At 39.9% G+C, this 127,176-nt stretch overlaps 6 protein-coding genes across 11 annotated transcripts; 4 read left to right on the top strand and 2 right to left on the bottom strand.

Moving 5' to 3' along the window:
* Positions 1–11,920: 11,920 nt before the first annotated feature.
* On the top strand, positions 11,921–13,985 carry LOC117464589 (integrin beta-3-like). Its single transcript, XM_034107119.1, has 4 exons — positions 11,921–11,974; positions 12,675–12,760; positions 13,400–13,604; positions 13,729–13,985. The coding sequence occupies exons 1-4, from the start codon at positions 11,935–11,937 to the stop codon at positions 13,983–13,985; spliced, it is 588 nt and encodes a 195-aa protein (XP_033963010.1). The 5' UTR covers positions 11,921–11,934.
* A 12,026-nt stretch (positions 13,986–26,011) lies between these two features.
* Positions 26,012–42,162, top strand: LOC117464826 (integrin beta-3-like). Its single transcript, XM_034107533.1, has 15 exons — positions 26,012–26,244; positions 26,947–27,032; positions 27,672–27,876; positions 28,001–28,253; positions 29,126–29,288; positions 30,004–30,165; positions 30,321–30,416; positions 30,927–31,016; positions 31,497–31,631; positions 32,755–33,199; positions 35,946–36,168; positions 36,251–36,351; positions 36,943–37,062; positions 40,518–40,684; positions 41,297–42,162. Exons 1-15 carry the CDS (start codon positions 26,172–26,174, stop codon positions 41,363–41,365), a joined length of 2,388 nt encoding a protein of 795 aa, XP_033963424.1. The 5' UTR covers positions 26,012–26,171; the 3' UTR covers positions 41,366–42,162.
* A 1,116-nt stretch (positions 42,163–43,278) lies between these two features.
* LOC117464558 (serine/threonine-protein kinase tousled-like 2) lies at positions 43,279–55,898 on the top strand. 4 transcript variants are annotated; one of them, XM_034107075.2, is made up of 21 exons: positions 43,279–43,443; positions 45,375–45,469; positions 46,823–46,894; positions 47,366–47,438; positions 48,351–48,388; positions 48,568–48,660; positions 50,142–50,249; positions 51,171–51,263; positions 51,695–51,805; positions 52,027–52,163; positions 52,254–52,406; positions 52,583–52,649; positions 52,798–52,895; positions 53,001–53,082; positions 53,246–53,337; positions 53,438–53,527; positions 53,811–53,980; positions 54,118–54,256; positions 54,440–54,551; positions 54,641–54,748; positions 54,920–55,898. In XM_034107075.2, the coding sequence occupies exons 2-21, from the start codon at positions 45,377–45,379 to the stop codon at positions 55,091–55,093; spliced, it is 2,103 nt and encodes a 700-aa protein (XP_033962966.1). In that variant the 5' UTR covers positions 43,279–43,443; positions 45,375–45,376; the 3' UTR covers positions 55,094–55,898. The 4 variants fall into 4 exon arrangements, with proteins under 4 accessions (XP_033962966.1, XP_033962964.1, XP_033962965.1 ...); XM_034107073.2 differs by having other exon boundaries at positions 43,279–43,879; XM_034107076.2 differs by lacking the exon at positions 43,279–43,443 and adding an exon at positions 44,826–44,909.
* A 127-nt stretch (positions 55,899–56,025) lies between these two features.
* On the bottom strand, positions 56,026–61,728 carry becn1 (beclin 1, autophagy related). Of its 2 annotated transcripts, none has more exons than XM_034107078.1 (12): positions 61,648–61,728; positions 61,272–61,404; positions 61,119–61,183; positions 60,807–60,865; positions 60,594–60,684; positions 60,301–60,437; positions 59,924–60,118; positions 59,704–59,850; positions 59,380–59,529; positions 57,434–57,494; positions 57,201–57,343; positions 56,026–56,961 (listed from the first exon to the last, which is right to left on the bottom strand). In XM_034107078.1, the coding sequence occupies exons 2-12, from the start codon at positions 61,396–61,398 to the stop codon at positions 56,793–56,795; spliced, it is 1,344 nt and encodes a 447-aa protein (XP_033962969.1). In that variant the 5' UTR covers positions 61,399–61,404; positions 61,648–61,728; the 3' UTR covers positions 56,026–56,792. The 2 variants fall into 2 exon arrangements, with proteins under 2 accessions (XP_033962969.1, XP_033962968.1); XM_034107077.1 differs by having other exon boundaries at positions 61,578–61,720.
* A 381-nt stretch (positions 61,729–62,109) lies between these two features.
* LOC117465166 (breast cancer type 1 susceptibility protein homolog) lies at positions 62,110–85,228 on the top strand. Of its 2 annotated transcripts, none has more exons than XM_034108084.2 (21): positions 62,110–62,193; positions 63,536–63,624; positions 63,835–63,888; positions 63,984–64,064; positions 64,150–64,238; positions 64,326–64,362; positions 64,464–64,582; positions 64,726–67,332; positions 67,893–67,969; positions 68,771–68,906; positions 68,993–69,050; positions 73,401–73,486; positions 73,902–74,107; positions 74,192–74,279; positions 75,571–75,648; positions 76,445–76,485; positions 77,005–77,088; positions 80,040–80,097; positions 81,960–82,033; positions 82,761–82,821; positions 85,091–85,228. In XM_034108084.2, the coding sequence occupies exons 2-21, from the start codon at positions 63,551–63,553 to the stop codon at positions 85,183–85,185; spliced, it is 4,203 nt and encodes a 1,400-aa protein (XP_033963975.1). In that variant the 5' UTR covers positions 62,110–62,193; positions 63,536–63,550; the 3' UTR covers positions 85,186–85,228. The 2 variants fall into 2 exon arrangements, with proteins under 2 accessions (XP_033963975.1, XP_033963974.1); XM_034108083.2 differs by having other exon boundaries at positions 82,758–82,821.
* A 9,386-nt stretch (positions 85,229–94,614) lies between these two features.
* On the bottom strand, positions 94,615–125,675 carry LOC117465202 (rho-related GTP-binding protein RhoN-like). Its single transcript, XM_034108136.1, has 5 exons — positions 125,328–125,675; positions 124,285–124,372; positions 102,070–102,179; positions 98,807–98,941; positions 94,615–95,626 (listed from the first exon to the last, which is right to left on the bottom strand). Exons 1-5 carry the CDS (start codon positions 125,433–125,435, stop codon positions 95,372–95,374), a joined length of 696 nt encoding a protein of 231 aa, XP_033964027.1. The 5' UTR covers positions 125,436–125,675; the 3' UTR covers positions 94,615–95,371.
* Positions 125,676–127,176: the final 1,501 nt, after the last annotated feature.

Genomic DNA, 127,176 nt, shown 5'->3' with positions numbered 1-127,176 from the left:
CCTAGAGAAGGAAGAACAAATGCTGCAATTACACTTCTAAAAGACACAGGTTGATGCACACACACACACACACACACACAAAATATTATTATTTGTTTGGTATTTCATTTTTTATTATTATTGATTTTTTTGTTATACTTTTTTCATGAATTTTCTGTATTTTATTTGATGTTAATCTAATATATTTTTTTTATATATTTTTCTCTTTTATTTGACATCCTATTATATTCATATCAGTGTGTGACGTCTGATATTATTCTAATATTTTTAAAATATGTTTCTCTTTTATTTTACATCCTTTTTTATAGCATTTTTTGGCTTAGTTCGAATTTTCTTCAGAAATATTCATAAAAAGTCTGCTATAAAAAATGTAGCAATAAAATAGTGTTTTATATTCCTAATAATTATTGTAATTTCTTTAAAAAATGTGTTTTTAATAATATTGTAATGTTAAAGTACCTCCTTGATGACGCTCACTCCTCTGGGATTCTTCATGTCGACACAGATACTCTGAAACAATAAAACTGTATTTATTACATTTAATTGAATTGTAATATAATAAATGTATATAAGTATATAAAGTGTTACCTTCTTGTTCCTGTTGACGGTCAGGAAGTAGGGGCTTTCTGATCCGACAAACGGGGGCCCCCAGGATCTGGTGTCTTCCCCAGCACCTTCACAAAAACTACATTACCCACAATGCCTTGCACATGCTCTGCATAATAATGATAATAACTGCTTTTAATCTGTAATTAATTAGTGTTTTATATATTGTAAGTGTGTTGTTCTAATATGAATTGCTACTCTATAAATAACATGTATTATTAATATCATATCTTATATTTGCTAACTTATATATATTAGAGCTGCTATCATTTTGTTTGTTGAGCACTTTGTAGTGAATATAAATATTTTATTTGTGTTCATGGTTCCATGAAGCATGAACTGAAGTCTGGCAGCAATTGAGTTTCTTCATTGCAAAAATGTCTTACCTTCACACTTCTAGCCACCAGTGATGAGAGCCACCTGGTCCACATGTGAGCATCATTTGTTTGTCAGACGTATGTCTGTTTACTGTATGGGACTATTTGCAGTGGTGACTAGTGACTAGTGACCAGAGCCTAGTGACTGTAGGCTATCTTTTTAATTTTTTTTTATTAAGAGCTTTTTGTTCGTCAAGTGGGAAAAGCTAAGTATTTTTTTGTAAGGTATGTGTTTCTCTTATTCTCCTACGATACTGTTATGATAAGGTAGGAAAGTAGGTATGAAGGTAAGTAAGTAAGGTAGGTAGGTACATGATTTAAAAAAAATGTTTAAGTTGTATGTACTTAATTACCCTCATTCGGGATACAAGTTTTTAAGTTGATTACTCCAAAAATGAAGTTGCTCCAACTTGTTTTACCGTATGATTTAAAAGGAATTTTAAGTTGTATGTACTTAATTACCATCATTGTGAACACACGTTTTTAAGTTGACAACCATTTATTTTCATTTCATTTCATTTCAAACCTTTATTTATACAGATAAAATCCCATTGAGATCATTGATCTCTTTTCCAAGGGAGACCTGCTCAAGTAGTTCCACATGAAACATAAAAACATAAATAGAACAACAAAAGGACATCATCCAGCATCATTTACATAATTATCCACATAAACAGGTACCAATAGCTTCCGATTGAGTAGCATCCAACCGAGCTTTAAAAACATTTAGTGGCACCAGATTGTTAAGTTTCCATTGAATTTGCAGACTATTCCAAGACAGAGGAGCTGCGCATCTAAAAGCTGTCTTCCCTAAGACAGTCCTAGCAGTTGGCACATTTAATAAAACCACAGCATTCGATCTCAGGCAGTAGCCACTTACAATTTTCCGTGAGATCAGGGAGCAGATATAAGATGGAAGTTTCCCTAACATGGCTTTTATATAAAAATGTACCAGTGACTGAGCCTCCGTACAGTTAGTGAAAGCAAACCAGCCCTTGCATACAGGGTACAGTGATGGGTTAATGCTTTACAGTTTGTCACAAATCTTAGTGCACTGTGATACGCAGCATCTAACTTGACCAGGCAATTGGCAGGTGCATTCATATAGACCAGGTCACCATAGTCCAGCACAGGTAAAAAGGTCACAGTGACTAGCCTTTTCCTGGCCTCAAGCGAGAAACAGGACTTGTTTCTGAAAAAGAACCCTAGCCTAACCCTCAGTTTTTTTAGCAGGTTATTTACATGAAGTTTAAAAGAGAGACAATCATCAAGCCAGATACCCAGGTATTTGTAACAGGTAACCACTTCAAGTTGTGTTCCTTGCGTAGTTACAATATCTAAAACAGGCTCTGGTGTCTTTTTAGCTTTAGAAAAGAGCATTACTTTGGTTTTATCCACATTATAAATTAAGTTGCTACAAATATATTGTATTCAATAGTTTTTTTTCTTAGCTTTTTCATGTTTTTGCCTTTAAAGAAAGAAATTAATTGATTCCACAACAAAAATATTAGGCAATTCACTTTTTATTTTGAACTGCAGTTGTTTATTTCAACACATGATGTTTCAATGAGGAGAGAACTTGCGGTGAGCTTCATTTAAATCTTGGAAAAAAAGATAAATAACACAAACTTAAATTGCCCCACAAATAATAATAAACACATTAGCCATATTACCATGGGAAAAGGGCACACAGCAATACATGCTGCCATCACATCGAAGTTAGAGCCCTTTGCATATTTAAAACCAGTGCCATATATGTAAAATCTGTAAAGTTTTTGTCAAACTACAGAAACAAACTCTCAATGGCCACCAATCTGCAGATCACACACATCCATTTTACAAAAGATGTAACAAAGATGTTTACACTTCCGAGTGCCGTAAGTCATTATTTCAAACAGTATGAACACATTTAACGCAGAATGCTTGCTCATTCATTTGTTTCCCTCGACCACGATGGTTGCCATCGTATGGTCAGATCCTGCATGGACCGGTCACTGATGAAGGTGATATTCATGTCCTTTTGAAGCACATTAAATAATAGGTTAGCGCATCAGAGATAATGAATTAGGTAATGCATACTTTTTAAACTGTCACTCTTAGCGAATTCAGAGCCATTATTACCAGCTGCTAAAGCAACGCTGGTATTGTTTTCACCTATTGAGTCTGCATGTGTGTGTCAGCATGGCAATGTGGTCCTGAAGACACACAGAGGTGCTTTTGAGTACTTTGCCTAGTGTTTAAATGCATGTGGGCATACAGTATTTTGTCAATCACAACCGTGCACGTTTTAGTGTACCTTCTCATCTTTTTTGCAGGTTCCATACAATATTTGAACTGGTTAAGTGAAGAGCAGAAGCCACTTGTCAAATTGTACACAATCCTTTTCCCATGCCATTGCTGTCAACACCTATCCATGCTGAACGTTGCTAAGATATTATTGATTGAGGTGTGGCCAAAAGTGCAATATGCTTCAAAATGTAACTGACAGAGAGCAGTGCTTTTGTCCTGTGCCCATGGATTTTATTTTATTTCAAGATTTTTAATTACGTTGCTAAACTCCTTGAAAAGGTCCTCTTCCTTTTCTCCAAGGTACACGACAGGGCAGCGGATGGCTATAGTTCTCTGCGTACTTCAATTGTATTGTGCTATTTTTGAAAAAGGAAAAAAAGAGAAATTACCTAAATGAATATATTCTGAACTGCCAACAACTTGCATTTCAATGACAACTCTAAATAACGATCCTACCTCAAGAAGCATGTCCTTGATCTGCTTCACGAGATTCATTTTGAATAAAAAGCGATATCACAATAGTAACCAAAGTATTTTTACACTCACAGCAGCCTCTACTACTTTGTATCCTCTCACAGAACTATTCACAGTTCAAAGGCTTCTAATTTTGGTCAAACAGCAATTTGCCATACAGTGCAACTACAGTAAGGCTACTGTATTTGAATGACAAAAGACGACACTCACCTTAAAATGTCCTTTGTATATTTCTATTTGTCTTAACTGTCGGAACTTGTCCAGGCATGTTAAGTGGGAGTGGACTTGAAATCCTTAACTCAAGGTGTAGAACAATTAAGTTATCAAGCCAATTGTATTACTTACTACAACTTGAATTTAGTTTTAAGTCAATTAACGCAGAAATCAGAGTTCAAATTACACACAATATTAAGTTGATGTAATTACCAACATTATTACGTCAACACAACTTATAAATTAATGTTTGCAACTTAAAATGTTTATCTAAATCAATTAACTCACATTTTTATCTTGCAACCATGCATTTAATTAAGTGGAGGTGAAAGGTCGCCTGAATTCGTTTTTAGAGTGTAGTAGGTACACTCTAAAAAGTAATTCAGGAGACCTTTTACCACCACTTAATTAAATGCATGGTTGCAAGATACAAATTTGAATTAATTGATTTAGATAAGTTGCAAATATTAATTTATAAGTTGTGTTGACGTAATAATGTTGGTAATTACATCAACTTAATATTGTGTGTAATTTGAACTCTGATTTCTGCGTTAATTGACTTAAAACTAAATTCAAGTTGTAGTAAGTAATACAATTGGCTTGATAACTTAATTGTTCTACACTTTGAGTTAAGGATTTCAAGTCCACTCCCACTTAACATGCCTGGACACGTTCCGACAGTTAAGACAAATATAAATACTATACAAAGGACATTTTAAGGTGAGTGTCATCTTTTGTCATTCAAATACAGTAGTTGCACTGTATAGGCAAATTGCTGTTTGACCAAAATTAGCAGCCTTTGAACTGTGAATAGTTCTGTGAGAGGATACAAAGTAGTAGAGGCTACTGTGAGTGTAAACATACTTTGGTTACTATTGTGATATAACTTTTTATTGAAAAAAATGATTGGTGAAGCAGATCAAGGACATACTTCTTGAGGTACTGTAGGATCGCTATTTAGAGTTGTCATTGAAATGTTGAAAAAAGTTGTTGGCAGTCACCCATTCAGAATATATTAATTTAGGTAATTTCTCTTTTTTTCCTTTTTCAAAAATAGCACAATACAATTGAAGTACGCAGAGAACTATAGCCATCCGCTGCCTTGTCGTGCACCTTGGAGAAAAGGAAGAGGACCTTTTCAAGGAGTTTAGCAACATAATTAAAAATCTTGAAATAAAAATAAAATCCATGGGCACAGGACAAAAGCACTGCTCTCTGTCAGTTACATTTTGAAGCATATTGCACTTTTGGCCACACCTCAATCAATAATCTCTTAGCAACGTTCAGCATGGATAGGTGTTGACAGCAATAGCATGGGAAAAGGATTGTATACAATTTGACAAGTGGCTTCTGCTCTTCACTTAACCAGTTCACATATTGTATGGAACCTGCAAAAAAGATGAGAAGATACACTAAAACTTGCACGGTTGTGATTGACAAAATCTGTTCACATGCATTTAAACACTAGGCAAAGTACTCAAAAGCACCTCTGTGTGTCTTCAGGACCACATTGCCATGCTGACACACACATGCAGACTCAATAGGTGAAAACAATACCAGCGTTGCTTTAGCAGCTGGTAATAATGGCTCTGAATTCGCTAAGAGTGACAGTTTGAAAAGTATGCAATTACCTAATTCATTATCTCTTATGCGCTAACCTATTATTTAATGTGCTTCAAAAGGACATGAATATCGCCTTCATCAGTGACCGGTCCATGCAGGATCTGACCATACGATGGCAACCATCGTGGTCGAGGAAAACAAATGAATGAGCAAGCATTCTGCGTTAAATGTGTTCATACTGTTAAAAAATAATGACTGTCGGCAATCGGCAGTGTGAACATCTTTGTTACATCTTTTGTAAAATTGATGTGTGTGGCCTGCAGATTGGTGGCCATTGAAAGTTTGTTACTGTAGTTTTACAAAAACTTTACAGATTTTACATATTTGCCACTGGTTTTAAATATGCAAAGGGCTCTAACTTCGATGTGATGGCAGCATGTATTTGCTGTGTCCCCTTTCATTTCCCATGGTAATATGGCTAATGTGTTTATTTATTATTTGTGGGGCAATTTAAATGTGTTATTTATCTTTTTTTCTGAAGATTTAAATGAAGCTCAGCGCAAGTTCTTTACAGGAAGACTGGGTGTGTATACATTCACTCCGCAGCTGCATATAATCAGCTCATCACAGGCGTTCTCTTTAACCTATTACATTTCACCTCATTCTCCAGCAGCCAATCACCGTGCTGCAGCCAAACTTTAAAATGGTTCTCCTCTCTCCTACAGTCAGCTGTGATTCCAGGTTTTCATGCTGCCACCCGCCTCCTCCCCATCCACCTCCTTTCATCATATCCAGTGCCAGGAGAGCTAATCCAAAGACCTCATCACATCCCCTCTAGTTGGAACAACTTGATCTTTGGAGTAATCAACTTAAAACGTGGTGTTTATGCTACCAATTATTAAGTAAGTGGTCATTAAAAACACCTCTGATAGAGGAAAAGCCTTCTCCCCTAACTCAAATAAGTTTGTTGGTTCAACACAATTTCATTAGAAGTTGTCATAACTCAATAAACATTGATGCAGCTGTTGCGTTGATTTTCTTTTGTTGAGCCAAAGCATTTGTTTTTAGAGTGTAGTAGCTATGTTGAAATAAATAAGAAACAATAATTTGGTGTTGTTAACATAGTCTTTGTTGGATACACATGTCAATGTTCTTCAAATTGTGATTTTTATGAAAAGTTTTGAAAACTGATTTTTAGTTGCATTGTGAACTTGTCATTGACTAAGGAATGTACTTAATTATAATTTAAAGAGCTCCAGGGTTGATAAGGGGTAACTTATATTACATACAGGAATGTTAAGGGAAAGTAAAAAGAGGTTTACTGAGTATCTGAAGTACATATAGAAAGGTTAAGGTTGTATTCAAATTAAATATAATAGTGGATTTCTCCACCTAGAATAGACAACAAACATTAAATAACAAACTCACTGTAAGAAATATAGATTGTAATGTTATTTAGGAGTTGTATAATCATGCAATAGTGACTCTCATTTGGTGGTTGTTTAAAGTAGGAAACTGAAAACGCAAACAATTCACCACAATTGTATTTTTAAGTTTATGAAGAAAGAGTACCCTCCATTTATTGAGAACATTTCTGAAGATTGAATATGTGTTCCATTTCTTATATTCCTATTTAAAATGCAATTTTTGAGTAAAGAAGGCAGATGCTAAACTTGGACAAATGTGTTAGTGGTCTGCATGTTGTAAACAAAAGGTTTTGTTCAATCACCAGTTAAATCTGATACAGTATAATTATTACTTCAGTACCTGGGTTTACTGTAAAATGGTCCTGGTTATGATTGATTTGGCTAAAATTTAGTTTAACATCTGAAGAAATGGTGCTGCTAACACGGAAAGCTCGGACACACACCAACACACACACACACAACACACACACACACAAACACACACACACACACACACACACACACACACCACACAACACACACACACACACAACACACACCACACACACACACACACATCACAATGACTGCAGAGGTAGGCAAGGGGTGCTGTCAATCAAACCTGCTGGAGAAAAGAGGAGCTTTTCCCTCGCAGCATGTTGTGCAACTGCTTGTGGAAGTTTTGAAAAGAGAAGGGAAAGGCAAAACCTGAAGCAAGAGCTGAGAGTCACAGATGGAAAGTTGAGCAACACAAGGCCCACTAGAGGAAGGAGAAATGTCCCAAAAGCAACATAGAGAGGAAGAACAACAAAGAACGGAGAAGAAAAGAAGGACGTTTGTGCACACATTTGCACATTCGTGTGGCATCGATGCCTTTCAAACCGATGAGCAGAAGTAAATCCAGTCTTCATGTCTCTAGTGGTGATTGTGTTCCTTAATTGTTTACATCTGTTTGGCCTCATGGCTCGCTCCATGGCCAGTTCTCGTCACATCTCACTGCCATGCCAACATCGCTCATTTCAAATTGAAACAATTTCATCTGAGATCAAAAGTCAGCAGCTTTATTTGTCAAAATGTCTACATGTGTTATACCTACAGAAATCTTGAAATACCGTTTCTCGCAGTCCCACAGCATGGCATAAAACAAGATACAAATATGGCCTAGAATAGATAAACGGGGTATATAAGGGACTAAGTAATAGTAGTAATAAGTACTAGTTAATCATATATTTTTAACAAAACACAATCCACAGAACATGAATTGACTTTAATGCAAGTATTCTTTAGTGTAAATGAGAAAATGATGTTTAAAAGTACTAGTTTCAGTGCGTAGTAGCAGCGGAGATTGGGTAGAAAAGTGACTGGTGCTCGATGAGGGAAGGTTGTGTGTGTGTGTGGGGGGGGGGGGAGGTTAAAGCTCCAGGTCCATTTGGGGCAGGGGGGAAAGGTGGGAAGCAAAGTGGGACTGGAGAGGTCAGGGGAGAGATGTCAGAGGCGGGGAGGGAGGGAGAGAGGCCGAGAGAGGGAGAGGAGGGAGGGGAGAGTTCAGCATCCTGACCGCCTGGTGGAAGAAGCTGTTCCTCAGCCTGGTGGAGCTCGAGCGGAGGCTGCGGAACCTTCTCCCTGAAGGCAGGAGGCTGAAGAGGCTGTTGGAGGGGTGGGTGTAGTCACCCACAATGCTTTGCGGGTGAGGTGGTGTTATAAATGTCCTGTAGTGATGGGAGCGAGGCACCGATGATCCTCTGGGCAGAGTTCACTATGCGCTGCAGGCTCTTGCGGTTGGAGGCGGTTGCAGCTTCCAAACCACAGCGTGATGCAGCTGGTGAGGATGATCTCAGTGGTTGCCTCGGGAGAAGGGAAAGACAGCATGATGGGGGGGGTGGTTTGCTCCGGCTCACTCCGGATGAAGTACAGCGCTGCTGGGTCTTCTTCGCTAGTGCGGTGTTGTTTGGTTTTTCATGGTGAGATCATCTGTGATGGTCACACCCAGATTTGATGGTCAGGGGGAGGGGGGTTGGTAGTGGGTTATCCTGAAGTCAACAAACAATCTCTTTCTGTTTTCTACACGTTGAGGAAGAGATTATTTTGGCACCACAGGGCCCAGCTGGTTCACTTCTTCCCTTTAGTTAGTCTCATCGTTGTGGCTGAGAACCCACCACAGTAGTGTCGTCAGCAACTTCACAATGTGGTTGGAGCTGAAGTTGGGTTTGCCAGTCGTGGGTCAGCAGGGTGAAGCGAAGGGGGCTGAGCACACATCCTTGGGGGGCCCCTATACTATAGTATTTGAGGTGTTGTTGTTGACCCGTAACATCTTTGTGGTCTCTCTGTGAGGAAAGTACAGTAACCAGAGAGTTATAAGGTTAACCTTGAGTGACTGTGTAACCAAACGCAAACACTAAGAACTAGTGATGTTTTCCATTAATCAAACCAGGAGAGACTCACCTACCTCACTAGCAATTTAACCTAAATGTGTTTTTCCCTGCAGTATCCTCCCACCCGAGTCAACCACAGGCTTCAGTGATCATAATAATCATTAACAAAGGCCAAAAGACTCAAGAAGTGTTTAAGCTGGGGGAAACTTAAATACATTTAAGACCCATGAAATCCACACTTGTGCAGATGCATCAATCACAAGATTTCAAAAACTGAAGATTTCACATGAGAAATGACATCTGGTGGATTTGTACAACGGTACTAAGCCAAGGGCAAAATAGTTATGCAAGGATGTTTAAATGTACTTATTAAGCCACTATCATATTCACATTAAAACCTGTGTTGCCAGCCATTGTTAACCATACTATCCATCCATCTTCTCCCGCTTATCCGTGGTCGGGTTGCGGGGTAACGCAGTTCCAGCAGAGAGCCCCAAACTTTTTTTCCCCTGGCCACATCAACCAGCTCTGACTGGGGGATCCCAAGGCGCTCCCAGGCCAGCGAAGAGATATAATCCCTCCACCTGGTCCTAGGTCTACCCCTTGGTCTCTTCCCAGCTGGACGTGCCTGGAACACCTCCCTAGGGAGGCGCCCAGGTGGCATCCTAACTAGGTGCCCGAACCACCTCAACTGGCTCCTTTCGACACAAAGGAGGAGCGGTTCAACTCCGAGTCCCTCCCGGATGACCGAACTTCTTACCTTATCCCTAAGGGAGACACCAGCCACCCTGCGGAGAAAACCCATCTCGACCGCTTGTATCCGCGATCTCGTTCTTTCGGTCATGACCCATCCTTCATGACCATAGGTGAGGGTAGGAACGAAAATGGCCCGGTAGACAGAGAGCTTTGCCTTCTGGCTCAGTTCCCTTTTCGCCACAACGGTGCGGTAAAGCGACTGCAGTACCGCTCCCGCTGCTCCGATTCTCCGGCCCATCTCACGCTCCATTGTTCCCTCACTCGAGAACAAGACCCAGAGATACTTGAACTCCTTCACTTGGGGTAAGGACTCATTCCCTACTTGGAGTGGACAGTCCATCGGTTTCCTGCAGAGAACCATGGCCTCAGATTTGGAGGTGCTGATCCTCATCCCAGCCGCTTCACACTCGGTTGCGAACCGATCCAGTGAGTGCTGAAGGTCGCAGACCGATGAAGCCATTAGAACCACATCATCTGCAAAAAGCAGTGGTGCAATCCTTAGTCCACCGAACTGCAGACCCCCTCCCCCACGACTACACCTCGAAATCCGATCCATGTATGTAACCATACTAATGTATTTTAAAGAAAAGTTAGCTTGTACTGTGGGAAACATTTAAACACAAATGTTTACCTTGCTTGAGGGGTTCATCATGTCACCGAAATTGACGTGTTAATCAGATCACGTGCCTTAGGCCTACTTCCGGGAATGCAAATCAAAACAAAGAGAGGTTGAAAAAAGCGAGAAAGTCGGTTGGATATTAGTTGAAGTTTTGAGCAAATAGTTAATTCTACGACAACCACTCCACTGTGGTAAGCTTACATTGACTATGAAGATATATTCTTGCCAAATAATTGTAGTTTACTCAATGTGGCTCCACAGCAATTTACAGCTTGTGAAAAATACGCAATTTTGTTAGAATTTGGCCAACAGAGACACTTAGCTCTCCAAAAAGCACCGATTTTATTACAAACTACAACCAGATGTAGCTCAGGAGGACAACTGATAAATAGTGCTTTAAAAATATTTAAATAATAGGCTAAACTATTTGATCAAAGTTACGTTTTCAACCTATCTTTAAGTCATTATTCAGTAATTTGTGGCATAAATAACAGAAACAAGTCTGTTTTTTCCTTGTACACCCTGCAGCTAAAGTGTTGAGACCATAGGTTCAGACTGGTTCAGAAGAAGTGAAACTCGTCCTTACAGCAGATGTCCACTAGTGGGCAGTATACACTAACCTCATATACACTTGATTACAGTTCACGCGGAGGGCTACTATATATTAAGCCTAATGCTGATTTGCATCTAATATAAAGCAACACATCACAACTCAGCGATTCAGCCAATACAACCTACATTTTCCAATGAGAACTTACACTACAAATTGTTTTTTTGCGGAAGCTATTTGTCTCTTCTAATTAAAATATAGGCATATTGTAGTGCCGAGAGATATGCACATTTATATGACATTTGAATATTATTATTAGCTAGACCGTACGCAATATTGAGTAACAGATTCAGAACAGACACCAGGGTGCAAAACAACTTACCAGCTGGTTTAACAAGTCACATGTTTGATGCTCAGACCTGCCCTCCTCGGCTCCTCCAGAAGAAAACCTCCTCTAACTCACAGATTGTGGATGCTGCACTTTTCCCGCCCACTGCAGTTAATAGTATGATAATGAGAGCTGTAGATGAGGAGAATGGGAGTGGGTGGCGTTAAGACATTTGACTCTATTTGGAGTTGTGTCGATTGCAGATGAAGAGTTTTTTTTCTTCTTTTGGTCTGCTTGTACTTCCAGCAGAGCTCGTTTGCAGGCTCTTTCTTCTCAGAGCCGCACCAGGATGGGTGCTCTCCGGCGGGCAGGACACTATGGATGTGTCTTTACATCTGCATTGGAATAACGGGAGTATGCGGTAGGTGCTGACATGTAGTTTACATGTTTTGCCCGTGCAGCCAAAAATATATTCCAGGGAGAAAAAACCAGATTTCAACTCTACTAAATATTTAAACAAAATATGCTTTCAGATTAATTGGACTGGGACATATCTGCATGTCCTTCTCCAATTCAAGTGTCAGTGATTTTTATTTGTGAAATGTGCATGTGTTTTCCTGCCTTGGCTCAGTGGGTAGTGTGATGGACTTCGAATCAGGGGATAGCAAGTTCGAGTCCCACTGCAGTCAGCTTGTCGTTGTGTCCCTGGGCAAGACACTTCACACCAAATTGCTCCTGTGGGGATTGCCCACTGTACTCAATGTATGTAAGTCGCTTTGGATAAAAGCGTCTAACAAATGACATGTAATGTAATGCACAAGCCAGGACATTAGGTATGTAGAATTAGTATTTTTTAGTTTTACTCACTTGTCTAACACTTCAAAAACTTCTCATTTGTGTTTCATTTTGCTAATTGGTTTGATTTCTCTAAACAAACCGTTTTTCTTTAACTTGTTCTCATCAAATATAGCTAAACTCTGCTCCTCAGCCAAGTTCCTCATACTGTATAATGTGTTTTAATTTGAATTGAAATCTGTAACAACAGATAACACACACATAAGGTAAACTAATTGCTGTTGGTTGCTTTTGTAAAAACTAAGCAGCTCAGCGTTTGGTTACAGGTTCTAACGTCTGCACCTCCAGAGGGGCCAGCACATGCAAGCAGTGTCTGGCTGTTCACCCCAGCTGTGCGTGGTGCTTACAGGAGGTGGGTTCCTTTTCCACTTCACTTCATTCAGACAATGAACATTTTGCAAGCCAAAAGTGGTACATATCTCCTTTTAACAGCTTAATATGGTTGAGAAATTTCAGTTTTTACAACATCAAATGTGTCCAGGTGAATATGAATTCCATTTTGAAAGTGAAATCCAGGCACTTTAGACACAGTGACTGTCCTTGTGTGACTGCATGTGGATGTAGTAATGGTTCAAACTAATCTGAAGTGATTTATCATTGTAGAACGTGGAGTCGACACACGAAGCCTTTCACACAGGTGCCCTATTTTCTCAGGATGACTTCACTTGGATCATTGCTGAGACAGGTTAAACTGTCAGACAGTGTTCAAATGGGATGGTCTTTTTAGTTTGAGGGGGAATTTGCTTAATTGTGTTGCGAAGATGTTGGAGTGCATCTTTATTCCAATACATTATTTTGACAGGAACATAATGTTGAACTTCCTCATCACAGATCCTTCAAATCAATCCAACATGCCCTTATCTCTCAACAAAGCTTTATTCCAGATGGGAATTATCTAAATAAACATCTGTATGACACATTTTTAACACATACAATATCTCTGAATAGCTGACTGCTTCTCTGTATAAAATGTACATGCCTCTTCTGTCAGGACTTCGGCCAGGGGTTTGCCAGATCTTCCCGGTGTGACCTGAAGAGTAACCTGGTGGCAGCAGGCTGTGCTACGTCTTCTCTGGAGTCTCCAATCAGCAAACTGCAGGTGATCGAGGACCGGCCCCTCAGCAACAAGGCAGCAGGGGCCACGCAAGATGTCACACAGATTAAACCACAGAGACTACAAATCACCCTCAGGCCAGGTAAGGAATGACGTTTCTGACATCCTGAAGTGGAGAGATTGGGGAATATCAAGAACATTTTATAAAAGATGTACCATGAGGAAAATCTATTTGAAAAATGATGTTTCTGTATCTCCCTTCCAAGATGATGCTAAGCGCTTCACAGTGAAGGTGCGTCAGGTAGAGGACTACCCTGTGGATCTCTACTACCTCATGGATCTCTCTTACTCCATGAACGATGACCTCTTCCGCCTGAGGACTTTGGGAAAAGGCCTGGCCGAGGCCATGAATCGCACCACCAGCAACCTCCGCATGGGCTTCGGGGCTTTTGTGGACAAGCCGCTCTCGCCTTACATGTACATCTCCCCCAAAGAGGCTGTGAAGAACCCCTGCTACAGGTAAAAGACAATTATAATAAACTTCTTACAGTATTATGCAACTTGTGTGTGTGTGTGTGTGTGTGTGTGTTGTGTGTGTGTGTGTGTGTGTGTGTGTGTGGGTGTGTGTGTTGTGTGTTGTGTGTGTGTGGGGTGTGTGTGTGTGTGGGTGTGTGGGTGTGTGTGTGTGTGTGTGTGTGTGTGTGTGTGTGTGTGTGTGGTGTGTGTGTGTGTGTGTGTGTGTGTGTGTGTGTGTGCTTTACCCTTCAGATGAATCAGTGTGAGAGAACACTTTCGCAACCTTTGGATTGGATTTGTAGCCGTTTCTTCGAAGTAGCATGTGTATGAATGCATACACATGCTCTTATGGCCTAGAGAAGGAAGAAAAATGCTGCAATTACACTTCTAAAAGACACAGGTTGATGCACACACACACACACACACAAAATATTATTATTTGTTTGGTATTTCATTTTTTATTATTATTGATTTTTTTGTTATACTTTTTTCATGAATTTCTGTATTTTATTTGATGTTAATCTAATATATTTTTTTATATATTTCTCTCTTTATTTGACATCCTATTATATTCATATCAGTGTGTGACGTCTGATATTATTCTAATATTTTTAAAATATGTTTCTCTTTTATTTTACATCCTTTTTTATAGCATTTTTTGGCTTAGTTCGAATTTTCTTCAGAAATATTCATAAAAAGTTGCTATAAAAAATGTAGCAATAAAATAGTGTTTTATATTCCTAATAATTATTGTAATTTCTTTAAAAAATGTGTTTTTAATAATATTGTAATGTTAAAGTACCTCCCTGATGACGCTCGCTCCGCGCGGGTTCTTCAAGTCGACACAGATACTCTGAAACGATAAGCTGTATTTATTACATTTAATTGAATTGTAATATAATAAATGTATATAAGTATATAAAGTGTTACCTCTTGTTCCTGTTGACGGTCAGGAAGTAGGGGCTTTCTGATCCGACAAACGGGGGCCCCCAGGATCTGGTGTCTCCCCAGCACCTTCACAAAAACTACATTACCCACAATGCCTTGCACATACTCTGCATAATAATGATAATAACTGCTTTTAATCTGTACCTAATTCGTGTTTTATATATTGTAAGTGTGTTGTTCTAATATGAATTGCTACTCTATAAATAACATGTATTATTAATATCATATCTTATATTTGCTAACTTATATATATTAGAGCTGCTATCATTTTGTTGTTGAGCACTTTGTAGTGAATATAAATATTTTATTTGTGTTCATGGTTCCATGAAGCATGAACTGAAGTCTGGCAGCAATTGAGTTTCTTCATTGCAAAAATGTCTTACCTTCACACTTCTAGCCACCAGTGATGAGAGCCACCTGGTCCACATGTGAGCATCATTTGTTTGTCAGACGTATGTCGTTTACTGTATGGGACTATTTGCAGTGGTGACTAGTGACTAGTGACCGAGCCTAGTGACTGTAGGCTATCTTTTTAATTTTTTTTTATTAAGAGTTTGTTCGTCAAGTGGGAAAAGCTAAGTATTTTTTGTAAGGTATGTGTTTCTCTATTTCTCTACGATACTGTTATGATAAGGTAGGAAAGTAGGTATGAAGGTAAGTAAGTAAGGTAGGTAGGTACATGATTTAAAAAAAATGTTTAAGTTGTATGTACTTAATTACCCTCATTCGGGATACAAGTTTTTAAGTTGATTACTCCAAAAATGAAGTTGCTCCAACTTGTTTTACCGTATGATTTAAAAGGAATTTTAAGTTGTATGTACTTAATTACCATCATTGTGAACACACGTTTTTAAGTTGACAACCATTTATTTTCATTTCATTTCATTTCAAACCTTTATTATACAGATAAAATCCCATTGAGATCATTGATCTCTTTTCCAAGGGAGACCTGCTCAAGTAGTTCCACATGAAACATAAAAACATAAATAGAACAACAAAAGGACATCATCCAGCATCATTTACATAATTATCCACATAAACAGGTACCAATAGCTTCCGATTGAGTAGCATCCAACCGAGCTTTAAAAACATTTAGTGGCACCAGATTGTTAAGTTTCCATTGAATTTGCAGACTTTCCAAGACAGAGGAGCTGCGCATCTAAAAGCTGTCTTCCCTAAGACAGTCATAGCAGTTGGCACATTTAATAAAACCACAGCATTCGATCTCAGGCAGTAGCCACTTACAATTTTCCGTGAGATCAGGGAGCAGATATAAGATGGAAGTTTCCCTAACATGGCTTTTATATAAAAATGTACCAGTGACTGAGCCTCCGTACAGTTAGTGAAAGCAAACCAGCCCTTGCATACAGGGTACAGTGATGGGTTAATGCTTTACAGTTTGTCACAAATCTTAGTGCACTGTGATACGCAGCATCTAACTTGACCAGGCAATTGGCAGGTGCATTCATATAGACCAGGTCACCATAGTCCAGCACAGGTAAAAAGGTCACAGTGACTAGCCTTTTCCTGGCCTCAAGCGAGAAACAGGACTTTTCTGAAAAAGAACCCTAGCCTAACCCTCAGTTTTTTTAGCAGGTTATTTACATGAAGTTTAAAAGAGAGACAATCATCAAGCCAGATACCCAGGTATTTGTAACAGGTAACCACTTCAAGTTGTGTTCCTTGCGTAGTTACAATATCTAAAACAGGCTCTGGTGTCTTTTTAGCTTTAGAAAAGAGCATTACTTTGGTTTTATCCACATTATAAATTAAGTTGCTAAATATTTGTATTCAATAGTTTTTTTCTTAGCTTTTCATGTTTTTGCCTTTAAAGAAAAAATTAATTGATTCCACAACAAAAATATTAGGCAATTCACTTTTATTTTGAACTGCAGTTGTTTATTTCAACACATGATGTTTCAATGAGGAGAGAACTTGCGGTGAGCTTCATTTAAATCTTGGAAAAAAGATAAATAACACAAACTTAAATTGCCCCACAAATAATAATAAACACATTAGCCATATTACCATGGGAAAAGGGCACACAGCAATACATGCTGCCATCACATCGAAGTTAGAGCCCTTTGCATATTTAAAACCAGTGCCATATATGTAAAATCTGTAAAGTTTTTGTAAAACTACAGTAACAAACTTTCAATGGCCACCAATCTGCAGATCACACACATCAATTTTACAAAAGATGTAACAAAGATGTTTCACACTTCCGAGTGCCGTAAGTCATATTTCAAACAGTATGAACACATTTAACGCAGAATGCTTGCTCATTCATTTGTTTCCCTCGACCACGATGGTTGCCATCGTATGGTCAGATCCTGCATGGACCGGTCACTGATGAAGGTGATATTCATGTCCTTTTGAAGCACATTAAATAATAGGTTAGCGCATCAGAGATAATGAATTAGGTAATGCATACTTTTCAAACTGTCACTCTTAGCGAATTCAGAGCCATTATTACCAGCTGCTAAAGCAACGCTGGTATTGTTTTCACCTATTGAGTCTGCATGTGTGTGTCAGCATGGCAATGTGGTCCTGAAGACACACAGAGGTGCTTTTGAGTACTTTGCCTAGTGTTTAAATGCATGTGGCATACAGATTTTGTCAATCACAACCGTGCAAGTTTTAGTGTATCCTTCTCATCTTTTTTGCAGGTTCCATACAATATGTGAACTGGTTAAGTGAAGAGCAGAAGCCACTTGTCAAATTGTATACAATCCTTTTCCCATGCCTATTGCTGTCAACACCTATCCATGCTGAACGTTGCTAAGATATTATTGATTGAGGTGTGGCCAAAAGTGCAATATGCTTCAAAATGTAACTGACCGAGAGCAGTGCTTTTGTCCTGTGCCCATGGATTTTATTTTATTTCAAGATTTTTAATTACGTTGCTAAACTCCTTGAAAAGGTCCTCTTCCTTTTCTCCAAGGTACACGACAGGGCAGCGGATGGCTATAGTTCTCTGCGTACTTCAATTGTATTGTGCTATTTTTGAAAAGGAAAAAAAGAGAAATTACCTAAATGAATATATTCTGAACTGCCAACAACTTGCATTTTCAATGACAACTCTAAATAACGATCCTACCTCAAGAAGCATGTCCTTGATCTGCTTCACGAGATTCATTTTGAATAAAAAGCGATATCACAATAGTAACCAAAGTATTTTTTACACTCACAGCAGCCTCTACTACTTTGTATCCTCTCACAGAACTATTCACAGTTCAAAGGCTTCTAATTTTGGTCAAACAGCAATTTGCCATACAGTGCAACTACAGTAAGGCTACTGTATTTGAATGACAAAAGACGACACTCACCTTAAAATGTCCTTTGTATATTTCTATTTGTCTTAACTGTCGGAACTTGTCCAGGCATGTTAAGTGGGAGTGGACTTGAAATCCTTAACTCAAGGTGTAGAACAATTAAGTTATCAAGCCAATTGTATTACTTACTACAACTTGAATTTAGTTTTAAGTCAATTAACGCAGAAATCAGAGTTCAAATTACACACAATATTAAGTTGATGTAATTACCAACATTATTACGTCAACACAACTTATAAATTAATGTTTGCAACTTAAATGTTTATCTAAATTACAATTAACTAACATTTTTATCTTGCAACCATGCATTTAATTAAGTGGAGGTGAAAGGTCGCCTGAATTCGTTTTTAGAGTGTAGTAGGTACACTCTAAAAAGTAATTCAGGAGACCTTTTACCACCACTTAATTAAATGCATGGTTGCAAGATACAAATTTGAATTAATTGATTTAGATAAGTTGCAAATATTAATTTATAAGTTGTGTTGACGTAATAATGTTGGTCATTACATCAACTTAATATTGTGTGTATTTGAACTCTGATTTCTGCGTTAATTGACTTAAAACTAAATTCAAGTTGTAGTAAGTAATACAATTGGCTTGATAACTTAATTGTTCTACACTTTGAGTTAAGGATTTTTCAAGTCCACTCCCACTTAACATGCCTGGACACGTTCCGACGTTAAGACAAATATCAATACTATACAAAGGACATTTTAAGGTGAGTGTCATCTTTTGTCATTCAAATACAGTAGTTGCACTGTATAGGCAAATTGCTGTTTGACCAAAATTAGCAGCCTTTGAACTGTGAATAGTTCTGTGAGAGGATACAAAGTAGTAGAGGCTACTGTGAGTGTAAACATACTTTGGTTACTATTGTGATATAACTTTTTATTGAAAAAAATGATTGGTGAAGCAGATCAAGGACATACTTCTTGAGGTACTGTAGGATCGCTATTTAGAGTTGTCATTGAAATGTTGAAAAAAGTTGTTGGCAGTCACCCATTCAGAATATATTAATTTAGGTAATTTCTCTTTTTTTCCTTTTTCAAAAATAGCACAATACAATTGAAGTACGCAGAGAACTATAGCCATCCGCTGCCTTGTCGTGCACCTTGGAGAAAAGGAAGAGGACCTTTTCAAGGAGTTTAGCAACATAATTAAAAATCTTGAAATAAAAATAAAATCCATGGGCACAGGACAAAAGCACTGCTCTCTGTCAGTTACATTTTGAAGCATATTGCACTTTTGGCCACACCTCAATCAATAATCTCTTAGCAACGTTCAGCATGGATAGGTGTTGACAGCAATAGCATGGGAAAAGGATTGTATACAATTTGACAAGTGGCTTCTGCTCTTCACTTAACCAGTTCACATATTGTATGGAACCTGCAAAAAAGATGAGAAGATACACTAAAACTTGCACGGTTGTGATTGACAAAATCTGTTCACATGCATTTAAACACTAGGCAAAGTACTCAAAAGCACCTCTGTGTGTCTTCAGGACCACATTGCCATGCTGACACACACATGCAGACTCAATAGGTGAAAACAATACCAGCGTGCTTTAGCAGCTGGTAATACTGGCTCTGAATTCGCTAAGAGTGACAGTTTGAAAAGTATGCAATTACCTAATTCATTATCTCTTATGCGCTAACCTATTATTTAATGTGCTTCAAAAGGACATGAATATCGCCTTCATCAGTGACCGGTCCATGCAGGATCTGACCATACGATGGCAACCATCGTGGTCGAGGAAAACAAATGAATGAGCAAGCATTCTGCGTTAAATGTGTTCATACTGTTCAAAAATAATGACTGTCGGCAATCGGCAGTGTGAACATCTTTGTTACATCTTTGTAAAATTGATGTGTGTGGCCTGCAGATTGGTGGCCATTGAAAGTTTGTTACTGTAGTTTTACAAAAACTTTACAGATTTTACATATTTGCCACTGGTTTTAAATATGCAAAGGGCTCTAACTTCGATGTGATGGCAGCATGTATTTGCTGTGTCCCCTTTCATTTCCCATGGTAATATGGCTAATGTGTTTATTTATTATTTGTGGGGCAATTTAAATGTGTTATTTATCTTTTTTTCTGAAGATTTAAATGAAGCTCAGCGCAAGTTCTTTACAGGAAGACTGGGTGTGTATACATTCACTCCGCAGCTGCATATAATCAGCTCATCACAGGCGTTCTCTTTAACCTATTACATTTCACCTCATTCTCCAGCAGCCAATCACCGTGCTGCAGCCAAACTTTAAAATGGTTCTCCTCTCTCCTACAGTCAGCTGTGATTCCAGGTTTTCATGCTGCCACCCGCCTCCTCCCCATCCACCTCCTTTCATCATATCCAGTGCCAGGAGAGCTAATCCAAGACCTCATCACATCCCCTCTAGTTGGAACAACTTGATCTTTGGAGTAATCAACTTAAAAACGTGTGTTTATGCTACCAATTATTAAGTAAGTGGTCATTAAAAACACCTCTGATAGAGGAAAAGCCTTCTCCCCTAACTCAAATAAGTTTGTTGGTTCAACACAATTTCATTAGAAGTTGTCATAACTCAATAAACATTGATGCAGCTGTTGCGTTGATTTTCTTTTGTTGAGCCAAAGCATTTGTTTTTAGAGTGTAGTAGCTATGTTGAAATAAATAAGAAACAATAATTTGGTGTTGTTAACATAGTCTTTGTTGGATACACATGTCAATGTTCTTCAAATTGTGATTTTTATGAAAAGTTTTGAAAACTGATTTTTAGTTGCATTGTGAACTTGTCATTGACTAAGGAATGTACTTAATTATAATTTAAAGAGCTCCAGGGTTGATAAGGGGTAACTTATATTACATACAGGAATGTTAAGGGAAAGTAAAAAGAGGTTTACTGAGTATCTGAAGTACATATAGAAAGGTTAAGGTTGTATTCAAATTAAATATAATAGTGGATTTCTCCACCTAGAATAGACAACAAACATTAAATAACAAACTCACTGTAGAAATATAGATTGTAATGTATTTAGGAGTTGTATAATCATGCAATAGTGACTCTCATTTGGTGGTTGTTTAAAGTAGGAAACTGAAAACGCAAACAATTCACCACAATTGTATTTTTAAGTTTATGAAGAAAGAGTACCCTCCATTTATTGAGAACATTTCTGAAGATTGAATATGTGTTCCATTTCTTATATTCCTATTTAAAATGCAATTTTTGAGTAAAGAAGGCAGATGCTAAACTTGGACAAATGTGTTAGTGGTCTGCATGTTGTAAACAAAAAGGTTTTTGTTCAATCACCAGTTAAATCTGATACAGTAATAATTATTTACTTCAGTACCTGGTACTGTAAAATGGTCTGGTATGATTGATTTGGCTAAAATTTAGTTTAACATCTGAAGAAAATGCTGCTGCTAACACGGAAAGCTCAGGACACACACACACACACACACACACACACACACACACACACACACACACACACACACACACACACACACACACACACACACACACACACACACACACACACACACACACACACACACACACACACACACACACACACACACACACACAATGACTGCAGAGTAGGCAAGGGGTGCTGTCAATCAAACCTGCTGGAGAAAAGAGGAGCTTTTCCCTCGCAGCATGTTGTGCAACTGCTTGTGGAAGTTTTGAAAAGAGAAGGAAAGGCAAACATGAAGCAAGAGAGAGAGTCACAGATGGAAAGTTGAGCAACACAAGGCACTAGAGGAAGGAGAAATGTCCAAAAAGCAACATAGAGAGGAAGAACAACAAAGAACGGAGAAGAAGAAGGGACGTTTGTGCACACATTTGCACATCGTGTGGCATCGATGCCTTTCAAACCGATGAGCAGAAGTAATCCAGTCTTCATTGTCTCTAGTGGTGATTGTGTTCCTTAATTGTTTACATCTGTTTGGCCTCATGGCTCCGCTCCATGGCCAGTTCTCGTCACATCTCACTGCCATGCCAACATCGCTCATTTCAATGAAACAATTTCATCTGAGATCAAAGTCAGCTTTATTGTCAAAATGTCTACATGTGTTATACCTACAGAAATCTTGAAATACCGTTTCTCGCAGTCCCACAGCATGGCATAAAACAAGATACAAATATGGCCTAGAATAGATAAACGGGGTATAAGACTAAGTAATAGTAGTAATAAGTACTAGTTAATCATATATTTTTAAAAAAACACAATCCACAGAACATGAATTGACTTTAATGCAAGTATTCTTTAGTGTAAATGAGAAAATGATGTTTAAAGTATAGTTTCAGTGCAGTAGCAGCGGAGATGGGTAGAAAAGTGACTGGTGCTCGATGAGGGAAGGTTGTGTGTGTGTGTGGGGGGGGGGGAGTTAAAGTCCAGGTCCATTTGGGGCAGGGGGGAAAGGTGGGAAGCAAGGTGGAGAGGTCAGGGGAGAGATGTCAGAGGCGGGGAGGGAGGGAGAGAGGCGAGAGAGGGAGAGGAGGGAGGGGAGAGAGTTCAGCATCCTGACCGCCTGGTGGAAGAAGCTGTTCCTCAGCCTGGTGGAGCTCGAGCGGAGGCTGCGGAACCTTCTCCCTGAAGGCAGGAGGCTGAAGAGGCTGTTGGAGGGGTGGGTGTAGTCACCCACAATGCTTTGCGGGTGAGGTGGTGTTATAAATGTCCTGTAGTGATGGGAGCGAGGCACCGATGATCCTCTGGGCAGAGTTCACTATGCGCTGCAGGCTCTTGCGGTTGGAGGCGGTGCAGCTTCCAAACCACAGCGTGATGCAGCTGGTGAGGATGATCTCAGTGGTGCCTCGGGAGAAAGACAGCATGATGGGGGGTGGTGCTCCGGCTCACTCCGGATGAAGTACAGGCGCTGCTGGGTCTTCTTCGCTAGTGCGGTGTTGTTGTTTTTCCATGGTGAGATCATCTGTGATGGTCACACCCAGGAATTTGATGGTCAGGGGGAGGGGGGTTGGTAGTGGGTTCTCCTGAAGTCAACAACAATCTCTTTTGTTTTCTACACGTTGAGGAAGAGATTATTTTGGCACCACAGGGCCAGCTGGTTCACTTCCTTCCTTTAGTTAGTCTCATCGTTGTGGCTGAGACCCACCACAGTAGTGTCGTCAGCAAACTTCACAATGTGGTTGGAGCTGAAGTTGGGTTTGCAGTCGTGGGTCAGCAGGGTGAAGAGAAGGGGGCTGAGCACACATCCTTGGGGGGCCCCTATACTATAGTATTTGAGGTGTTGTTGTTGACCCGTACATCTTGTGGTCTCTCTGTGAGGAAGTACAGTAACCAGAGAGTTATAAAGGTTAACCTTGAGTGACTGTGTAACCAAACGCAAACACTAAGAACTAGTGATGTTTTCCATTAATCAAACCAGGAGAGACTCACCTACCTCACTAGCAATTTAACTAAATGTGTTTTCCCTGCAGTATCCTCCCACCCGAGTCAACTCACAGGCTTCAGTGATCATAATAATCATTAACAAAGGCCAAAAGACTCAAAGAAGTGTTAAGCTGGGGGAAACTTAAATACATTTAAGACCCATGAAATCCACACTTGTGCAGATGCATCAATCACAAGATTTCAAAAACTGAAGATTTCACATGAAGAAAATGACATCTGGTGGATGTAAACGGTACTAAAGCCAAGGGCAAAATAGTTATGCAGGATGTTAAATGTACTTATTAAGCCACTATCATATTCACATTAAAACCTGTGTTGTCCAGCCATTGTTAACCATACTATCCATCCATCTTCTCCCGCTTATCCGTGGTCGGGTTGCGGGGGTAGCAGTTCCAGCAGAGAGCCCCAAACTTTTTTTCCCCTGGCCACATCAACCAGCTCTGACTGGGGGATCCCAAGGCGCTCCCAGGCCAGCGAAGAGATATAATCCCTCCACCTGGTCCTAGGTCTACCCCTTGGTCTCTTCCCAGCTGGACGTGCCTGGAACACCTCCCTAGGGAGGCGCCCAGGTGGCATCCTAACTAGGTGCCCGAACCACCTCAACTGGCTCCTTTCGACACAAAGGAGGAGCGGTTCAACTCCGAGTCCCTCCCGGATGACCGAACTTCTTACCTTATCCCTAAGGGAGACACCAGCCACCCTGCGGAGAAAACCCATCTCGACCGCTTGTATCCGCGATCTCGTTCTTTCGGTCATGACCCATCCTTCATGACCATAGGTGAGGGTAGGAACGAAAATGGCCCGGTAGACAGAGAGCTTTGCCTTCTGGCTCAGTTCCCTTTTCGCCACAACGGTGCGGTAAAGCGACTGCAGTACCGCTCCCGCTGCTCCGATTCTCCGGCCCATCTCACGCTCCATTGTTCCCTCACTCGAGAACAAGACCCCGAGATACTTGAACTCCTTCACTTGGGGTAAGGACTCATTCCCTACTTGGAGTGGACAGTCCATCGGTTTCCTGCAGAGAACCATGGCCTCAGATTTGGAGGTGCTGATCCTCATCCCAGCCGCTTCACACTCGGTTGCGAACCGATCCAGTGAGTGCTGAAGGTCGCAGACCGATGAAGCCATTAGAACCACATCATCTGCAAAAAGCAGTGGTGCAATCCTTAGTCCACCGAACTGCAGACCCCCTCCCCCACGACTACACCTCGAAATCCGATCCATGTATGTAACCATACTAATGTATTTTAAAGAAAAGTTAGCTTGTACTGTGGGAAACATTTAAACACAAATGTTTACCTTGCTTGAGGGGTTCATCATGTCACCGAAATTGACGTGTTAATCAGATCACGTGCCTTAGGCCTACTTCCGGGAATGCAAATCAAAACAAAGAGAGGTTGAAAAAAGCGAGAAAGTCGGTTGGATATTAGTTGAAGTTTTGAGCAAATAGTTAATTCTACGACAACCACTCCACTGTGGTAAGCTTACATTGACTATGAAGATATATTCTTGCCAAATAATTGTAGTTTACTCAATGTGGCTCCACAGCAATTTACAGCTTGTGAAAAATACGCAATTTTGTTAGAATTTGGCCAACAGAGACACTTAGCTCTCCAAAAAGCACCGATTTTATTACAAACTACAACCAGATGTAGCTCAGGAGGACAACTGATAAATAGTGCTTTAAAAATATTTAAATAATAGGCTAAACTATTTGATCAAAGTTACGTTTTCAACCTATCTTTAAGTCATTATTCAGTAATTTGTGGCATAAATAACAGAAACAAGTCTGTTTTTTTCCTTGTACACCCTGCAGCTAAAGTGTTGAGACCATAGGTTCAGACTGGTTCAGAAGAAGTGAAACTCGTCCTTACAGCAGATGTCCACTAGTGGGCAGTATACACTAACCTCATATACACTTGATTACAGTTCACGCGGAGGGCTACTATATATTAAGCCTAATGCTGATTTGCATCTAATATAAAGCAAACACATCACAACTCAGCGATTCAGCCAATACAACCTACATTTTCCAATGAGAACTTACACTACAAATTGTTTTTTTGCGGAAGCTATTTGTCTCTTCTAATTAAAATATAGGCATATTGTAGTGCCGAGAGATATGCACATTTATATGACATTTGAATATTATTATTAGCTAGACCGTACGCAATATTGAGTAACAGATTCAGAACAGACACCAGGGTGCAAAACAACTTACCAGCTGGTTTAACAAGTCACATGTTTGATGCTCAGACCTGCCCTCCTCGGCTCCTCCAGAAGAAAACCTCCTCTAACTCACAGATTGTGGATGCTGCACTTTTCCCGCCCACTGCAGTTAATAGTATGATAATGAGAGCTGTAGATGAGGAGAATGGGAGTGGGTGGCGTTAAGACATTTGACTCTATTTGGAGTTGTGTCGATTGCAGATGAAGAGTTTTTTTTCTTCTTTTGGTCTGCTTGTACTTCCAGCAGAGCTCGTTTGCAGGCTCTTTCTTCTCAGAGCCGCACCAGGATGGGTGCTCTCCCGGCGGGCAGGACACTATGGATGTGTCTTTACATCTGCATTGGAATAACGGGAGTATGCGGTAGGTGCTGACATGTAGTTTACATGTTTTGCCCGTGCAGCCAAAAATATATTCCAGGGAGAAAAAACCAGATTTCAACTCTACTAAATATTTAAACAAAATATGCTTTCAGATTAATTGGACTGGGACATATCTGCATGTCCTTCTCCAATTCAAGTGTCAGTGATTTTTATTTGTGAAATGTGCATGTGTTTTCCTGCCTTGGCTCAGTGGGTAGTGTGATGGACTTCGAATCAGGGGATAGCAAGTTCGAGTCCCACTGCAGTCAGCTTGTCGTTGTGTCCCTGGGCAAGACACTTCACACCAAATTGCTCCTGTGGGGATTGCCCACTGTACTCAATGTATGTAAGTCGCTTTGGATAAAAGCGTCTAACAAATGACATGTAATGTAATGCACAAGCCAGGACATTAGGTATGTAGAATTAGTATTTTTTAGTTTTACTCACTTGTCTAACACTTCAAAAACTTCTCATTTGTGTTTCATTTTGCTAATTGGTTTGATTTCTCTAAACAAACCGTTTTTCTTTAACTTGTTCTCATCAAATATAGCTAAACTCTGCTCCTCAGCCAAGTTCCTCATACTGTATAATGTGTTTTAATTTGAATTGAAATCTGTAACAACAGATAACACACACATAAGGTAAACACTAATTGCTGTTGGTTGCTTTTGTAAAAACTAAGCAGCTCAGCGTTTGGTTACAGGTTCTAACGTCTGCACCTCCAGAGGGGCCAGCACATGCAAGCAGTGTCTGGCTGTTCACCCCAGCTGTGCGTGGTGCTTACAGGAGGTGGGTTCCTTTTCCACTTCACTTCATTCAGACAATGAACATTTTGCAAGCCAAAAGTGGTACATATCTCCTTTTAACAGCTTAATATGGTTGAGAAATTTCAGTTTTTACAACATCAAATGTGTCCAGGTGAATATGAATTCCATTTTGAAAGTGAAATCCAGGCACTTTAGACACAGTGACTGTCCTTGTGTGACTGCATGTGGATGTAGTAATGGTTCAAACTAATCTGAAGTGATTTATCATTGTAGAACGTGGAGTCGACACACGAAGCCTTTCACACAGGTGCCCTATTTTCTCAGGATGACTTCACTTGGATCATTGCTGAGACAGGTTAAACTGTCAGACAGTGTTCAAATGGGATGGTCTTTTTAGTTTGAGGGGGAATTTGCTTAATTGTGTTGCGAAGATGTTGGAGTGCATCTTTATTCCAATACATTATTTTGACAGGAACATAATGTTGAACTTCCTCATCACAGATCCTTCAAATCAATCCAACATGCCCTTATCTCTCAACAAAGCTTTATTCCAGATGGGAATTATCTAAATAAACATCTGTATGACACATTTTTAACACATACAATATCTCTGAATAGCTGACTGCTTCTCTGTATAAAATGTACATGCCTCTTCTGTCAGGACTTCGGCCAGGGGTTTGCCAGATCTTCCCGGTGTGACCTGAAGAGTAACCTGGTGGCAGCAGGCTGTGCTACGTCTTCTCTGGAGTCTCCAATCAGCAAACTGCAGGTGATCGAGGACCGGCCCCTCAGCAACAAGGCAGCAGGGGCCACGCAAGATGTCACACAGATTAAACCACAGAGACTACAAATCACCCTCAGGCCAGGTAAGGAATGACGTTTCTGACATCCTGAAGTGGAGAGATTGGGGAATATCAAGAACATTTTATAAAAGATGTACCATGAGGAAAATCTATTTGAAAAATGATGTTTCTGTATCTCCCTTCCAAGATGATGCTAAGCGCTTCACAGTGAAGGTGCGTCAGGTAGAGGACTACCCTGTGGATCTCTACTACCTCATGGATCTCTCTTACTCCATGAACGATGACCTCTTCCGCCTGAGGACTTTGGGAAAAGGCCTGGCCGAGGCCATGAATCGCACCACCAGCAACCTCCGCATGGGCTTCGGGGCTTTTGTGGACAAGCCGCTCTCGCCTTACATGTACATCTCCCCCAAAGAGGCTGTGAAGAACCCCTGCTACAGGTAAAAGACAATTATAATAAATTCTTCTTACAGTATTATGCAACTTTATGGGCGTTTTTCTACTCTGTTTCTTCTTGCACTCATTTTATTGTTTTTTAAATTTGTTTTATGTTATATATGTAGTCTGGGACTTAAGATTGTCATTGTCCAACTACACTGACATTTTGAACAGTGGGCCTCATATAGGTACCTAAACAGAATCCAGATCCCTTTGTTATAGAAAGATTGTTTTTGTGGTTGCATTTACCATTGTTTTGCATTCTTAATTATTACCCACTGGTGTTGATTTCACTGGTTGTTTATGTCTGCTTGTGGAAAACTAGCTTCATAAGGTAGCTGATGTCATGATAGTGAGGACAACTTTAAACGCAGTGTTGCAAAGTCAAAACGCAAGCATGCCCGGAGTCACAGCACTTGTTAAAGGCTTACAGAGGTGCTAGGTCAGCTACTGGGAATCAGCCGCAGGTAATCTGCCCGGAGACTGATAGCGCCCTGATGCTAAAGGCTGTTACTCCGGCCAAAGGCTCCTCTGAGGGGGAACTGTTGGTTTAGGGTCTCTCGGGGGTCACTTGCTTTACACACAGTCTGCTGAGCTCCAGCCACCAGGAATGTTTGTGTAAAGGATAAGAAAAGGGGGGAATTTGTGTCCAATAATAATGTGGAATACAGAGAGAAAAAGGGGTCAACCAGCAGTGTAGGAGAGACTTTTAATTAAATGTTAATTAACCCCCCTTGCTTTAATCAAATTGAACGGCTTTTAATAATTTATGGAGGCCACATATTTTTTACAATAACATATACAGATGTTGAAATGAATGAAGAATCAAACAGCAGCTCGAGTGAACTCTTGATGTGCTCTGCTTCATTGACAGCATTAACACCACCTGCCTGCCACAGTTTGGCTACAAACACGTTCTGTCCCTGACGGAGGAGGTGGGCCGCTTCACGGAGGAAGTGAAGAAGCAGATGGTGTCCAGGAACCGAGATGCCCCCGAGGGAGGCTTCGATGCCATCGTCCAGGCTGCCGTATGCAAGGTGGAGAGACGCACCCACCGTCTCACACACACAACTCTGATTTGATCTTATAGTCGTTGTTTCCTCCTCACACTCATACACATTTAAACAGAAGTTGATTTTAAACGTCCCCTATTATACTGTTTTTCATCAATATATTATCGGTCTCGGATATATACAAAACATGTCTCTGAAGTGTTTGGCTCCAAATACCAAACAGATCATTGCAGCAACCCATAATCCCCTCTGTTTCAGCCCTGTTTCAAAAGTGCTGATTCTCTGTCTGTTACTTTAAATGCAAATGAACTGCTGCCACTCCTCACGCCCCTCTGAGAGATATTTGTTTAAAAAGAACACAATGGTGCTGTTGGAGGAGATTCAGGTGATAAGGTGGGGGGGGGGGGGGTTACCTTGGTTGGTGATTCGCTAATGGTTACACCAGCCAAAAAAACGTTATGACTTAAAGTGGCCAAAATCTGATCAGCACATTTTCAGGCAGGTTTTTATATAAATGGATCAGGACAAAAAGTGAGCGAATATTTTTTCCTGAAACTTTCACTTAACGCAGAGGGGACAGCTATTTATGTATACAAGTGGATATTGCATAATAGGTGATCTTTAAAGAGTTTTTCCTGCTTTAGATAAGGGCCGAAAAAAAGTAATTCCTCCTTCAAAAGCTCATTTAAATAATTTGACTTTCCTTCTTTTTGCTTGAACCTGGCTTAATGGGTTCCAGGAGCGGATCGGTTGGCGTCCCGGTGCTTCCCACCTTCTGATCTTCACCTCAGACGCTAAGACTCACATGGCTCTGGATGGTCGTCTGGCTGGAATCGTGCAGCCAAACGACGGAAAGTGCCACCTCAACTCTGACAATATGTACAGCATGTCTACCACCATGGTTAGTGTTAACCGTAAGTGTGTTTTTGGTGCGCAGACCTTAGACAGAAACAGAGTGAGAGAGAAACTGAGACAATGTCACCCCTTTGTTTAACGTATGAAAAGGAATATATTAGAGTTTATGTTTGCTAACCACACTGTCCGGTTTCTCCTCAGGATTACCCTTCTCTAGCTCTGATCACAGAGAAGACGTCGGAGAACAACATCAATCTCATCTTTGCCGTCACCAACCCTGTGGTTCCTCTGTACCAGGTCAGTAGCTCTGCATTCACACTGAGAACATCCAGGATTTTATTCTCTTCAAGTTCTTCTTAAAAGAGGAAATTAGGCCAATATTTGAAAACTGAAATTGAGAGGGTGACAAATCCAACACAGTAATCATGTCATCTTAAACACACTGTAGCTAAAGTCCTCCAAACCCCGCTGGTTTTAAACTGACATTCTTGGATCCTGCATTGGAAATAAATGAAAATAAATCCCTATGATACACTATTGAGCGCAGCAATATGCAAACTATTATTAAGAAATTCATAACAGGAGAAGAAATAGAGGACATGCATACCAAACTCCCATTGGCCATAAAGGAACACAAGTCAAGATGTTAAATAACATTGGGTATGCATCAGTTTTAAAGTGTAAGAATGAAAAAAAACAAGACATCATACTATTACACCTTGTTTCTATTATTTAGTACATTCATTAATAGTTTCCCTGACTGTGTAGGATGACAACATTCTGTCCGTCTGTCTTTCTGTCTTGTAGAACTACAGTGAACTGATTCCTGGCACCACAGTAGGAACACTGTCGAACGACTCGGGCAACGTTATTCAGCTCATTCTGAAAGCCTACGCTGTAAGTGTTATACACACACATTTCGACTAGACAGTGTTTCAGTGGATGACATGTGTTTGCTGACACACACTCACAGCGTCTGAGTCATACACACTGTCGAGCAAAGGTCTACAAAAAAAGTCCACATAGGCCGAGGTGTGAAGCTGACCAAATGTGGGAGGCTACTGGCTGTGTTTCATTATCCATGTTTTATTTGAATTCATTATGCAGGGAACAAGTGAATTTGCTGACAAATGTAGCTTTAATAGTCATAGCTGTTAATTTGTGTAGAGATGTGCATACAAGCGTGTTTGCTAATGTGTGCACACTTAAATGAGTTTATTGGCTGACATGATGTAGTTGTAGAAAAAAATGGGATTTGGTTCCACACAACCAAAATTGACACCTAACATGTGATTTTTGGCCACAGTGTGCTACCCTACATACTCATTCCTCCATGTGTATGTGTTTCTCACTGTTGTTCTTCATTGCTGTTAACAGAAAATCCGGTCCAGGGTGGAGCTGGAGCTTCAAGGCGTCCCGGAGGAGCTGTCCCTGTCATTCAATGCCACCTGTCTGAATGGAGAGCTCATCCCTGGCCTCAAATCCTGCTCTGGGCTCAAGATAGGGGATACGGTCAGTCCATACCCCCCCTCCCTTTGTTTGGCCTATGACTCCTTAAGACTGACTTTATTACCAGAAACATGTTAGCTTAAAGGAAAGTTTGAAGGAGAACATTGTTGTTTTACTAGCTGGGAAACGGTTGCATTCAAATGTAGTAGTACTGTCATCGTCACTCTTTGTCACAGGAAATGTCTTGAAATGATGTCAACATCCTGCAACAAGGATAAGTAGGTTGCAGAGGTAAAAAGAAAATTATACTTTATTTTGTAAAATTCCCTAAAAAAAAATGATTTGCCAAATAAAATGGTTGCGATAATGAAAGTTGTTATTAAAGAAAATGTGTTGTTACATTTTAAATGGGTGGCTGCATACAGGTTGGTAACAGTATTGTCAACTGTCCTGCCAATGTGTCTGGCTGTTATCATACAATTGCAGAAATAACATTTTTTCCATTTACTATTTTGCACCTTCTTCTTTCACCTCTTTCCATTTCCCTTCTGGTTGTAGGATTTCCTGGTGGTGTTAAAAGCAAATGTTGGAAAAACATGCATAAGGACTGTTTTTGATTCTTAAATTGTGTTTTTCCGTCCTTCTTCTGTACTTCTGCCATCTGCATTTAGAGCAAACTGTCTGCTGAAAGTATGCTTTTAGTTCCTTTTATTTAGCATTTTTTCTTCATCACAGCTTCTTTGGCTCTTTTCCTTGTTCTCTTCTCACTCCAGGTGACATTTTTTGGCCTCCGTACATTTCTTCTCTCTGCCTAAGCCCCTCTTATTTTTCCATATATGGTTGTCTCTCCAGATGTAGTAACTTCTCCCCCTTTTGGACATTTACCAGATTTGGATACAGCGCTGAATGAACACATACTTTGACTTAACACACATGGAGGCCTTCCCTGTGTTAGGTCTTTGTGCAGTTTCCACAGAGAATGCTCACAATTTGAGCGGCCATTAAATACACCATTTAAGTGCTGTTACATGTTAGGTAATCCACACCAGGTTGGTACAGAAGAATGGCTAGTTTCACAAAGTGTGGATGCAGAAAATGTCTTGAAAAATCTAATAAAGAGGGCTCTTAGCATGACTTTGACCGTAATCATGGATTATTTTAACTTGACTTCCCTCCTCTCCTCCAGGTGTCTTTCAGTGTTGAAGCCAGAGCTCGTGGTTGCCCCAAACAGAAGAAGAAGACCTTCATCATTAAGCCGGTGGGCTTCAAGGACTCTCTCTCCATCACCGTCACCTTTGAGTGCGACTGCAAGTGCCAGAACAAGGCCCAGCCCAACAGCCCCAAATGCAACCATGGCAACGGCACCTTCGAGTGCGGCATCTGCCAGTGCCACCCGGGCCGCTTGGGGCCGCACTGCGAGTGTGCCGAGGGGGACTATAACCCCACGGAGCAGGACCGCTGCAGCGGGCCCGCGGGCTCCGGAGGACCCCAGTCTGCCATCTGCAGTGGCCGGGGGGACTGTGTGTGCGGACAGTGTGTGTGTCACAACAGCGACTTTGGAAAGGTCTGGGGAAAGCTGTGTGAGTGTGACGACTTCAACTGCCTGCGCTACAAGGGGGATCTGTGCTCAGGTAAGGTCCTGTTTTCTCTCTACTGTAGGGGCCTGAGCATCTTAAACGAAATGAAAAGAGAAACAATGAGAAGATAATAGTTAATTGACAGAAATGTTATCAAGAACTGCAACTTGTGCTCAGGCAGAAGTGAAAAAAGCCCATCACAGTCATATCACACACACCAGGGTGATATCTTCTGATGTCACGTTTTGTATGACCAGTCTAAAACCCAAAGATCTTTAACTTACAATTGTAGAAACCATCAAATGGTCACAATGGAGAATCTGGAACAACTGGGTTCTGACCTTTTTCTTAATAAATGACTCACAAATTGTCTTCAAAAAGTAGTTTGTTATTCAAAAATGGCAAAAGGGTCATGGCATCTCCAATATGATTATATGTGATTTGCTGCTTTCCCAAAATATTAAACTATTCAGTTTTTACAGCACACAGCAAGCATATGGATAAAATTAATAGACAAAGAAGGTTAACATTGCCCACTGACTGTCTGTGGTAGAGCAATAGAGAATGAGAGTAGCCTGCTTTTGTTCTGAGAGTTGGCAGCCCCCCTCACCACACTGACTTGCCACCCACCGCATCTGGGGGGAATTACATACAAAAACAACCCTGCCTCCTGCCCAGGACATGGCTCCACTTATAATAAACATGATTTAGTTTGTTCACCCTGTGTGCGTGTGTTCAGGTTGTATGTTTTTGTCTGCCGAGCCGTGCTTTGGTACCTTGGAGTTCAGCAGGATTCATTCACAGAGAACACTTTTTAAGTTTTTAACGCTAGCTCACTTCAGAGTTGACTCTCACTTTTCTGTGGGAATGAGTTTGTTTTTGATCATTCCTAAGAGCTTTGACTCAGAGCCTCAAGATCCTCCTCCTCATGTTTTAAGAGACATTATGTCAGCAAGAAGTCATAACACATCATACTCTGAAGATGTTTGTAATGGGGATTTTAATAGCGATTCTTCAAGTGAGATTAGCTGTGTTAAGTAGGGGTTAGACAATGCATAGCATGCTGTCCGTCTCTTCCTAATGGTACGGTAGTTTATTTGCTTTCATTACTGACAGCTAGAGGTTATCTCTTTCTTATCTTTTGCAATAAACTATACTAGGAATAGTCCATCATTTTGGGGAATACACTCATTTGCTTTCTTACTGACTATTAGATTACAAGATCCTCCTTTGTCAGTTTAAAAAAAGCCACAGAGAGCAACCGGTTAGCTTATATTAGCATAGACTAACACACGAGGGTAACAGGGAAGGGTTCAGATTTTTGTATGATGGAAAGTGGCATTAGTCTTCTCATTTAAACCGCAAAAGAAAACAACTGCTAATATAAACTATAGAATAAGCAGGAAGAAAATTAGAGATCATGGAGGCAAAATAAGTGCTCTTCTTTATTGTGGCATTTCCTTTGAGTAACGTATAAGTAGTTATATATGTTTTGCTAAGGGTATGTCATTATTCAACTTTAAAAATTGCATTAGGCCACGTTTTGGCACAGACTGCCTCAAACTTCAATACGTCATCAGTTATCATGTATCACTCACCCCCCTTTCGCTGCTCTCACACAGAAATGTTTTGGCTGTATTCCCCAAAGCCCGCAGATTAACATGAAAATACCTTTGTGCTTACACTTTGGCATGTGTGGTGTAATGGGGCTAAAAATAAACCCATGTTTGGTCAGGAAAGGGCTAAGTGGGGGAGAATTGGAATTGTTCTGTGTGTAAAACATGGTCTGCTGTTGTCTTGAAATACCTTTTTCAGTGTGAGGACCATAGTCTTCTTTGCTCCCCCCACAGAAAGGTCTAATTAAAAGCCAGTGGTCCTTTGGTCGAGTGGTAATGACAGATCCACTGACCCAAGAAGCTATGTCTCATTGTTTATCTGAACATTGTTTTGCAGTGATATACCACAATGTTTTCTGCATTGTCACTCTCTTGCATGAACATGAACAACAGCAAACCAATGTGCTCAAATGTACCCACATACACACCGACACTGAATCATGCAGCCCAAAATAAAAGCTTTCCAGACACCACAGACACACAATCACTTTAACAGTTGTAGGAACACAAGCTACAACTTCTGCTTTTCCATTGTTTGGGATCGCAATTCAAGAGATACAATACTTATGGAGCTATGAAATGTCCTCGCAAGACAAAACACTGATTATTAATGAATCAAATGTAACATGGAAGTAAACGCGTTGTTCTTTTATTTCACTTTGTTGTAAAAACCTGGTACCGTGTCTGTAAAGAGAGGGACCACGTCATTTCTCAAAGTTAAGACTTGTCATCGCAACGGGAAAATACTGAAAATGACACAGCTTGTGGTAAATATATTCATGAGTCTTTGTCGTACCACGTCCAGTCATTATTACCAACTCATTCTGACCATCAGACATTGATCCAGCTCACAGAACTTTATTTTAGATACTAGACGAGCAACATTTCCCAAAGATGTCCTGTTGTGACAGGCTGTGCTCCGGGGAGATATGAATTCAATGGTTTATAACATGGAATGATAAAGTCATAAAAACAAGCTTATCAAAACTGAAATGACAGACATGCCATCCTCATCTGTCCTCCCTCTTTCACAACTCCAACCACACCCCTGTTTTTGTACTACTTCTATTGATAGATTTTTTTTGTTTAATTGCTTCCTCTTTTGCTATTTTACCCCAAATAGCACGTGTTGAAATTGGTAAACAATGTTTTAGAATCTCCTCTATCCTTTTTTCCCCTGACAGGCCATGGCGTCTGTAACTGTGGTTTCTGCCAGTGTGGCCCAGACTGGCAGGGTGAGAACTGTAACTGCTCCAGACGTACTGACACCTGTATGTCCAACGTGGGCTTGCTGTGCAACGGGAGAGGTCACTGTGAGTGTGGGGCCTGTGAGTGCACCCAGCCAGGGGCCTACGGGGCCACGTGTGACAAGTGCCCCACCTGCCCCGACGCCTGCACCATGAAGAAGTGAGCCTGCACACATATATCATAATCAGTATTCTAAAAAGTGATTTGAAATGATGACCTGATGTTTGTTTCCTTCTTAAAGGGAGTGTGTGGAGTGCAAACACTTTAAGAGGGGCAAGCTGTTAGACGACAACACCTGCTCTCGAATCTGCAAGGATGAGATTGTGCTTGTGGATGAAATAGGTGAGAAACTGTTATAACTGTTGCTAATAGATAGATAGGTACTTTATTGATCCCAATTTGGGAAATGTTTGCGTTGCAGCAGCATAAATAAAGGCAATGTACATGAGAGAAAGTAAGACACAAGAAATAAACAGTCCAAAATATTTCTGAAATAGAATAGCATTAAAAAGTAAAAAAAAAAAAAATGATGAGATCGTAGAAGCAAAACCCCTGAATGTGTAGAATTGAGCAACAATGCTATTGATTTTGAATGAAAGTGGCCATATATATATGTATAAGAGGAAGAATGATTGATTTCTTATTTTTTTCAAACACAGCATCCCGATTTGAATGTAGTCCAAATAAACGCCATTATATAAGAAATGAAATCGATATAACAGAAAAAGCTTCTTAAACAATTTTATGATTAAAGATATGTGAAATGAAAAGGGAGTTTATTAAAGTTGCTCCATGTTACATCTAACACATATCAATGTGTTTTGCAGCTTTCTTAAGATGTTGAGGTATCTGTTACACCAAAAGTGCCTTTACCAAATACCAATTGTTATACTTGCTATACTAATTGAATTTTTCTCTTGAATGTTCGTGCAGTGCTTCATGATACAAATGCTGTGAACTGCACTTACAAAGATGAGGATGACTGTGTGGAGCGTTTCCAGTACTATGAGGACTCCAGCGGAAAGTCCATCTTGTTTGTCGTCAAAGAGCCAGGTAAGAGATGAACATACTACACACAAACCTCTACACAAAACACAAAGTTAGCAACAAACTGGTGAAGAATGTGGAGGAGTTAAAAGATAAGGCGGCAGATATTTGGTAAGGACCAGAACAAGCGCTTAAAGAAGAGAATAACGTTATGCAATCCTGTCTACGGTCAAACGAGTTTAGTCGAGTTGTTTCTCAACTAAACAGGAAGACAGAAGTGCTTCTGTTCTCCCAGATAACAGCGTTCCCCAGTTACCAGGTCAATTTAAAGTTATTTTTAGTCATGTTGCCCAATTCCCATTAGCAAAAATAGGGGGCAGTTGAACTGTGGAAACCAAAATGTAGTGTGGTTGGTAGTTGCTCCTCTTTGTGGAAAACTGAAAGCAACCTGATTTCCTTTAAGACAGCATTGCCAAAACGAACAGCATTTCGAAACGCTTGGGAAGGTTGGTAAGTAAGTGTGAAAGCGATGAGGGAAGGACAATGGAAGAAATGACTGTTCAGATAAAAAGGATTGAATCGACAACCACAAAAGCATCTCCAGTCAGCCAAACAAGCACACTTGCCTTCACAATCAGTGTTTTTTTTCTCCACCCAAGTACAAGTTGTCACTTCCCTGCAGCCTGCCCTTCATCTGCTTGTAAAGCGGCCAAATAGAAAGAGTGTGGGGAGGTAAGAAAGCCTTTAATGACCACCAGTGCCCGCAAAGAAAGTCTGCCCCTAGGTCTGCCTTTAATGAATGTGTGTGTTTAATTAAGGCGCAACTGGAGAGCAGAGAAGTACACCAACATTTGCCTTGAACACAGGGAACCCCGCCGTGTCAAAGAGGGTCGTTAACAGCTGCCCTGCTTCTCTAGGAAGCCGCTGATTCGGCATGTTCTTCCAGAAGGAACGCATGAGAATAAGAGAGGAAACTAAGCAAGCAAAATAAAGGGATAGAGAACATTTTAGAAAGGAAACATGAAGGTGTGTAACAAAGGAGAACACAAGCAAAGAGGATAAGATGGAAACCAGGCGCTTAAAAGGTGGCTAGCAATTTTTTACATACAAAATAGTCTCAAAGCACCAACCTGACTTTTACGTATAAGCCATAATGAATCGGGCGATAAGATCCAAAGAGCAGTAAATAGAAGGAAGTAATGGGGAGAGGAAGAGGAGAAACGCTTTGAAGACGGCAGTAAAAGTTCACCCTGGTTGCCCCACTATGTTACCCAACACTACTATGCACATTTGTATGTGCTGTCCCACACACAGAGAAATGGTCAGAGGAAGAAGTACTCAGATCCTTTACTTAAGTAAAAGCAGAAACACTATGGTCTTAAAATACTCCATTACAAGTAAAAGTCCTGATTTCAAAATGTTAATTGAGTAAAAGTACAAAAGTATTAGCATGAAAATGTACTTCAAGTACAAAACGTAAAAGTACTGATTCTGCACATAGCCCATTTCAGAATAGTATAGAGTACAAAGGATTTATCATCCAAATGTACTCAAGTATCAGAAGAAAAGTACACAGTATGCAAATTGGTCTTTCACAGAATTGTATTATTTTGGAATATTATTTTACCCAGTTTTCTCACGAGTATTTTAAAGTTTGTCAGCATGGAGCAAAATTGAGAGACTTTGCTAAATACTGGGCTTATAAGTAGTATAGTAGTGCATTATATCAAATAAGTATATTATGTATATTTATATTTAAATGTACCTGGCCATGTTATGAGTGATAAATAAATGTAGTGAGTAAAAAGTATAAAGTAGTATAACATGGTGATACTTTAGTTAAGTATTTGTGTGACTAAATTGTACTAATTTACTTGATTAAAGTAATTAGCTACATTCCACCACTGCAAATAGTCCCATACAGTAAACAGACATACGTCCAGTCTGACAAACAAATGATGCTCACATGTGGACCAGGTGGCTCTCATCACTGGTGGCTAGAAGTGTGAAGGTAAGACATTTTTGCAATGAAGAAACTCAATTGCTGCCAGACTTCAGTTCATGCTTCATGGAACCATGAACACAAATAAAATATTTATATTCACTACAAAGTGCTCAACAAACAAAATGATAGCAGCTTTGGTGAAAAGCTTATATTCACTATGAATAAGATGACTACTTGGATGTGACAAAAGCCATTTTCAGCGACAAACCCACAGAGATGAATCCCCCCTCTTAGCTCCACACAGCTTAATAGCAACTGTCAGCTAATTCCGCTAATTGTTTTGGTTTTCCTGCCCACAACTTAACTGGTTTGGTTCACTCTCAATGCTTAAGTGTCTTTTTTGGTAAGAGCATGCATCTGTTTTATGTAAAGATCATTGTAGGCACAGCAGATGGGCAAAGTCAGTGGCTAGCTGGTATGAATATTTCAAGTGTTGGTTGGGGCATATTATCGAAGAAATGGCCACTGTTAGCTAAAAAGTAAGACATATCAATTTAAAAGGGACAATATGTCAGTGTTTTGTATTTACAGCTTGTTTCCACTGCCCCCAAGTGCCCAATAAAACAAACTGTTATTACAGTTCAGAAGTTTTTAGGTTTTAAGGGCTTATGAAGCTTTGTGAAGAGCTTAATGTTGCTAATCTGCTTCATCTGGGAATAAAACATACTAAACTAACTGGTTCCAAGTAAGAGCTATAAACATGCTTGTTGGTTCATTTCGGAGAAAGTTTCCCAGAACATCTAATGATGGAAAATAAGCCTTCATGTTAGAGGGAGAGTTATTTCAGACATCTTTTGTACAGCCTGCATGAAACTCTTCAAAACAAATTCCTCCTTAGTTTTGCCAGACCATAAAGAGGGAAGGGACGTTTGTGGCCTGGATGTGTCAGGTTACTATTTCCCATCAGCCCATCCTCCTCTCTGCTCTTCGGTATTTAAAGGTCCCATTGATCTAATCTTGCATCACTCGACAGATAATATCGTTAAGAAAGCCTTCATGCTAGAATTAAAACCTGCAACCATTAGGTGATTGACAGAAAATGCATTAGCAAGTAATTCTTCATGCCAAAATGTATGGAATCTGTGTTATCAGCCTCTCAAAAATGGAGAATCAGTGCTTTTCTCTTTATTATATTATAATAAAGTGAATATAAATATATTTATATATGGTCAGATTGAACAATAACATTTAAAAAAATCTCCTTGGACTTTGAGAAACTGGGATGGACCCCATTTTCTGACATGTTCTGGACAAAGCGATTATAAATCAAGAAGGTAATGAGCAGATGTATTTATAATGAAATGACTAGGATGACAATTGTCAAGTAAATATTCTCAGGATTTAAAAGCACACTTTTAACCTGAAAAAATAGCCTTTAGCAGAGGAACATTAGCAACATCATCTAGTGCCATCAGGATGGAAATCATTATCACTTCCTCTGGACTGCCTCCCGGCTAATCGTCTCCTGTGTCCCCTTCTCATTATTATGTTATATATATTTTCCCCCTTAATTCAGAATGCGCCAAGGGTCCAGACATTTTAGTGGTGCTTCTGTCGGTGGCAGGAGCTATCTTGTTCCTCGGCTTGGCGGCTCTACTCATCTGGAAACTGCTGGTCACCATTCACGACAGACGGGAGTTTGCAAAATTTGAGGAAGAACGCGCTCATGCCAAGTGGGACACGGTCAGTAGATGTAGCACGTGGTGACATGTGTGTGTACATTCTTTATTAGGCTCTTTGTTTAAAACTTAGATTAATGAAAGGTATAGTCAAGGTTCATTTAGATGTAAATAAAAAAGATCAAATAAACAACACTAAATGCACTAGATCTTCTTTCCTTGGATTAATTATTTTAGCGTCACATGGCACACACTAATGCAATCATGACTGTACCTTTAACACACAGACACAAACACATAAAAGGCCACACACGCAGTCTCTCTGATTCGTTTTCTGAAGATGTTTTTTATTATTTTTGGGGCATGCTGTTACTCCCAGCAGAACAAAAGCCAGCGGAAGGGCTGGGTTTGAATTAGGTAACGCTAATTATCCTTTACTGGTAACACTAACAGGCCTCTAAAACACACCCACATCCCAAAGACCCTGAAACCACTAAGAAACACAGTGTAGTGCTCACTAAGTAACTGAAATGAAAACGTTACACTTTTCTTTCGCTTCTGCATTTCCCTTGGTTTCCTTTTTTCAAATGTTCCTAGAATACTAAACCATAAGAATGAACTTGTTTGTTGTGAAACTCAGTTTAATTGATGTCTTCTTTGTGTATTTGACCAACAGGGACACAATCCTCTCTACAAAGGAGCCACATCTACCTTTACAAACATTACATACAGAGGAAAAGACTGATGCTACTGAACTCAACACGGATGAAGAATAATGGACTTTTATCTTTTTTTTTGGGAAGGCAGCGAATCATGTGCAAACCTCTACTGTCACAAGTCAATAATTAATAATTATTTGTGTTTGTAAATATGTATAAATGATTTCTGAGGACACATTTTATCAGGGATTTGTCATAAACAGCCACCTATACTACACTGATAAATGAGATAATGCTTTGATTTTTTTGGGTCGACAAAGAACTCTTGTGTTGTGCAGGTTTTAACCAAATCACAAAAATATATTTACATACTTACAGCCACACATAGTATCCTGCCGTGTGCAGCAAATATTTTCATTTGCCTATACATGTATATTGAGATAAACATGGTGCCCCAAAGTTTGGAAAATGTTTTTTTAACTTTAATGTCTCTTTAATCAGCAATATTCTGGATCATTTACAAGTACATTGGATGGTTTTCCATGTTCTTTCTTTTCTTCATTACATCTGGTGAAAAGTAGTTTTAAAAGGAAAACATTAGCGAAATGATCTGTAGATTATTCTGAATATCTGGCTCAGAAGGAGATAAAACCACAACTATGTACATGACTGGATACCACTGAGGTTTAGTGGGAACATACTTTTTTAAAGTGACATGTCAGCTGATCCTTGAAACCAGTGGAAGAACAAAAGGGCAGAAAAAAAAAAAAAAACTTCTGATCATAACTTTGGATTTCCCATTTGTCCCATCAGTGGAACGATGGCAACATTTCAATGGTCTTTAATCCAGTCAAGCCATGCTGGAGATATTATGTGGTCTGCAGTAAACTTTTAATTGTCTGAAAACTGGTGCAGTTTCTTGTTTTCACTGAGAGATTAGGGTTTTCATCCATGTGTCTCATGACATTTTATTTTAGTATTATAAGTAGTATCATTACTTTTGATAGAAAAAATGTACACTGTTGTAAATTATTGAAGTTTTTAAGTTGTTTTGTACAACAACTACTTATTTTTACTCCACGTCTTGTTTTTAACCAATTTCCCCAAGAATACCACAATGACAGACAACCAGAGTTTCTTCTCATTCACATTTTCTTTAGAGTCTGCAAAGTGGCCTATGATAATAATTTATCAAGCCCTGTCAATATTTCACTTTAAATGTTCTGCCTCTTGGTGATTTTTTCAACAATCATTTAGACCAAATGAAATTATTCCAAATGACGCATTACAGGGTTTTACAAGAGCCAAAGCTAGGTTATAAACACTTTTAATACAGTTAGAGAGGACTATTAATGTTTGTGCTGCCTCCCTGCTACACTGACATACACTGAGTACGCCGGGCGTTTTGCAGTGAGCTGCTGCCATCTCCTGGATTTACACCGCATAACTATAACTTTGGTGCTTGTCTGTTATATAGTAATACAATCCAATATACAAACTGAACTATCCAAGATGAATTATAGATCGTACACGGAGCAGTATACTTGCAGATTAGGTCAATTGGGTTGAGTTATCGGTGTTGCGAGGCGTGCGTAAAATGGCACAGGCAGCGCCTCCCTCCGTTTGGAGACGCACTGATCCTGCTGCTGTATGTTGGCACACACAACATATATCTAAGGCACTACGCATACGTTAGAGTTGATGGCAAAAAAGACGAACAAACTCTGAATTATATTTAGTGACATGGCCGTTTGTGGCGTTTTCTCTCCCTTGGGTTGTTTATGGACGAGGGCCGGGCCGGTGGATAAATGTGTTGGAAAAGCTTCGTATTTAGATGTTGTCCTTGGGAACATTATATCAAATAACAAAACATTTCATCAGGGAGTGGCACATCCTCTTATTTGGCGTGATTAGTCTCGTGAAACATCATTATATTTCAGGCTAGTGCTAAAAGTTGACATATAAATCCGAAATGTGTGGAAACCTGGGACTGTTGGGGCCCCTGGAGCTCTGGGGCCCCGAACAGTGCCCATTGGATAACCAGCCTTGCCTACCATATGCTGCATGTTTGTTCTCACCAGCAGTTACATTATCTGTTAAACAAGCGCACGGAAAGCATCACATGAAGCTCTCCCTGGAGCCCTGTTCGGTGTTACAGCAAGGGGTAAGGATTTTTAATTAACATTTCAAGGATGGACTCTAACAAGGTGGCCGAACTTATCCCTGTATAACGTTACATCGCGGGATAATGACAATAGAAAGACCGAGTGAAGCAGATATGTGACAACACTTGCCAAGAAGCTTCAGAGCGTTGACAGCTCCAGGTTTGCCCGTGCGAGGGCACCAAGACGGACGAGGAAACCCCGAGGATCAGGGCCTCCTGTCCGGATGACACCGGCGAGAGCCAGCCACACCGCTCTCCTTAGCTAGCATTAGCTTAGCTGACTAATGTCTTCACTGAATGAGAAAGAACTATAAATGGATAACTCAATCCGGACAACTTTATTTGAGATGCATGGGAAGTGTTAAGGAGTTTGCTGTCACCGGATGGACGGACAACATCCTCTCTAGGGCTGTGAAAACTGCGAGAGCTTCTCCAGGTGAGACTTGCAGCTAATGTTAGCTCGCTAGATAACTTAACGCTAGCCAGTTTAGATGACATGTCATGTAGCCTTAGCTATCAATGATTTAGTATAACCAGTTAGCCTAACTGCTTTTACCAAAACTAAACTTTTAATTGATTCCTAGTATGCGACAGTGCATGGCCGCTTTCCTTTCTTAAAATGTTCGAAAGATTTTCATAAGCATAATAGCATTTAACGTTAACTTGCTAAGTCAACGTCTTCTTGTCAGTCAATTACTGTGAGAGATTTTCCATCTACTGTCCTCGTTAAATAAAGTTAATTAGAGTTGAACGTAGTTCTTTGTCATAAAAGTTGAAATTAAGCTTCATATTATTGTCTATTTTGTAATGCAAATTGGCAGGCTTTTAAGGAAAAATGTGCTCTCTTATGTTAAATTCCTTGGCACAACTATAATGTTTATATTGTCTGGTCGTCTCTTCTGTTTTAAGTGACAGTCATAATGATAACATTATGAATCCATCGCTAGTTGATGGATACCCTGACAGGGAGGAGTTCCCATATGGCAAAGGGAAGTCGTGCCCTGCCATATGGTTCTTTTAATATGGTCATAAGATAACCATATTAAAGATTATTTTAGGTAATTTTGCTTTATTGTCTCCCTGAATTTAAATTAGGAATGTTATGACAGTGGGGAATTACCCTCCTCACCAGTATTTTCCACTCACTTGCTTTTATGGTTTGTCATTTTGAATATCCACCTTACACATAATTTAAACCTTTTAACATGCAGGAGTTTTGCAGATACAACTAGTGAAAAGACACACTTCACTTGAAGGAAGATACCTTCATGGCCCACACAGAATTAGTTTTCACCTTCTTTGCCAGGGTTAAGTTATCTCAAAAGTTAACCATAAAGCACCTATCATAACAGTTCAAAGTGCTGCTGGGTGTCAACCTTGTCTGTTAGCTCAAGTTATTTCACAAGGTCTTTAATGAAGGACCTCAAATCACATTTGCCATTGTGCTTTCTTCCTCGGAACAAAATGTAACTTATTTAATTTAAAATTGGTTTCTTAGCAAAGGTAGGAAGCTCTAAAACAAGTTTTGTGTCTTTATTTTATCACTGTAAGATAAGATAAGATGGACTTTTATTAATCCCTCATGGGGAAATTGTTTCTCTGCATTTGACCCATCCTAGTGTTAGGAGCAGTGTGCTGCCATTTTGAACGGCGCCCGGGGAGCAGTGTAGGGAACGGTGCCTTGCTCAGGGACACCTCGGTACTTGAACTGGTGACCTTCCAGTTGCCAAGCCAAGTCCCTATCGACTTCACCACCACCGCTCTTGTCTCACTTGGATGTCCAAATATTTTTGATCCAACCTAGTCCCGGGCTTCCATGACCTCTGGATTGAGTAGATTGTTGGGTTCCTGCTGTTTTAACTTGTTTGACAATAACCCAACATAGCTACTCCACCTAACTTCATTTCCATGCATTGTGTTTCTCTTTTTAGGCATGATGGAAGGACTTCACAGCCAGGCTTTAGGTCTGGACCCACGCAGGCAGGAACTGCTTGAGGCTCGCTTCACTGGACTTGGTGTGGCAAAGGTTAGCATCTCTATATAGTTTTATATTTGTTTGATGCTCACAATTATCGGCTGGGAAAAGTACTGATTGTTAATGCAGATGTAATGCTTTAAATGCAACGTAATAGGAGATGACTGTTACTTGTTGTTGATACATTTAAATGAGGGTTCCTTCTTATCCCTGCCAAAAAAAAGACAATTACAAAAGAGTAGCTCCTATGCACACTTCCCACAATCCCCCTGTTGTTTGTGTTGCAAACATGAGCAGTCAGTCAGCTCTCTTCTGTTAGTCCTCCAGTTTAGAAAAGCTTGGAAGTCTTCTCTATGTCCAGTGTTGAATGATGCTCTGTGTTCAGGAGTTTACCTCAGTGGCATGATCCTGTCTCCCTGAGCGAAGGCTAAACAACACGAGCTCTGTCTTGGCTGACATGGGAGCTGGCCAGTAGCTCTTTGTTTCAGTGGAGATTAGTGACACTGAAATGGCACCGCAGCTGAATCTCACAGCATCGGCGGCGTGCTATGCTGCAACCCTGCTGCTGAACTGTGTATTACTGTGTGGGTGTGCGTTTGACAAAATGGCAACCCCTGAGAAAGCAATCACCATCACTCCTGCTCTGGCCCGTGTGCTCTGAAATGCATTGCTAGGCCTGCTCATTATCTTAGTGGAGTTTCAATGATTTAGGATGTTAGCATGCTGACTACAGTACATTTCCATGGCACTATGATGAACATGTGTAGTATCCATATTAGGAGAAAGAAATCTGAACATGTCTTGGCTGTTTTCTGTGACCTTGTGCAGCAGAATGACAGCTGGCCTGCACCACTGTGCCTGCTGTTTCTTCTCATTCTCTTCAATCTGTGCAGCTGGCCATTAGTGGTATGCATGCATGACACCAACTGAAGTGGATGTAAACTCAAGACTTGCAGATTTACAGGGGAATGTATATTTTACGCCCATTGTAGCATCCTTGCTTAGAAGCTTAGCTTAGTGACAGCAATGTTATAGCTGTTCGATCAATGTGTTACATGTCCTTACAAAATGGGGCCAAAGGATAAGTAAAATAAATGTGCACACGTCAGTGAAACAGGGCTCGAATCTGATGCAATTTGTGTTACAATTGTAAACACACCCAAAAAAGTGAGTCACATTATAGGTGAGGTATCATTTGTCAGATAGGATGTGTGGAAATCTTCACTTTGATTTGTCAGTTAACTTACATGAGAATTTCAGCAAACCTCATGGGATGCCACCTAGAAATGGTCATTTAACAATATCTAATGTCCAGTTTCCTAACAACGATCTGCTCACCAGAGCGTCACATGACTAATCAATCAGGTCTAATGTGTGTGCGTGTGTGTGTGTTCTGTTTTCCAGAGTTCAGCCAACAGTGAATCATCCAACCAGTCACTGTGCAGCGCCGGATCACTCAGTGACAGGGAGCTAGAGGTGGGTTGGGGAAAGATTCAATCAAAATGACATGTGACTGTGCACTTATCTGCAAGCCATTTGACCTTCTCCACACTTCCTGGGATAACGTATTGTGTATGCAGGGGTGGATGCTAACAATTGGCTACAGTGCAGTGTGTGTGTGATTCATCTGTTCATGCATTAACTACTCCCACTTACTCATGGAAAAAAGAAGGTGAGGTATTCATTTGGAAAAAAACTGGAAAACCCTTTGGATACGTCAACAGGCTTTTAACACATCAACATGGTTTTATGTATCATAAGGGCCAAAGACACCATACATAAACACCCTAAAGCAATACATTAAACTCTTATGGCACTGAAAATAATTTGTAATTCATCTTATTGAATTGTCGTAAAATGTTTCCATTTAGCAAGCCAAGAGTAAAATGATGACAATATAACTTAAAGGTGCCAGGCTTAATGTTGGCACTTTTCTGCTCGTGTTAGACACCAGAGAAGAAGTCCAATGACCAGAGAAGAAGGAAGAGAAAAGGAGACGTCTATGACAACAACAGCCAGGGTAAGACCATCCTACTTATTAACAGATCTCCAAAAGTGCGCTTTCCCAACAGAAACAACTGAACTTCACTCACATTGTTTCACCTTCATCAATTTGCTATTTTCTTCTTGGAACTAAATATTTATCTTTGCAAATTTGGAAAAAATGTAAATACACAATATTGTATGCAAATACTATTCAATGATGTATTAAAGTTAGTCATCAAGGGAATTTCATTAGGATCACTGTAGATGTTTTATCTTGATCTTTATTGATTTTAATGTTGTTGTTATGTTTTCTGTAAAGCACTTTGGGCCAGAGTCCTGCATCGGGTCGGGTCGCGGGTATTGCATAATAAATATATTAAAATAATAATAAGTTAGTTTAATGTTTAAAATCCTCAGACCTCTCCCCCGCGGGACCGCGCATAATCATAACCTCTGCAGCGCATCAATCTGCTGCTGAGCGCGCCACATTCGAAATGGCTGAGGTGAAGCTCTCTAGCGGAGAATACAGCATTTTCAATAACGCTTCCTCAAGAGCGAAATCCAACGTCTGGGAGGCTTTTGGTTCCTAGATGGAGAAAATAACCAACATCCCACGCTTTTTGAGACAAATATGCAACTGCGTGTGTTAATAATTGCACGTTTTCACTGCTCATATATAGGTTATGCGGGTTCGGGTCGGGTTTGCGGAACTAATTGGCAATATGTGCGGGTAGCGGGGCGGGTTCGGTATTGCACGTCACGGGTGCGGGCGGGAGCGGGTCTTGAAAATCAGACCCGTGCAGGACTCTGCTTTGGACTGCTTTGTGCATGAAAGGTGCCATACAAATAACGATTATTATATTATTATTTCCCAAAAATGCTTTAAAACATACAGGAATCATAACTTGTTCTTGCTTCTTATACATGTTCTGTTGTTCTTTTGCAGGAAAAGGGAGAGGACAAAAAATAAGTGACTATTTTGAGGTGAGTACTTGCATTCAGGTCACTTTGCTGCGCATCGATCGTTGCCTCTCAAACTTCCCTGTGATGTCCTCAACCTCACTCTCCAGCTGTGCCAATACTTGTCCTTCATCCCATTCTTCCTAAATAACAACGCTGTCTTCTTCCTTTCTGTCTGTGTTCACCCTCTGCCCGGGGTCCAGTTTGCCTGTAGCAGCGGCTCTGGCACCAGTCCGGCGCGGGGCGTCCCCCTGCTGGTGCGCTCCTCTCCACAGCACTCACTGTCTAACCCTCTGGTGAGCACCAGCAGCCATCTCCATCGCGCTCTACTGCTTCAGCACTCTTTCATCTCTTGGTTTACTGTTGGGTTGTCTGTAGCCAGTGTCAAATTCATCTGCTGTTTGATCTTTGTCTATTTTCTCCCAGCATCGGTATCCTCTTGGATAGAGCTGGCATGAATCGCTCAGATTTTGTTTTGTTATACTAAAGTCTAATCCATGCTTTTTGTTTATCTCGATGCATTCAGCCAGTGGAAGTGATCAAACATTCCTTTACCCAGGGCATTTTTTAAGATTTAGTCACTGAAATGTGTTTCCCCTAGTTTTACTTCAAATTAAAATCAGGGGTTCGTGTTTTCAGGTGTTGGTTTAAATGTGTGTTTGACACAATGAGCTGGTATGTAAGGCAGGAAGCTGTACAGGAGAACAATGTATATATTTATGTTGCATGCGCTTTTGAGTTTGGAGTAGTTGTTGAAGAGGATGTAATCATTCAACTTGGATCCCCACCGTTTTCATTCATTCCTCATCACAAATACAAAACCTTGGTCACTACTTACATTTAAACAGCCTTTAAAAAATACTTGGCAAAAGAGTGATAGGAGCAAAATTGCTTTTCTTTATCTATTTGTAATGTATTGGAATGTAGCATAATTACTTGATCATTTTTACATGTGAAGTTTAAACTCTCTCCTTCTATCAGCTACACTTTTAATTATTTTTCTTTGTATCCCTTACAGCTATTTTATAATCTCCCTATGCTGTCTTCATTATATAACAGTGGCGAACCGTCAGGGCCTTCAAGGTATTCAGAGAATACCCTGGAACACTCAGATAAAACGAACAAAATATCGATTTAATTAGATAACTAAAATGTATATAAAATGAATAAATGAGAATCGTATCTGTGTTGTTGATCTGTAATATTACAGTGTTACGTTGATTTGTTTGTCCTTCTCGGACCATGCACTACGCATTTCAGTGGTTTTGTGTTAGAAAAGAAAGCAACCAATCAGATCTTGTCCTTCAACCAAGGTATTCTACATCCTTGATAGAATGCCCTGGCCGTTGCACTGAATGAGAGCGTACATTTGGACTGACAGTTTGATCTACCAATCATATATTGATTTGTAGCCAATGGGCGTGTTCTTCCAGAGTTTCCCTCGGTTCCAGGGTATTCTAGAAGGCCCGCTAGTTAACTGTCTCGAGACAGAGGATCTAGAATGCGACGAAGCAATTCATGCCGTTTTATTGTTTTTAATGTTGAAATGACAAGTGCAACAGGTGAAGATGAAGTTGTTGCGGAATTGTTGTGAGTACCCTTTTCAAGACGACAATTCATTGAAAAGACGGACATTATAATGCCGCGGTGGCGGGGGGTGTGTGTGTCTACAGAAGGTCCAGTTGTGATAGACACGGTTCGCCACTGTTATATAACCGTTGTTTTAAACCCCCCGTGTTTGCCTACCATTCTGTTTCTCTGTCTCTCTGGAATACAGTTCCAGCAGGGCAGTCCTTCGTCCACAAGCTCGGCCCACACAGACTCTTCATCGTGCTGCTCGGTGAAGACAGCCCCCTCACGCTCCTTCTCACACAAAGCCATCCAGGTAACTGACTGACTGACCCCAACTTAACACCAACTTTTATCATTTCAAGTATATTCTCATTTTATATTTTGATAGCACTTTGCTTTGGTTATGATGAATGGTGGTTGCCTTTGAAATCTGGCTCTACCTTTTTACATTTATTTCTTACATGAACCGGTGAATTTGTCCTTCAACTGTTTGAGAGAGATCATTTGTAGATACTCGTAGATATGATACAACCTCATACCTAACCTTTTAGAATCAAAAGAATTAGAATGAAAAAAGAGACGAAATGTAAGTGCAATCATTGAAAATGTAAAAGGTGCTGAAACCCACACGTTGTCATCTGAGTAAATTACTTAATTTAACTTGTATTTAACCAGATAATAAAACAATAAGGATAACGTCTTTTTTACAACGGTGATCTGGCCAAGAAGCCAGCAAAGCCATCTTGATCACTCAATGTCTTGAAAAACAAATTATTATTTTTTTGTGTAAAGGTCTACCTCCAAAGTATGAACAGAATAGGTTGAGTGAATAAGACACACAAGAAAGACATGTCCAAACCACAATGTATTGTAGCAGTTGGTGACAGTCAGAATCTAGTTTTAGTCTATCCTGCAGGTCACTCCAGGTCCAATGGCAATAATAAAGCTGACACCAGTCTGAGTCCGCACATGTGGCACTTTTAAGCCTGGAGAGTTATTAGAGCTAAGATTATAGGTATTTTGTGCACACACAAAAAAAAAACAACTGAATATACGCGTCCAAACTTGTTGACCTGATTTAAGGTCAATAATTGTAATACCCGTCTAATACTTGCAACAGCTAATTTCAAAGTGATGGTGTATTTTCTTACTGACTGACCCAAGGGATGTCTTCATAATTTGATTGGGACAAGATGGTTATTGTTGTCTTGTTGTTGTCTTCGCCCTTCTCCAGTCAGATCTGACGCTGCTGAAACTGACCGCACTGGAGAAGAACAAGAACTCTGATCTGGAGAAGAAAGAGGGGAGGATAGACGACCTCCTGAGGGTAAGATAAGGAAATATGTCTCAAACATTCATGGGCTCCACTTATTCTGGAGCAATTGGAACATCTGAAAGAATAGTTATCATTTTATTCCTGACCAAATCTGGTACTGAAATGCCACAATTTAACAACAACTAATAATGATTAACACCACAGTCAAGGATGTCTAAATAAAAAACGATTCTCAATTGTCCTTGATAATCACCTCTCAATCCAGAAAAACGTGTTGTCACATGTCACAACAGCTCGGGTAGTACACCTTCTTGCTAACTTTCGAATGCCATTGTTGCTCAAATCAAATCTGGTGGAAATGTCAGCAAATCATCTGACACTCTGAGAGTTGTTGCATCCTGTCACTTTAAGAGCAAAACGGCCTTGATATCTTGTTTGTAATAAGAGACAAAATGTCACAGTGATTATGTGTGTTTGGGCAGGCTAACTGTGACCTGAGGCGACAGGTGGACGAGCAGCAGAAGATGCTGGAGCGCTACAAAGAACGGCTCAACAAGTGTGTGACAATGAGCAAAAAGCTCATGATCGAGAAGGTGGGTGCGAGTATGCATTTTCACAAATATGTTAACTTGAAGGAAACAGCTTTGTTACCTTGTTAAAGGGTTAAGTTATTCAACAAATGGGAACCAATTTTGTCCAAAATAAGTACCAAAAACAATGTATATAAGCCTTTGGGCTCTGTTGAATATTTTTGGTTGTTTACATCGTCCGAAATGAGCCATTTTAAAGTGATATTTGTATTTCTTTTTCGTAGTCAAAGCAGGAGAAGATGGCTTGCAGGGACAAGAGCATGCAGGACCGTCTGCGTCTGGGCCATTTCACCACAGTGCGGCACGGAGCCTCCTTCACCGAGCAGTGGACCGATGGATTTGCTTTCCAGAATCTCATCAAGTCAGCATGCAGATAGGCACCAACATGTTTGCATGTTATCCATACTGCATGCCAGAGTGTTCACACTACATTGTTCTTGCATGTTTATAGGCAGCAGGAGCGAGTGAACTCTCAGCGGGAGGACATCGAGAGGCAGAGGAAGCTGCTGGGGAAAAGGAAACCTCCCTCCATGGCTCAGACCCCTCCACCCAGCCTGGAACAGAACAAACGGAAGAGCAGGAATAACGGCCAGGAGAGTGAAGCGTAAGATTCTTTTCTTTTCCTTTTCCCATTTACCAACTATTGAATCAGACTTGAACTGACCTGTGAAAGGCCTTAATAGGACAGCTTTGTGTTTCATTGTTTTTAACTTTAAAGTAGGTTATTACTTACCAGCTGTCCTGGTTATCAACACTTGGTTTCCATTTTATTCCACACAGGTTGTCACTGGCTGAATATCATGAGCAAGAAGAGATTTTCAAACTACGAATTGGCCATCTAAAAAAGGTACCAGTCACCACTTAAAGCAGCTTTGATTTGATTGTTTTTGGATATTTCTGTTGGACCTCTTGCTACAGAGATAAATTACAACTTCTACCTCTTCCTGTTTATGGAGGGTTGTGGTCGATGATAGATTTGGTGTGGTTGTTTGCAGGAAGAAGCGGAGATCCAGACTGAGCTGGAACAGTTGGAGCGAGTGAGAAACGTGCACATTCGGGAGCTGAAGAGAATCCTTAACGAGGACAACTCGCAGTACGTTTCATATCTGTTAAACATATGTATCACAAGTTTTTCAGTGTGCTTTCATCCTATAGAAACACATTTCCCAACAAGTTTTAAGAAGGTATTTTTCTGCAGATTTAAAGACCAGCCCACGCTGAATGACCGTTATCTGCTATTACATTTACTTGGAAGAGGTGGCTTTAGTGAAGTATTCAAGGTAAGCACCACTTACATTCTTTAACCGACCAGATTATAATCTTTTTAACTTGTTGGGTCTTTTTGAATAATGGAAGTGAGATAATGTAGTTGCAACGCCATACAGTGTTGAATGCAACTATCTTGTTATAGTAGGCTTCTGATCTTGTGTAATGTTTTTGCAGGCTTTCGATATGACAGAGCAAAGGTATGTGGCCATTAAAGTCCATCAACTCAACAAGAACTGGAGGGAGGAGAAGAAGCAAAACTACCACAAGTGAGTCTGAAGCTCCATTTGATTTGCTTTCTCTTCGTTTCTGAATGCTGTTATTTGTGAGCTTTTAAAAAAACTGACTAAATGTTTTATGTTTTTTCAGACACGCCTGTAGAGAATACAGAATCCACAAAGAACTTGACCACCCGAGAATCATCAAACTCTACGACTATTTCTCACTCGACACAGGCTCGTAAGTTCATATTGCTATGTTACATTCCTAAAGGTGTGCAAATATACCAAGTGTGTCACATAAGTGCTTCACATATATATACATATATTGTTAAAAGGACATTCTTTTAAGCAACTATAATATATATTTTTTAGAATGAAATGTCTCTGCTGAATCTGCACGTCCTTTATAACACGTTTCAACTCATTGTTTTTATTTCCAAAACGAATGATATGCTCCATTACTGCTGCTTGTGTAAATAACTGCCAAGTTTGACGAATGATCCGTTGGATTCCCTCTGCAGGTTCTGCACAGTGCTGGAGTACTGCGAAGGCAATGACCTGGACTTCTACTTGAAGCAGAATAAGCTGATGCCTGAGAAGGAGGGCCGCTCTGTCGTCATGCAGATCGTCAACGCCCTCAAGTACCTCAACCAGATCCGCCCGCCAATCATCCACTACGACCTCAAGCCCGGTATACTCACCGTTTTGATTTATTATATTGTCATTATGAAAAGGTAACCTAATGGCACAAGAATTTTTTTGTAAATAAGATTTTTGCACATAGGTGTAAGCATTTTATTGTTGTTTACTATTCTGTTCTGTTCTTAGGGAACATCCTGTTAGTGAATGGCACAGCCTGTGGAGAGATCAAGATCACTGACTTCGGCCTGTCTAAGGTCATGGATGATGACTGCTACAACTCTGCAGATGGCATGGAGCTGACGTCTCAGGGAGCCGGGACCTACTGGTACATAGAGACACTTTTCCCTGCATTTAGTAACCAAGCAACAAGAATGGCTTCACAGTAGAGGCGTAGAATGAAATGTTGCTAATGAATTCACTTCACCTCTTAGTTCAGAAAAGTTGTGCAGAGAGAACTTGTAGAGAAAAACGTTTTCAACCTCGTATGTTGTGATCTTGTGTCTCACAGGTACCTGCCTCCCGAGTGCTTTGTCGTGGGGAAGGAGCCCCCCAAAATATCCAACAAGGTGGATGTTTGGTCCCTAGGGGTCATCTTCTACCAGAGCCTATACGGACGCAAGGTAATCACAAACCTGCATTCTTCAACAGGGATTTTTTTAATCTCACAACTAAACCGTCTGCTAACTGTCCCGCTGATCTCTTTTTCCAGCCTTTCGGTCATAACCAGTCGCAGCAGGATATTCTTCAAGAAAACACAATATTAAAAGCCACTGAGGTGCAGTTCCCCCCCAAACCTGTGGTGACCACAGAAGCAAAGGTGAGGTGCTCACTTCTTTTGCCTTTATACATTCAAACAGTATCAGTTAATCAGGTTTAAAGGTCCATTAAAACCATATTTTTCCTCTTGAATGTGATATTTTTCTTTCTAGCCCAATAAAGAGAAAGTGCAACTAAGTTTGGAATGTATTCCACATCTTTCCCTTCATAGGCCTTCATCCGACGTTGCCTGGCTTATCGCAAGGAGGACCGTGTGGATGTGCTGCAGTTAGCCAGCGACCCCTTCCTAATGCCACACATTAGAAAAGCCCTGGCCAGCAGCGCTCCTCAGGCCCCCCCCCTGCCCTCCACCTCCGGCTGCTACGGCAGCAGTGCCTCCAACTGAAGCAAGCTGAAAAACACCCAGTGAGGACAAAGCCACACAGAGACGTTACATTGATGCATCTCCTCTTTGCTCTCTTGATTGTGAGAGGGCAAAGAGCATGATGGGATGTAGGATGTAAAAGTGTAAATGGAACCAAAATAATGGATGATGTGGTAGTAAGTTTGCCCACCACCATCATACAAGTGCTAAAACTGAAGGGCCAGTCTGTGGCTGTGGGCTCAGTGGAACCCAAAGATTTGCCTATATGCATGCACTAACAAAAACGTTGGTTCATTTCAAGGGGCTTTTACACGATAAATAGTAAAAGCACCCGGGAAATTGCACAACTGACAGGCTGAGAAGCTTGGAAAATTGCCTGTACTCTGGAGGATTTAGAAGAAAAACAATTATGAAATGTTATCCCATTCTGCTTGAAATCTATCATAAGTGATCAGCTACAAATATATATATATATATATATATATATATATCTATCCCTATAGGTTGGAACCTGGGACTTTAAGGAACGACTGAGCGAAGTCAAAAGCCTGCCTTATGGAAATGACACCATTACAGGTTCATAAATTAAATGATACAGGAGAGTGCTGATTCTGGGAAGAGTAACTGGGTTTGACCTATTTAAATATTTTACTGGATAACTGGAAGTCAGCTTATTATTTTAATTGAGTCCATATTTTTCCATGAAAGACTAAATGACCCCCTGTAATGTTTGTGTTAGGCTTATAGGGGGGCTGACTATGAGTGAGTGTTGTGATGAGAGTTCAACAGAAATAATTATGAAACCATTAAAAACACATTTGGTTAACTCTGTGGTGTCTTAACCTTGATTTGGGGAAATAATGCACATGTATTGTAGTTAAACAAGAGAGTACACTGCTGTGTTTTCTATCCATTTATAAAATACTTTGAATCTATAAGAAACTTCACACCAATTTTACAGCATGAAACTTTTTATTAACTAAAGTCCCACCATTACATGCATCCATCATATCTAAAACGGACAAATGGATGTGATGGTGCAGAGTATGATCACAAAGAAGCCGTATCAGTGAGCCTCTAAATACAACAGTTTACCTGCAACGTATGTATGTAACTGGCAAACATGACAATTGCATTCGAGGTTAAAGAAATACTGACGCTCTTGTTGAATACTAAACAGTGTTAATATATTAAAAATTCAACCTTGAACTTCATTATCACAGCAAACTTTTACAGCTTATGTTGTAAGGACAAGAACACATGTAATCACTGTGGGGGTGACACGGTGATGTAAAGGTGTGCAGTGCAACAGGAGAGCAAGGAATCCTTGAACTTGATAAAGTGGTTAGAAGTCAATTTGGCGAAGATTTCTTTTCAATTACATTCTAGCCTGCAGAAGTGTGAAGATGTTTTAATGCATTGTCAGCTCTTCGAAGATGTTAATTAGTGAAGCAGATGATGAAAGTGGACTAAAAGACGCACCGGTTGTTATCTCATTCTGCTTCCACATCCCACTCTGCAGCAAATGATCACTTCTTTGTCAAATGTAAAAACAGACAATCTGGACTGAAGATCTAGAATTGCTCCAACGAAGGTTTGTACTGAAAATCCTGCGACACAACCATTGCTTTTCCTTTGGCCAAATAATTATAATATTCACACGTAATCCATTCATCAGAGGAAACTAGGACCATAAATCACAAAGCATTGTCCAGAAGTCTCATCTGTTGTAGAACTGCGAGGTGACCCAGGCCAGTCCCCACTTCAGGTTGGTGAGCATAAACTTGAGCGCCTTGGTCCACTGCTCCTCAGAGTTGAACTGGGTTTTGATGGAGTAAGAGCCGCCGCTGCCACCCGTGTCCTCGATCTTACCCTTCTCCACATCCATCCTGAGAAAAAACGTCAATGTCATTCATCACGCGAGGTCTTGTGTCAAAATAATAAGACATCATAGATACAATTCTTGAAAAATACCTCTAACTTTATTATTACATCAAAATCTGTGGTACAAAGTCTGAGGTACACACTGTGACAATGCTTTAATAATTCAAACGATATTTACAGCCCATCTAATAATGCGGCGATAACGCCAGATTCAAATGATCACATTGTGCTGCAGGTGTCTGACCTGTATGGAAGGCAGAAGCCAGTGTCTCCTTTCTCCACCTCTTCTTTGAACTGCTGGACACAGTCCAGGAAGGCCACCATGGCGTGGTCAAATTTGTTGTCCCAGAAGAACCTCAGGCCCCCTGAGCAGTACAGAGGAAGTTCCTGGACAGAGAGAAAGGGCAGGATTAGAGCCTGGAGGATAGTGTTTAATAATCACAGGAGGGCTGGGATTGTAAAGACCGTTTTAATTACCTTGGACTTGTCTGACAGGGACTCTAAGTATGAGTGGTTTCCGTAAGGGACAAGACGATATCTGAAGAGAGAAGCGTAGTTTGAGATACATTTTGCATTAGACTTGCAGAATATTTGTAATAGACCTTACTAGATCCAAGAATTGTTAGGCAACATAAAGCCGAGCCTAATCATGTACACTGAACAAAAATATAAATGCAACACTTTTGTTTTTGCTCCCATTTTTCATGAGATGAACTCAAAGATCTAAAACATTTTCTATATACACAAAATAACCATTTCTCTCAAATATTGTTCACAAATCTGAAAAGATCTGTGATAGTGAGCACTTCTCCTTTGCCGAGATAATCCATCCCACCTCACAGGTGTGGCATATCAAGATGCTGATTAGACAGCATGACTATTGCACAGGTGTGCCTTAGGCTGGCCACAATAAAAGGCCACTCTGAAACGTGCAGTTTTATCACACAGCACAATGCCACACACGTCGCAAGTTTTGAGGGAGCGTGCAATTGGCATGCTGACAGCAGGAATGTCCACCAGAGCTGTTGCCCGTGAATTGAATGTTCATTTCTCTACCATAAGCCGTCTCCAAAGGCGTTTCAGAGAATTTGGAAGTACATCCAACCGGCTTCACAACCGCAGACCACGTGTAACCACACCAGCCCAGGACCTCCACATCCAGCTTGTTCACCTCCAAGATCGTCTGAGACCAGCCACTCGGACAGCTGCTGCAACAATCGGTTTGCATAACCAAAGAATTTCTGCACAAACTGTCAGAAACCGTCTCAGGGAAGCTCATCTGCATGCTCGTCGTCCTCATCGGGGTCTCCACCTGACTCCGGTTCGTCGTCGTAACCGACTTGAGTGGGCAAATGCTCACATTCGATGGCGTCTGGCACGTTGGAGAGGTGTTCTCTTCACGGATGAATCCCGGTTTTCACTGTTCAGGGCAGATGGCGTGTGTGGCGTCGTGTGGGTGAGCGGTTTTCTGATGTCAATGTTGTGAATCGAGTGGCCCATGTGGTGGTGGGGTTATGGTATGGGCAGGCGTATGTTATGGACGACGAACACAGGCGCATTTTATTGATGGCATTCTGAATGCACAGAGATACCGTGACGAGATCCTGAGGCCCATTGTTGTGCCATTCATCCACGACCGTCACCTCATGTTGCAGCATGATAATGCACGGCCCCATGTTGCAAGGATCTGTACACAATTCCTGGAGGCTGAAAACATCCCAGTTCTTGCATGGCCAGCATACTCACTGGACATGTCACCCATTGAGCATGTTTGGGATGCTCTGGATCGGCGTATACGACAGCGTGTTCCAGTTCCTGCCAATATCCAGCAACTTCGCACAGCCATTGAAGAGGAGTGGACCAACATTCCACAGGCCACAATCAACAACCTGATCAACTCTATGCGAAGGAGATGTGTTGCACTGCGTGAGGCAAATGGTGGCAAAGCAAAACTGCCTGTTTCAGAGTGGCCTTTTATTGTGGCCAGCCTAAGGCACACCTGTGCAATAATCATGCTGTCTAATCAGCATCTTGATATGCCACACCTGTGAGCTGGGATGGATTATCTCGGCAAAGGAGAAGTGCTCACTATCACAGATTTTTAAGATTTGTGAACAATATTTGAGAGAAATGGTTATTTTGTGTATATAGAAAATGTTTTAGATCTTTGAGTTCATCTCATGAAAAATGGGAGCAAAAACAAAAGTGTTGCATTTATATTTTTGTTCAGTGTAAATCAAAACCATCTGCTCACATACAACACCACTGTATAATGTGATATAAATAGCATTGAACCAGACCCATACATTAATATAGGATTGAGTTAAACAAATAGCACTAATTAAAGGGATAGGGTACATTTGTAAGATAGCAAAAGACAAACTAAATATTATCTTAGTGCAAGCACATTGTAATGTGGGTACCTCTGGAAGTGCAGCCCCATTTTGTTGGCCAGCGCGTGCAGCAGCAGCACCGTCTGCCCCCAGGCTGCGTTGATCTCGTTCCACTCCACCGGGACGCTGGGGAGTCGACCCAGACGGAAGTTGTTGATTGTACCAAACTGTCCGCTGTGCCTGGATAAGAACAACAACAAAATAATTAAGAATCTCAGTGAATGGGCATCAATTCATGTTTGTCCCGGAGGCTTTTTATACAAATATTGACTAAGTCATTGTTGACGGGTTGACGGCAAAACTATTTTTTTTTTTTTTTTCAACAGATACAACATCATTTGCATGTTTTTTTACCAGATGTGAAATGTGGCATTGAAGACATTTGTCTTTTTCAGGCGATCTAGCTGAATCTGGCAGTAACGCATCTGGTTGTCAACGCTCTTTAGTTCATCATCCAGCTCCAGCTGCTGCCGTTTGAACTCGCTGTACTCCTTCTGGTACCTTTGAGCATAAAGAGCTGTTAGCTGTTGTCTCATTTGGCAAATAGCACACACACAGTATAGGGCACACTCACTGAAGCTCCTCCGTGTCCAGCTGCTGGGAGTGGACCCTGCTCTGGGTCAGGTCCTGGGCCACCGTAGCCCTCTGCTCCTCCACTGTCTCCAGCTCCTGGACCAGAGCCTCCTCCTGCCCTTTCAGCTGATGCAGATCCGCCAGCAGGCTCTCCTCTCCCTCCACCTGCAGGTGTGACAGCAGCTCCAGGCACTGCCTAAAAACATGTTCACATACAGTTTGTTACTATACTGCATTTAAACAGACAAATGGAATGAGCACTTTTAGTGTTTTTTTTTAGTATCCATATTTGTAGGTAGCAACCCTGTCAGCATTTCTTAATAATCGGTTTGTGCGAAAACTGATACACAAATGTTACTTTGTGGTTGAGCAGCTCACTTGTAATTCTGGCATTCGTTCTCTGTGATGTTGAGCTGCGTGTCCAGGTGGTCCAGCAGGGTGTCGGTACATTCCTCACACAGCGGGTGGTCTACGTCTGTCTGGCCTGACATGATGTCAAACAGGTCACTGGTCACCTGGGTGGGATAGGATCAGAGACATCCACACATTTACCCTAACATATACTTTGTCAACAGCCCATGCTTCTGACATGTTTGCGACCATAACATGATCTGAGTAAACTGTCATAATAAAAATGCCCTTCTTTATAGTAGCATGAAAGTATGGTTTACCTTCAGCCTACGACTGAGATTTTCCATGGTACCCCCATCAGATGCTTCTCCTATCAGTGTGAAGCTGTTGGCGCTCTCTGTGGACATCATCCTGTAGAGTTTTCAGCAGTATGGTTAAATTTGTAGCACCCCTCATTTGACAGAGAAACAAATCAACTAAGAGATAAAGATTGAATCAGTATTTGTTTCAATTACTTGAATGAAAAGACTCACCTTGCAGGTGGGATGTATTTCCTTGACACACCATCTTGCTTGTTTTCTGCAAAGGTCTCCTGAAAGGAAAATGTAATTCTGACTCAACATGCTTCTTGAGCAAAAAAATTGTACTTTTCACTAAATTAGCAACATGAATCTCATCAGTAAGTTATCTCAGTCCTAAAATAGTTCAATTGCATAATTTTCATATATATTGGATATACGTAGTGGCAATGCCAGTAATTTGCAGTAAAATACAGTGTTATGTTGTGATGTATACAATCAAAATTTTACCATTGCAGGCTACTGAATACAATCTGCTGTACCTACCTCTGGTGCTGTTTCCCCATCAGTGCTGTCAGCCTGTTTTCTGGGGGTCACTGTGACTACCGGAGCTTAGGAGGAGACAGGCAGGATTACATGTGCAATTGATCACACGTACATTTTAAGGCACCGAATGTCTATTATCCCTGGTTAACATACCAATAAGTTCCTGGATTGTGACACGATCGAGGACATTGAAGGATGTGTCCAGTTTCAGCGGCTGACAGCACCGCTGACACACGAAGCTGACCTGCATGGTTGTGCTGGACGACTTAGAGCCCTCCATCGCTAGCTATAAGAACATATGTTAAAACATAGACTGTAAATAGCTAAACATAAGTTAACGCTACACAATATAGCTAGACATATAGCGTTATGGCGAGATAGCTAGCTAGCAGCCACTACCTTCGCAGCTTACTCGTGTGAAACATAGATCAGCGGTGCAAACACATAAGATAGACTCACTGTCGCCTTGGTAGAATAACAACTATTTCATAATAATCCTGATTTTGTAGCGTAGAAAATTAGAAATCACTTTTAATGTAGTTAGCGTGACCGTTGCATTTTACACCTCGGGACTTCTCTTTCCACTTCCCTGTTGTTGTTTACGACGGATGTGACGTCAACTTAAGTCACGACGAAAAAACATTTATATTTAATTAAATTGATACATGTTTGACTGTTGGCAAACTTTTTATTCAGACAAAAAGAGAAAAAACTAAGGTAATATAAATGTCGCAACACAGGTAGCTTGAAATGAGCTGTTTTCTTTCATAACAGGTTCAACGTTACGTGACACAAAAGTAAATTATGACAACTAAAACCAGATAATTTGACACCATAGAGAGTTGGTGATGTTAGAATGAAAATCTATAGGGGAGAAATTCTAACATGTCTATTAGTTAATGCTCATTTTCCACACTGACAGAATTTGTATGTGTTCATGTGTCTACGGCCAATAGGTGGCGGTGTTGCATGAACTCAAAACTGCCGTTAAACAAAACAGAAGAAGATGAACTTGCGGGAAAACTGAAGCAGGCAATTCCTGTGTTGATAACTCCAAAAGCTGTAAGAAAGACAGGTAAATATAAACACAAACACTTTTATAACAATAGATCAGTGGCGTTTAAAAAAAACTGTAATCTATTCTTTGTGTGACGTGTTGGTCAATTGTGTGAAACTGTGAGAAAGTGTGAGCGTCAGTGTTGCAACCCAAAACAAATCATAGCAGCTAGCCAGAGTGACGTTTAGCTAGCTGACACTGGATATAAACATTTAAAAAGTCACATTACACTTTCGATATGCTACCAAATGTTGCCATTAATTGTAACTTCTGATTTATCTCACTGAAGTAGGATGCCTCAATAAATGTTGGTTTGTGTAACCTTATTCTGCTTTTATAAAATGATTTAACGTTATACACAGATACTTTAAAGAAAACACTATACTTTTGCATTGTTGAAGTATCTTATATACTCCATTAACATTTTTGAAACTGGTTTTTTTTTTTCAGTAAGGCTTGTAACAGATCAAATGGAGCACCGTAAGACCGAAGTTCAATTAGTTTTATTTTGGATATTATAATATACATGTATAATAGAGAACAGTTCACATCCCAACCTGGCTTTTATGTACAGGGGTTTCACTTAGGGACCATCAATACATTCGTTTTAGAATGTCACAAAGCCAATGCTCATCTCAATATCTTCTTGCTAACTTGCTCAAATTAATGAAAATTATATAAAAAATGATAATAAATCACTCCTGAATGGAATACTGTTTTGATTACCATAATGAATTGAGTGAAGATCTGTTTTTAATGTTATTTAATAGCCTCAATGTAATGTGATGTAGTGACTCAATATCGATACCAGATATTATTACTTCTCTAAAAAAACAAGACACACCTCTTTTTATTGGATATAAGTGCTTCTTCTTTTTTTATTCTATCTATTTATTTTTGGTGTTTTTTATCCAAAAGTCTTGATTTCAAAAGCTTCTATGTCATGTGACCCAGTGACTCCAGATCAATGCAACATTGTATAAACTACTCTGGAAAACTAGGACACACTTCTTTCTATTGGATTTGAGTCCACCTTGTATTTTATATGACAACTTAAAAACATTAAAATCACACATTACAGCTGCCTACTTGCCTAACAATACAATCAATATTTACAGTAGGTACACAACTGAAGTATGCACTTTTGTCTTAACTAGCTGCAGAGTCAACTTTCTGCAGACAAGGTTAGAAAATATCTAGAGAGTATTTTTTTTACCATAACAAAAATAACCAATCCAGTATTTCTTCAGATGTGTACACCCTACTGTCCACTTAATGCCCGTCACACTGGAGTATATCATTTTGCCTAATATTATCTTGTTCGTATTGTTCTTAGTGTGCTCTGATTTTTCAATTTTAGCTTATATAAATCACCATGGAAACCCCTCTGGCCCCTGATGTCAAAAAGGGGATTTCAGTCCTTTGGGAGACCTTGCAGTGTCCCATATGGTGAGTGAAGAAATTAAATTAGAACATTTGACTGCCTCTGCCACTGTTTTTATTCATACCATGTTCAACGTCAAACAAAAGTCTCATCAAGAGCAATTTACCATGTTAATATAATTTGTTTATCAGCCAAATAGATTACAAAAGATCACGTTTTTCATTTTGTTGAAGTGTCGTGTTATTTACTGACTTTATACTTTCTTTGACCTATAGCTTGGAATTAATGACTGCACCTGTGTCTACCAAGTGTGACCATCAATTTTGCAAGTAAGAGGTGTTTCATTACATCGATTTTGTAAAAGGAGCTAATGTTTTAAATGTTTTGACTCACAAACACTATTTGTTACTTTCTTTATCACCAGATGTTGTATGATGAAGCTTTTGGACAGCACCATACCAAGCAGGGCTAGCTGTCCAGTGTGTAAAACCAAGATAACCAGAAGGTTCGACAAAATGATGACAGTATGACATTATTATTGTGTAATAATCATTTTTTCACAAGACATATATTTTCTTTTACTGATGCAGGAGCTTGCAGGAGAGCCCTGGGTTCCAGAGACTGGTTTCAGGATTGCAGAGCATGATTCAGGCGTATGAAAATGACACAGGCATCAACTGTAAGATTGCATCACAGACTCCTTAAAATAACTTTGTAACATTAACTTGCATAACGTCATCTAATAAAATGACTCTTGTGGTTTCAGACTTTACTGGTATGTGCCAGGAAAAAGGAAAACCAGGGTAAGACTTTTGAACATTGAATCTTTAAACATTTAACCAAATGCTTATGAATTCACAATATTAGCTCACTCTGTATTCTCCCCTGTATTTGCTTTAACCAGAGTCTCGGCTGCTGAAGCTACTAAACATTGTCATGATAATCCATTTGAAGAAACACCAGACATGGAAGAAAATGTTGACAATGATGATCTGTCAAGGTCTCCCTCTTCAACTATAGCAGGTAAAATCTTCAGGAGGGTGCATTATTTCACTTGAATTGACCATCACTTCAATATTTAGATTTTGAGAGTTAGGATTAGTGTGTTGTCTTACAAAACATTAATAGTTTTTAATTTCCCCATTCCTTTATTGTTGCTTTGTTAGCCCAGAATGGATTTGCACGACTGATGGGACTTGAAGACACAAGTCCTTTGACGACAGAAAACGAAGGCCTGGACAGTGGTCTTGGAGAGGCCCCACCAATGTCTGACAAGAAAACGCACAGCCCTCCAGATAATGTGGAAGCAATTGAAACAGACATTTCAGGCGTTGTGGAAAAGCCAACATCAAGACACAAAACAAGAGGTAAAATAAAAGCCTCCTTTCAACCACCATTAATAACAGATGAGACCAAATACCAACCTTTAAGAAAGTCCTTAAGGAAAAAGCAGAACACGGATTTGGATCCTGACAAGATTCTTGAGGAGAAACAGAAAAAAAGTCTAGAGAAAGTCGCTGAGTGGCTCATGAAAGTTCCAACTGAAGGAAGTCTGGAGTTAGAGAAACCCAACAAAAACTCAGACGATTCTGAGAGCTGTTCTTCATCTTCAACAATAAATGTCAAACAACATAACATCTTTATGAATCCTACCAGAGAGGATCGTGCTAAAGTTCTCAATGAGCAGGTGTTTGGGGCCGTCTACAAACGAGACAGAAACAAGAACAGCTCTCCAGCTCTACATGTCGAACCACAAACAACCAAAGAAACACAAAAGAACTCCAAAATAAATAAGAGGAACACTTTTGCTGATATTGTCAAGAAAACAAGCACCGAAGATAAATATGGCAGCGATTTGGAGGAAGAGCAACAACGGGTGGACCAGGTTATTGATACCAGTAGTGACATTTTTAAAGAAGCAGAAAAGATGGATGTCATGCTGGAAAAGAAACAACAGGGCAAAGATGAGGTTCCTTGCCCTCCGTCTGATATTAAACCACTACAACCGAAAAGAAAGTTGATGAAAAGGACACGCAGCTCTCTGCAGCAGGTCGACATCGATTTCCTGAAGCAAGCCGAGGAACATTCAGAAAGTACCGAGCAAAAGAAAACTGACAAGAAGAAAGGTAAAAACACGAGGTCAGAAAATGGCAAGCCGGTTAGAGTGCCGAAACCCCTTGTTCTGGTCGGAGTTCAAAATGGAGAGACCAGTCCTATGGCTAAACCGAGGTCAGAAGAAGTTCAATTACATATTGAAAATTACCCAAGCAGCGAGGAGAAAGCAATCCCTGTCACGAGGAGCAATAAGAGAAGTATAAGACTTCAACTCTTTGCTGAGGAAGTCCAGGAAGGTCACAAGAAAGCAAACTGGAGAGCCAATAAAGCTGAAAAAGAAAGCATTGTTGGAAAGCAATCTGAGGAAACTAAAGATGGAGAGTTGGATGATATGCCATCACCTAAGAATAAAAGCATGACACAGGCGGCTGAACAAAATGGATGCATTTATGGTGATGATTTAGGAGGAATAGAAAACATGGAGTCTGGTGAGAGACCAACACCAAATGCTCCATATTCCATTGTCGAAGTACCAAATACTGACACTTGGTCTGAAGCTAGTTCTGCTTGTAATGTCGCTGTGGTCCCGAGCTCTACGAGTCCACATGAAAACACTGTGGTACCTCCAACACTTGAACGCCACAATCCAGCGAATCATCTCCCTAACAATACTCGCTTGGAAACCTTGATGCGCCAGACAAAATGTGCTGGCGCTGAAAATGAGGACGATGACAGTGAGCTGGACACGGAGCAACTGCTCAAGAGCTTCAAAGCCACTAAAAGGAAATCTTTCAATCTTGGCGGCTCGAATGTAAAAAGGACCCAGGGCTTCGGCCAAGAAAACGTGCAGGTATCCGAAGAAAAGGATAGCAAGCGTGTTGGTTCTGGTGTTGCATCTGTAAATAATCAGATGTACACAAAGGAATCTGAAATGACAAACCAAGAAGCATTGAGAGACAATGAAACCTCTTCTTGCTGTGATTTCATATCCCCTTCCATCTCACCTTCCCGAACACGGAAACCAGTTGAGAAAGCTGTTCAAGTGGTGGTAGAAGCCTCCATCCCTGATAGCGGTTGTTCAGGTCAGGATAGCTCTTTCTCCAGGAATAATGTCAGTAGCGCCCTCACTCCCAATAAAGTGTCAAAACGCAAAATAGAAAGTCCTAATCTCTCCGCTGTGCCTCGTGTAGTAGATTCTGGGCTCCGCTTCACAGCCGCTGAACATGACGAGTTAGATGAACCCTCAAAGTACTCTCAGATCACAGAGAAGCAGCTTGATGCTGGCAAAGGGATGGAGATAAGAGACGTGTGCAACGCAAATGCCGGTGGAACACATTCAGTCAACACTGCTGAACATTTCATAAACACAGAGTTCTCTTTGACTCCCAGCGGCCTCCGTGACAGCTGTGGTAGCAGAGAGCTGAGCGCCCATTCCTCCCTCAAGAGCAAACCCAAGAAGAGGAAGAGGGCCCAGAGGCTCGAGTCTTCCCCAGAGTCAGTCCGCAGTGAAGAGGCATTACCAACTTTGACAGAGATTTTCGGAACATCAGCTTCTCGCTCTGCTGTGACAAAGGACCAGGGAGACTCCGGAGAAGCTAGATGTGAGGGTGTTACAGTTCCTGGAGCACAACAGATGAGCCGTCCACCTGCAAGCCACAGCCCCGACTGTGTTCCAACCAGCCAATGCTCTGTGGACCTGTTTGGCACGCCTGATGGACGTAAGTTGATCCTCAGCTACCAATTTACTAGTTTCCATTTTTAGGTTTGCAGCCTCCTGAGATACGTGTATATTTAGGTATGACATATAAGTCTTACCTTGTGTTGCTCACTTGCTTCCTGTTTTGTTTCCCAGTTTTGTGATGTGTGTGTCTTGAGCTGGGAAATAGGGATGCAAAATATGGATTTGTTTCAGCCAGTTATCTTCTGCTCATGGCAGATACTGAAAAAAACAAGCTCATAATCTGTAATTCACACACACCTCAGGGAAAGACAGACTACGGTGTAATGAGCAAGATGGATGATGTAATCATTCATAGCTCTTATTTAATTTAATCTCACTGACATTACAAAAACAAAGAACAGTTCAGACTGTACAAAAACATCAATTTTCAATCATGTTGTCTTCCTGATTCGGAGAGTATTGATGCTGCTCTTGTTCGGTCTTTCCACTTCACACTAACCACCAATAATGTATTGATTGGAACATTGGCATCCCTCATAAAAAAAACCATTCTCAAGCATTTAGACACAAGGATATTTGATTATTTTCTCTCTGCAGGTGATGTCCCAGTGAATGATGTCGGCACTTCACAGTTTGAATCATCACAATTTTCAAGCGAAGTTCTTGTCACACAGGTAAATATGATTTTGTTCCCAATTACTTGTATTCATAGTATGCAGTATAAATCAACCTGCTATGTTGATGCTTGTTCAGCGTTACCTTTGCTCACAGTGATGCATTGTCGCATTACCTCCCATAGAGGGCAGCGCCTACACTTCCCCCGCCCAAACTGTCAGCTCCGAGATGACGGACTGCCTCGCTCAGTAAAAAATGTCCCCCTCAGCAGCTTTCTAAATTGCATTTCATTTACGTTGGAGGAAATGCCGCCGAGGAGATGATTCTTGTTTTCTACCTCATCCATCTTCCACTGCTTCCACTTGTCTGTAACTGCCCTGGGGTTTAGAAAGGGCCCAGGTTTGAACACATCTGTGGGTACAGAGGTTTGTTGTTATTTGGCTACGCGTTTGTGTACATAATCAATGCACTTGCGCCGTCAACTTAAAGGATGAAAGTCAAAGCCAGTGAAGTGTTGAGACAGATTTTTAAACCGACCAGCACTGCTTTAAATAGCTGTTGTCACTTCTCTCTTTTGTTTACTGATTTTCCTTTCATATATGTTAAATATTATCACTTTCTCGCTCTCCTTTCCTGCCATGCATTCTCCTGACTAAGTGCTGTCTGGCTGAAAAAGCACACATTCCCTTTCATTAAAGACTAACTGGCTGAGTTGTTAGTCCTTCTTCACTGAGTGACAGTTGTTTTTGTTTATATGCTTCCAACTGTGCCGGCAGTAAGCGTCCCTTCCTTTCTCGTCGTATTCCACCCTGTGTTTTACTTAATTGCATGATTTAAGACGTTTGTTTCTTCTGTTTCAGCAAAAGATAGAAATGCAGAATGAGCTGGTGAGGTTGAAGAAGTTGATGGCTCTGGTGACCAAGGTGCTTCAGGAGAAAGAAGACAGTCCTGCAAAAGAAGACTCCTCAAAAACAGATCAGAGCAGCAAAACCACAGGTGAGCAGACGATCCATGTAGAATGTTCAATTTGGGCTGAAACGATAGTTCAAACTGATTCACTGAGGATTATGTTGTGCCCCCAGGCCAAGACACAAACAGATCCCCATTGTGCACCAAGGACACAGGCCCAGGTTCAGACCAGTAAGTCAAGCATGCTAGACTTTTTAATCTTTCTCTTTTTACTTATGCTTAGAAGTTTATATTTGGACTTAGACATATTGACTCTTCCCTGATATGATTTTCCTCATCTCACAGGCTGAACACAAAATATAGATATAATAATAAACCAGTAGTCCATTATCATAAACTGCATCATTTGAGTTTATTTTTCAGTTTTTAATAACAAACGCAATATGTCCAGCATTCATGACAAAAAGTTGTAAACCCCCGAACCCCGCCTCTCCCCCCTCCATGTGGTATTCCCCGATAACAAACAAACAAACATACGACAGAAAGGTAAATGACTATAAAATAAGATATATTTATATATATGTTAGAGTGGTCCTTCATGAGGTACATTTTTTGAATTCATTTATTTTAAGCCACAACCACCAGAATTCGTTATACTAGTCAAGAAAACTCTCCTGGTGAATTGTATTCAAATTCCAACAACATTTCCCTCATCAACCTTGAAGTTTAGCCTCACGTAGGGTGGTCCTTCAAATTGAAAGTCGCAAAGTCTAAGCTCCAACCCCCATAATTCCATAGGGTTAGGGTTAGCCCTAGACTTTCCGACTTCCAATTTTAAGGACCACCCTAATATATATATGGCGTAGTGGACTAGTGCGTTGGTGTTCGGCTCAGGGGAGCACAGGTTCAAACCCCACTGCAGTCAGCATGTCGTTGTGTCCCTGAGACACTTCACCCCAAATTGCTCCTGTGGGGATTGCCCACAGTATTGAGCATGTAAGTCGCTTTGGATAAAAGCGTCTAACAAGTAACATGTAATATAAACATAAATACAAATCAAATCAATAAAATATAGAATAAACCAAAAATAGATATATACAACAAAATAATGATGGTAGTAGACAATATGCAATGTTTTTTGACACTGAAAACTATTTTTAAAAAACCAATACAAAACATCCAAACTGAATATTGTAGTTAATAAAAAAGCTTACCTCCTAACAATAAGTCATTGTTTGCAGTAAGCAGGAAACGATTAGGGGAGCTGATAATATAAATGATTCTCAAGAATTGGTCTAAACCGGTTCTACGTGTCAACCGTCTTCATTCCTACAGAGGTTGGCCATCTAGATTTGTTGTTATTGAAAAGGATGGGAAGATTTGTAATGATGTGAGATCGCAATGGTCTTACAGTACATGTTACTTTAAGACAATACTTTGTCATACTGGAAAATACGCGTCTTCACTTCCTGGCTGAGTTTGATGAGAAAATCGATAACACTCTGATACCTGGACATTAAATATGCAGCTACAGCTAGCAGACCTTAAAGTCAAACCTGAGTATATCTGACTGTGTAAACAAATGTTATTAAGTCATCTCTGCTCCAGTGCGTTGTATGTCTCTCCTCAGAGGATTGTAAACATTGTTAATACATTTTAAATTGAGCCATATTTTAAAACCACCATATTAGGTAACAAATAACTGGAGCAAGTGGCATGTAATTGGTCTCTTTCAGTTTCTAGAAAGTTAGTGTTCGTGTGTTTTAAGTGTGTGTGTTGCTTGCTAGTCTCGTTCTCAGAGGGTGATGCATCTCAAGAGGACAGGCGGATAATCTCACTAATGAACCTAGAATCTGCTTATGCTGTGGAGAATAAAGAAGTCATTACTGACTGCATCTTATGTCATTTAGAGCACTTAGAGGGAAACTTGTGTTGCCACAGTCATTTATCTCTCCCGCTTGACTGCCTCCCCCCCAACCTCTCGCCGCGCAGGGTTCTAAGTGCAGTCCTCCAGGCAAGAGAGGGAGGGGAGAAGACGGCAGATGAACACAAGCAGGGCTTTAGCTATTCAAGTTTAAAATTTAAAAAGCAAATACTTCATGAAAGCACTGGTGAAATCGGAGAGAATGGCTGGCATTGTAATGAAAAGTTTCCACTGAGTCATTATCACTTTGGTTGCAGGTAATTTAAATGGCGGCATTCTGCCAGTATTTCCGTAAAGAAAGAAAGCCAAAAGAAAACAAAGCAAGGGACCTCAAAACTTTATTCATGAGTAATTGGATATTGAGTTTCTGCCAATAATGAGTTTTGATCCTACATTTACATCTTCCTACCTCATACAGCTGCAGTCAGGGAGGGAGGAGACAATGCTGTGTTTTTATTGCTTTGGCTCTATTCCAGCATTTTTGATTTGAAAAGAAACAATGACTGAGTTTAACTAACTGCTATTCAGCTTCAGGGGGGACATAATCCCCTCTTTTAGCACAGTGCAGCAGCATAATAACCCTAAACATACAGACAAGACACCCGGGTTTGTTTATTTATTTCAACTGCCAAATTGTGTAATATATTGTCTCTTGTCAGCGTTTTGACATGGCTCACGTGTCCCCCCCCCTCGCTGAGATGAGACTGAAGGCTCCAGTCAGTGTGGCTGCAGTCAGAGCTCACAGAAGATATCAAGTATCTGCTAATGTTTGTACATCAAAGCCTTGAGACAATCATTGACTGCAAAAGATTTACCAGCAAATATTGACTAGTTTATGTTACCTTGACCTGTTGCTTTCTCTCCCCTAAAACTATATCTGTTCATCTTATGTGGATGCAGATAACCTTGCAAGTCAATCAATCAATCAATCAATCAATGTTTATTTATATAGCCCAATATCACAAATGTTACATTTGTCTCAGTGGTCTTCACAGTGTGTACAGAATATCAGTATGACAATACGACACCCTCTGTCCTTAGACCCTCACATCGCACAAGGAAAAACTTCCAAAGAAAACCCAGTTTAAAGGGAAAAATGGGAGAAACCTCAGGGAGAGCAACAGAGGAGGGATCCCTCTCCCAGGACGGACAGACGTGCAATAGATGCCGTGTGTAAATTGAAAAGATAATACATTTGCAACATAGGTAGTCCAAATGTTTGGAAATGCATGTGTGTATAATAGGAAGATGAATCCACGAGGATATCCATCCAGGACCTATGATCCAGGACCACAGCCACGACTCAAGATCCAGCGCTCGCGATCCAGGACACAGGACCGCAGGATCATCCATGACTCCGGATCCCAGCGTATATAGACACCAAAAAGAAAGACATTTGGGGAAGCTGGGTTAATCGGAACATGAGTGTACACGGGTATAGACAGAGAGAAGGAAGAAGTAAGATGTCCCCCGACAAACTAAGCCTATATCAGCAAAACTAGGGGCTGAATCTAATCAGCCCTAACTATAAGCTTTATCAAAAAGGAAGGTCTTAAGCGCACTCTTAAAAACGGATAGGGTGTCTGCCGCCCGAACACAAACTGGAAGCTGATTCCACAAATGTGGAGCTTGATAAGAAAAGGCTCTGGCTCCCATTGTACTTTTAAAGATTCTAGGAACAACCAACAACCCTGCATTCTTGGAACGCAATGCCCTAGTAGGACAGTAGGGTATAATGAGTTCTTTAAGGTAAGATGGCGCCTGCCCATTAAGGGCTTTGTAGGCGAGAAGAAGAATTTTAAATTCTATCCTGTGTTCTATAGGGAGCCAGTGTAAGGCAGCCAGAATAGGAGTAATGTGGTCCCTTTTCCTAACTCTGGTTAGTACACGAGCCGCAGCATTTTGAATCAGCTGAAGCGACTTGATTGACTTCTTAGTACTCCCTGATAATAGAGAGTTACAATAATCCAGCCTAGAAGTAACAAATGCATGGACTAGTTTCTCTGCATCGTTTTGAGGCAAGATATGCCTGATTTTTGCAATGTTACGTAGATGGAAGTAGGCGGTCCTTGAAATTGATTTTATGTGGGCGTTAAAGGATAAATCCTGATCAAATATAACACCAAGATTCCTTACAGTCTCACTGGAGGCCAAATTAATGCCATCCATAGTTAGTATGTCTTTAGATAATTTGTTTCGTAGTACAAAAGTCAACCCTTTTGTAACCATGAAGTGACTGTTCAATTGTAATAGTGTTAACATTGTGTCCCTTTCTCAATACTTACTGACTGCACAGTATCCCGAGTACACACATGAGTAAAGCCAATCCAGTTTAAATATATGTAAAACTTCAGCACTATTTAACCTTTGATTTATTGAGTTCTAACTTCTGGTGGTGTTTTGTAATGCCGATGTCACTTTGTGTAAACTACATTAAGGCGGGAGAATACAACCTGTTGTTGCAGGAATGTTTGGATCGATTAACTTGGATGTCTATCTACAGCCATTTAGATCAGTGGTCTACCTGCAAATGCAAAAACATAAATGATCAGAACTCGATCCAGCTCAATTTGTATTACTAGAAAATACACTTGACCTTGCCGATCAGAGCTGGACATCATTTACTTTATACTTTAATGTACACGTCTCCTCTGCAGGGAAGCTGTTCAAGAAGTAGAGCGAGAGCCCAGCACAAGACCATCTGATGGAGAAGGGGTCGCCGAGCCCGGTGTGTCGGAGACGGGTGAAGCTTACTGTATTGTTGTAAAAAAAAAGAAGCATGCTGGACACCTGTCTTATTTAATGAAAGATGAAATGCATTTTAATCTTCCAGAAGCACATGAGTAGAAAGCCACACTTTGAAACATTGTTTTTAAGCCTTTTTAATTGATTACTCCAGGATTCTGAAATGACAGATCTATTTAACGACTGCCACTTGTAGATAGTAGCTCTTTATTGCTTTTCAAAATAATTCTAGTATGCCAGCAAGGTTTGGATTGACTGAGTTGCGCAGAGTTTAAATGGTTTGTCTGACTGTGGGGTTAATGGAGCTTAAGCTCTGTATGACAAATATGTGTTTGTATACAGAAACCCATTTCAAAGTCTATCATCAGTCTAACTGTTGCTAACTTTCTTTCTACTTTGTTTTCTCTCTTTAGAAGTGCAGCGCTCCACACACACAGGGCCGGGTGCAAAAGGCTCCGGAGGCTCCAAGACTCCCAGTTCAAGTCCAGCAGCCAGACCATTAAAGAGCAACGGTTCACCATCAGATGGGCAAGAAGACAAAGAAAACAACACTCCTCCGAAAGACAGAAGCAAAGCTAAGATGGTGCTAGCCTCATCTGGATTAGCCCCCAATGAACAGGTGCACACTCACCTTTACATCCATACATGTGTCTATTTAGTCATAGTAGGATATATGAATTAATCTGATGTTTTTGCCTTTTAGACAATGGTGAAAAAGTTTGCCAAGCGACTTGGTGGCCGAGTGGTTTCCCAGGTTACCCCGGAGGTGACTCATGTTATAATGCACACAGGTAAGTGAGCTCGCATGCAGGCATAGTGAGTATATAAACATATTTTCATTTAGTTAAGACTGTCATAAGTGTTCAATCGATTCACTGCACTCGGCTCGATACACAGCAGAGCAATTAAGCTGCTTTTAAAAAATTCCACTTCCGAGGACCACTTTTTCAATATGTTCTTGAGTGGGAACATTTCCAGCCGTATATTTTCTTTCTGCATGTAGTTACGTCTTGTTTTGTGCGTCTTTTAAAGCTCAAAGATAAGCTTTCTGTTTCTCCCTCGCCCACGCACCCTCTCCTCTATTCATCTGCTTGTTGCTAATTGCCTTCTCTGATAGATTATTTTTAATTTCAGAGCACGTTGTCTCCAAAGCACCATATTAACCGTCACTGTTTAAGGAGACTTCTTTTTAAATGGTAGCTGTTTCCCGGGTAACCAGGAAAAGGGAACGCTGGCACACTTGGTCTTTGTGGTTAAAGGTTTGAAAGGAGCAGGAGGTGTGCCGTTCTGACCATGAAATAATAATCATTTGATTGTTAAAACATCAATAAGGTGCACTTTCCTCCTGCCTGGAATACAAATCAATGGATAATGACTTTATTTCCTGAAGGAGGAACAACCCCTGACCCTGCTGATCAAACAGGGTGAAACTATTCTCTGGTTTATGTGCTCTGCTGTGGGTACAGTTTAAAAGAGCTATAAATGAATAATAAATAAATATAACATAACACCACGATTGAGTCATTTTAAATGTATTTCGGTTCAGTACTTAATCGTTATTTCAACTTGATAGGTTTTTGCCCCAGTGCAGCTCTTAAAAACGCACACAGGTGAATAAAATATGTGAAATAAGAGCACCAAAAACAGTTATCACATTATACATTCAAACATACATAATATAATAGTGCTAAAGTGCTTTGTGCTGCCACCTATCTACTTTAAAGTGCTTTTGTAAGTGGCATAAATGATTACATAGTAAAAAAGTCATTTCTGGTGAGTCAGCGATAGTATTAGACGTCATTTGTGCTTTACTTTGCATCATATTAAAGCTTACAGTGTGGCTTTAAGAGAATACAGGTACTCTTTCTACACATTGTCTGTATCTGCATTGTGCATTATTTGTTAATTGGGGGAAAACCTCAAGGTTGTCAACTCCAGACATATTTTGACTTTTTCCTTTCATAGGAACCATCAAGCGTCTCCTATCTCATCCCTAACACTTACATCAAAAGCTTCACACAAGGGTGTGTTAATGAACATCCGCACATCTGTTCACAACATCTCCTTCTCTTCTCCTGTCAGATGAACAACTGGTATGTGAGCGCACGCTGAAGTACTTCCTTGGCATCGCAGGCAGGAAGTGGGTGGTGAGCTTCCAGTGTGAGTCTCCATTCACTTTATTGTCAAGCTCAATGCTGATGTGTTTTGATCAATAATGCAAAACAGCACAATAGAGAGGCGGAGTCCCTCCCTTTCTGGGGGAGCTCCATGGGACCTTATTTCGGAAAAAGTATGTATTGAAGTCAATGGGGAGAGAAAGATTATCTTTCGATTCCGTTTGAATTGTGCCACGAATTACACATATGATGTTTGTCAATTTAAAAGATAATTTTGCAAGTCAAAAAAAGAAAAATGTGTCGTAAAACTGTGAAGTAACACTTTTTTGTGTGAAACCGCTCAATGAACTACATCTCCCGTCTCGCACCACACACCAAGACGGCCGTCTCGTTGGCACATTTCACTCCTTTCTTTCAGAATGAGGTGAAAAGTATTAAAAGAGGTGAAAATCACACACAAAAGGGAGTTAGTCGGTTCCTTAAGAGCCAGCATGCGGGACCGGGATTCTGGGATTTGTAGTCTTTCTAGATGCGTATTTTTCATAGTCTTATATTTCAACAGTTTTACGACAAACTGTGACTTTCTTGACAAATTATTTTTTAAATTGACAAACATCATATGTGTAATTCGTGGCACAAAGATAATCTTTCTCTCCCCATTGACTTCAATACATACTTTTTCCGAAATAAGGTCCCATGGGTCGGAAGTAGAAGGGCGGGACTTCGCCTCTATGTGAATGAATAGGCAGGAGTAAAAGGAGCGTTACATAATACAGTATCCACCCAGGATAGGGTTTGTGTTTAACAATAAACTTGTTTTTTTTCTTCCCTCTCCGCAGGGATTTCAGAGTGCTTCAAACTAAAGAAAGTCTTGGATGAGGTAGGCTCGTCTGCATGCTCTTAGAATCTGTGCACCGGTGACTTCCTGTCACATCTCTCTACGTCTATGTCGAATTAAGTCGGCGTGATAAATCTCCCCATTTACTCTGCTGTGATACCTCATAGATTATTTGTCATCCATTTGCTTTTGTAATCCCTGCATCTGGTTCTGTGCTATGCGAAGTATCATCCTTTGCCAAGCTTTGTTTGGCAACGCCATTAATTATAAACAGTTTTATTCGTCATCCAGCCCAGTTTATAAGCATTTTTATGCATAATGTAGAGGATGGAGAGATAGATGAGCTCTGTCAACTGAAGGATGTTCAGCGTACCCTGAGACACTTAAAATAAATCAAGTTATATTAGGTAGTTTACAATCAGTCCTTTTTATGAGATGGGAATAAAATATTGCTTAACTTATTCAAATGCTGATAGCAACAGGCAATGTTTTTTTCTTTGTCTTTTTGAGTATGATATAAGTATTGACTGTAAGTATACTGAAGTTGGCTTTGTTTTTAAGAGTGCCTTTGAAGTTGGAGGTGATGTGGTGAATGGACCCGACCATCAGGGCCCCATGAGAGCTCGAACCACTGAAGACAGTAGCGTGAGTCTTACACGACGTGCAGGAGGGCTTTTGAACTGTGTGTATTTCATCTACATGTAAAAGGTCAAGTCTGGCCCCAAGGAATGAGCGTCAGCAGTGTGACTCAGCTGTAATGTTATGTTTCTGGTCTCCACATATACAGTACTTGATACTTTCACACTACACTCAAATGTATTAAACCTTTTAGATCTGTAGAAAATAGAAATAGTAAATTAATCCAAATGTTAGATAGATATATAGATATACTTTATTGATCCCAATTTGGGAAATGATTTTGTTACAGAAGCGGTGTGAATACAAATACTAAGTGAAATAGAGAATTAAAAATGTAATGAAAATGCAAAATAGTATATCAAATATAAACAATGTAAAATATTCTAGATAGTAAACATTTTCTTTAAAAAGTCCAAAATGCAAAAGAAGCATAGACATACAGTACATGCACATAGGATAGTATATAATGTACAATAATACAGGAAATTGCAAATTGTTCATGCTTATCAGAAGGAGAAACTCAAACTTAGTGCCAGTTAAGTAGGTATTTCTCTAAAACATTGAATATTTGGGACTAAATTATCAACAAGCAAAGTGTAAATAGAAATTAGCCTCAATTATTATTTCTTAACATCAACCGGAAAACCTTAGCAGACACCCTGTCACCACATGTGTTGCTAAGCTGAACCAATTGATGCTTGGCGTTCAGAAAGGATGACAGCCCCGCTATGTAATCATAGCTTGTACTTACTGGAGGCGTTTCCTCCAGCTTTAGCTCTTTACCGCCTGCTGTCACTCTGGGCCGGTGAACACAATCAGGGGTGGGAAGTTTGTTTGTGAGTTTCGGTGCAGCTGGATCACAAACATCTCTGGATCTGATGGATCAATGTGAGCGTCTGTTTAAACTCCAGCACATTCAACTACTGCATTTGAAATACTGAATATCAAGAAAATGTTCAGCTGTCCGATAGACAGATGATGGACAAGAATGAGTCTATAAGAAACATTAAAATAGATTAAAAGGTGATTATGTTATTTGGCACTGACACCAAATGTTTCTGGACAGAGCAAGCGAGGGACAGCTCTTGCATCCTTAAAAACTGGGCAACCAAGATGCCCCCGTTAAAGAGTAATCTAACGCTTGGTAAAGCAAACTGAAAGCAGTGCTGCCAGCCCAAAACAGCCGTGCATACAGTGTAGACTATAGAGTGAAGAGGCCGCTCTCTTTTTTTACAATTCAGATCGGTTTGAGCTTCTTGCCCTCCATGTCTCCTCCCTTTAGCGCACACAAGCCTTCATCAGAAGAACTGATGCAATCATTTTGACTAATAAGCTGTTGAAACGTAAAACATACTCTATACGTTTAAGTGGATTACAAAATAAACTTTGAACAATTTCCTTAACGCCTTATCCAGAGTATGAAAAAAACGCAATCATTTCCAACCTTGTTGTTTGTGAAAGCGCTTCTTCCAACAACAAAAGAACAGTCCGATTCCATGAAGAAAATGAGATGGTGTCTCAATAACAGACACTTGAACGAGTTTCCTCTCGTTGCACCAGCCTCTGAGCTCAGGCCCTGTTGTAAAAAGCTAATGGTAATTGTCCCCTCTTAAAGCCAGCAGGACCGGGATCTGTTGCCACTGAGCGGGAAAAGTCTGGATGTTATGCCGACCGTATCGCTGCCTTTGAAGAACCACCGCTAATTGAATTGGCTAGTCATTTCAGGCTCATTTAAGTGGCCTAAATTCAGTGCAGACACTTCGGCGGAGCCAAGCAGATTGTCCTGCTCAGACTCACTTCCCATACCTTCACCAAAGTGACAAACAGACCAACATGTTGATGTGCAGGACATCATTTAAAGAAACTCTGAGTGTGTGTGTGTGTGTGTGTGTGTGTGTGTGTGTGTGTGTGTGTGTGTGTGTGTGTGTGTGTGTGTGTGTGTGTGTGCATGGATTTGCACGTTATCACATCACACACTCTAATACCCCCTGAAGGATATTAGGTGTTATCTAAATTAAAAATCTGCAACAGAAACACTTTTTCATCTCACCCGGCACCTCTGGCTAATGATCATTATGGACCGACAGGGAGGTGAGAGAAATTAGTATTTCTCCCTCCGGCAGCTCGGACATTTATCTTCCATCCAGACACACACACACACACACACACACACACACACACACACACACACACACACACACACACACACACACACACACACACACACACACACACACACACACACACACACACACACATACCATGCATACATCACTTCAGGGGACATTACATTGACTTACATGGTGTTGGTGGAGAAAGCAGACTGCTCAATGTGTGGTGTCGCTGTGCCGCTGTCACATCTGTTCCTTGATCTCTGCGTCATGGACCAATTTTATATTCGTGTGACAGAAAACAATTCTAAAATAAAAAAACTTTATTGTCCGGCCGCGGCCGAAAAATCAAGAAGCAACGTTACTACGCTATAATCGATAATCGAGTGGCGAGCTACTGAAAAGCTGCGATCGACGTGTTGGAGGCCCCTGGTGTAAACAGATTTAGGTCCCCACAAGTATAGTAATGCTACGCCACACACACACACACACACACACACACACACACACAGGGATGAGTCGCCTGTTTCCTTTCTGTAGTATGGGTTCAAGAAAAACTATTTTACTTTCCCGTTTCAAGCATGCTTATTGACCCTGAGCGCAATAAAACAATATGCCCCTTATCTCGGGCAAGTTGTTTTTCTTTGCGTGTTTATAAGCGTGTTATTACCTCGACGCTGGCTTTGTTTGCTCTTTTCTGTTCAACTCACCCCTGAATATGCAGTATTACAGTGAGAGAGAAAAAACATCAAGCTCTAGTTTATTTTGGTGAGGAATGCCTGTTCTAAATGTCAAGCTATGTTTGGTGAAGCTTCTTCTTACTTTGTATCTTCTTTTTCTCTTTAGTTACTCATGAAGGGCTTCAGGTTCTGCTTCCAAGGATCTTTCACAGACATGACGACAGGTAAATCTCATCAGCAAAATGACATGTCCAAGTCAATAAAAAACTGTTGAGTTTATGGAGAAAATGTAACCATACGGTCCTCTTTGCAAATGTTTTAAGACCCGACATCGCTCCCTCATGCCTCTCAACATGCTTCGCAGAGGTTTTATGCAGATAGGTTAGTTAGCAAGTGTTGGGGGTTATTTTTGTCTTTGTTTCGTATTCCTGCCAGCACATGGCATATTGAGCTCTGTCAGCGACAACAGGGAGGTGTTTGAAATGCAGATTTCTGACTAGGTGATGAGTACCTTGCAAATATCAAATTTGTTCTAGTTTATTTTCAGTAAAAGTTGTTGCTATCCGAGCATTTCCTCAAAGTGTTTCTGAGGTTTTGAACTTTCACTTCTTCATACCATATAAGGTATGTAACATGTCATTTGCTTAGATTTAGTCTAATAGAATATATAATACAATAGCTGCCCTCTACTTTATAGCCATCTCTAATTACCATCATTGTTGTTGTTCTACTCGAGCTCTGTCTTGTTTATCGGAGTAACACAGCACTGAAACACTACAGGAAATGCAGCACCTCGATAATGTCTCTGATTACTGACCACAAAAGAGATGCTTTTCACACTTTAATTAGCATATTCTTTCACAGAAACCACTGCAACACTTTTTCTTTCCTAGCTGCCGTCGCGCTGTTTGCACCGTTCTGTTTTCTCATTCGAGGTTTACTTCACTCAACTGCACTTATTCCGTTTTTTTTGCCCTGCAGGACCCTGATAGACACCCGCCTTGCTTTTAAAGAGAAAGAGGGAAACATAATAAAAACCAAAGTTAAAGTAGATGACAGAGGTGACACAGCTTGAAACCGGTGCTGTTTTTTTAAACGCCTGTCATTTTGTCCCCGGTGAACAATGACGAGTGGTTCCAGAGTGTGGGTGGACTTTCGGAGTTGTGCGAGACATTTTTGGTGTGTTTTCATAATGCACAGTGGTTGCTATGGTGTCGGTTAGCTGGCTGGATTTCTTTTAATCAAAGAAAACGGAAGCAAGCTTGTAGTCGTAGCTAAAGTGCTGTTTTCATTTTCTAAAATAGAAATCTTGGTCTAACATGTTCTGCACCAACCTTGGTCCGAATGGTTCAAACTGTAATAAACATCAAGGTCAAGAGGAGTTGGGTTGCCCTTCAAATGAAAAGCTTTTTGGTCTTTACCCTTCCTGCATGAATGAAAGCACAGATAGATCATGGGTGAAGGTCTCGTGGGGCACATTGCTTCAAACCCCACAAGGCAGCATTCTTCAGTTTCCTCCTTCCTGCGGTTCTTAAAGTGCTTCGGCTGCATCCTCCCGCTGCCTTCTGGATCGATGGAGCTTTGCTAATGGGTCGACATCTGCTAGCTAGCGTGAGGAGTTTAAAGACTTTCCTTTACATGGCACAATCATGAGGCTGGAGTCTGTTTTCTTCAGCACTGCAAGATCTCATCCATTATTGAATTGCTTGTGTTTGTGTTGTATCATGATGAGGTTACCCGCAGCGCACACTGCAGGTTGATTGAGGTTTCCTGACTCAAATGACTCGTGGTTTTCCAGCCGGTGTTTAGTGGCTGATATGATGTAGGGACAACAAAACATTTTTTTTATTTTCCAAATGAAGTTAACTGTGTTTTGGGGTAAGATGCAGATATTGATTCAGGGGGGAAGAGCTGTGTGTATTGACCTGTTTTCCATCTTTCCGATCAAAGGAAGTCTCCGCTTGATATGAGTCTGCTTGGGGGTTGAAGCAGAGAGAATCACTTTCCATGTAACCAAGGACACTTTTATCAAACAGGGTTTTATCAAAACAGTCAACATTCACAGCCAACTTTGTGTGCTTTGTAGATGAAATGGAGTGGATGGTGGAGCTCTGTGGAGCAGCTGTAGTCAAAGACCCACTTCTCCTCGACAGTAAACAGGTAAGTCAGTTATTTAGCCGCTTTGTTGAGTATTCTTTAAAAAAATGCTAACATTCAAATCAGATGTTTTTGAGTTTGCAGGAGTGCATTAATACTCCTTGATTGCCTTAAATTAACCTTGATACCTTGATTTTAGCATATGATTCTGGCTTTTATTTGATTTACAAAGATAACCTTTACTTCGTCCCCGTGTTAACATGCAGACTTTAGCATTTAGCTCATTGTATTGTTCTCTTATTACAGTGTAGTGTTTCAGTTTTAATGGTTGCCGTTCACTTCAGATTTCTGGTAGTCATAAATTACAATCAATACGAGCAATCTAATACCTGTAGGGAATAAGTGGAAGTCAGTGAACTGCATGCCTCCCCCAACACTGAGCAATTATCTGACTTGCAACGCTGTGGCTCCCATAGTGCCTAATGTCTTCCTTATGGGTTTGATTTTATTTTAAATGTGTTTAAATTAAGCCATGAATCATCTAAGTGACACGTTATAAATAAAAAAGGATTGAGTAATGCTGAAAATCCCCGGATCTAATAACCCTTAAAGCAGCCAACTTAAATCCAAGAGACCTCATGTTGCTATTAGATAATCTGACAAGCAGGTGTGAGAATGTAATTCATTTCCAATTAGTCTGGCTATAAATATCAGTATTAGTTCTACTTGCTGCTTATTTTTAATACTGAATAATGCATGTTTTCTCCATTTATTTATTTTTGTCAAGCAGAAGTCCCGTCAGCTTGTCATCGTACAGCCTGGATCGGAGTCGTCTTCGTCCACATACAGCAGTGAGTCTAACATATGAGACACTTTCAATCGTGTAGTTATTCTTACTCGATCTCTCTTTCATTCACTAACACAGACACACACACGTGGACATAAAGACTTCATAAGGATTAGGCTGACAACAACAGCTGGAGCTCATTCCTTCACGGTTTCACCCGGGGCTTCGAGGCTGGGACAAGCACGGACCTATAGAGTGTCAGAGAGGAGTCATTTTGATGGATAATATGCCAATAGATTGTGATCATCCATGCAAATATGCTGCGAGCACAATGCATGCTGGTTTAGAGAGAAAGCAAGTCAGTATTGAGAAAACATGTTGAGTGATGATGACACATGGTGAGGTTTCCTTTTGGAGCAAAATAATAGACAAACTATTATCTCTGTGGTACAAGATGAGATTGTTAGCCACCAATTCTTTTAGTTTTTCTGAATTTGGATACTTCAAATAGCAACGACTCTTGTTCATTTAAGTCAAAGAAGGACTTCCTGCTCGACCTACGTAGAGTGTTCAAGTTTCCTTTTAAGAGACACAGGGTAAGCATGTTGGCTCATGTGGCTCATGTTTTCAAGCTAACCAAGATAGCTCAAGTATGTTGATTTGAAAAGTATTTTCTCTAAGGAAAAGGAAATTAAATAAAAGACTTGACATTAAATTGTAAATAGAATGGCTTAGGAAAGAAGCAGGCTATTAAACATGACTTTACATGTTGCCTCTTGATGTGAGTTAGTCACTGCTAGCTATTCAGCATTGCCAGGCTTTTTTCATTAGCTTTAAAATGCTAATGCCACATTGTAAGAACATTTATATTCTTTTTAAAACTATTTTTTGTGATTTTCTTTCGTAATAGCTGTTGTTATTGTCTAAAACTAACTATTAGCAACCATATGTTTCTAAATGTTTGACAACAATGGACATAGGTGAAGCTTTTCAGTGGTGTAGCTTTATGCTTTATTCCTTTTGTAGACGTATCCAGAGCACTAAAATATAGAAAGTCTTTACCTGCCCTTAATCACACCGGCATTATGAACGATCATATCATTTTATTTTGTGGTGTGAATTTAAGATGATTTTATGAAAACAAACATGAGTTAATTCTCAATAAATGTTATCATAATTTGTTATTTAGAAAAGGGGGGTACATTTCTGAAAACTGTAGCAAATGGCCCACAAATACAGACATTCTGGCCGGAGTGCATGTTTGCACACCTGTCCGTCGATTAGTACATTTAAATGTGTGTGAGAGTGACACTGCGGTGAACTGGCAGACGCTGGCAGCCAGTGTGAGACAGGTTTCCAACAGGAGCGAGAGAAGTGACTGGCCAGGCGAGTGAGTGTGAAAGAAGTTAGGAGGCAGAGAAAGAGCCAAGAGAAAATGTCACATCGGCGCTGGGGGAAATGTCAGAACAAGTTGGCTACTAAAGAGAGAGGCTGCCACAGCACGAAGAGAGCCGGCAGTTTGAGACGGAGAGGGAGCAAGAGGCAGCGAGCCGCCCCCCCTCCCCCCCCCATCCTCATTTACACTGCTGCATATTTAATGCAGCTTTTCCCCGTCCTCTGGCACTCAGCGCAGGTAATCGAGAAGCCCCTCCCCTTATGCAACACTGATTTAAATCACACTTCTGTCTTTCTCTCAACTATCCTCTGATAAGACGGAAACGTGTGAATATAAGGGCAAACGCTCCTGATTTAGTTTTACAACATGTATTCTGGACTCAGTTAGGGTTATTGCCTTAAAGAAAAGTGCTGCTTAATTCACAAATGTGCGTGATCTATGATGATAAGAGAGAGAGGATTTGTTTTTCGGTGTTAAGTGTTGAGCTTCTGGGACCACCATCATTCAGAACTGATAGGTCTTAATGTTAAGACTGCGCTAAAGCTCAACATCACATATACATACGTAAATGTTTAATGTGTAGACGCCAAGTTTCTAATTCTGAGTGAATTATTTTGTATTTTATAAACAAACAGCATAACAACGGCTGAAGGGGAAAAAATCTTTTTAAAGAAATATGCAACAAAAAATAAACAAAGTAATGCAGCAATAATCAACTAATAAATACTCATATCATATGCTAGGAAGATACATTAATTAGTCAATGTGGATTCAATCTAATAATCATTGCTTTTTAAATTGGAATTGAAGCAAGCCCTTGATAATATCCTGGTTAGTATTTCCTAAGTGTGTGTGTATCTTTCAAATATTGTGCCTGAACTGAACAAACCCATGATTTTGTCTTTTGTAGACTCACTAATATATTTCTTTTCAACAGGTCTGTCTAAACAAGCTACAGTCGTGACTCGTGGTTGGCTGTTGGATACCGTGGCAACCTACACCCTCCAAAACTACAATAAGTACAAAACATGAGCCAGAGAAGAAAGTGAAATACAGCCACTGATTCATTTTACAACCCGTGTCTTTTTTAATGTCCAATACTCAATATGAACTATTATCCATCTGTTTTATTGACAAATTGAGTTTCATAGTGTGTATAAAGTTTATTCAACAAAAGATGCTTGCATTTCGTTTTCTTTTTCTTGTTCAATAGCCCATTTAGTAGTAGAATTTTGATCAATATTTCCCCTAAAAATAAGAACATTTCAGTCCTGGGAGAGAAGCACACTCACAGGAATCATGGGAAATGTACTTTTGTGTATGTGTAACCTCAGCTACAGGCAATAGTCCCTACTTATAATCCAATCAGCACTAAATGCATTGCACAATGAGGAATGAGACAAACACATGGGCTCCAATAAACAAAATGGGAATCTCAGGATAAAACCCTTGTGCACATATAGCTATTACCGCTACTCACAATAATCATAAATAAATAAACAATGGGCTAATAATAGCACATCTGGGATTCACAACACTTTTGTTGTTTATTGAGAAATATCCTTACAAGAAAATTGGTTTTAGGTGACTAACGCTTTCAAATAAATCACATTATACTGTCAAACATGGTGTTACATTGACAGAATTGCCTTTACAGTATGTAAACAGTTTTTTGGTGTACAAATACAGTATATCAAGGGAAGCTAATTTTAGGTTCAAGCTATGAGATGCTAAAATCAAAGTAGAATAGACATTCTTACAACCATGATCCTTGGGGTTTATGAAAAGCCATTTACAATATTTAGTACGTCTGTCTCCTGTCACATGTAATGTATTTAGCTCTTGTCATTCCTGTTTGACCGCGTTCCTGCTGCTGTTTCGTAGCTCTGCCATGTATCTTGCAAACCCCTGGTGAATGTCAGCTTTCTGGTCGTGGCGGAAAGCCTGTAGCTCTTCCTGAACATGGCTTGAATGCAGCAACATGTTCTGCACAGAGTTTACTTGAATTATTGAACAGCTTACACACAGTAAGAGTAAAAGGAGAGAGAGTAGATTTCCTGTAAGGGCACAAAAATTACCCTTCTTTGTGCTCAACAAAGCGTCCTGCGAGAACACCATTTGATGGTGTCATTTGGTTGTGAAATGCCAAAAAAACAACATGAAAAATAAATCAGATATATTCAGTTTGCTGTCAGCCAAAAAAATCAAAATATCCTTACCACTGAAAAGCTGGAACTTGGTTTCATTTGTCATTTTTGTGTGAAAAGTGACGTTAAACAATTGATTGATGTTCAACATATTAATTATTTCGGGCAGCAGGAATTGACCCTTGCATTTGTTTTCGGGTTGTCGTGATTCATTACTTCAAATTATTTTAATAATCCATGAACTGGATGTCCCTTTTAAAATGCTAAAAAAAACATTTAAAAGTCATTTACATATAATACTTGATCATTTGGTTACTTACTTGCTCATAACAAAGTTAACATTTTAGTTTTTGAAAAGGAAACCCAAAAAGAGCATTTTGGCACTTCTTTTAAAATAAGCTGTATTATAAACCAACGACTGGCTGAGGTTTGCAGAAAAAGTCCTACTTTTAGTCCGACTATTCCCTACCTAGAATATCACAAATTTGCATTTTACTCATTTTAACTTTACACGGCACGGATAGTTCATGCAAGCTTAAATGTCTCATACACCCATCACTGCTTTCCCTCCATCGCTTCTTTCCACCTCTGTTTTCTATTTAATTGGACAAATAATTTTCCACAGTCAAATTAATTGTGACTTTGGGGCGGGGGGGCGGAACCCACTCTGGCATCGTGTAATAATTTCAGACAATTCTAGCCTCCAACTATATGAGTAGAGTTCGGAGTAGCATAATTGAGTCAGTCGTTATGTGAATATATTTACGTTCAGTGTTACCTTTATCTTTAGAGGTGCTGGTTGTCAGATTTGAACTGATTTAAAGCTTTATATCAAAGAGTCATAACAGTGTAACATCCCTCAGGAAGTGTTTGTGGTCGGTACGGTGGTGATTGGAATCTATGCAATAACCAGGGCTAATGTTGTGAAGAAATCATATCTGCAAAAACCACAAGCCATTGAAGCTATGTGGAAATGAGTGAGAGTGTTTGAAGGGCAGAGAGATATTGCAGAAAAGCGTATTACTCCTGAAGCTCCGCTCAACTTTTCAAGCAGAATGAGCTTGGAACAATTATGACTCAAGGACATGAGTCAACTTGAGTGACTGCACCATATACGCCTGATATAGATGTTAGTTTGAAAGCTGGAATGGAGATTTTAAGTGTTTTCTTACTGTAAGGGTTCATTTTAAATACAAAAGAAAGGGTACTATACACTGCAAAAATGTCTGTTCCAACACGTTAATGCACATACCCAAGACTCCTTTCTTTAACTGCGGATTGTTTTGTATATTACAGCTATTGCACTTGTCATCTAGATGCAGGATAAATATAAATGTCGCATTCATGGTCATTCATTGCTATGACAACAACAGACGTCGAAAACCAGGTGGGTGAAAATAGAGACTACACGAAACAGTATTGTCAGCACGTTTGCTCCGAGGCCTTTTAAATGACAGATGTGCGGTGCCAGATGCCACAGTGGCAGGACAAATATCCTCCAGTCAGCTGATTTTCAGAGCTGAGCTGCAGCTGAGCGCCCATTCAGCTCAGTGCACTGTGTAAGGGAGACAGCGTTACAGCATGATACAGAGTCCAGGCTCACAATGCAACCCTGTTTGCTTTCTTCTACTGTACAATTAACAGAATGGGTTTTAGCCTCGGTGATCTGTTAGTTGAATGTTGATCACTGTCAGACGACAAAAAGATGTGTCATTACAGTGTCAGCAGAAACCTGAAGCGTTGTCTAACAGACGTTACTGAGATGTTGACAATGAAAATCCAACGTTTGTTTACAAAACTATAAAATCATTAATATTATTGCAGGCATGAAATCCTAATATCCTGATAACTGAACTTAAACTTCCACTGTACGTTTTACATTTGCATTCAATTTCATATTGAATAATCAATTTCTTGCACAATTAATATCCTGCATTATATTTGGTAGCCTAATGGAAATTTGTATTTTTCCACTTTGTAATGCTATTTTATTTCTGAAATATTTTTGACTGTCTTAATTTCTGTTATGTACATTGCCTTTTTATGCTGCTGCAATGCAAACATCTATCTATCTATCTATCTACCTATCTATCTATCTATCTATCTACCTACCTATCTATCTATCTATCTATCTATCTATCTATCTATCTATCTATCTACCTATCTATCTATCTACCTATCTATCTACCTATCTATCTACCTATCTATCTACCTACCTATCTATCTACCTATCTATCTATCTATCTACCTATCTATCTACCTACCTATCTATCTATCTATCTATCTACCTATCTATCTATCTATCTACCTATCTATCTATCTATCTACCTATCTATCTACCTACCTATCTATCTATCTACCTACCTACCTATCTATCTATCTATCTATCTATCTATCTACCTACTTACAGTAGAGTAAGACTAGGATTCTCTAAACATGCTTTGGGTGCTTGTGCTTTGAGCTAAATGCTAATGTCAACATGCTAACAATGGCAATACCAACATGCTGGTGTTTACTGGGATTTTGTTGTACCATGTTCTCTCTCTCAGATTAACATGTGAGCAAACATGTTATATTTAGCACAGAGCACACACAACCGCAGAGGCTGATGGGAATGTGATTAGTTGGCAGGTAATTGGTCTTAAACTAAAGGTATGCAAGCAATCCAATCGTTTTAACCTGCAAGTTATTAGGATACATCCTTTTGGAACAGTATGTTTGGACCAAAATTATTCATAGAATCAGAAATGTCACCATCATGGTGGAACTAGAAAAAGCTCAAAGGATCATCAAAGTAAGCAGTCCTCTAAATGTATGTCTGTATAATTAAATTAGCAATCTGTCGAGTTGTAAATAAAAAAACACAGTACTTGTTCACACCAAAATATTAGAGCACGGAGGTTTTAAAAACACGTCAGTTTGTCAGCAGTCATTTATCTTGGTTACAGAATAGGAAATAACCAGTTTAAATATAATCTGTTGGTCACAAGTGGTGTTTTCTCTGTGAAAAGACGTCTGTGTTAAACCTCTTTGGCAGTAATCGAGTGACTGTGCGTGTAGCTCTTTGTGCAAGCAGTAGGTTCCTTTGTAAGATGTCTGCAGTCTTAATGCCTCGGTAAGAATCGGGGTGTCTCTGTGTGCATGATATTTCTGTTCAAACGTTGCACTGGGGAAATCAGCACAAAACAATCTGCTTGGCCATCTGGAATGTTTCAACATGCCTGTTTGTTTGTGAAGCTGCACATCTGTGTGTGTCTGCAAACATGTACAAGCAGATTGGCATCATTTGCTTCAAACACTTGAGGGCAGTTCTTTACCCCACGGCTACATTCTGAATGAGCATTGTTTCTGTTATTTTGCAAGGACATAAGACCGGTGTGGTTACAAGAGTCAAAACAACACTCCATAACATTGTGATAACTACAAGAGCAGAACCACTGAAAATACCCAGATGTCGGGGTGTTGTAATGGGAAGCATTCTTGGATTCTTTTCTGGGACATTATTTTCCTGACTTTTAACGGGTCAAAAGATCAAGTGATTTAAACAATAATCAGCAGATGAATTGATAATGGAGAACATCGCTAGTTGCAGCTCTACCTTGGAGTATGTTTCTTGATTTTCTTAAAATGTCAGGTTCATTACAGGTCAATATTGTCGAGTATAGTAGAAATGCCAAAATTGATCCAATGACAACCTGTAAATCCATAATTATGTGTACTTCTCAGAACAAAAATATTGTAACAATTAAGGAAACTAAAATCAAATCAAGTTTTATTTATATAGCACATTTTTAAAACGATTTTTGGTCGAGCCAAAGTGCTGTACATACAGTAAAAATACTTTGCAATAAGGACACTTTACAACAAATACAACAGCACAGTTTAAAGGATAAAGGATAAAAAGGTACCAGATGTATGTTGATACAAGTTTAATCAGACTTGACTTCACAACTGGGTAAGGACTCAGCCATTTTAGATTTGTGTGCACCTTACATCCACGTTGATGTCAGCTCTCTATGGTCAAGCTGAAGAATAACTGCACTTGTCTGCTTTGACTGTTCTCACTCTGCTTTGATCCTCATTAGTTGCTGGCCCAGTATTTTGTCGCACCCTTTGGCTCCAAACCAAACACTGTGTCCACATGTCACCTCAACAAAGTCCTTAAGGCCGGGTCATGAACAAGGAAACTTTTTTAGAAACTCAACCGGTTGGGTTTTCTTAAAACAATCCTGTACAACTTTCCCTAATGTAGAAGGAAATGACACAGAATGTACACAGGTGGAACAAACATTTTTTTTTAAACAGTCCTCCAGTATGAGCTTTGTTTACTCCTGGTTACATTTTCAAGAGTTCCGCCATAGTGAAGATTCAATTTCAGAAACGTCACCCTTTTTGGTTTTGTGTGTATGTGCCATATGCATGCTCATATGTGCAGCTGCATTTTATTGTGTGTGTGCGCTTTCCGTCGTCTTGACTCCACAAATGTGCCGCTTTTATTGTTGCACAGAGAGAACAGAAGGAAAAGCCTGAGCCCTCATGGACACCGGGCACATATATATTTAATCTGCTCAATTTTACATACTGTTTAAATGGGTCCTGCATTTTTAATGACCCACTCTTTCCCACTGACACGGCAGCAACCATTATCCTGGCATTGCTATTATGTAGTGTGGTTTATGCTTGTTGCCAGGCTTTATTTCACCTTATTCCCTTTCCTTCTGATGTTAAAAGAGGAGATTTGAGTACAACTGAACGGATATTAGAGCAGCAATGTCAGCCATCCTCCACCCTCACAGCATTAGGGTGCAGTTTTATGGCTGCAAGCAGGAATGGCATTAAAGATGCAGAAGGGTTGAGCCTCGGTGGTCACTGATCAGTGGTACTTTATAGTGGAATTAAAATGAAAAATGGACCTCCTGCAAAGTGTGTTTGTACCAAGAGAATTGTGCTTATAATAATAACACGGGATAGGCATTACATGGAGATAGATAACTGTCTGGTTTGAAAGGATTTAAACAAAACCCTAATACATTTTACATGTCAGAATGACCATAATTCAATTTGAACTTTTCCCATGACTGCGTGTGACATTATTAACATTGTTTACATGTGGCTGGTTCATCTGTCATGGGACATATAACGCAGGCTGTAGGCTGGATTGGGATCCTGAAAGATGTTGTTGGAGTTGATTGTTGTTTGTCTTTAGCACATTCACGTCACATTCAAGGTAAATGCTTTGTGATTAGGCGGTTAGATTGAAAAGCAGCGAGACTCCTGAAGAACAAGGCTAAAACCTAATGTTTAGCGGAACATCTGCAATGTGCTATAACATTGTTTAATATGATAATTTGACCTGTGATACATAATAACAAATATGTAACGCTAAGCCAATCTCTCCAATGGGGTACCTTTAGGTGAAGGCATGCTCTTATTCTTGTATCAACATAACATAACTCAACGTATGCCTTTTATATTTCAAGTTTCAAGGCTTTATTGTCATTTGCACATTAGCTACAGTGCAGATATGGCAATGAAAAACTTAAGTCACAGGCTCCTCCAACAGTGCAGCATATATAGGACATAGAACAAATACAACAGATAAAATAGTGCAAGAGAATGTTTTGAGATGTGCAAGTAAATACAAATAAAATAGAAACAGTGCAGGAAGAGTCTTTATACAAGTAAATGGAATATGATATATTCGATACATAATTTGCGAGATGCAAACAGATGAATATTTAAGGATGTTCTTTAAAAAGTGCAGGTGTTTAATAGTTTGTTTGTAGCCTTTATTTAACCAGGTGAAAGCCCTGCAGGACATTAGTTACACATGTAACATAAATATATAGTCTTATGGCCTGTGCAATGAAACTGGATGGACTGGGATATTTCCAAAACTTTTCAGTTTTTCAGTTTTTGACATTCATCTTTAATTACCTAGCAGATATTTTCAGTCAATTGTCTGCATGCTTTCATCCTCCTCCAGAGAACTACTTATCCCCAGACTTTTCCTAGCAGCATTGTAAGGTTGACATTTATTTATTTTGTCTTTCGACTCCACCTCGAGCGATAGAATTATTAACAAAGCACTGCTAACAGAGCACTTATATACTAATAAAGGACTGGCTTATCTACAGTATAGCCAGTTGAGTAGCACTTGAAATGCTTGGCTCTATGAAACCTGATGTACTTATATGATTCTGTTTTCTTCAAAGTTGTGTCTTCCTGGTCGAATGTACTTATTGTAAGTCGCTTTGGATAAAAGCGTCAGCTAAATGCAATGTAATGAAATGTCAAGTACAGCTAAGACTGATGGGAGTATCATCATTAGTGTTGCAGGTGTGGACATATAAACTTCACACAGTATCTTTCATCTATCTTTCATGTTCCTCCTCCATTTGCATTAATCGTCTCTGTTCTTTTACTTGGCTGGTATCTTTTTCATTCCTTCGCACTTGCCCTGTACATAGTCAGTCTCTAGCAACAGGAGGTTTGCAAGGACTTATGCCAGGAACTGCATTATATGTTATCCGCTGTGAGTGCATTTGGCCTGGAGTGTTAGCTAAATCTAAAAGGACTATAGCCTATTCCATTTGTTCTAACTGACTGAATTGTAACTTTCGGCTGCACTTTGGTTATAGTACTTATATGCCAACTCATAACTGCACATATAAAGATCAAAAATGAAGTTGGAGGACCTTTGAGGTTTTTGACAATGGGATGAAATGCAAAGTAAATGAGAACATTATCGACGTGGGAGTCTAATGGTCTCTCTGTGGTCATATATCTTATGCCTCTTGGGTCATTTCGAGTCTATTTGTCCTCCTACCTACTTTTTACGGCTGCTTCTCTCACACAAATCCTCTCATCCATATGGGAACGATCTGACAATAGCTGAACAATTGTTGCCATTAATACACTATAGGAACTAGGTGCTCTGCAGTAGCTCCACAGTAAAACTGCTGTTGAAATTCCATCGACAGGTGAGGCTGCAAGGACAAGAGGGATGAGTGTTTGCCAAATCTGTTTGTTCACTCCAGCCGAAGGCTAAAGAGTGACATCTTTCACCTTTTCTGTACCATCACACATGTCTTCCACCAAAAGCAGAGGATGACCCAGTGCCTCAGGCTGAGGTCGCTCTCGCCTCGAAGTTTCTTCCCTAACTTGATTTTACCGGCCCTTCACACAGAGCTGCAGCTGGTAAACAGAACCTAAGTGTAGATAACAAGAGTTGTCAGGTTGAAATTCAAGTCTGATTGTGTCCTATTCCTTCATCAAAGCTAGCCAGCAGGCTCATTCTTTGTATAATAATGACAACACGTGACTTTTTATGTGGATAACGTTGGATTTAGTCTATTATATTTACTCCCCTCTACTGAAAATCATAAATTCTGAGTGGGACCAGCTATTATTAACCACCACTAGCATTTTAGATTAAATGACTATGCTGACGTTGTCGAGTATTGTATTATGCAAGGTTGTTGCTCCTCCATCTATATGGGCGTCCTCTCCCCCCAACTGGAGGTCCGCCCGGTCTCCCCTCGGGCGTGTGGTGCGACCTCGCGCTCCCGATGCTGTGAAATGTCACTTTGCCGTTGCTCACAGAGGCGGGGAAGTTGCTGCAGGGCCTGATCCATCGTGGTGGGAAACAAATGGAACAAGAGTCTAAAGGTCAGACCACCAGGCTCCTGAATACAGTTCAGTACTGCTGTATTTATTTACCCTTTTGGTATGTCTTTTTGTTGGATCCTAATTAGCAGATTTTACAATGCTTAAACACTAAGCCAAATTGGTTAACAAGATAATCATTATACCTGCCAAACACCAAGAGTTATATCACCCCGAGAATGTTAGCATGCTGACGTTAGCATTTAGCTCAAACACTCGTTAAAAAGGCAGGATCATTATGATCTTAAGTTTTAAGGGTATTGTTGCTAATAACTGTTAGGTGATTTGCGTTAATATGCATTTTTATCTCGGGTTGTTGCAGATGAGCTGTTTACATGATGTTGATGTATGGCTTTATGTAGTAGTATTTTAGCAAAGTTATTAATTTACTGTTACTATTTATTTGCTGTTGATTAGAAAATCTTGCTCTAGTGAAAAAGTTATATATTTCACGACAGAAGCTTATTCACGGACTACTGTTTGTGCCTTCCAGAGCAAAGATCTCATGAGCTGGGAACTAGCGTAACCCCTGCACCGAAGGAAGACACAAGTATAACAAATCATTTACCATTCATACCCAAACTTTTCTAAGCATAATTATTTATAAAGGCCAAATTACAGTGACATGAATAAATTACATATTGAAGATGTTCCAACACTCAGCAGAGCCATTTTTATTTATTTCATTATCACATGTACAACATAACATTCACCCAATGTACTCTCTTCGTGACTTTCCTTCCCAGTGTGAATAAGGACAATATTCATTGCACAATACTTCAGTTTTATGTGGTGAGTGATTAATAAGATTTTAATATTAAAGCACTTGTGGTTTAAGAACATTTGTGTCATCTCAGGCCACAAGTTATTTTTATTTATTCCAGATTTTAAACTTGTCATATGAAGTGAAACAGCAGAGTTAATCCCTGACATTTAGGAATAACTCGGAACAGTTTGCGTGCATCATGTTGTGCTTCATTTACTTTGCCACTTAAAGAGAGAGTTTGTCAAAACAGGAAACAACATAAAGCCCATCCCTTTTAAAGCTGGTTCCTGCAGGCTGATCTTTCCTATGTTTTTTTTTTTTTTTTTACTTTCAACTCCATACTCACTATTTTTCTTTCTTTTGTATCATTTTCTTACCAGCCTTTTTGTGTCCATGACCATTTGTCCACTTGTTTAAGCGTTAAATAGCTTTGCCACAACAATGACCATCCCCAATGAGAAATATAACAAGGAAAGTTTTGCTAAAGATGGACAAACATTTCCTCAAAGAACTCCACAGGATAGTTTCTTGTTGTCATCACATCGTCCTTTATGCAGTGCAAAGACCTGACAAGAATTCACCAATAAATTAAATTCATGTGCGGCATGGTTTTCAGTCTGTTGGTTAGACTCTGGTCCTACATGAGCACGCAGCTTTTGGCCCGGTCCTTTCTAATGGCGGGTGTTTGCTCAAGAATCTCAGTCCGAGGTGGCTGCTGGGAAACCCGCTTGAGTCCGAGGCGCGAGCCAGCACGCTTCATCTGGGGTCGATTGATACGGGACACGGAGGCAAGGGTGGTTACGTGGAAAACATCACGGACGCTGTTCTCGGAATACTTCGAGGTGCACTCTGTGTAGGCCACTGCGCCAATCTGCCTCGCCAAAGTAGTTCCCTAAAAACACAGAAAGATATAAAATATGAGGTTGTTAGGACAACATGTAAACATGAAAATGAAAAGAAGCAAATCTAGCAGATAATTTGCAATATTAGCAAACGCACTATAACATGCACACATACAAACACACTACTTCCCATCAAAGACTGCAGCCTAAAATACCATGTTATTTATTTGTATATTTATTAAGTATCAACTGATATTTTTTAGTAACTATTTATATTTAAACATTGTAGCTTTATATATTTTAACATTCTGGTAAAGTGCATATGATGACCCTGATTATTATTGCTACTATCTCTGCTTTATCACTGTTTTTATGGATGTGTTCTTATTTATGTTATGTATTGCATTGAGAGATGCCAACTGAATTTTGTTGCACTGATGTGTGATGACAATAAAGATATATTCTATTCTATTCTATTAGCATTCATTTCCAACTGTTTGTGGCATGAGACAAACGTATAATCAATATTTATTATCCTTATTAGCTCTGGTTTGGGTCTCCACCAACTTCTCAGAGAATTGCCTGGCTCTTTAGCTGCTAGTAGCTAACCTACAGTAGTTCTCTGTTTGTTACTCTATTCGACAGGTAGCCTTTCCTCAGTCTTTGCCTGCTGCTCATCCTACTGTTTCGGAAAAAACGGTTGATTAGAAAACTGAGACTGAACCAAAACAGTGTATCTCCCTTTAGGAAGACAACAAAAGGTTAATGCCTGTCAAATGCTACACAGAGCGAGGTAAACCGCCATCAGGTCATAATGCTTTGTGGTTTCAATATCTAAAAGAGTCTCCTTTCACATTAGATTTAGTTATTAGTACATTTATCCAGTCGTGTGCTTTAGTTTGTGTTTGTTTGTCAAAAGAGGGTGATTCACCCAAAGAGCTGCTGAGAGCTAGTACTTAGTGCAAATTGTATGTATGTGTGTGAGAGAGAGAGAAAGGGGGGGGTCATGTGGTGGCAATGATGCTTTTTGCATTCTTAAATGTCCTTAAACCATGTTGAATCTCTGGCACACTGTTCAAAGCATCTTGTTATCCAACAGGGTCAAAATTAAACATTTCCATTTGGTTTTTGAAAGCCATACTATGAGTGCTCCAATGCAGAAACTGTGAACTTTGCAAGCCTCTTTAAAAAGTGTGTTTTTATCTTTTACTATTTGTAAATGCTGTTAGATCATCCCTACCTTATAATTGTGTGGATATCAGACCCTTTGTCTTGTGAAATAAACATTTAATAAAAGCCTAAGCTCAGATAAGTATGATAGCTAGCTGGGGCATACACAATCTAAATATCCTCTACACAGCTATGAAATATTTAAGACCTATCTGTGTAAATGCGTAAAGCGTAAATGCTCAACTTATTCCCAGTAGTGGTTATATCACTGTCTTAAATCTGCACTGGTTAAAATGGTATATGGTGCTTTCATTTAGCTTACCTGTCCTCCAAGAACTGTGTTTTGGTGTTTCAGGTAGAAAGAAAGATTGTGTATACTTCTTTTAAATGTAAAAATAGCACTTCCACTCTGTTGCTTTCTCACTATCTCTTGAGTTTATTTCATTCTTTCTTTCTGGAGTGTCATCAATTGGATTCGTCGACTTCTTTGGCAGTGAAACATCAACACGTTGTGACAGTGTGGGTGTGCAGCCATCAGTGTTAGAGATGTTCCATATTGAAGGAGTATCTAGCGGTCAGCTGTGATAATAATATCCTTATCTTGTGAAAAACATTAAAGACTGTAGCTGTGCTTCCAGGGAGGCTGCCTTTTCGTTGCATTAATGGAAACCTTCCAACACTTCAAGTCTGTGTTTTGACGCCTTTAAGCCGATTACAGCAGTAGTCACACAGTGCGGTTTATTCTTGCAAATGCACTTTCCCTGGGGGATCAGCTGGTCAAGAGGCTGAAATGTAAAGGTCACAGTTTGTGGCTCTTTGGAGTGCAGCTTTTTGAATGCATCAAGAACATTCTAAAGCTACATTTTCTTTTTACAAATCCAGCAATTTTCAACCTTTTTTCTATTTCTTGTACAAAACTATTAAGCAAATGGACACACAGTGTCTGCAGGGTTTCACTGTTGATTGTTACCTTGTATTCATATTTCATACATTTAGTCAAAATCATGTCATTTAAATAAACACAAGACGTTGTTTCAAACAGTTTTGACACATTAGGAGTGAACTGAACAAGTCATTGTTTGGGTGCTTTTGGGAAGATTTTTTAAAACTTAAAAAAAACAAAAGATTTAGGCAACCAGTGCCTTTATTTATTGAGAAAGAGGGCCTCGTTACTGTACGAGGGCCTCGTTACTGTACAAGGGCCACCAGCTCTACCAATTGAGCCTTAAACGTCCTTTATGTAAGACTGTTCTGGAACACTATAGTAAACATCCAGCCAAACAAGTTGAAAGTGGCCACAAAGGGTGGACTAGAAGAAAGAAAGAGTTTCAAAGTTCAAAATGGCTGCTGTTAAAATGTGAGGAAAACATTTGCCTCAGCCAAAGGTTTCAGTTCATGTGGAGCTAAATCACTTTATCAAGAGAAAGTTTTCGACTAAATTTGATGCGATTACTGACAGGAATATGAGGCAGTTACCTTTGCTTTGTCGGAGGTATGAGAACACATTATTATGTTGACAAAAGGGTGCCAAGAAGTGTGAATTTACATTTACATGAAAATAGGCAATTAAAATTCATGCATCCACTATTCATCACTCCAAGACACAAACAAGACAATTGTATTATCGCACATCCGGCTGTTTGTCTCTAGCTCTTTTATTCCCCTTGTTTTCTCCATTTCTATGAAAGTGATGATCTCTAAAGCAAATGTGATTTTCTCAATTCATTTTCAAAAGTTTTGTTTGTGTGCACAGGCGAATCGGAAGTTGATGTCATTTGTATGGGATGATACTATTAAATGTGTGAATCAGTGTTACTATAGGGCCAGGCAAATGGAAATCGCTGCCGTGGAAAATTACAAAGGACTGTACCAACAATATCTCATAGGTCATTCAAAAGTGATATTGATAAAAATCTGTTAAAACCATACTATTCAGTTCTTCACACATACCAAAGACTGTCGCATTGTAACACTTTGGCAACAGAAGCTGTATGTCCAAGCTGGATTTGACAGTGTTGATGCCAAGTAAAAACAGATGTTGTTTTGTCTGCACTCCTCACCTGTTCGTGGGTGACGGGGATGAGTCTGTGTTTGGAAAGCTCTCTCATGACATTGAGGTCTGTCCTCATGTCCAACTTGCAGCCAACCAGCACCACTTTGGCGTTTGGACAGAACTCCTGCGTCTCCCCCTGCCACTGTATATAAATAGACACATACTTGAGTGGAACATTATGAATCAGACACAGGTTCAAATGAGGATATCGGAAAAGGTTTTCTTTCCATTATGCAGAAAACTATTTCCCACCCCCTCCGATACTCACAACACAACAATAAAGACGTTCTGGTAAGCCCCTGTCACACTGTCCCGAAATGTTCACCCGATGGACACACGAATATTGAATTGTGAATTTCGCACGAAGATGGCCCCGAACCCCACACGAAGGCAACATTTACATTACATTTAAGACATACAACTGCAATGAAAGTACCAAAAACAATTATGTTACAGTACTATGATACTGTACTGATATCTTCAGACTTTGTTCTTTACTTTCTCCGTCTTTATATGTAGAAGATATTAACTTTTCTCCGTCATGTTGTTTCCATAGCAACAACAACTTCCTGTCAACTTGCCTTCAAAATAATATATTATATCCTTTTTAGTTTCACAGAACACAAATTGTGTTATTTACATAATATGTTTACATGATTTTGTTGTGCAATAAAAAACCCGATGGACACACGATAAAGGAAATGTTCAAATTCGGCTCTGATCGTAGCAACATCGGGCCATTCGTGAGGGCATCTTAATCCTTCATATGACCGCCGGTGGAGTTTCTCAGACTCCGGCAGCAACTTCGTGAGCGGTGGCAAAATCTTTGGCATGTCAAAAAATTGCCGAAGGACCTTGCGAAGGTTAATTTTCGTGTTGAATTCGTGTGTCAATTTTGCCCTTCGTAAGGCCATCGTTAGGGCATCTTGTTATCATCGGTGCCATCGGGCATTCGCCCCGATCAGAGTGAGGGAGCGAATGCTCCGATGATAACACGAAGATGACACGCCTTGACAAGATGCCCTCACGAGTGCCTTACGAAGTTGCAGCTCACGAAGTTGCTGCCGGAGCCTGAGAAACTCCACCGGCGGTCATACGATGGCTTAGATGCCCTCACGAATGGCCCGATGTTGCTACGATCACAGCCGAATTTGAACATTTCCTTTTTCGTGTGTCCATCGGGTGTCAATCTCGGGACAGTGCGACAGGGGCTTTAGCAACAACATGAGCTCTGGATGGATGCTCATGGTTATAAAAGCTAGAAGAAGAAAGAGAGAAAGACCTGACTCAAACCATCAAACACTTTCTCCTTATCGTTTTCTTTCTCTCTGAGATTCTTGTCATTATCTCCTCACACCATGGCACAGACAAACACTTTGAGCATTGCTGCTCCATTTGTTCTCCTTTTACAAAGAGCTCTTTTCTCCCGATGCCTGGATCTCTGCTGTTACAGGCTCCAGAGTGTGGTGCAGTTGTGCAGAGTGAGCTGTTGCCTTTCAATGGGCCGCTCCGCCGAACAGTGTGCAACTCGTGAATAGCAGCAATTCAAATGAGTCACAAAGGACCCATGGGAAGAGCAGCTTATTGTTTGTGTTAATATTCAGAATTGCTAAGAGTTTTGTCCGGGATAAAGAGCAGAATGAGAGCACTCGAAGTTTATAAAAAGATAATAATGGAGGCTGGTTATTTTTGGGTAACTTCGTCTTCAACTGACATTAAGGCAGGCTCTTTTTTAGACATTTATACCGGGAAGAAAACATTGCAGCTAACATCATTTAAAAGTTAAAGAAATGTATGGAATGTAAAATGTTGTTATGGGTTGAACTTCTTGAACGGTCGTTTCAATTCTAGATGTTTTTAGTTGCTAGTTAAATATTCATAAAGTGGGTTGAGTTACACTCTTAGACAATTTGTACTCATCATCTATTTTTTAAATAATTGGGTACATCAACCACCAGGTTCTTAAGCTCACTAAAACCTTTAACTGGTGTGTATGAGTCCTTTGTGCATCGTCCCTATGCTGTGCACAAATGTCCTTGATATACTCTATTTATTCTCACTGACCCCAGGGTGCTTTATTCAGCTACACTGAAACAGCGGTTGGTAGAACCTATGATTACAATTATCCACCCTTTCATCATCATCCAGCAGGTTTGTTTGTGTTTGTCATCCTCTGCTATTGTGCTTGAAGTATTTGTACAGCTTCTGAACTTCATATAGTTGAACATGCTGGTGATGGTTTCTCTTATCATAGCTTTCATAATCTTCAATATTCTCTCAACAAATAACCTGACACTTCGATTCAAACAGGCAAGGGCAGTAGAAAGACGGAGAGGTGATATTAAGGATGAGATGCAGCAATGTTGGCAGGCTGATAGTCAGGAAGTTATGATGAAAAGGTGAGAAAATGTTGCCAGCTGCAAAGTCGAAGTGTAAAAAGAAGGTGATAGCCGGGTAGAGGCTGGGATAACATCTGAGAGAGCGTAATGCTAGATGAGAAATCTTCTTACATTGGAGATTTGAGAAGAGATTGGTCTGAAGAGAACAAAGGGTATCAAATGAAAAGAGGAAGTGATAAGAGTCAGGGGGTATTTTGGAAGCTTAGCCATAGTGAGAAAAAATAGCCATCTTAGAGGAAAATGGAAGGGCAGAAGAGGTTGTTAAGCTTTCCAAAGAACGGCAGAAGAAATAAGATGTGGGCTTTCAATGTCAAAATAAATGGAAACAAGTCATGGTGGCACATTGCAATCCTTTGAATTGTCCCTAAACTCTTCATAGGGACCCTTCAACGTGTCACTGTGGCATGCATTGTGAGATCAGTTTATTCACCGCTATTACTAAGGTCATCTAATGAGGTCAAAGTTCAAGTTAGTCCTCAAGTGGACCCCCTGTAGGTGTGAGAATTTGTCGAACATAAAAGATAAATGTCTTGGTTTTGTATTGATGATGTCATTGATGAGTGATCGTGCAGACTCCAGGAATGTCTGCGGACTGCGGAGGTCAAAAAATGTCATATGTTCAGTCAAAACGAACATGTTTCAATAACTAAAAACGCTACGAGTTGCAAAGCAAGTCCTTAAAAACGTTATGTGTGCCTCGCAGTAATTACTCAATAATTGGAAAGATTAAAATCGACATCAAAGTATCCTTTAATGCCGCTCTGATGTTTGCAGTCGTGATAAAAAGCAAATGCTCCTTGAAAACCGTCTCAGCTTTGTCAGGGAAAAATTAAACGGGACAAATTCACACTTCTGTTAATGCGTCGCTGACCTTTTTGAGCACGCTGTCCAGTGTTTCTGGACGGCTGATGTCGAAGCAGATGAGGACAGCGTCTGAGTCGGGATACGCTAACGGGCGCACGTTGTCATAGTAGGTTGAACCTGTAGGCGAAAAAAACACATAGAGATGACCAACGTTTCCAGGTGGATTATATGTTGTTTTTTTATATCACAAGGTGAGTCGTTGCAGAGCACCTTTGGCGGTAATAACTATGATTTAATGTAATTACCATGAACTAAAGCACTCTGCGGATTACAATGAGTGGGTGTGATTCATTGCTTTCGAACAGAGAGGCCTCGTCCAAAACCCCTGGTCTGTTCGTCCGACAGTCTTGAATACGCCAACAGACAGACATGTGACAGTGATATAATGAATGGCTCAAACAAAGCGTCACCTGGCATTTCAGAATGGCATGTTTTTTTGTCGGGGGCCCGGGCTGAATTGAGCATTGTGACCTGGGCAAGGGGACACATTCCTGTCCATTAGGGACAACATTCCCTCTCCTTTTCCCCCCATTGTCTCCAACACTATGTGGTTTTGTCCCTGTGAGCAGGGCTTTGGCAACTTAACAAAAACTGTGTTTGACAGAAAAATTCCCAAAGACCACGAGTACAATTCACACATTGAAGTTGTTTTGAAAAATACCCAACACTGAAATTCTTCAAACTGAAGGAGAGTCAGTATGTTGGTGTGTGTCAAAGTCTATGCAAATGTATTAAATCAAATGGACACTAACTCATATAAATCCAAACTTGACTTTCGCTAGTTGGTTGAAGCGGAGACATTTTTTCTGATCCAATTGTTGTGGATTTCATTTAATTTCCAGCTCCTCAAATGCCATTTCAATTATAAATATATCACATCACCGAAGCTAAAGATCTTCTAACTTATACTGCGCCTTTTATTTGTTCATGATATGGAAACAATTTTACAGTTTAGGTAATAGTTGTTACCCCTTAATTACTTTTTGTTCACCTTCCAATGAGTTTATTTTAATAAACACACAAACATTGAACTTGTTAAAAACCTGCCTTGTGTTGCATTCAGTTTTTAGATGTCGAATCGGTGAATCAAATGTAATCCTAATCAATTACATAGATGGCACAATTATTAAGGATTTTTCTTTTTATCTACCAAGTTATTTTGAATTTTAATTGCACAACAGCAACACACCTGGAGGGTAAAACACAGGTACAGAACGTGTGTCCAAAAGAGCAGCTATATTTACCAGAATGTGTGTCATTCTCTCAAAACCCTGCCCCTAAGCAGACCACGTGTTTGTGCGTGTGTTGCTGTGGTCACAAATGTCAAACTAAAGGCCACAACCATTTCCCTGCGTCTCTCTGACTAATTATTGCTCCTGGGTTTCACACATACTCTATTCACACACACATGCACAGACACACACACATGATCTCTCTTTCTCTTTGGTGGTTAAGCTTTGTCTTGATCCAAGTGTAACTGCCATTTTTATCGCTATCTCCGACATTTATTTTTGTACTCTATTTTATATTTTATTTTTTGATTTCTTATTATTATTACAATTATTTGTCTTTTATTATCTCAAAGCGTATCAGTATCCCTTGTTGTGAAGCACTTCGAGATTTGTCTTGGCAGATGAGAAGCGCTATATAAATTAAATATATTATTATTATTATTACAGAAGATGTGGATTATTCATTTGATAAAAAGGAGAGTGAGGGGCTGTGTATCCGACGGTGCCCATAAACCACCCGTAGGTCTGCACAGTTTACACATGAGTGAACCGACAGATGTAGCTCAGCTTCACACCGTCAGCTCCACCTCTGCATCAGACGGCAGCTGTGAACAACTTAAAAAGTGTCAGCCTTTGTGAAAAATAAACTTCAGTTGATCCTCTGCAAGTCGAGAAAGTTATTGCCATTTTGAGAAAAGTTTGTGGATGTTACTAACAAGGTTTGTGCCGATGTTATTAGTGAAGGTTCATCCTTGAAGTCAGTGTTTCTGTCTTTGTGTTAAACAACCACCCACCTAAAACCATAACAACTCTATTTATGAAATACTGCTGGCCTTTTCTGGGCAATAAGATCTGACACTTTTAAAAAGTCATTTGTAAACGTTCTTAGTCAGCATTTTCGCAAGTACACAAGGCTACAGCTATGCAGAGAAATGCCTTTCGTCATCAGTAGAACTTGTGCCAATTATTGCAAAAATACTATAACAAATGAGGTATTTGTCCATCAATCTTAAGTTATTACAAATACAGAGACAGCCAACACATGTTTAAGTTGTGTTGTAACTTTATCGTCAAAAAAGTATCAGTTATTATTATTAGTACAGGCAACTGGTCTTGCTATAATAGAAACAGTTTTTAAACAGTTCATGTTCACATTCAGGGTGAAAGTTGCACAAGACACTTTTTTAAATTGGTTGAATGAACCACATATAACTCTCATTGTTAACATTAATAAACAAGGAAGAAACATTTTTATAGAAAAGGATAGAAAATAACTTCAATGAGGATTACAAACTCATATAAATGTAAGTCAACAAGGACGCATTACCCAGTCTGCCATCACCTTTTATTCCAGGGTTCTCAGTTTAAAACCTCATAAGCGATTCTATCAAACTCTTCCTCAAGGCAAGAACATAATGAAACTCCATTATGCTTTAATGACATTTTAAAAAGCCATTTCACAAAACCTCTTGAAAACACTTCTTTATTTAAGCAGAAATAATGGAGGTGGAAATCTATTCTCTATTATTCAAGCTAGAACGCACAACAGAGTTAGACAACAACGTGATGTTCAATCAGATAAAAGATATTTCCCAATAAGAGCATTTAAAAGGACTCCCCACGTTGCTGATCATGTGACTGTCAATGCATCTGCACTTCTGCAGGCATGTAACCAGGGGTCTTTATAACAAAGGTTAGGGTTTTTGATGCAGCAGTGTCCCCTCTGAAGTTTGCCATCTCTTAATCTCGCCACCCAGGGCCGTCCCTCCCTACAGGCCGATCATGCAGACTGCGTGGGGCCTCACCTTGCGCAGGGTGCCTCAACCCCCCCCCCGTCGACGCTCGCGAAACAGAGGGCCTCATCATAGAACTTTGCGTGGGGCCTCATGTTGGCCAGGGACGGCCCTGTCGCCACCCGTTAAGCAACGTGAACTGGTTATTAAGCAGCCCGTCTATCAAGTTTAGCCGATTGCTTTCCGCCGGTGTATTCAGTTATCTGGTACTCCTTCTGCAGCTGAAGTTGTTTATTGTTTTGCAAGGTCCTCCTCTTCTGCTCAGTCTACCTAGCCCTGGCAGAATAAACACGCATCTATAGAGTGGTGCAGGGCTTTCGTTTGGGTCATCAACCATCCCAACTACTTACAGGTAGATTGTGAAATACCCATGTAATAGTAGATTTGTGGAAATATGTTTCTTTCGTTCCGTCTGTGGTTATAGCTAATCAATATTTTCATATTAACAATGGATCACAGTTATGAACCCTCAGAGAATAAAGATCCGACTCTGCAGTTTCCCTAAGTTCTACAAAGTGCTTTATCGTCTTTTAATGCAATGGTTCCCTCTCAACACACACATCAGCATTTTCAGTCACATCAGGCAGCTGTTTACAGTTCAAAGGTCCTGATGAACCCACGGTGCACTACCAGCTCAGCACCAAATGGCAGACAGCAAAGTTAGTTCCTAGTTAAGATAATATAAGATGGTACTTTATTGATCCCAATTTAGGAAATGTTTGAAATATAGTTGAATAGTTAGTATTCAAAAGAGCATTCAGCAGTGAACAGTTCAATATTTCTCTCAGGTGTTAGTGGAAATAAAGCTAAAATAGTTCATATTGAACTTACATTATGTGGCCAGAAACACCACTCCAAATTAGTTGGAACTTTTACAGGTTTGCAAAACACCTCAAGAGTTGATAATATGTCAGTAAAATTGCCAAGAATTCAGTTTTTTTACTTTCTCTTGATCCATATTATAGCACACGAGATGAGGCTGATATCAATATTCTCATCTTTCTATGTATTTATTCCCAAAATGTTCCAAAAACTACTCAATGCTCCAAGTGTCAGAATGATTTTTGTCCAATTAGTGTAGAATTAAACTAGTGATCCTCAGTTGGATCTCATTAACAATTGAAATTATAATAAATCATTATTATCATACTAATACATAAAATATGTTTAATTGGTTAAATTCTGCAAATATAGGAATTCATGAAATCACTCATGCTTGCAAATTAAATAAGCTTCCTGATAAAACTCGCATTAGCATAATCTTGGATATCGGTGGTGCTTAGTTGGCTCTGTATAACACACACACACACACACACACACACACACACACACACACACACACACACACACACACACACACACACACACACACACACACACACACACACACACACACACACACACACACACACACACACACACACACACACACACACACACACACACACACACACACACACACACACACACACACACACACACACACACACACACACACACACACACACACACACACACACACACACACACACACACACACACACACACACACACACACACACACACACCTTGAGGTTCCCTGATGTCAACTAATCCATGTTCAGCACTGGAGCAGCTGCTAATGTGTATTGATCTGGGAGCTTTTTGACCCTCTCTGGGACCTGTAGTACGATGCCCCTCGTGGGAGGATTCCTGCTGGTGTGGCAGCGGCTCAAAGAAACTTCAGCCCATCTGTCTCTGTCTAAAAACGTCTGATCAAAAAGGCACTCAGCCAACGGAGTACTGCATGTGTTTGGCTATCACAAAGGACAATGAGTGTCATTGAGTGTTTACAGCTTTCAGCTTTCTTAAACTCAAACATGCAACAGATCACATGCAGGTGTATATTTATGTTAAAAGAAGGCCATTCGAATGTAAAAATATAGTCAGATGCGTGGCTGCTGCACGGTGACGTACAACAGTGGAGACACACACTGGGACTCCACATGGGGTTGTCATGCTTTGGATGTTTGATCCAAACAAAAAGCTGTTTGCCGTAATCTCTTGTCAGTGCGGTTGTTCGCAACTCGGCCGTTTACTGTCCATGCCCTCTTGTCATTTTATGCAATCCACTTGTATGGTGCTTTTTACGAATATATCTCTTATATTGAGTGGTTGTTTGGAGAGGTTTGCTTTCTTTAAAAGGGCTTATGTTATGTCTGAATTCTTTATCAGAGCTACACCGAGTTTCTCACAGTATTACATGTTGTAGTTTCATGAAGCCAATTGAACTACATGCCTGGAAAACTGAAATGCCCAGAAGCCGGTGTGTAATCCATTTTAATGACATGACACAGGGCTTTGTTACAGGAGTGGACAGAGTTGTATTTCCTGTGCGTGTGACTAACATATGATCCCTTAAGTGAGATCCTTTAATTCTGCCATTTGATGTCAATTGACGCCCAAAGCAGACACTGACATTATCCCACAGACAAAATAAATACTTGTCTATAGGATAGTCAGATCCAGGGAATGTATGTGATGAAATTGCGGCTTTTCTGGAGAGTAGGGCTGCAACTAACAATTATTTTCACAAAGAATCAGTTTTCTATGATATGAAACAAAGAAAAGCAGAGCATCCTTCATTTAGAAGCTGGTAATAAATAATATATAATGTCGGTGTTGCTATTTATGATTGGACTATACATTGAAATTATCAACATTGTGAATCTCTGACGTCATAGTGTTCATCTAATAAATATTCTCATAATCTAATCCCATAATTACACTGGGAATATCAACTACCACAAATGACCTCTAACTAGTTTTTTTTACAGAATGTTTTACCATTTATACTTTAATTAACACACTTAAAAAAAGACATGATCCACACTGAATCTGCTTTAAATATGGCCTACGCCTTTCAGTGTATCTGTCCTTAGCATAAAAGCATTAAAAAAATAATTAAATCTTCTGAAAAATGTAATAATAAATTAAGCATAAAACTAGACCGAAATCAATACAAGCCAGAATCCGAAGGCAGTTCATGTATCAACGTTTTAAATAACTAACAAATCCTGTACTTTATATTTCATAAAAGAGAAACGTGACTGAATATTATTAAAAAAGCCCATTTTGTCTTATTTTCCAAGCTTTGAAACAAAGTTTTGAAAACACAGACAATTAAAGGCACTCTAAAATCATCACATTATCTAAAATACAAAAATAAAAATAATTACTATTCAGCAGTAAGTGCAGGTAAATACTCATTCTAGATATAAACATCCAGAATAGGATAAACAGTGTTTTTCCTATATAAATTACCCCAAATAATCCAACATGTACCATTGTTGACAATATAAATACCAGCAGCTGATTACATCACATGTTTTCACACTCAAACCTTTAACTAAAACCTAATTACTTCTGCAGGAGTAGTGCTGAGTACCTGGACTCACATTCAGGTTCAGGTCCGGACTCAAGTCCAGAGGTTCAGGTTCAGGTCCGGACTTATAAGTCCGGACCTGAACCCATGGCTTGTGTCAAGTTGTATGAGTAACTAAAGTGAACTTATTGTGAGCTAATTATCAATTGAAAATTAACTCATAATCAACTCAAATTCAAACTCGTCAGGTTTATTGTGCTCCCTTCCAACTTGTGTCTACATTTCTCTACAAAGTACAAATGTAAAAAAAAAACTTTTTGCCACTTAGTCTACAAATGACTTATGACAGCAACTACAGTGAACTACTACAAAGTTCAAACGTTTATTTCATTTACCAAACTAAAGTAACCAAACAGTCCCTGAGCTGACTGAGCCTAAATCCCTAAAACGTTGCTGAAAGGTAGAGTGTAGAGTAGACTATACGCATTACACTGTTACACACCTACTATACAGTATAGGCTACACTGTAGTGGCTGTACAGTCAGAGTGTACTGTACTGTCTGTACACCATGTATTTTCTACAACTCTACATGTGTACATTATACAGTACATACTACATACATAGTGATGTACAAACATACTGTTAGAAATTAAAATCAATGTTGATATGGTGTAATTTTGAATTAAATACACTATTTAATTTAAATCAGTTTTATTCTGAAAAAACCGGAAGTTCACACTATTAACTTTTATTCTGAAAATTATTCACTTCCGGTTAGCATTAGCATGTGGCGAAATGCTACGTTTTCAAACCGTGAATCAAAGGTGAAATGACATGTGATGTTGTACACTGAGCACACTGGGATTAGCACTCATTTATTGACGCTGAATAACGTTTATCAGGGAATGTTTAAATGACCACAGAAACCAGAATAGACGTAAGTGCTAGTTTTTTTGCGAGTCCAAGTACCGGTTCCCGACGTTCCGGTTTTAACCGGACTTGAACCGAAACTTTTTACAAGTCCAGTACCGGTTCGGCGTACCGGTACGCAGCACTATGCAGGAGTGTCTGCATTTCTTGTGTATTTGTTTGTCCTTTATTCCTGTCTGTATATTTCAGACTGCACTGCAAAATCAGATTAGAGGAGTAAAAACATGTTATGAAGTTTCTTGATGAGAGACCTTAATGAACCCCACTGGGCTGGTTTCTTAATTATGAATTTAAAATGATATATTCTGTTAAATGTGGTTAATCTTGTTAGTGATTTTTTTTTATCCCATAGATAATTCCTCTTTGTCTGAATTTGTAAAACCCATTATTAAACTTCCACTGTTGTATTTTTGGACAAGCTTTATGGCTTTAAGTCTGTAAAGCTGTAATGTGACTGATAAAACACTATCACTCTAAATATCGTATCTTTTTACCGGCTCACCGTGACTCAGAAGAAACACAAACACACCTTGAGATGTTTGCACAGAAAATCGTTATAAATCCTCTCGAGACATTTTGGTCTGCCAACTTCCATTATGGCACAGTAATGATCATTAATATTAAAATCATCTTTGTCCCAGTCATGCCCTTGTGAGGAAAAAGTGCCTTTTTGGAGTTTGATCCAGGTCTGAAATTCTGAAACACATCCAGAGAGTGAACAGCAGTAAAATGTTAAACTATTGATTCATTCGTTTTTCCTGGAAAAGTAATGCCTCCCGTAGGGATTACACATTACTGCCGCACACTCATGCTGTGTGACGTACAGTATGGGAACAATATGGCTGTCTGGTAAATAACAAAAGAGAAATGAAGCCTGTACGTTCAGATGATTCTAAATCGGTAATAGTGTCCACTCGGAGAACACGTACACACACACACAGCGTGGATAATAACTCAGCGTATATTCATAACACCTCGGGCCCCCTGCAGAGCTGTCGTCTCCCTCTACTGAATTGCATTTGAATTTCCCCATCATTTGAAATGAAGGTGTTATGCTTGATATCTTTTTCTCCATTCTCTCATTTTGTTTACCTTGTGATTAAAACAAGCCATCCATTGAGCAAAAGAGATTAGACCACAAAATGGATTTCTGTTTCACTTGATGTTATTCTTTCTACAATGGGACTGTGAGGCTGATTGAGGTGAGGGAGCTAAGTCTCTGGAGTGATGATCTTGAAGTTAAATCGGCACTTTTTTAAACATTTCATTAGTCATGGAGAGTTTTATTCAGCCTGTGAAAACAGTTGTAAGGCTCTGAGGGTTTTTGTCAAGTCTTATAAGCCCTGAATGTCATCCAGGTTATCAATTTACCCACAGAGACAGAAGCCTGCGCGACAAGGTGTAGGTGTAGGTGGAGTTCAAGACATGGCCTTTTGCCAGGAGGTTTGGGGTTCTTGTAGTCAGCTTTTAGTCTGAAAATATCTTCTTTTGTTTTAACCTTTTATTTTATCCAGTGAGTCCCACAGTTTGATGGAAGTGCTTACTTAATCATTGAAATCCCCCTTAATAACAGGGACATAAAATGCTTTCTACAGTCATTAAAGGTGGGGTATGTCATTTATTTCATAAACACTTTTTGTTATATTCCATGAATGCTCTTAACATCCCGATAGCAATGAATATATTAAATGCTTTGACAATAAATCCATACAAAAAAGTCATCTGTGGAAGCCGTAGCGCTGTAAAAAGCACGACCAATCATTTTAGCCGGCCCGGCTATAATTTTTTACGGTTGTGTACTTTCAAATTCTAGCGCACTCGAGCTGGTTTCTCCAAAATTACATACCCCACCTTTAAGTCAAAAAATGTATTCTAAGTTCACTTTTTGGAGCTGTCTAACGTTTCCCACGGTTATACCTTAAAAAAAGAAATGTTCTTAGTTGTGATGGAGTTGGCACAGGTTACAAGTGACCTGCAGTATATTTGAAGCTTTGGTGCGGTGATGACAGGTACATGAAGAATGTGAAATGTGGTCAAAGGTCCTCGAATAGTCAGTAATTGGACCGTGACTAGAGATCTTCAATGTCATATTTTGCATCTCTGATCACCCTGTAACATCTAATGTAAAAATGTGTTTGTTTAAATTTGACTGCTTGGTTTCACTATATTAGATGTAGGCATTACGAAAGAGGAATTATATAAACAGAAGCAGAAATGAATGGGACTCATCGGAAATCCATTACAGAGGATAGATATATCTGTCGCATCGGTGAAACACGGCAGTAGTGTTTTTTACAATGTGATTATTAGTACACTTGAAATGTTACCAAAGTGAATTTCACAACAGCATGCTCAAGAGGATAAGTGCTTCATTTGACTCAATGTTTTAAACGGTGAAATTAAGCGTTGTAGCCGTTCATAATTCATGGATTCCTGTGCAGAACTGCTGAAGCTGTGCTTGTTGTCATGCACATTCCTAATGCTTGAATACCAAACAATAATAGAAAAAGCAGCATGGAGACATGAGTGGTGCTGTCAGGCATATCAAGAGGTAAACACAAGGTGCAGTGTAACAGATTTAGATTTTCCATACCACACACATGCTGTATATGCATTTTCTATATGGTTGAAATCTGTAATTAAGACATTCTGATGTAATATCCACTACATTTTTAACGTAAATGTGTTTACTAGATCAGCCAGAGCAATTAGGCTAAAGTTAAGTCATGTTATGTCTAATCAGGTTAGACAGAAGTCACATTGCTCTCATCTAGACTGAGACTAACAGAATACCTTTCTCCTTGCATGTTGCTTATTCAGCTGGCACAGAGGGAGAGCGCTGCCACTGAGCAGAGTTTTGCCTGAAATCAGCAGTAATCCAGCAGGATTCCTTCAAATTAATGACAGAGTGACATCTGGGCCCCCCCCCCCCCACCTTCAGATTAAACCTCCCAGCTCCTGTTGGGATGTTACATGCTGTCTGAGCAGCCTTATGTTCCTGTGCTGCCATGTTTCTGAGGAACACAGAGAACAAATAAACCTCTGATTCATATATCTTGTTTATTTTGTCTGCCTGCTCTTTACATTTCACCTGCTGGGTAGGAGCTTCCAAGGCCATGAAGCCAATAGAAAAGAAAATAACTAGTCTTTTATTTGACTATTAAATCTATATTATTAATATTAAGTCTACTAAAGGAAAACTGGTATTCCAAACTGCATGCACATGTGTATAGCAGCAAATAATATTTAGATTTATGATCCACTAACTTTGGTAAAGACATTCAATTAGAACAATTATAATGGTTCACATCAGTTTGAAAAGAAGTAGCCTGACGCAAATCCTCAGAAAAGAATGTGTTACTTAGAAATAATGATAGTTTTATAAGTTATGCTAAATGTACACACTTTTTAAATGTCAATCTTCAACAATATGTCATGCTCTCGGTTATAGAAAACACAGTTTTACTACAATTCTGTTTTCAAACTCAAGCAGTGATTCCCAACCAGGATTATCAATAGACACCAATCCACTTTTTGGAATTCAGTCTTGTCAAAAGCCAACTAGTATGGAAGCAGAAACATTTGTTACAGAAATATAAAAAATGTAATTGAAATATCCAGCCTTTACCACCACATATATTTTTGAACAAAAGTTAAAGGTAGAAGGTTAAAGAAAGTTGAATTGGTTAAACATCAGACAGGAAATGTTGGGAACTACTGAACTGCATTATAATGTTCCATTTCAGGTAAGCGTGGTTTAAAGTAACAATAGCCTGGCTGTGATATGGTGTTATGGTCCATTGTACGGTATAAATCAGAGTATATCACAGTGCAGTAGAAACAGGGTCACCAGCATCCAGCGCTGTCAGTAATGGCTGACGTGTTGGGGGTTGAATGGAGTGGTCATAGCTACGTCTTGCATTATAGATAAGAGATGGAGAGGGTCTGAAGTGGATGGATAGACCCCCCTGAGTGCCCTCTGTGTGTGTTTTGTGTCTAAACAAAGTGCACTACAAAACCTAATGACTTTTTCCCCGTCAGATAATGTAACAACTGATCCATTCTGGCTTCAAACCGCTCTCTGAAACATTACAAATGATCCTCCATGTATCCCCTGATAACATTTCAAAATGCTGTGTCTGCTCTGTATCAAATACAGAGCAGACATCCATTTGATTATCTTTTGTGTGACATGAGAGCTATTGCTAACTTTGTAATTGTTATGGAAACGTGAAGGGTCTTGTTTGGTTTTTCTGTGGTTTGGATATGCCCGTCGTTTGTCGTGGCCTCACCTTTCTATTCTCTCATATTGATCAAATTGAGCTTTTGGCATAAATAAGAACATGCACTGTACAGATAACAATGAGAAATAGCTAGGGTTGCAGACAACATACAGAATATATGATGTGTAAAGGGAGAAGGGTACTGACACTCTAAACCCTCCCCTCCCCCCCTTCGCCCACTCCACATGTTACTGTATTGTGGCTTTGAATTATTTATATATGTCCATCCATCATGTTTTGCGAGAAATGGCAGCTTTTGTCACTAATTGTAAAAAAAATTGTGAGTGTTGGAAAGTGAATAACTTTAAAACAACTTTGGGAAAAATAAAGACATCTAACTAAAGCTGGAATCCGACAAAAGATCTGCACACTGTGCTAAAAGCTCCGAGCCATTTAAACACATTTCGATCTTTCAGATACCTTTTGGGCAAAGTAAATTAATTAATAATGCTCTGATCTTTTAAAACAGCCTGAGGATCTCTCGTCTGATTCTAAGCTATGAGAGTCTCTTCCAAAAGTCTCAAAGTTAGCACTCAGTGAGCTTCTTCATCCAGACTTGCTGTCTCTCTTAGACAGACTGCTCAGTTGCATGCCCCAGTAGCTGAGAGACAGACCTGTGTCTCCTGGGAGAGAGACTGGAGACACATCTAGGCCATTGATTTCCAATGTGCCCTTGGTCTTCTAATGGACAGAGGAGAACCAGACCAGGATGAAAACCTACTAACAATCATTCAGTTCAGCAAGATGTCTCCTGTACATGACTCTCAGCACTTAAAACCACTGGTGGAAAGTTACTAGTACATGTACTCAAGTACTGTACTTAAGTTACTTGTACTTCACTTGAGTATTTAAATCTTTTGCCACTTTGTACTTCTACCCCACTACAATTCAGAGGTAAATCGTGTACTTTATACTTAAATGTATTTACTACCTTTGCAAAATTGGATTAATAATGTGAAATATGTATATAAGACTTTAGTTACACCTGGAGTAAATTCACAATCTTCCCTGCAGAATACAAAGTTATCAAAACTAGCTGCACCTTGACACCCTAATGCATCAATAATTATAATTAAAACATGTCATATATATTATTCTGAAATGGACCAATCTGCATAATGAGTACTTTTACTTTCAGTGCTTTAAGTATATTTTCATGCTTACTCTTGTACTTTTAACATTTTGAATGTAGGACTTTTACTTGTAATGGAGTATTTCTACACTCTGGTACTTCAACCACCTCTGTTTAAAACTCACAGCTCCACGTTATCCTTCTGTCTCTTCACTGTCTCTATTTATATATTTTACCACTCGTCTAATCTCTCAGAGCTCTTACTCATACACTTACTCACACAAACATACACTCTCCTGTTAGTAAAACAACCAACAGCACTTGGACTAGAAACCCAGTTCCCCCGCTATCCGCACTTCTATCCAAAAAGCCTCTGCAACGCTTCAACACATCGAGCGGTTTTCTATCTGTCATGGAGCCAGGTGCCCCTCACACACATAGATGCTCGCTAGGCGCACATCTGGATAGTGCTTTCAAGGATCAAACATGTAATTTGGGACATAAAAAAGATGCTCATGAATGAATGATGGACTGTTAAAGCAATCTCAGCTACAGACTCTGTGAGATGGATAGATGGATGCAACAGGGTCTTTAAAATGCCAGCAATGTTTCCACAGTATTTGACAAAAAAAGCTTTAGTGACAAACATCGTAAAAACTGATATTTTGTTTTTGACTTGTCAAGCCCTTTAGGAAGTATCGGAGAAGATTCCGGTTACATGCTTCTGAACAGGAACCTGCCTGGAGGGCAGGGTTCAAGGCGGCAAACCTCAATACGTTCCTTTGGTGTCTCACTTTTTAAGGAAGTTGTAAGAGTGCAGGTTGAGCCGGTTGGACTATTGACTCTTACCTCACACTTTCACATAGTCAGCTGTGAAACCTGCCTGTTTTGGATGCTTGTGTTTTAGTGACAAACATATCCTTATTGCCTCAGAGGAAAGAAAACAAAGAGAGTAATTGAATTGCTTTGCAGTAACAGTAAAGTGCACTAGTTCTTTATGAATACTGTTAACAAAACAACACTCCAAACCCTTTTATATGTTTTACAGCATCGTGTGGAGAAGTTTCTAATCTACTGCACAATCCTGTGTGGAATTCAAATGTGAATTATAATGCTAACACAATATATCAAATTTGAGAATAGTCCTTTAATCTTTGCCATGACAGATCCATTTGCTAACACTAACATATTATCACCTTTCATTTGTATGGCAAACATCTCTAATGGCTTCCTATGTTAAGAAAATAATGCATAACACATACTATTATGTCATCTGTTTATAACCTCACATAATGGCTACCGTTCCCCACATTTTATAAATACTCAACATTGTTATTGTGTGATGTCCAAAACAAACACTCGTTTAACTGGCTTTATACTGTAATGCTTGAGTCATTAGAATGTGAACTCATAAAGTAAGAACAGGACATGTCGGTTTTAATGCCAAGTTTCACTGTCACACAACATATCATTTACCTAGCATTCTAAAAATGTGATTTTCTGACATATTCATGATCAGCACCAGACACTTAATTAAAATGTAAAGGTCACCCCTGGAGTGTGTATAATAATCTAATGTATGACCCAGAGTTCCCGTTAGAATATTTTTTCGCCGGTCAACATGTCCGTTAAAGTTGAAATCTTCCGGACAAAATGAGAAAAGTGCCGGTCAAAGGTCTTCTTTGTTATTTATTGTGCTTTAAAAAAAAATGATATGATTCGATATTAAACAAACTAATCATAGTAGATTAACTATTCAAAAGTGTACAGTAATTTATAATAACACGGGAATAATAAACGGAGCGCTCTCTCCTTCTCCTGACAGCCCGTCAGTATCAGGTGATTATGCAGAGCTGCATGTCGACTCGTCAGCAGCAGCTGATCTCTCTCTCCCGCCAGATTAGACTTTTCTCGCGTTTATGTCCATATCGATCAGATCTAGCTAGTTCTAGCCAGCGCCATATAGACTTCTATCTATATGGCGCTGGTTCTAGCTAATGATATGACTACCTGCTTATTAAAAGACACCTAAACAATAAGCGTCGCTGTGCAACTCTGGGTGAGGCGGCTGCCACAAAGTATAGCGCAGCATTATGCATTTGTTTACATGCCCACCGGAACCCCGAGGCATTACCAACAGATCAACGCACAATCAACCCATACAGGACATCTCTTTCTCCACATTAAGTGTTAGACATTAGAATGGACTATTCTGTCACATAAGTGGCGCAAGTTACGCAACTGATGCGGTATTGCGCTAAACGGACATTATTTTGAACGGACACTTTGACCGGAGAGATTTAGATTTGCTGGTCTTCAGCATATTTTACCGGTCGTAGTCCGGTAATTACCGGCTAACGGGAACTCTGGTATGACCTTTCTGTTACATTGGCAAATTGGTTGATAATTGACGAGATGCTTGGGGAATTATACTCAGCACAGTCCTTTTTTATTTTGTCTCAGCCCATGAAGACAGATTAGAGTGAGTCATATGTAATATGTTAACGGCCAGGACACACTGAGTTAAGGATGGATGCAGTGTGGGATTTTCAGAGGAAATGAGAAAAAGATTTATTGAGAAGTGGAAAAAGGACATAGAGACAGATAGAGACAGACAAAGAAAACGCAAGGTAAGCTTATCAAATGCAAGAGTGCTGAGAGGGCAGTGCCCCGATACAGTGGGACTCCTGACCTTGGCTCGGTGGAAACAGAGAGAAGAAGAAAATGGTCAGGGGGTGGCAGCAGAGTTATAAAGAATGAAATTAAAGAGAGGAAGTGAAAAAGTGCAGAGAAGGGCAAATCAAGTCATGAAACTGTTATAGCACTCCAGGCCGGCTGGGATCAGATATTAATTTCAAAGTATCGTTATTTATTTCATTTGTAGAGCGAAGAACCCCTTCCACACAACTGCTGTGTCATCATAATCCACATTGCTTGCAAATCGAGACTAATTTGTTTTTGTGTTATGGTCGTTTGAACTAATAATTACATTTTGATGACTCCACAAGGCACATTGCACATAAAAACATTGCAGAAGCTTCTTACAAAAGAGAGTTTGACTTATTACTTTTGTAATTTGTTATGCGCGGAAATGATTTGGTTTCCCAACAGGCTTTTGATTTGGAATACACATTTTTCAGCGCGCCATATAGCACAGAATAGTAAAAAAGTGAAACTTATATCCAAATACAAAATAAGGTTAAGGGGGTTAGTATTTTAATTATGGATTTTGAGAAGAACTGGCTTCTATAAAGACTTTTGAATCAACACCAACAAATCAACCAAGAACAACAACTCTTAAATCAGTATACGCGTTTGATTGTCAGGAAATGTAACCGGTTCTTGTTAAAACAGCTTCCGTGTCAACCAAAATGTACAAAGACAGGATGAAAAGGCTACTCGATTAGAGATGTTCCGATCCGATCACGTGATCGGAGCCGATCACGTGATTTTCAAAAAATCGGGGATCGGGAGAAAAAAATCGGGGATCAGGATTTTTTTTTTTTTTTTTTATAAATTTTTTTTTTTATTATTTAATGTTACAAAACAAAAATGACCATGTTCACGTCTTAAAGTCATCCTGAGGACTTAGTTTTGGTTTAAAATTACACAACATCATGTATGTGTTGCTTTCTTTGGGCTTGTTTTCATAGACCTGGTTGCTTATTTCTCTGAAATCTGGCAACAGAGTGTCTAATAGTAGCAGCAAGCTAACGAGAGGCTACGTTCAGCTGGTAACTCGGGAGTCGGGACAGAGAAAATGTCAGGAGTTTGGAAGTATTATAAAATTGAAAGCGAAGGCAGTGTAACAGCCAGATGCAATGTTTGCAAGGCAGAGGTTCCGCGTGGTGGAAAGAACAGAGCTACGTTCAACACGACCAATCTAATACGCTACCTGAGAAACAAACACCAACAACAACACGGCGAGTACACAGCGGCCACTCAGGTATCGGCACTGAAGCAACCAACACTTTCAGAGACTTTCAAAAGGAAAGAGAAACTGCCCCAGAACTGTGAAAAGGCCAACACAATAACAGCCAAGATAGCTGAGTTCATCGCGTTGGATGACCAGCCGTTATCTGTTACCTTTTTTTTCTCTTAATGCATTGCATAAAGATCGGATCGGGAAAAATCGGTATCGGCAGATTGTCAAAATCAAATGATCGGAATCGGATCGGGAGCAAAAAAAGGTGATCGGGACCAGGGTTTCCGTTAGCCGGTAATTACCGGTTTTTAGCTGGTAACATTTATAAAAAACCGGTAAATTCAAAACCTGACGGTCAAAATGTCTGGTAATAATTAGGGAGGCTCCGATTGATCGGCCGCCGGTCATTATCGGCCGATATTCACTCTTAATAGTTTGATCGGTGCTCTCTATAAAGGCCGATCAGGAGAGCTGGATCTGATCGATATGGACATAAACGCAAGTGAAGTGTAACCGGAGCGAGAGAGAGATCAGATCAGCTGCTGAGTCTGACCGAGACACGCAGCTCTGCATAATCACCTGAAGCCCCGCCCTCTGTTTAGCGGGCTGCAGGAGCTGCATGAGAAACTGACAGGCTGTCAGGAGAGAGAGGGAGGGAAAGAGAGGATCCGTTTCTCCCGTGTTATTATTCAAAGTTGATGTAAACTTCTGAATAATGTACGTTATCTACTACAAGTAGTTTGTTTGAATGTAATAATTATGTTGTTTGTTGTTTGTGGAATCATTTATTGAAAAATGAATCAGAATTTTTCGATCTGTTACGATTATAAACTGAAGCAATATAAAAATGAGCCCCGTGAACTGAGTTTTAAACTGAAGCATATCTGCTCATAGTCCGGTAATTACCTGCTAACGGAAACTCTGCTACACAACTATTATTATTATTATTGAAATATGACCGGTAAGTTTCAAATTAGTCCGGTAAAATAAATTCTGCCCGGACATTTGACCGGCAAGAAAAAATCCTAGCGGAAACCCTGATCGGGACATCCCTATACTCGATGCTAGGAAAATCTCCCAAATAAAGCTGTCTGGCATGAACCATGCATGTATTACGAGATCTGGATACAAAAGCTCCGCTCTGCTTTGCTTCCGATTTGTTCCAACTAAAAGTTTTTTCCTGCCATCATCAAATATGTTGTGATTTTATGAACCATAAAGATTTTAAACTTTCCCATAGTCAAAGAAAGTTATTTTCATAGGCCGAGTGGTAACATGTAGACAGAAAGAAAACTAAAGTAAACTAGGAAGTGAAAAACGTTTTCTCCTGTGTGTTAGGCGAGCAATTTGCATTGGAGTAAATGGGCACCATTGCTTCTGATTGGTTTGGCCAACCTCCCAAACAGAATTGGCTAACATGAACACTATGTAGGACTGCTACATGAAGTCAAACAAAAGGGCAGTCCTGTCTGATTATCAGCCTGGGCAGAGTGTCATAACAAGGCTGGCAACTGCCCCAGGACCCCAGGCTACCAAGAGGCCGGAAGACTCCAAATTCACCATTTGGCCGTTTTGATAATTTTATTTTTGCAAATTGTACACTTATACTGAATACATAACTGAAACACAAAACAAATGGATATATTAGAGGCATTATTACCTCGTAGACCTCCTCTTATAGACGGGAGTTGGAGTCTAGCTCCAGGGCATATCCATTTATATTGTGTTTACGTGATGTTATTCTTAAATTAATTTGATTAAATGACCACGAATACTGCTGGAATACCGATTGCCAACTAGAGATGTTTTTTTTTTTTTATAAAATATATTTTTTTTAATTTAATGTTACAAAACAAAAATAACCAGGTCCACGTCTTAAAGTCATCCTGAGGACTTAGTTTTGGTTTAAAATGACACAACATCATGTATGTGTTGCTTTCTTTGGGCTTGTTTTCAGACCTGGTTGCTTATTTCTCTGAAATCTGGCAACAGAGTGGGCGCAGTGTCTAATAGTAGCAGTAAGCTAACAAGAGGCTACGTTCAGCTGGTGACTCGGGAGTCGGGACAGAGAAAATGTCAGGAGTTTGGAAGTATTATAAAACTGAAAGCGAAGGCAGTGTAACAGCCAGATGCAATGTTTGCAAGGCGGAGGTTCCGCGTGGTGGAAAGAACAGAGCTACGTTCAACACGACCAATCTAATACGCCACCTGAGAAACAAACACCAACAACAACAGGACGAGTACACAGCGGCCACTCAGGTAACGGCACTGAAACAACCGACACTTTTAAAAGGAAAGAGAAACTGCCCCAGAACTGTGAAAAGGCCAAAGAAATTACAGCCAAGATAGCTGAATTCATCGCGTTGGATGACCAGCCGTTATCGGTTACCTTTTTTTTCTCTTAATGCATTGCATAAAGATCGGATCGGGAAAAATCGGTATCGGCAGATTGTCAAAATCAAATGATCGGAATCGGATCGGGAGCAAAAAAAGGTGATCGGGACATCCCTATTGCCAACTAATATATGCAAACAGAGTGTTTTCAGAATCAGAATCAAGTCTATTGCCGGGTATGTTTACACATACAAGGAATTTGCTTTGGTGTATGACGGTGAGAAAACAAGTTGTAAGAGAAGGTCAAAAATATAACGATTAAAAAAAGAAAATATTCATATTCATATTCATATTCATCTTGACACATCGTTGTTACTCTTAACCTTGACTCGGCGACACACACAACCCAGCTTGAAAGAAAGAAAAGAAAGTGATCAAGATGGCAGGAAGATTGAGAGAATAATAAACAGAGAAGTAGAAAGAGGGAAGAAATTGGTTTGGCAGGAAGAAAGAGAAGAAGAAGAAAACATGGTGAACCTACGAGGCAGGGAGACTAAAAGCGAACATGTAGAGAAAATAGGTTGGAGAGGCGGAGGTCGGTGTAGCGAGATGAAGACTGAAGGAGACATGGAGAAAATGTTTGGCCACAAGTGCCCGATTAATTAAATCCACTGTTTGTTTCTGCACTATGGGCAGGCAGCTCGGAGGCTCGTTCTGGCACCTTGCCTAACACTCTCACAACAACACTCCTGATCTCCTTATCGGCCCTCCTCTAATCTGTTATCCACACAGGAGCTGTGGCATCATGTCTTCAAATCTGAGATGCGTTTGTGTTCTTTTATCATCTGCATTTACGTCAGTCGGTGCTCTGAAGCAACTGTTGTGTTCAAAGCCGCTTTTTCAAAGAGTTTCATATTCAATTGGTACCACTTTGCTGCCAACATAAATCCAACACTCTCAGTTAAAGTAATGTTATTATTTATGTTTGAAACTAAATGCTGAAAGCCCCTTAATGTTATTGAGTCAAACTTCCCTCCCAATGGTTTGACTCTCCCGGCCATACAAAAACAAGCTGAGGGCTAACAAACATTTGCCTGGCTGTCTGTTACGCATGACGAATACACACAAACTCACACTCACACCAGCAGATGTATTTACATACTCAAACAATACTATGATTGCATAAGAAATAGCAAATGTAAGTACGGACAGAAGGTATTACAGCCACTGTTACAGCAGCACATACACAGAACGGTCCTTGTAAACACGCCAAGTGATTGTAATCCCCTCATTCAGTCGTTTGTAAGAAGAGGCAGGTACCAGGGGGAATTGTGGTAATACTGATGTAGCTGATGTAGCTGCACCTGTCTCCTGAGATAAACCCAGAATAGCTGCGAGCTAACGCAAACAAAAACGTCTCAAAACTGGAGGAAGGCAGCTCAGGTCCGACATGGATCACCGGCCATAATCTTGATCACTCAAAGTTTGTTTTTGACAGAAATCCAATTAATTATTTCAAAAACAGGCTCGCTGTTTTCCCTTGTTCCCAGTCTTCAAAGCTTATCAGCAGCCCCTCATGTTTATTGTAAAGATATGAGATTTGTATAGTTGTTTCATCACTCTGCAAGAAAGTAGTACCATCAAGTAAATACTACTTTCTTTAACTTTATACCAACATTTTTTTGTACGGTTTACCAATGTTTGGAAGCCTGAAGGCCGGACACGTTTTAGATGGGAGAAGGAGACACACCTGGCGGAGATCTGCACTTTACTGAGTGCACTTTACTTGATTTATAATTGAGATAATCAACCTTTAATAAATTCTGTATTTTGGCTGCCAGGTTGTAAAATAAATCCCTTTGGCTGGTGTGTATCCTCAAACAAACCCTTAGAAATATGTTTCTTATTAAAAAGTAATACCTTTCTTTCACAGTAGCACACCCTGCCATAGAAATAGTTTAGTTAATTAAGTAAAGCTTTGCTGAGAACACTTCTTCCATCTAATTCACACAGGTACACACATTCACACCTTGGAGAGCTATGTCCACTTTGTTGATCCTCTTTTGTATGCAGGAAGATTGCTTTAATGTGACATAATAAAGTCCCGAATGATGATTCACACGAAAAAAATGAATTGAATTGTTTGAGCTGGGGAGTAAATTACAGTTTAAGCATTCCTTTAGTGTAATTGTCATCCACCACACGGCTCATTGTGTATGTGTCTTTCAGAGTGTGTGTTTATGTGTGTGTGAAACAACCTGCAATTTCAGAGGGTGTTGTTCAAACACAGTGGACTGGCCTCACCCATTGCAAACCGACAGGCAGCGCCGGCCTCGGCAGCTCTTAATCTGCAGCTCGTCTAGCAGGTCTTTCTGCCGTCTGCATGGCTGGAGGTTAATGGAACGCTGCGCATTAAAGCGTCTCACTGCGGTTGTGTGGAAACAAGTTTGTGGGTGTCGTTATGTGAGTGGAAATTAAACAGGAAAAGGCCTTAAGGCTGACAAAAGGAGAACAGTAGTTTATATGCGGAGACTGATAGAATCTTGACTGTTTGATCTCCACAAACTGTTTACGCCTGGTCTCAAAAATGCTAAATTACTATCAGATGCAAAAGTCTAAAAATCAAGATTATAAAACCAGTGAGAAGCAACCTCACAGTTTTGAACACCTGCCACAAAGCCTCCTCAGCACTACAAGTGAAAAAAAATCAACATGTATTAACTCAAAATAACAAAAAACACTTGTTTTAACACTGGAAATCATGCCATGTTGAATGGATTCGATCAGGATGCCAATTTTAACTGTCATTAACGTATGCATGAATCCAGTTTGACAGCGTTCTTAAGTGATGATTATGATGTGACAGCTACTTAGAGGAGGCATGCGTTGAATGACAAGTTGTTTATCTTATCACAGTGCTGATATAACTCTGAAGCTGCTGTTCAAAACCAACAACGAGTGTCGAATTAACTCTAGGGGTGGTGAAAGGACTCAAGATATATAAACACTTTATGAAAGATGTGCCAGCTAATGGGGAGCCCACATTGAATTAGTTAAAAACACATGAGAGTGTCTTTCAGTGCTCCCCACAGATTATCATGACACTCTCCTAATGGCTGCTAATGTGTTTGGCCCACAGCCCGGATGTTGCTCCAAGGAGTCAGATGCTTTCTAATCTGGAGCGCACTAACTTCTTCACGGGCCGGTGGTGCGGCGCAGCTCTCATCACGTTGGCATGATAATCTCACACACACAGAGGGGTGAAAGCAAACCAGAGTGTCTCCTTACCTGAAGTGTCCCACATGTTGAGCTCGATCCTCTGTTTCTCGATCTCGAAGCTGGCTGTGTAATTCTCAAACACGGTGGGAACATAATTCTGAAATGAGACACGCGGGGCCAAAATTAGACCAAAGCTCAGGGGAGTGTTTGTGTACATTGTGGATTTTAATTTAAATCAAGATAATGTATCGTAGACAAGAAAAACATGAATATTTCAGTCAGCTGGAGTGCAGATGAATATCAGAGGCATGAGATAGTGCGTGTGTGCGTGCGTGCGTGTGTGAGAGAGAGAGAGAGAGAGAGAGAGAGGATCTAAAGCTGTGTTTGACCTATAACCAATAACACTTCAAAGGTTTCCCAAGAAATAAATATTAACCTTCAAGAATATTTTAGTCTTTCTTTGCTTCTTGGTAACAGCTAATTATATTGGGCATTTTCGATTGATTGTCATCATAATAGTGAGGAAAAGGCACAACCTCACAACAGACAAGTGCTGAAATGCTTTATTGTACTAGAAAACACTTCCTTAAACTGATTTACAAGAGTAACTTGTTTCTGAATTATTTCATCTTGATTAATTTCATTAGACGTTTAGAGTTTTTAGCCTAAACATTATAACTGTACATGTATTATTGTCTCTCGGAAGTGTGGGTATTGTTTTGGTAAGAGGCAGTTAAGCTCTCTGCGGTTGGTTTGGTCACAAAGTAATGTTTCAGTATTTACAGACCAGACTGATGCGCAAAGGCGCGCAAAGGCGCGCAGAGCCAGAGTTCAGTGGCAACTGGGCACTGAATTGTCTCGAGTCTGAAGCCTGAAAAAGAGAAGTAACCTGCCTGAAAAAATCATGAAATCTCATATAGAAGGTCATTCACAAAAACACATATGAATACGTAAATAAGAAAGATGTTGCTTGTCATCGCCCAGTTACCATACATTAGATGATAGGAGCAGGTTTTTAAGTTTCGCTGGATATGTCCGGCTGAATGGATATGTGTTCACTCCGTGTAGTTGCGGGGACTTTACTCATGTGTTTATAATATACTGTTTCTTACCTCTGGGTACGAGTCTTTGGCAAAAACGTGGAGGAGAGCCGTCTTCCCACACTCCGTATCGCCGACCACCACTATTTTACAGCGCAGTAATCCCTTATTTCCCTCCATCGTGCACCGAGTATTACTGAGTGCGTCTGCTCTGCTGCCTACTTGTCATTTAACTTAAAACTAGTGGAATGTCAAAAAGCAGCTCTAAATGTTCTAAATGTGTTCTCTCAAAGAAGACGACAAAGTCTGTTCAGATGTAAAAACGTCAGCAGCGCAGTGATGAGATGTAGTTTCAGCTACATGCTCTGCGTAATGCTGCGCTCCTCCGCTCCACGGCTGAACTGAGGCGGACAGGCAACAACTGTCAAGGCGCGTCACTGAAACGGGCTTCCGGTGGGATATTTCAAAATAAAATACAATGTGCATCTTGTAAAATGGGTAGCTACTACTTATTTGTCGGTTACACGCTAGATAAGAGGCAAACTAAACTTTTAACACATGTTGTGTGCCTGAATATTTGGTAGCCTTTTCCTAACTGTTACTCATTTAAATCATGTATGACATTTATTATAGGCTATTTGTCATTTACAATAACATCAGTGAGCTGGCCGATAGACAGAGATAAAGAAATAATTGTAGCTCCATCTTCTGGTCAAACTGAAGTAAGTCAATCTATTTTCCAAACACTGTATTGCAGTGTGTTTTTCATTCATATTTTTTTATTTTACTACATTTTATCATCTTAAATATCACAGCAATACCGTCTGTTCAATTATACTAACTTTTGTGTTGATAACACAATACAAATATTCGTATCAATGATCTTCTTTGGGGATCAAATGTTTGTTAAGATTGTATATTCAAAATATACATCCAAAAGCACAACTGGTTTTCTTAGTTTGACAGCAGTAACAAAAACGATATGCAAAATGCTGAATTATAATAAATATAGAAAATAAAATACCAAAAAACAACTCCACCCCTCTGTTCCAGAGCAAAGAAGCCCGTCATTGAGAGTGTGTGTGTGTGTGTGTGTGTGTGTGTGTGTGTGTGTGTGTGTGTGTGTGTGTGTGTGTGTGTGTGTGTGTGTGTGTGTGTGTGTGTGTGTGTGTGTGTGTGTGAGAGAGAGAAATAGAGAGCATCTGAGAACACTTATAACGTGTCCCTCAGACCAGAGTTAGTGACCACAGATGTTTGTTTTGTTTTCCCAACTGAGTGTGTTGCCTGTGTGGCCCAATGTGCAGATCTGTGCAGACCATAGACTGTGGTGCAGACTCACTTCTATCAAACTGAAGTATTAAACTGAGTCTTTATATTAGCATAAGGAATATCCTGCCCTTAAAAAACAACTCTGTTTCTCACCGTCTCTCCACTTCCTGGCACACAGATTCAACCACCATGTGAGAACGCTGCTCCAGTTTCAGGGTGCAATCTGTTTGAATTCACTGGGTGCATGTTGGGTGACTGAAAAATGACATTATAACGGAAATAACCTTTTAATATGTTTTGAGTGCCTCAATATAAATTGTCTAGCTGTGTTAGTTTTTTCTTTTTTAAAGCCCTTAAACACATCAGAACGTCCATTATTTATTTCAATAATGGATTACAGTGTCTGTTCTCATTCTTAAACAACAGTTTTTCTATTAATTGGTTGTTTTAATGAGTTATCAATAATAATGATAGTCACTGTCATGGCTTGGCTCTCAGCCACAACAAACGTGCGACAGAAAACGAGGGCGTGAATAGAATAAAAGAGTTTATTCACTGCTGCTGAAGGACACAAACAGGTGAAACAAACGACGAAACAAGAGGTCAGCTGGTCATGGCTGCTCTTCACGTTGCGTCCTCCTGCCAGAGCGAG

This window comes from Pseudochaenichthys georgianus, chromosome 19, assembly GCF_902827115.2.
Source record: "Pseudochaenichthys georgianus chromosome 19, fPseGeo1.2, whole genome shotgun sequence".
NCBI lineage: Eukaryota > Metazoa > Chordata > Actinopteri > Perciformes > Channichthyidae > Pseudochaenichthys > Pseudochaenichthys georgianus.
This window is presented reverse-complemented; position numbering and strand designations above follow the sequence as displayed.

What these genes read in the sequence shown, in the direction of transcription:
- LOC117464589 (XM_034107119.1), top strand. Translation starts at nt 11,935, where the DNA reads ATGTGTCTTTACATCTGCATTGGAATAACGGGAGTATGCG. An exon ending in TGGAATAACGGGAGTATGCG is followed by an intron (nt 11,975 to 12,674) that starts GTAGGTGCTGAC and finishes GTTTGGTTACAG; the next exon opens with GTTCTAACGTCTGCACCTCC. An exon ending in GTGCGTGGTGCTTACAGGAG is followed by an intron (nt 12,761 to 13,399) that starts GTGGGTTCCTTT and finishes CTCTTCTGTCAG; the next exon opens with GACTTCGGCCAGGGGTTTGC.
- LOC117464826 (XM_034107533.1), top strand. Translation starts at nt 26,172, where the DNA reads ATGGGTGCTCTCCCGGCGGGCAGGACACTATGGATGTGTCTTTACATC. An exon ending in CTGTGGTTCCTCTGTACCAG is followed by an intron (nt 30,417 to 30,926) that starts GTCAGTAGCTCT and finishes TCTGTCTTGTAG; the next exon opens with AACTACAGTGAACTGATTCC. An exon ending in TCATTCTGAAAGCCTACGCT is followed by an intron (nt 31,017 to 31,496) that starts GTAAGTGTTATA and finishes TGCTGTTAACAG; the next exon opens with AAAATCCGGTCCAGGGTGGA.
- LOC117464558 (XM_034107073.2), top strand. Translation starts at nt 43,741, where the DNA reads ATGAGAAAGAACTATAAATGGATAACTCAATCCGGACAACTTTATTTG. An exon ending in CTTAACGAGGACAACTCGCA is followed by an intron (nt 52,896 to 53,000) that starts GTACGTTTCATA and finishes ATTTTTCTGCAG; the next exon opens with ATTTAAAGACCAGCCCACGC. An exon ending in CCACTACGACCTCAAGCCCG is followed by an intron (nt 53,981 to 54,117) that starts GTATACTCACCG and finishes TTCTGTTCTTAG; the next exon opens with GGAACATCCTGTTAGTGAAT.
- becn1 (XM_034107078.1), bottom strand. Translation starts at nt 61,398, where the DNA reads ATGGAGGGCTCTAAGTCGTCCAGCACAACCATGCAGGTCAGCTTCGTG. An exon ending in CTGGACACGGAGGAGCTTCA is followed by an intron (nt 59,851 to 59,923) that starts GTGAGTGTGCCC and finishes TTATGCTCAAAG; the next exon opens with GTACCAGAAGGAGTACAGCG. An exon ending in CCCTGTCAGACAAGTCCAAG is followed by an intron (nt 57,344 to 57,433) that starts GTAATTAAAACG and finishes CTCTCTGTCCAG; the next exon opens with GAACTTCCTCTGTACTGCTC.
- LOC117465166 (XM_034108083.2), top strand. Translation starts at nt 63,551, where the DNA reads ATGGAAACCCCTCTGGCCCCTGATGTCAAAAAGGGGATTTCAGTCCTT. An exon ending in GTTTGGCACGCCTGATGGAC is followed by an intron (nt 67,333 to 67,892) that starts GTAAGTTGATCC and finishes TTCTCTCTGCAG; the next exon opens with GTGATGTCCCAGTGAATGAT. An exon ending in GTGGGTGGTGAGCTTCCAGT is followed by an intron (nt 75,649 to 76,444) that starts GTGAGTCTCCAT and finishes CCCTCTCCGCAG; the next exon opens with GGATTTCAGAGTGCTTCAAA.
- LOC117465202 (XM_034108136.1), bottom strand. Translation starts at nt 125,435, where the DNA reads ATGGAGGGAAATAAGGGATTACTGCGCTGTAAAATAGTGGTGGTCGGC. An exon ending in CCAAAGACTCGTACCCAGAG is followed by an intron (nt 124,373 to 125,327) that starts GTAAGAAACAGT and finishes GTCTCATTTCAG; the next exon opens with AATTATGTTCCCACCGTGTT. An exon ending in TCCCCGTCACCCACGAACAG is followed by an intron (nt 95,627 to 98,806) that starts GTGAGGAGTGCA and finishes CTGTGTTTTTAG; the next exon opens with GGAACTACTTTGGCGAGGCA.